This window comes from Chiloscyllium punctatum, chromosome 31 (genome assembly GCF_047496795.1).
Source record: "Chiloscyllium punctatum isolate Juve2018m chromosome 31, sChiPun1.3, whole genome shotgun sequence".
NCBI classification, from domain to species: domain Eukaryota; kingdom Metazoa; phylum Chordata; class Chondrichthyes; order Orectolobiformes; family Hemiscylliidae; genus Chiloscyllium; species Chiloscyllium punctatum.
This window is the reverse complement of record NC_092769.1, coordinates 78,729,591-78,873,769: the sequence shown is the minus strand read 5'-3', so window position 1 is coordinate 78,873,769 and position 144,179 is coordinate 78,729,591. Positions and strand designations below refer to the sequence as shown.

The 144,179-nt window shown below is 46.0% G+C and overlaps 2 protein-coding genes across 3 annotated transcripts in view; one reads left to right on the top strand and one right to left on the bottom strand.

Moving 5' to 3' along the window:
- Nucleotides 1-19,865, top strand: part of b3gat3 (beta-1,3-glucuronyltransferase 3 (glucuronosyltransferase I)) — a 27,358-nt gene extending 7,493 nt beyond the window's left edge. Inside the window, exons 2-5 of one of the 2 annotated variants that reach the window (XM_072551194.1) lie at nucleotides 9,745-9,928; nucleotides 11,955-12,285; nucleotides 14,447-14,737; nucleotides 15,834-19,865. In XM_072551194.1, the coding sequence (XP_072407295.1) occupies nucleotides 9,745-9,928; nucleotides 11,955-12,285; nucleotides 14,447-14,737; nucleotides 15,834-15,932 (905 nt within the window). In that variant the 3' untranslated portion in view covers nucleotides 15,933-19,865. The remainder of the gene's footprint in view (nucleotides 1-9,744; nucleotides 9,929-11,954; nucleotides 12,286-14,446; nucleotides 14,738-15,833) is intronic. The other variant, XM_072551195.1, reaches the window with a different exon arrangement.
- An 8,116-nt stretch (nucleotides 19,866-27,981) lies between these two features.
- Nucleotides 27,982-85,159, bottom strand: LOC140457148 (transcriptional-regulating factor 1-like). Its single transcript, XM_072551193.1, has 15 exons — nucleotides 85,082-85,159; nucleotides 72,863-73,955; nucleotides 67,574-67,740; nucleotides 65,312-65,355; nucleotides 62,500-62,638; nucleotides 57,086-57,268; nucleotides 55,852-56,083; nucleotides 45,116-45,170; nucleotides 43,396-43,538; nucleotides 41,227-41,330; nucleotides 39,141-39,216; nucleotides 35,050-35,138; nucleotides 33,276-33,419; nucleotides 31,021-31,124; nucleotides 27,982-30,368 (listed from the first exon to the last, which is right to left on the bottom strand). Exons 2-15 carry the CDS (start codon nucleotides 73,881-73,883, stop codon nucleotides 30,077-30,079), a joined length of 2,793 nt encoding a protein of 930 aa, XP_072407294.1. The 5' UTR covers nucleotides 73,884-73,955; nucleotides 85,082-85,159; the 3' UTR covers nucleotides 27,982-30,076.
- Between the last annotated feature and the right edge of the window lie 59,020 nt (nucleotides 85,160-144,179).

Genomic DNA, 144,179 nt, shown 5'->3' with positions numbered 1-144,179 from the left:
TACTCCCCATCGCCGTCACCCCCTACTCCCCCATCGCCGTCACCCCCTACTCCCCCATCGCCGTCACCCCCTACTCCCCATCGCCGTCACCCCCTACTCCCCCATCGCCGTCACCCCCTACTCCCCCATCGCCGTCACCCCCTACTCCCCCATCGCCGTCACCCCCTACTCCCCCATCGCCGTCACCCCCTACTCCCCCATCGCCGTCACCCCTACTCCCCCATCGCCGTCACCCCCTACTCCCCCATCGCCGTCACCCCCTACTCCCCCATCGCCGTCACCCCCTACTCCCCCATCGCCGTCACCCCCTACTCCCCATCGCCGTCACCCCCTACTCCCCCATCGCCGTCACCCCCTACTCCCCCATCGCCGTCACCCCCTACTCCCCCATCGCCGTCACCCCCTACTCCCCATCGCCGTCACCCCCTACTCCCCCATCGCCGTCACCCCCTACTCCCCCATCGCCGTCACCCCCTACTCCCCCATCGCCGTCACCCCCTACTCCCCATCGCCGTCACCCCCTACTCCCCCATCGCCGTCACCCCCTACTCCCCCATCGCCGTCACCCCCTACTCCCCCATCGCCGTCACCCCCTACTCCCCCATCGCCGTCACCCCCTACTCCCCCATCGCCGTCACCCCCTACTCCCCCATCGCCGTCACCCCCTACTCCCCATCGCCGTCACCCCCTACTCCCCCATCGCCGTCACCCCCTACTCCCCCATCGCCGTCACCCCCTACTCCCCCATCGCCGTCACCCCCTACTCCCCCATCGCCGTCACCCCCTACTCCCCCATCGCCGTCACCCCCTACTCCCCATCGCCGTCACCCCCTACTCCCCCATCGCCGTCACCCCCTACTCCCCCATCGCCGTCACCCCCTACTCCCCATCGCGTCCCCTACTCCCATCGCCGTCACCCCCTACTCCCCCATCGCCGTCACCCCCTACTCCCCCATCGCCGTCACCCCCTACTCCCCCATCGCCGTCACCCCCTACTCCCCCATCGCCGTCACCCCCTACTCCCCCATCGCCGTCACCCCCTACTCCCCATCGCCGTCACCCCCTACTCCCCCATCGCCGTCACCCCCTACTCCCCCATCGCCGTCACCCCCTACTCCCCCATCGCCGTCACCCCTACTCCCCCATCGCCGTCACCCCCTACTCCCCCATCGCCGTCACCCCCTACTCCCCCATCGCCGTCACCCCCTACTCCCCCATCGCCGTCACCCCCTACTCCCCCATCGCCGTCACCCCCTACTCCCCATCGCCGTCACCCCCTACTCCCCCATCGCCGTCACCCCCTACTCCCCCATCGCCGTCACCCCCTACTCCCCCATCGCCGTCACCCCCTACTCCCCCATCGCCGTCACCCCCTACTCCCCCATCGCCGTCACCCCCTACTCCCCCATCGCCGTCACCCCCTACTCCCCCATCGCCGTCACCCCCTACTCCCCATCGCCGTCACCCCCTACTCCCCCATCGCCGTCACCCCCTACTCCCCCATCGCCGTCACCCCCTACTCCCCCATCGCCGTCACCCCCCTACTCCCCCATCGCCGTCACCCCCTACTCCCCCATCGCCGTCACCCCCTACTCCCCCATCGCCGTCACCCCCTACTCCCCCATCGCCGTCACCCCCTACTCCCCCATCGCCGTCACCCCCTACTCCCCCATCGCCGTCACCCCCTACTCCCCATCGCCGTCACCCCCTACTCCCCCATCGCCGTCACCCCCTACTCCCCCATCGCCGTCACCCCCTACTCCCCATCGCCGTCACCCCCTACTCCCCCATCGCCGTCACCCCCTACTCCCCATCGCCGTCACCCCCTACTCCCCCATCGCCGTCACCCCCTACTCCCCCATCGCCGTCACCCCCTACTCCCCCATCGCCGTCACCCCCTACTCCCCCATCGCCGTCACCCCCTACTCCCCCATCGCCGTCACCCCCTACTCCCCCATCGCCGTCACCCCCTACTCCCCCATCGCCGTCACCCCCTACTCCCCCATCGCCGTCACCCCCTACTCCCCCATCGCCGTCACCCCCTACTCCCCCATCGCCGTCACCCCCTACTCCCCCATCGCCGTCACCCCCTACTCCCCCATCGCCGTCACCCCCTACTCCCCCATCGCCGTCACCCCCTACTCCCCCATCGCCGTCACCCCCTACTCCCCCATCGCCGTCACCCCCTACTCCCCCATCGCCGTCACCCCCTACTCCCCATCGCCGTCACCCCCTACTCCCCCATCGCCGTCACCCCCTACTCCCCCATCGCCGTCACCCCCTACTCCCCCATCGCCGTCACCCCCTACTCCCCCATCGCCGTCACCCCCTACTCCCCCATCGCCGTCACCCCCTACTCCCCCATCGCCGTCACCCCCTACTCCCCCATCGCCGTCACCCCCTACTCCCCCATCGCCGTCACCCCCTACTCCCCCATCGCCGTCACCCCCTACTCCCCCATCGCCGTCACCCCCTACTCCCCCATCGCCGTCACCCCCTACTCCCCATCGCCGTCACCCCCTACTCCCCCATCGCCGTCACCCCCTACTCCCCCATCGCCGTCACCCCCTACTCCCCCATCGCCGTCACCCCCTACTCCCCCATCGCCGTCACCCCCTACTCCCCCATCGCCGTCACCCCCTACTCCCCCATCGCCGTCACCCCCTACTCCCCCATCGCCGTCACCCCCTACTCCCCCATCGCCGTCACCCCCTACTCCCCCATCGCCGTCACCCCCTACTCCCCCATCGCCGTCACCCCCTACTCCCCCATCGCCGTCACCCCCTACTCCCCCATCGCCGTCACCCCCTACTCCCCCATCGCCGTCACCCCCTACTCCCCCATCGCCGTCACCCCCTACTCCCCCATCGCCGTCACCCCCTACTCCCCCATCGCCGTCACCCCCTACTCCCCCATCGCCGTCACCCCCTACTCCCCCATCGCCGTCACCCCCTACTCCCCCATCGCCGTCACCCCCTACTCCCCCATCGCCGTCACCCCCTACTCCCCCATCGCCGTCACCCCCTACTCCCCCATCGCCGTCACCCCCTACTCCCCCATCGCCGTCACCCCCTACTCCCCCATCGCCGTCACCCCCTACTCCCCCATCGCCGTCACCCCCTACTCCCCCATCGCCGTCACCCCCTACTCCCCCATCGCCGTCACCCCCTACTCCCCCATCGCCGTCACCCCCTACTCCCCCATCGCCGTCACCCCCTACTCCCCCATCGCCGTCACCCCTACTCCCCCATCGCCGTCACCCCCTACTCCCCCATCGCCGTCACCCCCTACTCCCCCATCGCCGTCACCCCCTACTCCCCCATCGCCGTCACCCCCTACTCCCCCATCGCCGTCACCCCCTACTCCCCCATCGCCGTCACCCCCTACTCCCCCATCGCCGTCACCCCCTACTCCCCCATCGCCGTCACCCCCTACTCCCCCATCGCCGTCACCCCCTACTCCCCCATCGCCGTCACCCCCTACTCCCCCATCGCCGTCACCCCCTACTCCCCCATCGCCGTCACCCCCTACTCCCCCATCGCCGTCACCCCCTACTCCCCATCGCCGTCACCCCCTACTCCCCCATCGCCGTCACCCCCTACTCCCCATCGCCGTCACCCCCTACTCCCCCATCGCCGTCACCCCCTACTCCCCCATCGCCGTCACCCCCTACTCCCCCATCGCCGTCACCCCTACTCCCCATCGCCGTCACCCCCTACTCCCCCATCGCCGTCACCCCCTACTCCCCCATCGCCGTCACCCCCTACTCCCCCATCGCCGTCACCCCCTACTCCCCCATCGCCGTCACCCCCTACTCCCCCATCGCCGTCACCCCCTACTCCCCCATCGCCGTCACCCCCTACTCCCCCATCGCCGTCACCCCCTACTCCCCCATCGCCGTCACCCCCTACTCCCCCATCGCCGTCACCCCCTACTCCCCCATCGCCGTCACCCCCTACTCCCCCATCGCCGTCACCCCCTACTCCCCCATCGCCGTCACCCCCTACTCCCCCATCGCCGTCACCCCCTACTCCCCCATCGCCGTCACCCCCTACTCCCCATCGCCGTCACCCCCTACTCCCCCATCGCCGTCACCCCCTACTCCCCCATCGCCGTCACCCCCTACTCCCCCATCGCCGTCACCCCCTACTCCCCCATCGCCGTCACCCCCTACTCCCCCATCGCCGTCACCCCCCTACTCCCCCATCGCCGTCACCCCCTACTCCCCCATCGCCGTCACCCCCTACTCCCCCATCGCCGTCACCCCCTACTCCCCCATCGCCGTCACCCCCTACTCCCCCATCGCCGTCACCCCCTACTCCCCCGTCGCCGTCACCCCCTACTCCCCGTCGCCGTCACCCCCTACTCCCCCGTCGCCGTCACCCCCTACTCCCCCGTCGCCGTCACCCCCTACTCCCCCGTCGCCGTCACCCCCTACTCCCCGTCGCCGTCACCCCCTACTCCCCCGTCGCCGTCACCCCCTACTCCCCCGTCGCCGTCACCCCCTACTCCCCCGTCGCCGTCACCCCCTACTCCCCCGTCGCCGTCACCCCCTACTCCCCCGTCGCCGTCACCCCCTACTCCCCCGTCGCCGTCACCCCCTACTCCCCCGTCGCCGTCACCCCCTACTCCCCCGTCGCCGTCACCCCCTACTCCCCGTCGCCGTCACCCCCTACTCCCCCGTCGCCGTCACCCCCTACTCCCCCGTCGCCGTCACCCCCTACTCCCCGTCGCCGTCACCCCCTACTCCCCCGTCGCCGTCACCCCCTACTCCCCCGTCGCCGTCACCCCCTACTCCCCCGTCGCCGTCACCCCCTACTCCCCCGTCGCCGTCACCCCCTACTCCCCCGTCGCCGTCACCCCCTACTCCCCCGTCGCCGTCACCCCCTACTCCCCCGTCGCCGTCACCCCCTACTCCCCCGTCGCCGTCACCCCCTACTCCCCCGTCGCCGTCACCCCCTACTCCCCCGTCGCCGTCACCCCCTACTCCCCCGTCGCCGTCACCCCCTACTCCCCCGTCGCCGTCACCCCCTACTCCCCGTCGCCGTCACCCCCTACTCCCCCGTCGCCGTCACCCCCTACTCCCCCGTCGCCGTCACCCCCTACTCCCCCGTCGCCGTCACCCCCTACTCCCCGTCGCCGTCACCCCCTACTCCCCCGTCGCCGTCACCCCCTACTCCCCCGTCGCCGTCACCCCCTACTCCCCCGTCGCCGTCACCCCCTACTCCCCCGTCGCCGTCACCCCCTACTCCCCCGTCGCCGTCACCCCCTACTCCCCCGTCGCCGTCACCCCCTACTCCCCCGTCGCCGTCACCCCCTACTCCCCGTCGCCGTCACCCCCTACTCCCCCGTCGCCGTCACCCCCTACTCCCCCGTCGCCGTCACCCCCTACTCCCCCGTCGCCGTCACCCCCTACTCCCCCGTCGCCGTCACCCCCTACTCCCCCGTCGCCGTCACCCCCTACTCCCCCGTCGCCGTCACCCCCTACTCCCCCGTCGCCGTCACCCCCCTACTCCCCCGTCGCCGTCACCCCCTACTCCCCCGTCGCCGTCACCCCCTACTCCCCCGTCGCCGTCACCCCCTACTCCCCCGTCGCCGTCACCCCTACTCCCCGTCGCCGTCACCCCCTACTCCCCCGTCGCCGTCACCCCCTACTCCCCCGTCGCCGTCACCCCCTACTCCCCCGTCGCCGTCACCCCTACTCCCCCGTCGCCGTCACCCCCTACTCCCCCGTCGCCGTCACCCCCTACTCCCCCGTCGCCGTCACCCCCTACTCCCCCGTCGCCGTCACCCCCTACTCCCCCGTCGCCGTCACCCCCCTACTCCCCCGTCGCCGTCACCCCCTACTCCCCCGTCGCCGTCACCCCCTACTCCCCGTCGCCGTCACCCCCTACTCCCCCGTCGCCGTCACCCCCTACTCCCCCGTCGCCGTCACCCCCTACTCCCCCGTCGCCGTCACCCCCTACTCCCCCGTCGCCGTCACCCCCTACTCCCCCGTCGCCGTCACCCCCTACTCCCCCGTCGCCGTCACCCCCTACTCCCCCGTCGCCGTCACCCCCTACTCCCCCGTCGCCGTCACCCCCTACTCCCCCGTCGCCGTCACCCCCTACTCCCCCGTCGCCGTCACCCCCTACTCCCCGTCGCCGTCACCCCCTACTCCCCCGTCGCCGTCACCCCCTACTCCCCGTCGCCGTCACCCCCTACTCCCCCGTCGCCGTCACCCCCTACTCCCCCGTCGCCGTCACCCCCTACTCCCCCGTCGCCGTCACCCCCTACTCCCCCGTCGCCGTCACCCCCTACTCCCCCGTCGCCGTCACCCCCTACTCCCCCGTCGCCGTCACCCCTACTCCCCCGTCGCCGTCACCCCCTACTCCCCCGTCGCCGTCACCCCCTACTCCCCCGTCGCCGTCACCCCCTACTCCCCCGTCGCCGTCACCCCCTACTCCCCCGTCGCCGTCACCCCCTACTCCCCCGTCGCCGTCACCCCCTACTCCCCCGTCGCCGTCACCCCCTACTCCCCCGTCGCCGTCACCCCCTACTCCCCCGTCGCCGTCGTCACCCCCTACTCCCCCGTCGCCGTCACCCCCTACTCCCCCGTCGCCGTCACCCCCTACTCCCCCGTCGCCGTCACCCCCTACTCCCCCGTCGCCGTCACCCCCTACTCCCCCGTCGCCGTCACCCCCTACTCCCCCGTCGCCGTCACCCCCTACTCCCCCGTCGCCGTCACCCCCTACTCCCCCGTCGCCGTCACCCCCTACTCCCCCGTCGCCGTCACCCCCTACTCCCCCGTCGCCGTCACCCCCTACTCCCCCGTCGCCGTCACCCCCTACTCCCCCGTCGCCGTCACCCCCTACTCCCCCGTCGCCGTCACCCCCTACTCCCCCGTCGCCGTCACCCCCCAACACCCGTCACCCTCAACCCCCCCCAACCCCCCCCCCATCACCGTCACCCCCCAACCCCCCCCCATCACCGTCACCCCCCAACCCCCCCCCATCACCGTCACCCCCCAACCCCCCCCCATCACCGTCACCCCCCAACCCCCCCCCATCACCGTCACCCCCCAACCCCCCCCCATCACCGTCACCCCCCAACCCCCCCCCATCACCGTCACCCCCCAACCCCCCCCCATCACCGTCACCCCCCAACCCCCCCCCATCACCGTCACCCCCCAACCCCCCCCCATCACCGTCACCCCCCAACCCCCCCCCATCACCGTCACCGTAAGTAGGGAAGTGGAGTGGAAGATTATTAGATCAGACATCATCTGGTTTCCTATTCTGAACTTTTTTTTATTTTTCTAATTTATTACTGTAACTTTGTAGTTTTGAAAGTGTGTAATGCCTGACTTACTACTTTATTTTCCTTCCTAAGTGTTAATACTCATGAATCTGTAACCTAAGGTAATGCAGTAAGTGGCAGCTTGTAAACATTTCACTGTACTCATTTGAGTACATGTGACGAGCTAATTCAAATTTAATGGAGGAACAAGCCCGATTGGCCAAATAGCCTGCTTTTAACGCCTACATATTATGGTCATCATTTTTCTCTATTATTATTTTTCTTATAATTGCTCCCTCGATCATATTCCTCAGTCTAATATCCCTCCCTCATGACGTATCCCCACCGTGACCCCTAACTACCTCCCCCATCATTTTCCTTAGCCCCTCAACCTCCTTAACTATTCTGTGTCGTACCAATTCTGCATCCCCCTCGCACTCGTTACAATCAGTCCTTGTGTTCCAAGCCCTTTACTCATATTGTACATTTTAATACATCTTTTGAAATATTTGTGGTTGCCAAAACTTCAGTGTTGCTGGGTCAGTCTTGTGCATTTCCGTCAGGCCAGTCTGTTCAGTCTGTTTCAGTAGATAGTCATCAGGCCAGGCAGTATCTATTAAGATAAAAACCGAAGAGTTCCTGTTTCTAGTCTGTGACCGTTTGTCACTGCTGCAGTGCTGTTGACTGCAGTGAGTAGAATTACCATTGCCCCAGCCTCATTATTTTTCTTAAATATTTAACTTTGGCTTTGAAGGTTACTCCTGATCTGTCCTGGTAAGACGCAGGGAGGTACTTTTGTTTACAAGGAGAGCGAGAGATAGAGCAAATATTTACATGCCAGTCAGTTTAACTTCTGAGCTAGTCAGGTGGCAGAAAGAATTCAAACCAGAGAAGTGTAAAGTAATGCATTTAGGGAGTTGAGACAAGGCTAAGCAACCTCCAGTTAGAGGGAGGGTATTGAGGTGTGGAGGAAATGAGAGATCTTGCAGAGAATGTGCAGATTCCTAAAGGTAGCGGGGCAGCTTGTTACAGTACTGAAGAAAGCAGACAGAATCCTTTATTAGCTGGTCATTTGAAAATCAAAACGAGGTTATGCTGGACCTTTAGAAATCATTAGTTGCTCCATCACTTAAACATTGTGTTGCCATGTCGCAGACGGGATGGAATCCTGCTGAAGAGGGGAGGGTAGTGGGGGTTTATACGGATGTTGCAAGGACTTGAAAAATGCATCTATAAGAATGACTGACTGTTTTCCTTGGAGCATTGAGGGGATATTCAATGGAGATGTGCAAAATTGAGAGGGATCTGGATAAAGTGGATGGGAAGGATCTGTTTCCCTTAGCAGCGAGGTCACTGACCAGATGACACAGATTTTGTGATTGGTAGAAGTTTTAGAAGGGTGGTAAGGATGTTAGGAGGCTGGAACTTGTGCGAAATCAGAGTACAGTTTGAAAGGCGGCTATATATGGGCCTAGAGTGTCATTATCTGCAGGGCCATGTGTTGCAAAGTGGTATTAGTCTGGGTGCCTTGTGTTTTGGGCTGGCACAGACACTATGGGTCAGGAGGCCTCTTTCCGTGTGGTAAACTTTCTTTAAAGTCTGTGGCACCAGGCAGCATTGCTCCTTCTGCTCAGTTCCAGTGATTCTTGCTGGGCAAGGTGTGTTTGATGGGTATGGATTGAGGACAGAGTGCAGGCAACTCTAGTTACTTGGGTGAAACATGGTTGTGGAACTGAATCCCAGCAACCATCTCTCCCTTTGCAGAAGGAGAGTAAATGTGAAGGTCATGGAGGCACAAGGCAGTTATGCTGGAGGCAGGTATGGTCAAACCACAGGCAATACAGGTGCAGGAAAAAGCTATACGGCCCTTTGAACTGCTCAGTAAAATCTTGGAAATCAGTAAAATCCGTTTAATTGTACATGATTAAAAACAAAATCCCGCAGGTGCTGGAGAAACTCAGCATGTCTGGCAGGGTCTGTGGAGAGAGAAATCGTTAACATTTCCAGTCCAGGATCATCTTGGAACTCTGTAGTTAATTTGAATTTACTGTTCTGAAGAGGAGTTGCATTGGATCTGAACACTTCACTGTCTCTCTCTGGTGATATGGGTAAATGTGAAGGTGTGACAGCTACACAGGCAAAACACAGACTTGAAACTTAGAAACTATTTGCAAAGACTGGGGCTGCCACTGTAGGTTTCAGGATTTAGAATTTCTATGGACAGCTGTTATGTGTAGAACATACAAGCTGGGGAGGTATTGGAGCTTGGAGGTACAAATTAGTGGTTAGGAACAAGAAGTGAGTTAAGTTGGAGTTTCTGTTTGTTCTGGCAATCAGGTGATTGTTAATGTTAACCTTGAGGAGTAAATGCTTGGAGAAAGAGGGTAAGTCAAGACGAAGGCCTAATAGTCGTTCTTCAGTTTGAAGTCTCCTTGTTCCTTTACCGCTTTTCCTGTTCCTCTGAAGGTCAGCCATGTGACTGCACGCCACAAATGAAGTCTGCAAATGATCTGGTTAGGCAGAAGGATCAGAAACTGCTGCATCTTCAGGCCGAGGTGAAGAAATTGCAGAGGCAGCTGAAAGCAGAGGAGATGGCAGCAGACGGACAGCCTCTGCCAACCATTTATGCCATCACTCCAACATACACCAGGTATGGTTCAATCCTGAGCTGTGATAGTAGTGCAGGTCAGGGGCTCAATTATGAAGTAGACCCTTCTAAATGGTGACAGTTTTCCTGGGCCATGAATCATAGTACAGCAAACTTTGTTTTAACCAGCATCTAATGAACCAGCACTCTCGGTAAACAGGCAAAAATTATATACAGCAGTATACTGTATTATCCTGTCCAATTCTCATAGTTTTTAATTAGTTATTTACCTTTTAATGTAAACAGACTTGTCATTCATTCAAATGGCCACATGAAATATCAACACTCGATTCAATTTTGAGTCAATTTCTCCACAAGTACCATGATGTCTGAGTAGTCAGTTGAGGGTGTATGAGAAGGCTCTCTGGTAAGTTTTATTTAAGGCAAAGTTGCATTATTATATCAGTGATTTATGCTGTAAATAAAGTATAACAGTGATGTGTTATATCCTCTGCATTATGTCTCCATTAGTTATGTGTGTTTTTACATTAGTTATGTATTGATTATCTGGAATATTTGATCAACTGGGAAATACCTGTCCCATGGGTTTGGTTTAATAAAACCTTTGCTAAACCAACAGCACAGACAGACTCCTTGCTGAAACTGGTCACTGATCCATCATCTTCTCTTTTCCCATACACTCATTAATTTTCCAGCTTTTATCAAATACCTCGTGTTTTCAGTTATCATTCTGAATATAGTCAGTATTGTTCTAAACCACTAAGGATTAAATATCCAACTTCTCTCTTTCTCCCAATTTTTGCTGATTTTTTTTTTCTCCATTCGACAGATTTTTCTCAGCTATTGAAGTGCTTCATGAAGTCTAGTCCCCGATGAATATAGCACCCAATTTGTGCATAGCAAGCTCCAACAATCAGTTATGTGATAATGACCAATCATATGTTTTTGTGATGGCAGTAGAGGGATAGATATTGGCCAGGACCCTGGGAGGATCTGCACTCTGTTGCTTTCAAAATAGTGTTGTGGGATCGTCTACGTGTTGCTGAGATGGCAGATGTAGCTTCCAAACGCCTGCATCTCTAACAGTCTGTCTTGGGATGTTGCTTGACCTGTTGTGCTTTTCCAGCACCACACTTTTCGACTCTGACTCTCCAGCATCTGCAGTCGGCATTTCTACAATCTTGCATTCCCTCAGAAATGCACTGGGGAAATAGCCTTGATTTTGCCTGAAGTCCTGAAATGGAACCTGAACCCAGAATCTTGTATCTCAGGTATTCATACTGACACAAAAGAATGAGACCTTTTATGCCCATCATGCCTGTACTGGCCCTTTGAAAGATCTCTCCAATTAGTCTCCAGTGCTCCAGCCCCACTTTCCCCACACAATCTTGCAAATGCTTTCTTTTCAACTATTTATAAGACAATGAGTCATAGGAGCAACAGTAAGGCATTCAGCCTATAAAGTCTGCTCAAGCATTCAATGGGATATCGATCTCATGGATTTGTAGCTACTCCCCACCCATTCCTCTCAAGCTGCTAACTGTTCAGGACACATTGGTCTACTCCATTGTGCTGAGCTCTCTCTGTCAAGTGGCTGTAGGCAAAGAGTTCTGCTCCCCCTCATTCAGATGTATATGTATCAGCTCTCTAAACGTTTAGTCATTATGCTTGGCCAAATGTAGATGAACTTGTTGCGATAATGCAATAACTCTTCTGAACATTTAAAGTAGTGCTTCTTCAGTATCTACTCAACAGTGGTGTATTCTCTAATCACCAGATGGGCCCAAGACTAAGCAAAGACTGAAGATGCTTTGTGGGAGCGGGCCTTCACCTGGTACCACTTGCTGTAGAGATACTGTTTAACAAAAGGTGCCACTGGTGGCCATCTGGGAAAATGGCGTTCTAACCGTTATTTACTGAGCACTCTAAATGCAGAAGGGGAAGAAACAGACCTCAGTGCAGCATGTGTTTTGCTTCCCCCATTGCATCATTGCTGGCACTCCTCATGACGTGGGAGTACTTGGTTTCTGTTGTATGTAACCTTCCTTTGGTTCCTTACTCCCGGCAGATTGGTGCAGAAAGCTGAGCTGGTCCGTCTCGCCCAGACCTTCCTTCATGTGAAGAAGTTCCACTGGATTGTCGTGGAAGATGCTGCCAATCGTTCCAAGCTGGTGGCTGACCTCCTGGCACAGAGTGGCTTGTCCTACACCCACCTCAGCCTGCCGACACCCACCATCTACAAGCTGAAGGAGAGTGATCCCAACTGGTTGAAGCCCCGCGGTGTGGAACAAAGGAATCTGGGCATCCAGTGGCTGCGGGAAAACAGGGAGCTCAGCGAGGAGGCTGTCGTTTACTTTGCAGATGATGACAACACCTACAGTTTGAAGTTGTTTGATGAGGTAGGTCAGAGCTTTCATTCTGAACACAAGCTCACCTTTATACTTGTACTGTAAGAATGCTTTGTCCCAAGGTGGTTTGCAAGAACTCTCAGATACTCAATGATGGAGTGATTAAAATAGGGAATGAGTGAAGGCTAAAATAGAGCACAGAGATCAGTGAACACGCTGATGCTGGATTAATAGCATTTGTGCAAGTTAGGGAACTGAGGGAGCATTATCAAGGAGTTAAAAGAAATGTGGATGCTGGAAATCAGAAACAAAAATAGAAATTGTTGGAAAAGCTCAGCAGGTCTGGCAGCTGTGGAGAGGATTGAGAGTTAACGTATCGGATGCAGTGACCCTTCATCAGAATGCCAGAACAGCCGAAACATTAACTCTGATTTCTCTCCCCAGGTACTGACAGACCAGATGAGTTTTGTTCTCGCAATTTCTGTTTTTATTTTTAAGGAGTTGATGCTTATGCAGGTTAAAGGGTGTGTCTGTCCAGGAGAGCATTGGAATAGTTAAGTATAAAAGTATCGAAAGTTGTCACAAACCAGACACTTCTCTGTGCACCCCCAAGAGATGCTTAACACTTAACGCCTCTGTAGCAGGTGCCACAATGCAAGCATTCACTCCCGTCACCAGCTGACTGTAGTAGCACTGTACCATCTAAGAAACACTGCAGCTGCTTAAGCAGCACTTTTGAAACTAGTGACCTGTACCTACCATTTTAGAACAATGTGAAGGGGAGCAATGTAACCTGTAAATTCCCCTTCAAGTCACATGCCATCCTGACTTGTAATTATATTGCCAATCCGTCATAGTCATAGGGTCCTTCTGAACAGCACAGTGGGTGTAAACCATATGGACTGCAGCTGTTTAAGAAAGCTGTTCACCACCACCTTTTCTGGACCAATTAGAGACAGCCCAGTCAGTGATGCCATGCCCTGTGTTTAATGCATCTCGGTCGATACCATAATAATCCTGGAACGTTGTGATATCGCTCGGTTACCATTGATCTGATGAGTAAATGGAACTGCGTTTGTATAAGTAGTTCAAAGTTTGGTAGAAGATTTGTAGCTCGGGTGCTCGTTGTTGTGGTTCTGTTCGCCGAGCTGGGAATTTGTCTTGCAAACGTTGGTGTTCGTGTATACGGATCGTTAACTGTTTTCCTGTTTGTCCGATGTAGTGTTTTGTGCAGCCCTTGCATGGGAATTTGTACACTACATTAGTTTTGCTCATGTACATGTAGTGTACAAAATCCCATGCAAGGACTGCACAAAACACTACATCGGGCAATCAGGAAGACAGTTAAGGATCCGTATACACGAACACCAACTCGCCATGAAACGACACGACCAGCTATCCTTAGTAGCCACACACACAGACGACAAGCAACATGAATTCGACTGGGACAACACTACCATTATAGGGCAAGCCAAACAGAGAACAGCCAGGGAATTCCTAGAGGCATGGCACTCCTCCACAGACTTTATCAACAAACACATCGACCTGGACCCAATATACCGGCCACTACAGTGGACAGCTCGAACTGACAACCGGAAGCGGCAGAGACAGGCCACTATAAATGCCGGAGGAAACAGCATAGAAACGCTTCACAGGAGACTCCCAAGCACTGAGGATGTCACCTAGACAGGGGACGAAACATTTGCAAGATAAATTCCCAGCTTGTATAAGTAGTCCTTGCTGCTATGGGAAGGCACGAGTCTATTGCATATGATTTCTAAATTAGTAATGGCAGTAATGTTACCACAGCACTTACTAAAAAGAAGGTTCCTTCTGATTGTCCCTCAGTTGTTTTCAAGCTCACTCTGACCAGTAGCTTTACTTAAAGGGGTTTAAAAGAGCTTTGTACAAGGAGCATTGTATCATCTAATCTGTAAAAACTAAAAAACAACAGAGGTAATGAAGCATTTCTTTTATCTGAAGTTTCGTTCAGTATCCTACCAGAATCAGATGTAAGCTGATGAAATAGCACACCAAACATTCAAGAGTACTTCAAATGTAATGGCTAGCAATGTTGAAACTGGCATTTGATAACACTCCGATGGTAGTTGTCACTTTCTGATTGCTATAAGGGACTGATCTAACTCTGGATGGGTTAAGTGGGGAAGTCATGACATAAACTACTCTTTCTGTTGCCTCACTCTTCCTGCAGATGCGCTGGACAAAACATGTTTCTGTTTGGCCAGTGGGTCTCGTTGGAGGCTTACGTTTCGAGAGGCCGCTGGTGGAGAATGGGAAGGTGGTTGGATTTTACACGGCCTGGAAACCGAACCGTCCTTTCCCCATGGACATGGCAGGGTTTGCTGTGGCCTTACAGCTGCTTCTGGCTAACCGTGAGGCCAGGTTCGACATCAATGCAGAGCGTGGTTACCTTGAAAGCAGTCTGCTGCAATCGCTGGTCTCCATTGAGGAGCTTGAACCCAAGGCAGATAACTGTAACATGGTAGGTAGCAGGATAATCACTTGGTCACAGGGGGTCTTAGTGAAGTTAAATGGGTCTATGTAAAATTAAATGTCCATTTATATGGATCTTGCCGTATTCCTAATTCTTCAGATTAAATTAATTTGTTGGGTGCTTTGGCACCGAAGAAGCCTTCCAGCTATTGACCCTGTACTGGCTCTTTGATAGAGGTCACTCACATGCTCCTTACTCATACTTATTTTCCCTTTTGGTACTAGTCGCTGGAAACCGTTTCTCCTTATTTACTGTATCCAAACTCTTCATGAGTTTGAGCGCCTGTATTAAACTTCCCTTAACCACCTAATGAGGGCTCTCCAGTCTCTGCATATCACCACAGTCCCTGTCCCTGCTACCATCCCAGTTTCTATTCGTTACTTGCAGTTTAAAGTATACATAATAGCTCTTTGTTCAAAGACAAATTCCTGAAATTATCGTAACTCTTGGTGGTTGAGCCGCAAACTCTTGCTCCTCATTAATCACTGAACTTAGCTTGACATTTCTGCTCCATATTTCTTTGCATCCTGTCTGAACAAACATTGGTCCAGAAAGTTGTAATTCTTCCCCCACCCCACCTCCAAAAAGACACTTTCATTGCCACAATAGGCACAGCTTTTACTGAAGTAATTGTCTGTAAGGGCTGAATTTACATTGTGATGATATCTTCTGAAGGCAGTGTGGAGAAAATAGGATAATTCTTCTGTCAGTTGAGAGTTGAGACTGCCCTGTTGAGAGTGACTTGCATTGGTTTAATGCATGTAATTGCCACACTGTATATTTTTGCCAGTGAATTAATCCTAGTTTTGTTGGAGATCTCTGTGTAGTTTTAGTTTACTGTGGTACTTCAAGACTATTCAAGTGGCCTGGTTCCATACTGTAGAGAATCTAATCTAATCTTTAAAAAAAAGACTGACCAGTTGAATGAGTTGACTCTGCTGTAAAATTTGCCGCTTGCCCTGGCCAGGCTCCAGTGCATTGCCTGCCAGAGTAATGCTGATGCATACCTTGTTTGTAACACAGAGTGAGTGAATGCTAATGGCTATTACATTCTTTCCCACCCCCACCACCTTTGCACCCCTAGGTCCTGGTCTGGCACACACGCACTGAGAAGCCAAAGATGAAGCAGGAGGACATGCTTCAGAAAGAGGGGAAAGGATCAGATGCCCGCATCGAGGTCTGAGCTGGACAGACAAGAGCTGGACAGATAGGAAGGAGAGCCTTACTTTACTGACCACCCAAGTGCTGGGTGGGGGGGATGGCCTGATGACCTGCATGATATGTACAGGGAGCTACACTGCATCCTGTTTTAAGCAGTGTAACAGGAGAGAGCATGGGGTTTAGAAGGAGCAGAGATTCCAGCAATTGACACCAGGTATAACACCAAACACACAAGATTTTCAGCACAAACCCATCTTCATCATTTATCTTTCAATGTTCTTTGAAAAATACCCTGTCTGTCTTAAACTCTGTGTTTAAACAGAGCCTCACTCTAATGACTGGGTAATTTTGCCATATCAGCTTGCTGTGTTTCCTCGTGTGAACTGAGTTTGGGGTGTGTTCATTGCACAAATCTGCTTGGTAGTTCTGCTTGGAGCTGTCACTTGGAGTTCAGGATGACCAGCTTGTGATGGTAGGAGGTTGGGGTCAACTGCGCCATCGACAGCAAGTCAGAGGGAACTTTATTCTGCGTCTAATCTGGACTGGCTTAGTGACGACACAAAAAGTGTCTTCCTTTCCTCAGTGCTGAGCTGTTTTGTGTTCAAAAACATCTTTTTAATGATTTCTTTCTTTGCCCCAGTTGCAGGGGGAGTAGTGTCTTGTTCATGGACGAGAAAGCTAGTGGTTTCCAATGGAGTGTTAGAAGCAAGACGCACCTCAGCAAATGGTACGGCTAATTAAGAATCCAAAATATAAAGGGTAGAAATTGCTTAGTTGAAATTTAATGGTTAGCAAAATTTTTTGAAAAGTATGTCCTGCCTTTAAATGCTGCTGCTTGGGAATATGTCTGTATTTCTTGATTTGTGATCTGGTCATATTTTTGTTTTCCCTTTTCTCCTCCTCATCCTTACCTCTCAAACACCCCACCCTACCCTGGGGTGTTGGGAATTAATTGAAACTTTGCAGACCTAAGATCAGTAGGTTTTACAGAAGCCCTGTTCAAGGATATGGATTTGACCTGATTGAATGGTGGAGGAAGCTTAAGGGGCTGAATGGCCTCGTACTGTCCCTGTTTCTCCAGCCTTCAAGACTTTCTCGCTGACCAGGATAAGCTGAGTTGAACACTGCTGTGCCTTCTGGCTCAGCATCCAGCTGCTGCTGATCATAAGATCCATGGTTGTCCTGCAATCATTGTGCCTCGTGTCAAATGAAGCCCAAGTCCCCACTACTAAATAGATGCCCTCCCAACGATGTGTTTCTGCTCAGTTGAGCAGCTTGCCCTCTGACCTGGATGTGAGGTCAAACGTGAAGTTCTCTTAAAGTCACCCTTGTTTTTTTCCTCCTTGGAATGGGGTGTCATTAGCTAGTCCAGTGCTTGTTACCCATTTATAATTGCCCAAAAGACAATTGAGTGTCAACCACATTGCAGTCTCTCTAGAGTAGGCCAGACCAGGTAAGGATAGGAGTGACCCAGATGGACAATTGACAGTGGTTACGCAATCACTATTAGCATAGCTTTTCACCTTACATTTTTATTGAACTCAAATTTTACCATCCACCAAAGTGGTATTCAAATCTGTGTCCCAAGAATGTTAACGCTGCTGCGTCCTATTAACCCTATTAGATTAGATTACTTACAGTGTGGAAACAGGCCCTTCGGCCCAACAAGTCCACACCGACCCGCCGAAGCGCAACCCACCCATTCCCCTACATTTACCCCTTTACCTAACACTACGGGCAATTTTAGCATGACCAATTCACCTAACCTGCACATCTTTGGACTGTGGGAGGAAACCGGAGCACCCAGAGGAAACCCGCACAGACACGGGGAGAATATGCAAACTCCACACAGACAGTCGCCTGAGTCGGGAATTGAACCCAGGTCTCTGGCGCTGTGAGGCAGCAGTGCTAACCACTGTGCCACCGTGCCGCCCCTATTAAATCTTGCTTGATCATCCCAAGATGACAGATGACAGATGGGAGGCTGAATCTATATTTTCCTGGACACTGTGCCAATTTGTATTGTCAGCTTGTTCCATCTGATCCCCACACCCTTGCTGTCACATAGTGTCAGAGAGTTTGGCCTGTAGCTCAGTGGAACCATTCCTTTGGCTGCATGTCTCTCTCTGACCATCCACTTTCTTAGCTATAATGCCGAAGCTCGAAACAATTCCCAGTCTCAGTCGTGAAGTGCTATATCAAGTGGACCCTTCCTGTTCCCAGTTCCACCAACGTCACTATTTGTTCGGATTCAATGTTCATGCTCCTATTTCCCATTCAGATTCATTCAGACAGCTCCAATTCTACTTCTGTGAGCTGCTTTCTCTGTTACAAGAGACATTCCAAGCCCCCAGATCAAGAGTTTGATTGTTCCACATGGCTGCTGCCATTAGTGTGGTGGTGGTAAAGTCGTTACACTTTATTGCTTTAAGTTTTTCAGACTCTGGGTGATTATTGAGAGACCATTGCAATGAAACGAAGCTGCTAAATATATTTAACACTAATCAGTTTACTAAGGTGGCTTGTAAACAGACTCCTGGATTGTCACTTCTTGAAATGGGATGTGCGGTGAAAGCACTGTGAATTATGAGCCACCCCCTCAGCTGTTTTTGTTGTTTGCCTCTTGAACATTTTGTATTTGGTTGCATTTAGTGTTGCACTGCCAAAGGCTTCCTATGGGAATGAGCTACTTGAGTAGTTTCAGATCCATGAGACCTTTAACCTCTTGGCCCACACCCTCTATTGTTTATTGTTTCGGTAATTTATGTCAGATAATATATTCAATGTATGTATAAGGGCTGGGGGTGTGGTGGAGGCATAAGACTAATTGGGTAGTTCTTTCAAAGAGCTGGTGCGAGTGCTATAGGCTGATTAACCTCGCCCCTTCTCTCCTCTCCCCTCCCCATGTTGTAATATTCTGTGATTTTATGTGTGTGTGTGTTGTATTGGGTTATGAGGTTTTCTGGGCTTTTCATTGCATCATCTGTGACTGTCCTTTTTTCACATCACCGGAAAGGAAGTGTGGGTTTGCAGCAACTGGAGTGCATTCTGTAAAGGTAAAAACAAGGACTGCAGATGCTGGAAACCAGATTCTAGATTAGAGTGGTCCTGATGAAGGGCTTTTGTCTGAAACGTCAATTTTACTGCTGCTCGGATGCTGCCTGAACTGCTGTGCTTTTCCAGCACCACTCTAATCTAGAATATGCATTCTGTAAATGTGCAGTATTCTTTGTGGAAGGGATAATAAGTGCATGCATGTAAATTTGTACAGCAGCTTTCAACATGTCAAGTGCTTCACAGCTAATGTTGTAGTTTTGAAGTCTGGTCACTGTTTGATGGAGGAAATATGGCAGCCAGTTTGATCGCAGCAAGCTCCTGCAAACATGATGTTGGCAAGATTATATTTATGACATTGGTTGACGCCCATCTCATCTGAAATGCTGCAGGACCCTCACCAACAGTACAGCATTTACTCAGTCCTGGAGCTGGGGAGTGTGGGTCTGAAATATGTGATCAGGTCTCTGCAGTGGGACAGGAACCCACATCTTCTAGAGGCTGAGATATTCTCAGAGCCATATCTCCTTCCGCATCCAAAATGTCCTAATTACCATGCACTTTGTACACTAGGTACAGTTTCTCAGGCATGACGTAATGGTACGATTCTCTTGCCATTTGCACAGCATGAAAGTTTCATAGAGGGTTCATTTTTAAGGATTTCCTCAGTTTCAATCTTATCCCTATTGAGAGCTGGTGAAAAAAATGATCATCTGACCCTCTGTATTCTCCTTTTACCACCGAGAGGTTCAGCAGAACTACCCCGTTTGCCCTGGGTAAGATTCTATTGTCTGTTAAATCTCCTCTCGGTCATTGTAATCTGGAATTCACCACACTGCCTGGTGGGGAACTGGAAGCAGATTCAGTAGGAACTTTCAGAAGCTGATTAATACTTAAAAGGGAATAACATTGTAGGGGGCTATGGGGAAAGGGCCCCCTTCCATATTGTGCAATTCTGTTTCTGAATGTGGATGTTAGAGTCCTTGTGCAATATGTGCTAAGTATGCAATAATGTGTTGCATCCTGATCCCAGTGTGTGATTAGTGCCATTACTACATTCCTCCTGCTTTCACATAAGCAACCTGAAGGGCAGCTGTTTATCTTCCCCAGTGCCCAGTGCTGCTGCTGCTTCCTCCAGTCATTGAGAGCAAGTTGACTTGCAGTCTTTTGGGGGAATATTCATTCAATCAGTAGACAGTGTTGAGCTCTTTGTCAGTTGTGCTGTTGTCTTATAGGAGTGGTGCGTGAAGCCCCGAGATCCATTATAGAAACATGCTAGTATCTGAACTGAGAAAGAGTCAGTCAGGTTTGTGTTTGATAAAACAGTTCTGTTGAACAGAATGTGTTAACCACATCACCAGCCAGTAGGTGTCACTAAGTAGGTTAGTAAATGTTCGAAATGCTGTTGACTTTTAATGAGGAGAAAGGACTTCGATTTATATAAGCACCTTGCTTGTTCTAAAAACTTCACAAAGCTGTTTGCCCCCAGTCAATGACTTCTGAAGGGTGGAGGTTCCTGTTCTGTCAGTAAACATGGCACAGCAGGATCCCACAAGCAGAATTGAGATGGCTATACAAGTTATTCTTGGTGCTGTTTGATAAATGGAGGCCAGGATTCTGGAGAGAATATCTTTACTCTTTCTTCCCAAATTAGTGCCATAGGATCTTTTACATCCATCCAGGTGGGCAGCTGGGTCTGGTTTATATGCTGAAGCCTCTGGAGTGGAACCTGAATCTACAGCCTGACTGGTGCACAGCACAAATGTCCAGGGTTGTGGTTGAATGGTGGTAATATTACTGAATGGTGGTAATGTTATTGATTTAATCATTCAGAGAACTGGATTAAGGAGATCAATCCCCAGCACAGTGGTTGAGCAGTTATAATTAGTTATTTGGAACTAAAAAGCTTTTATCAATAATGATGACCATGAAACAATCAGATTATTGTAAAAACCTATCTAGTTTGCTAATTTCCTGTAGGCAGGAAGTCTGCAGTCCTTGCCTGGTGTAGTGAACTTGTGACTCCAAACCCACAGCAATATGATTCCTTCAGTTAGAGGTTGGTATCATCTGTGGATTGAAGTCCTACCCTGGGAGGCTTCAGCATAAAATTCAAGTTTGACATTCTAGTGCAGTACTTGGAGTGCTGCACATTCAAAGTTGCTGCTTTTTAGATAAGCTGTTAAACTAAGGCTCCATGTGCACCTTCATATGAGCCTAACGGATCCCATGGCACAATTCTAAAGAGAAATGGGAGAGTTCTTCTCTGTGCCCTAGCCAGTGTTTATCTGTCAGTCAGCATCACCAGATTATCTGGTCATCTTCTAGTTGCAGTGTGTAGAATCATCGATTGGATCTTTTTGAATTGTTAGTAAAGGGTTCATACTTTTCTGCCCTCTTTGCCCCAACACTGGCTGCTGCAGACTAGGTCATGTGACTTGCTTCTCACACTCCCTAATGATACAGTTCTGTCACATGCTCCAAAGAATGTCTTCGGGAGTTTTGCTGCATCTCTTCTGATACCTGTATCCACTCTCCCACAATCCTTTGTACTGGTGCTGACATATAAACATGTTACAGACTGGATTCACAGACATGAGAATCACAATACAGTGGTTTTGTTGCTGAGTGATTGTCATTTCAAAAGAAAGCACGGTTATCTTGTCACCTGTGCATGTGTTTTCATGACGGCATGTGTGAAAATAAACTTTTAAAATTGAAATGAAAAGCATGATGTGTGTGGGACTCTACGTTATCTCTAAATATATTCAGGAGTTTTTTTTTGTTGAATCACCTACTGAGGAACTCTCGAGCAGTAGTTCACACTGCTGGGTACGTATACTGTTTCTCTTGCCCCTTGTTTCAGTACTTGGGAAGGATTCCCCCCCGCCCCCCCCGCCCCGCCCCTGAGAGATGGTGCTACCTGGGGGAGAAGAAATGGTCTAAACATGAATCCACCATCTGAAAGAGCGTGCAATATTATGACTTTACCTTCTAGGAGTACTTCATCATGGAGTCTGGTGAAGGTCAGTGGATCTTTACAACAAGAAGCATTTTGCAAGCGCAGGATATGCAGCTGCCATCACCTATACGGACTCTGGGAAGTAATTGATTCGTAACATCTGTGTCCAGCCTCATGAAAAGAAATGCGTTGAGGTTTACAAAGAACAGTGTCACCTGCATAGAATTTACAGCATGAATACTGTGTTGAGCAATAGTGCAATGCTGCCAATTATATGTTTCACACCAGTCTCCTCTCACCCATCTTCAACTCTTCCTATTTACATTTGCTTCTATTCCTCTGTTCCACTGTTTTATCTGGCCTTCCTTTAAATGCTTTTATTTGTCTCAATTCCCTAATCAGGTGAGATATATATATTTTGTGGTGTGTGCTTTTCTGTCTTTGAGCATGCCTTACTGTTCCCATTCTAGCTCCTTTCCACCAGGGCATCCCCTCTGTAACAACGTGAACCTAATTCACAGCTTTCCTCTCCAATTTTAGTTGACCTCAGGGCATCAGGCCCTCTCTGAAGCCAGGCTGTGTCAGTTGAGGGTGTGGGTATGCACGAGTTGTAAACATTCAACTCTTAGTAATTTGGTATAGGTCATCCAGCTATAACACATGTCTTGTGAACACAAATTCGCTGTAAAACGGTTGATATTTTGGGGATGCTGTTTCTGAAGCACAAACTTTTAAAACTTGCCTTGGCTGTAATGTTAGAAACAGCACTTAATGTTGTCAAAGCAAAATTTTGCTATAACACAGGCCTGCACAAGAACACAATAATTGTGTTAAAGAACTGACTTTACTTGCACAAGACACATGCAACAGTGTTAAGCGTGGGCTCTGCAGGAAGACATTTACGCATCTCTCAAGGAATGGATTTCAGATGAATGTTCTCCTGGGGGGGGGTTTTGACAGGTGGAAAATTCTCAATGCCTTGAGTCAACTTCCTGAGCCAAGAGGGTCCACAATTTGATATAAGCTTTATGATGTCGTAGTTGGAAGGATGGAACATTTCATATTAATAGGTTTCCTGATTTTTCACTTCAGTTTCTCACACCTATGATGGAGCAAGTATTCTGGTGCCACAGTGTCACCATCTAAGGCAGACTCTTGAGACCAAGGATTACTCCAACAAAGTCACGTTATGTGATGATCCCCTTCGCATAAAATGTTAATTGCTACATCTACATGGCATTGGGTCTAACTGTTTTCTCCCTCTTCCAGACTAACCTCAGAACTTCCCCACCCTTTGTGATATTGGAGGTTGGTGTCCATTTTCGGTAGATCCTGCATGTCTTGTCCTGTATATTGAAAGCTGACTGTTTGACCCACACTTTCTTGACGTTATTTAATCGTTGTCAAAAGTGTGGTGCTGGAAAAGCACAGCAGGTCAGGCAGCATCTGGGGAGTAGGCGAATCGATGTTTCGGGCATTAGCCCTTCATCAGCAATTCCTGATGAAAGGCTTATGCCTGAAATATCGATTTCCCCCTGCTCCTCCGGCTGCTGCTTGACCTGCTGTGCTTTCCCAGCACCACATTCTTGACGCTGATCTCCAGCATCTGCAGTCCTCACTTTTTCTCCTAGTCATTTAATCGTTGACATCTTAGGTCAGTCTCGGAAGCTATTATTCTGACATTAGTTTGAGCTGGTATAGGAGCATGTACTCTGAGTAAATGTGAATTTGCCCATTTTAACAGGAAGGAAAGAAAGGCAGTACACCTTTAATGGAGAGAGATTGCACAACTCCACAAAGCAGAAAGATCTGGATGTCCTGATAAAAGAATCTCAAAGTAGTAGTATGCAGGTACATCAAATGATTAGAAAGATAAATTGAACGTCGAACATTCCAGCGCAGTACAGGCCCTTCGGCCCTCTATGTTGCGCTGACCTGTGAAACCATTCTGAAGCCCATCTAACCTACAGTATTCCATCCATCCATATGTCTATCCAGTGACCATTTAAATGCCCTTAAGTTTGGCAAGTCTACTACTGTTGCAGGCAATTTGTTCCACACTCCTACTATTCTGAGTAAAGAAACTACCTCTGACATCTGTCCTATATCGCCCCCTCAGTTTAAAGCTATGCCCTTTTGTGCTAGCCATCACCATCTGAAGAACAAAAGCTCTCCCCGTCCATCCTATCTAACCCTCTGATTATCTTAATGTCTCAATTAAGTCACCTGTTCACCTTCTCTCGAACAAAAACAATCTCGAGTCCCTCAGCCTTTCCTCATAAGACCTTCCCTCCATACCAGGCAACATCCTAGTAAATCTCCTCTGAACCCTTTCCAAAGTTTCCATATCCTTCCTATAATGCAGTGACCAGAACTATATGCAATAGTCCAAATGAGGCTGTACCAGAGTTTTGTACAGCTGCAGCTTGACCTCATGGTTCTGAAACTCAATCCCTCTACCAATAAAAGCCAACATACCATATGCCTTCTTAACAACCCTATCAACCTAGATGGCAAGTTTCAGGGATTTATGTAGGTAGACATCTCTACGTACATGAGATCTCTCTGCTCATCTGCACTACCAAGAATCTAACCATTAACCCAGTCCTCTTTATTCATGTTACTCCTTCCAAAGTGAATCGCCTCACACTTTTCTGCATTAAACTCCATTTGCCATTTCTCAGCCCAGCTTTGCAGCCTATCTGTGTCCCTCTGTATTCTATAATATCCTTCTGCACTATTCACAACTCTACTGATCTTCGTGTCATCTGCAAATTTACTAACCCATCCTTCTATGCCCTCATCTAGGTCATTTATAAAAATGACAAACAGCAGTGGTTCCAAAACAGATCCTTGTGAACTCCAGGATGAATGTTTCCCATCAACCACCACCCTCTGTCTTCTTTCAGTTGGCCAATGTTTGATCCAAACCGCTAAATCACTCTCAATCCCATGCCTTTGTATTTTGTGCAATAGCCTACCGTGGGGAACCTTATCAAATGCCTGACTGAAATCCATATGCACCACATCAACCGTTTTATCCTGATGCACATGTTTGATGACCTCATCAAAGAGTTCAATATGGTTTGTGAGGCATGACCTACTCTTTACACAAACATGTTGACTCCCTAATCAGCTTATTCCTTTCTAGATGATTATAAATCCTGTCTCTTCTAACCTTTTCCAACACTTAACCCACAACTGAAGTAAGGCTCACTGGTCTATAATTACCAGGGTTGTCTCTACACCCCTTCTTAAACAAGGGAACAACATTTGCTATCTTCTAGTCTTCTGACACTATTCATGGAGACAATGATGACGTAAAGATCAAAGCCAAAGTTTTGGTAATCTCTTCCCTGGCTTCCCAGAGATTCCTAGGATAAATCCCATCCGGCCCAGGGGACTTAGCAATTCTGGCAAGTCTGAAAATAGTTAACACCACCTCGTGAACCTCAATCTCATCAAGTCTAGTAGCCTGTGTCTCAGTAATCTCCTCGACAACATTGTCTTTTCCTAGTGTGAAAACTGATGAAAATTATTCAGGGAATGTTGTCATTTATTGCAAAAGGAATAGAATATAAAAGTTGAGAAATGTTGGTATTGTTTTATCGACCATTGTTGAGATCACATCTGGAACATGGTGTACAGAAAATAAAAATAAAACTTGCTTCAGAAGCAGTTGAGTGAATTAATTTAAAAATAAACTACTGTATATGCTGGAAAACTGAAATAAAAACAGAAGTTGTTGAAGAAACTCAGCAGATCTGACAGAATCTGTGGAGAGAGAGTTAAGTTCCAAGTCCAACATAATTGTTCCCAATGTTCGGGAAAAAAGCTATATTGGTCTCAAAACATTAACCGTCTCTTCACAGATGCTCCAAGACTTGCTGAGTTGATCCACACTTTGTTTTTATTTCACTTTAATAATTTGATGAAGGTGTTATGAGGAACAGGTTGAACAGGCTAGCTTTGTAACCATTGGGAATTAGAAGAATGAGAGGTGATTTCATTAAACCAGAAGATCTTTAGGGGATTGAAGTCCAGAAGGCGTTTGCCTGGGGGAGGGAATAAAGCCAGGGAACACCGTTTAATAATATAAGGTTTCCCCTATAAGGCAGAATGTCATTTGCCGAGGGTCTTTTGAGTGTGGAATTTTCTTCCCCAGAAGATAGTAGAGACTGAGTCTTTAACTTTATTCAAGACAGCATTGGATAACATAACAGATCAGCTGTGATCTTATTGAATGGTAAGCACAATCCTGATGAAGGGCTTTTGCCCGAAACGTCGATTTCGAAGCTACTTGGATGCTGCCTGAACTGCTATGCTCTTCCAGCACCACTAATCCAGAATCTGGTTTCCAGCATCTGCAGTCATTGTTCTTATCACAATAGCCAAGTGGGCCACTGCTCAAGCCCTATGTTCCTGTGGATTGCAGCCATGTGCAGCTTTTCTTTGAGGGTGGAGAGAGCCCAGTTTTGGGGGGAATCTATGAGGAGTGAATTAATGTGGACAGTGGAGAAAGCCATTTATTGGATGTCTCTCAAAGTTTTGACATGTACACAATTGAAGAAATTACCACCAGCAAGCTGGCCTTCTTAAACCTAAAGTTTCAATGGTATGAACTCTCCAAAGCTATTTACACCCTGTTAACTCCTGGCTGCTTTGTACCTCTACTTCGTTTACCTGTTTATCTCCATGTGCCTTTCCCTGATGAAAATCCATCAAGATGGCCTTAATGATTCCAGTGGTCTCCCCGGCCTAGTTAATTATCTTAACATTGAGACTTGTCCATACAGTGTTCTGTGATTCCAGACTGGTAGAAGGCAACCTCATCCACATTCATTAAATAACATAGGAGAGCTCTTTGAACCTATTTGAGGCCGCCCCACCTCTTTTCAAGAACAATCAGTTAGACTCACTTCCCACCTCTTTCTCCTAAATATTTTTTGCCATAAAGTGCTTCCACATTTCCCTTTTGAAACCTGTTATTGAATTAGGCAGTGCACTCCATATCCTATCAGCTCATTTAATTAAAATTATTTTTTCAGTGGGTGCCACTGGCTGGGGCAGCATATGTTGCCCATCCCCCCTGGCTTTGAGAAGGTGGTGGTGAGCTGCATTCATAAACAGTTGTTAAGAAGAAGAGCCCAGGCTGTTAACCCCAACAATACTGACGGAACCGTGATATACTTCCAAGTCAATTGATGTGTGGCTTGAAGAGGAACTTCTAGGTGGTGATGTCCCATAAGTCTGCGGTCCTTGTCCTCCTAGGTGGTAGTGTTTCTGGGTTTGGAATGTGCTACTGGAGAAATCTTGGTGAATTGCAGCAGTGTGTCTTGTAGGTGGGACAATGATACCACTGGGTGCCAGTGGTGAAAGAAATGAATGCTGAAGTTGGTGGATGGGAAGTCAACCAAGAGGGGCTGCTTTGACCTAAATGTCCTAAAAAGCTTTGAGTATTGTTGGATCTGCACTCATCCAGGCCAAGTGGGGAGTATTCCATCACACTCCTTTGTTCTTTATATAGCAGGTCAGGCAGCATCCAAGGAGCAGGAGAATCAACGTTTCAGGCATAAGCCTATCATCAGAAATTGATGCCCAAAACGTTGACTTTCCTGCTCCTCAGATGCTGCCTGACCTGCTGTGCTTCTCTAGCACCCCACTCTCAACTCTGATCTCCAGCATCTGCAGCCCTCACTTTGCCCACCATTCAGTTAGATTACTGCTGACTGTCTCAATGACACTCTCCTGCATTATCTCATTTAAATTTCTGTCATGAATCTACTCAAAGTGATTTGAGCTTCTACAATTTAACTTGTAAAGATTGAGCATCCTCTGAAGAAACTGGTCCTAATGTGAGCCTTAAATGGCCTGGCCTTCATACTGAGATTGTGTTCCCCTTGTTCCAGACTAACCAACCAGGAGAAACATCTATGTCCACCCTGTCAGAGTGTTATGATGTTATGTCCATCATTCCTTGAAACTCTCGTGAATGCAGACAGCTGCTTTTGTAAAATCTCTTTATAAAATGTAAAGCCAAACATTTTGCCTGGCAGTCAACATTATATTTTCTACAGTATTTCAATGCAATTCTGTATTTTTTTAATATTCTTTGTGATATCCTGAGAAACACAGTAGTACAGCGATTAGCACTATTGCCTCGTAGGGCCAGGTGGCTGGGATCGATTCTAGCTTTGAGTAACTGTGTGTGGAGCTTACATGTTCGCCCTATGTCTGTGTGGATTTCTGCCAGGTGCTCTGGTTTCCTCCAAAGTCAAAAGATAGAGTCATACAGCATGGAAATAGATCCTTTGGCCAAACTCATCCATTCCAACTAGGTTTCCTAAACTCAACTAGACCCATTTGCCTATGTTTGGCCCATATTCCTCTAAACATAGAACATAGAACAGTACAGCACAGAACAGGCCCTTCAGCCCACGATGTTGTGCTGACCACTGATCCTCATGTAGGCACCCTCAAATTTCTGTGACCATATGTATGTCGAGGAGTCTCTTAAATGTCCCCAATGACCCTGCCTCCACAACTGCTGCTGGCAACGCATTCCATGCTCTCACAACTCTCTGTGTAAAGAACCCACCTCTGACATCCCCTCTATACTTTCCTCCAACCAGCTTAAAACTATGACCCTGGGAAATAGTCTCTGGCTATCGACTCTATCTATGCCTCTCATTATCTTGTATACCTCAATTAGGTACCCTCTCCTCCTCCTTTTCTTCAATGAAAAAAGTCCGAGCTCAGTCAACCTCTCCTCATAAGATAAGCCCTCCAGTCCAGGCAGTATCCTGGTAAACCTCCTCTGAACCCTATCCAAAGCATCCACATCTTTTCTATAATAGGGTGACCAGAACTGGATGCAGTATTCCAAGTAAACCTTTCCTATCCATGTACGTACAAATGTTTTTTAAATATTGTAATTGTACATGCCTCTACCACTTCCTTGGGTAGCTCATTCCATAGATGCACCACCCCCTTGTGCAGGTTAGGTGGATTGGCCATGCTTTTTGTCCCGTAGTGCCCAGGGAATGTACAGGCTAGCTAGCGTAGCCATGGTAGGTGTAGGGATAGGGTGGGTCTGGGTGGATTGCTCTTCAGAGTGTCAGTGTAAACTTGATGGGCCGAATGGCCTCTATCTGTTCTATGATTCTGATACATAAAGTTCAATGCAGTTAGGAACACGACCTGCTCTTTATCATAAAAACAACCTTGTTTAAAGTTTACGAGGGATTTATTATATAATCCGCAGAGGAGTGAAATTTTCTAAGCCATCAGTTTGCCATCATTTCCAGCCTGAGAGTGTTGGATCATCAGATTCATCTTGACTGTACCATTGGACCCCAAAGCAGTGTGCAGGAGGAGGTCAGCTTGCTGTGTTCGCTGAATGCCCAACCCTCTGTTCTAATTGAGAGCTCATCTGGCAGAGCACCATCAGGAGGAAACTGTCCCTATTGTGGTGGTCAACAAAGAAACTGTGGTTGGGAGCTTTGGGTTGCAGTTTGGGGCAGTGAGACTGTGCATGAGAGGGTCAGGGTAGATCAGAAAGAAAGCTGAATTTGGAGAGACTGGACTCTCCCCCAGTCCTCTGGTAAAAGTCTCTTTTAGGACACCTCCCCCAAATCCAAATGGTGTGCATTTACATTGGTGCTGAGCAAGGCATTAGGATTCAAAACTAATGCACCTAACCTACACATCCCTGAACACTCTGGGTAATTTAGCATGGCCAATCCATCTAACCTGCACATCTCTGGATTGTGGGAGGAAACCCACACAGACACAGGGAGAATGTGCAAGTTCCACACAGACAGTTGCCCAAGGCTCGAACTGAACCCAGGTCCTGGAGCTGCGAGGCAGCAGTGCTAAACATTGATAAGAGGGAATGGCAGAATTAACTAAAATAGATATTTGTATATGCTACATTATTAAAAAATCTCAATGTCACGCATCAGTGAGAAACTATCGAATAAAATCCTTCGCCCCAATTCTGTAAATGTTGATTTGCTAAAAGGGCTCAGTTTCTGCTGATGCTAAACAAAAGTTTTGGCCTGAGTCTGTACGCACAAGTGTTTAAGACCCAGAGGGGTTGAAGTCTTCACAGTTAGTGCATTACAAAGAAATGCATTTCTTTGAGTTTGTTATATGAAAATATTTTGGCACTTTTCTTTGGCGAGGTTCAGTTTCACATCCTGGTGAAACAGTGGGGGTTGACTCGTACAGGTCATAGCCTCCGACATGGCCTCCAGCTGCTCCTGGATCTCCCTATTGTCCCAGCTGGGGTAGGCAGGAGGAGTGGTAGTCAATTTGCCCAGCGTTGCCCCTGTGTACGTGACTGGAGAATAAAGGGTATCCTGAGACCGGTGCTGCCAGTCATCCTGTTGCCTGTGGATCTTCATGTGAGCGTTTCGACTCTTGATTTTGTAAAACATCCTGGATTGTTTTAAGTTTGAGGAGGACAGAACAATTAATAAGGAATCTTGTGTTGTATAGTACAGTAAAGATAAACATTCTATCTGTGATTGTGCACACTTATGTCTGTTCTAGTAGAACTGTCTTGATCTTTATGTAGCGAAAGTTTTTGTCCATCTGTTGTGTCTATTTGTCCCATCCTGTTTGTGCCTGTCTGTGTGTCTCTGTCCTTGTCTGAATCTAATATCTGCTCCTGTCTATGCTCTTGCTTATGCCTCTGTTCCTTGTTGTGGTGGTCAACAAGGGAACTATGGTTGAGAGCCTTGGATTGCAGTGTGGGCCAGTGAGACTGTGCAAGAGCGGGTCAGGGTAGATCAGAAAGGAGGCTGAATTTGGAGAGAGGGCTCTCCTCAGTCCCCTGGTGAAAGTCTCTTTAAGACTCCCACCAGTCCCCAAGTGACATAAGTTTATGTTGGTGTTTGTCTCTGCCCATGTTGATGATTGGCCCACATCTCTGTTTCTGTCTGTCTCTGTCTCTGTGTCTGTCTCTTTATAACCTTGATCTTCCCATGTTTCTATTGCTGTGTGTCCATGGTTTTTTTTTCTCTCTCTTCCCCTGTCTGTATCTCCATGTTTCTCTTTCTGTCGTATGGCTAATGACAGGTACACTTACTTGCCACATTGTTTGCAGGGAAAGTTGCCGATGACTGTGGGGCAAGGAACCTCTCTCTCCACTCTGTGAGCATGCTGTATTGATTGAGAACTGGTAAATGGCTGCTTTGAATTCAAATGAAACAGCAAAAACTTAGAAACATATTTTGGGTCTAAAATATAATGATACAAACTACAATTGCCCATGGATGTGCATCATGGATACATCCATTTCAACACTTAATGAAATTCCTTGCCCAATTCTAGAGTGTACTCTCAAAGACTACATGAATAGGAACAGCAACCCCCTTTGTTCAGACCTTTACACAGTTCTTCGGGATGTGGGCATCCCGTGCAGCATCACTGTTTATTGCTTATCTCTAATTGTATTTCAGAAAGCAGTGTTGAGCTATCTTCTTGAACTGTGCAGTTTGTGTGGTGTAGGGACATCCATTGTGTTATTAGAGAGGGAGTTCCACAATTTTGACCCCCTGACACTGAAGGGACAGAGATATATTTCCATGCAAGGATGGTGTGTGGCTTTGAGGGAAACTTGCAGGTAATGGTGTTCTCGTGTATGTGCTGTCCTTCTCCTCCTGGATGATACTGGTTGTGGGTTTGGAAGCTGTTGTTAAAGGAGCATTGATGAATTTCTGTAGTGTATCTTGTAAATGGTACACACTGCTGCTACTGACCTTTAGTGGTGGAGAGTGTGTCAATCAGGCGGGCAGCTTTATCGTGTCAAATCTCTTGAGTTTTGCTGGAGTTGCACACATCCAAACAAGCGGGGAGTATTCCATCACACACCTGCCTGGTGCCTTTAGAAGGTGAGCAGGCTTTGGAGAGTTGAGAGCTGACACCCATTTTGAATAAAATTACAATTACCTTGTGCAATATGTGCTAACTCACCACAAGCCTATATAGGCCTTGGGACAGTTTGATTTGGATAGTTCTGATATAAACTGAGAGCGTTCCTAAGAAGTGGATAATATTGTAAAATAATTTATCTCAGGGTTAGGAGTTAGTGATCGTCCCAGAATGAAAGTGTTGAAATGAAGCCTTGAAGAGGGCTTGAAGATGAGTTTGTTTAAAATCCGGTATGTTGACTCCAAGAATACACCATCTAGTCTAGGAGTTAAAGATCACAATCAGTTTAAACCAATCATAGTGTTGAAGAAAGGAACTCTAATGTGAATACTGTACAAGTTTTGCTGTATGGTACTGTATGAGAGATTTTGTTTTAAATTTGGAAAGGAGAGATTAGGGGTAAATAGCATTACAGTTGTACTTTGTATTAAAACTTTATGAATTTGATTTATAAGTAAAATGTGTTTATCCAGTTTTATCTCTTTTTTTGCTTAACAAACTTCTGTTTTATTGTTAAAACAAAGACAGTAACATTGAGTGCATTTGTCTCAGTAAGAGTCCAGTTCATTAAAACCAAATCAAATATGATCTCTCAAGCCAGATTTCAGTCTGAGATGGCAGGACAAACAGAGACTGGATCAGTTAAAGTTCACTGGAGTTTAGAGAATGAAGAATAGAAACTTATAAAATCCTAACAGGACTAGACAGGGAAAATACAGGAAGGATATTCCTGTTGACTGAACCAGGGGTCACAATCTCAGGATACAGGCTAGGCCATTTAGGACTGAGCTGAGGAGAAATGCCTTCACCAGAGAGGGGTGAGCCTTTGGAGTTCTCTGCCACAGAAAGTGGTTCAGGTTAAAGATTTGAATGTTTTCAAGAAGGAGTTTGGTATTAATCTTAGGGCTAAAAGGAGCGATGGGTATGGGGAGAAAGCAAGAACAGGGTGCTGAGGAGGATAATGAGCCATGATCATACTGAATTGTAGAGTAGACCCAAAGGGCTGAATGGCCTACTGCTGCTCCTCTTCTGTTTTTGTGGGATCTGACTTATCCAGTAATAACATCAGCTAGGATTATAATGCATGGCAAAGGGAGCGTTAGTCTGTATCTAACCCCGGACTGGCCTTGTTCTGGGAGTGTTTGATGAGGATAGTGTAGAGTGAGCTTTATTCTATGTCTAATTTCATGCTGTCCCTGTCCTGGGAGTGTAGGAAGCTTTATTCTGTATCTAACCCCTGCTGCTCCTGTCCTGGAAGTATTTGATGTGGACAGTGTTGAGGTAGCTTTACTTTCAGTTAAAGGAGTAGAGAGAGTTTTACTGTCTATCTAGACCCATGCTGTATCTTCTTTGGGAGCATTTGCAACAACATACAAACCACCTGTTCCATTGTAATAATTGGAGCCTCACCTCACAGTCAGTGTCTTGTTTGAAGACATTGTTCCAATCATCATCTGTATCTGACGGTCGATGGCGATATTTCTTGTTAAACTTGAGGATCTTCTTAAAGTTATAGTAATATTCAACACACTCTGTAACCAGTTTGGATTTCACCTGGATTAATGCAACAGAAGGTGGTCATTGATGCATTATAGGTGTGAGTTTCCATGTAAGATACATTGAATATAGAGCACAGAAAGAACTCATGTATTTCCAAACACTCAAGTCACCTGCCACCAATAAAGAAATCCATCTGTTCCTTGAGCCCCACCTTTACACCCTTTTAAATGTACCCGACAGTGTATTAGGTTTCATTGGTAGTGGGATTGAGTTCCAGAGCCGCAATATCATGCTGCAGCTATACAAAACGCTAGTGCAGCCACACTTGGAATATTGTGTACAGTTCTGGTCGCCATATTTCGGGAAGGAGGTGGAAGCATTGGAAAAGGTGCAGAGAAGATTTACCAGGATGTTGCCTGGTCTGGAGGGAAGGTCTTATGAGGAACAGCTGAGAGACTTGGGTCTGTTCTTATTGGAAAGAAGAAGGCTAAGAGGGGATTTGATAGAGACATACAAGATGATCAGAGAATTAGATAGGGTAGACAGTGAAAGTGTTTTTCCAAAGGATGATGACGTCAGTGTGTACGAGGGGGCATAGCTACAAATTGAGGGGTGATAGATTTAAGACAGATGGCAGAGGCAGGTTCTTTACTCAGAGAGTGGTAAGGGTGTGGAATGTCCTACCTGCCAATGTAATTAACTCAGCCACTCAGCACGGTGGCACAGTGGTTAGCACTGCTGCCTCGCAGCGCCGGAGACCCGGGTTCAATTCCCGCCTCAGGCGACTGACTGTGTGGAGTTTGCACGTTCTCCCCGTGTCTGCGTGGGTTTCCTCCGGGTGCTCCGGTTTCCTCCCACAGTCCAAAGATGTGCAGGTCAGGTGAATTGGCCATGCTAAATTGCCCGTAGTGTTAGGTAAGGGGTAGATGTAGATGTAGGGGTATGGGTGGGTTACGCTTCGGCGGGGCGGTGTGGACTTGTTGGGCCGAAGGGCCTGTTTCCACATTGTAAGTAATCTAATCTAATCTAATCTAATTAGGGAGATTTAAACAATCCTTGGATAAGCACATGGTTGATGATCGAATAGTGTAGAGGGATGAGCTGAGAATAGTTCACAGGTCGATGCAACATTGAGAGCTGAAGGGCCTGTTCTGCGCTGTATTATTCTATATGCTATGTTCTATTCTCCCATTCCTTTGAGCCCCACCTTCACCCCCTTTTAAACGTAACCTGTACTTGACCTTATCCACCCTATCTGGTAAGAAATTCCATGTTCTTATTATTAGAACTATCAAATAATTCCTTGTATGAAGATAAATTATGCCAACTGGGTGTGTATTCACTGAAATATAGAAGAATTAAAGGTTATGTCATTGAAACAGAAAGGATTCTGATAGGGCTGGGTAGACAGTGCTCCCTCAGCACTGACCCTCTGACAGTGCTGAGCTCCCTCAGCACTGACCCTCTGACAGTGCGTCGCTTCCTCAGCGCTGGCCCTCTGACAGTGCGTCGCTTCCTCAGCGCTGGCCCTCTGACAGTGCGGCGCTCCCTCAGCACTGATCCTCCGATAGTGAGGCACTCCCTTAGTGTTGACCGTTAGCAGTCTGTGATTTTGTGCTAAAATCTCTGGAAGCAGCAAATTAGAATCTTGAGTTTAAATGCCCCTGAATTCTTCATCACATACCATCTTCTGAACCATGTGGAAGTCTTTCCTGTGCACCCCGAAAGCTTTATTAAAAACTCTGCGTTCACTAGGAGTCCAGTTACTGCTTCCTGTCAGAAAAAGAATAAACGATTCTGAATTATGAATATACTGAGAAGTTGCTCACCTGGAACGAAGCTGTTCTAAGGGCAGGCTGTTACTGCACCAAAACACTACAACAGCAGGAAGCAGGTGCACTCCTGAACTTCCTGAACACCCTTGGTTGGTGGTCGAAATTACTCCTCCTGTCTCTGATTTAGAATGACATTCAAAACTAATGACAGAGACCCAAGCAGGGGAAAGAAAATCTGTCCTGTATTTCTCTGGTGTCTTTTCCAATCTCAGGATCCCCTCCAAAGCACTTTACAGCCAATTAACTACATTTTTGAAATGTGGGGGCCATGAAATGTAAGAAGTATACGCAGTGAGGTGCCATGAACAAGAACATGAAAAGGGCATGATCATCTGCTTTGGTGTTTTGAATAAATATTGGCCCAGAACAGAGGGAAACACCTTTGTTGTTCTTATCACAGTGGCTACAGGATAATTTACATCTATTCTCAATTTAATATCTCACCTGAATGACAACAGTGCAGCGCACCCTCAGTACTGACCCTCCAACAGTGCAGCGCACCCTCAGTACTGACCCTCCAACAGTACAGCGCACCCTCAGTACTGACCCTCCGACAGTGCAGCGCACCCTCAGTACTGACCCTCCAACAGTGCAGCGCACCCTCAGTACTGACCCTCCAACAGTACAGCGCACCCTCAGTATTGACCCTCCCAACAGTACAGCGCACCCTCAGTACTGACCCTCCAACAGTACAGCGCACCCTCAGTATTGACCCTCCCAACAGTGCAGCGCACCCTCAGTACTGACTCTCCAACAGCGCAGCGCACCCTCAGTACTGACCCTCCGACAGTGCAGCGCACCCTCAGTACTGACCCTCCAACAGTACAGCGCACCCTCAGTACTGACCCTCCAACAGTACAGTGCACCCTCAGTACTGACCCTCCAACAGTACAGCGCACCCTCAGTACTGACCCTCCAACAGTACAGCGCACCCTCAGTACTGACCCTCCAACAGTACAGCGCACCCTCAGTACTGACCCTCCAACAGTACAGCGCACCCTCAGTACTGACCCTCCAACAGTGCAGCGCACCCTCAGTACTGACCCTCCAACAGTACAGTGCACCCTCAGTACTGACCCTCCAACAGTACAGCGCACCCTCAGTACTGACCCTCCAACAGTGCAGCGCACCCTCAGTACTGACCCTCCAACAGTACAGTGCACCCTCAGTACTGACCCTCCAACAGTACAGCGCACCCTCAGTACTGACCCTCCAAAGGTGCAGCGCACCCTCAGTAATGACCCTCCAACAGTACAGTGCACCCTCAGCACTGACCCTCCAACAGTGCAGCGCACCCTCAGTACTGACCCTCCAACAGTACAGCGCACCCTCAGTACTGACCCTCCAACAGTACAGTGCACCCTCAGTATTGACCCTCCAACAGTACAGCGCACCGTCAGTACTGACCCTACATCAGTACAGCGCACCCTCAGTACTGACCCTCCAACAGTGCAGCGCACCTTCAGTACTGACCCTCCGACAGTGCAGCGCACCCTCAGTACTGACCCTCCAACAGTACAGCGCACCCTCAGCACTGACCCTCCGACAGTGCAGCGCACCCTCAGTACTGACCCTCCAACAGTGCAGCGCACCCTCAGTACTGACCCTCCGACAGTGCAGCGCACCCTCAGTACTGACCCTCCAACAGTGCAGCGCACCCTCAGTACTGACCCTCCAACAGTGCAGCGCACCCTCAGTACTGATTCTCCAACAGTGCAGCGCACCCTCAGCACTGACCCTCCGACAGTGCAGCGCACCCTCAGTACTGACCCTCCAACAGTACAGCGCACCCTCCTTACTGATCCTCCAACAGTGCAGTGCATTCTCAGTACTGACCCTCCATCAGTACAGCACTCTCTCAGCACTGACCCTCCAACAGTTGGGAGCTTCCTCAGCACTAACCCTCCGACAGTACGGAGCTCCCTCAGTACTGACCTTCCATCAGTGCAACATCCCCTTACCACTGACCCTCCAACAGTGTAGCAGCCCTCAGTACTGACCCTCCAACTGTGCAATATTTCCTCAGCGCTGGCCCTATACCACTGTCTCAACACTGACTCCCTGAGAGTGCAGCACTGATGCTCTGACAGTGTACCACTCCCTCAGTATTGACCCTCCAACCATGCTATACTCCTCTAGCTTTGACCCTCTGACAGTGTTTCAGTCCCTCCATAGCCCTCTAACTAGGCAGTCTTTATTTTCATATCCTTCCATTGCTTTGCTTCCTATGTGTCTAAACTCTTACAGCTCTACAACCCTCAGATTTCTGGGTTTCACTAACTCTGGCCTCTCTTGACCTGCTTAATTTACTTCACAGCACCAATGTGGGCGGCATGGTGGCACAGTGGTTAGCACTGCTGCCTCACAGCGCCAGAGACCCGGGTTCAATTCCCGCCTCAGGTGACTGACTGTGTGGAGTTTGCACGTTCTCCCCGTGTCTGCGTGGGTTTCCTCCGGGTGCTCCGGTTTCCTCCCACAGTCCAAAGATGTGCAGGTCTGGTGAATTTGGCCATGCTAAATTGCCCGTAGTGTTAGGTAAGGGGTAGATGTAGATGTAGGGGTATGGGTGGGTTACGCTTCGGCGGGGCGGTGTGGACTTGTTGGGCCGAAGGGCCTGTTTCCACACTGTAAGTAATCTAATCTAATCTAATGGCAGCCCTATTTCCAGCAGCCTAAATCTAAACTCTGGACCCTCTCCATCAATCTTCCCATCTCTCTCCTTGATGAAGGATATAAAACCTGCTCCTTTGACCTAATATTATACAACTTTTTATCAAATTGTCTTTTTTATTCATTCATGGGATGAGTGTTGCTGCCTGGATCCAGAATGTATTACATATCTCTAGTTGCCCTTGCTGTCTGTGGGATGTCGGGACACCCACAATACCCATTGGGGAAGGGGTTCCAGGATTTTATCCCAGTGACAATGAAGCAATAGTGATATATTTCCAAGTCTTTTGGTGAGTGGATGAAGAGGAACTTGATTGGGGGAATTGCCCCTATCCCTCTACACAGTATTGGCTGTGGGTTTGGAAGGTGCTATTTGAGAGGCATTGGCGATCAAACACACTGCCACTACTGGTGATAGAGGTAGTGAGTTGTGCAAGTTGAGCCAATCAAGTGGGGGCTGCATTACTCTGGATGGTGTCAAGCTTCTTCAGTGTTGTTGGAGCTGTACTCATCCACACAAGTGGGGAGTATTCCATCACACTCCTGACTTGTGCCTTGTAGACGGTGGGACAGGCTTTGGGAAGTCAGGAGGTGAGTTACTTACTGCAAGGTATCCTGTCTCTGACTGCTTTTGTAGTCACTGTATTTATATGGCTGGTCCAGTTCAGTTTCTGGTCAATGGTAACCCCCAGGATGTTGATAGGGGATTCAGCAATAGGAATGCCATTGAATTCTCACCTGTTGGAGATGGTTATTGCTTAGGCACTTGTGTTGTGCAAAGGTTACTTGCCACTTGTTAGCCCAAACCTGGATATTGTCCAGGTCTTGCTGCATTTAACCATGGACTGCTTCATATCCAAGGAGTCATGAATGATGCTGAACATTGTGCCATCATCAGTGAATGTCCCGACTTCTCACCTTATGATGGAGGAGGGATCATAGATGAAGCAGCTGAAGATGGTTGGATCTAGGACACTACCTCGAGGAACTCCTATCCTGGAGCTGAGATTACTGACCTCCAACAATCATAACCATTTTCCCTTTTACCAGATATGATTCCAACCAGCATAGAGTTTTGTTCCTAATTCCCATGACTCCTGTTTTGCACACTGTGGTAAGTGTGAAGCTCCTTGGGACGTTTTCCTACTCTGTAGAGCCCCCTGTATAAATGCACAGTGTTTTTCGATTCTCTTGTAGGAGTAGCCGTGTAATACTGATTTTGAATGCAACTTGTTGATAAATATTCAGCAGTGTTTCTCTGATACTGTACCTGTGTAATGGTAATCAGCCAGTCGATGAGATGTTGGACGGGCCCCATTGTTCAGTAGCAGCATCTCCAACGTAGCCTTTGATCACAAAAAAAGACTTTATCAATTGGACAAGTTGAGAATGGTGTTTTTTTTTTTAAATGGCCTTTGGAAACTAGCAGCATTGAGCACACAAGGGTCTTTGTTAGATCTCCAGCTCTTTAAATGATTTAGATGAAGGGATGGAATGTACAGTAGCTAATTTTGTTGATGACATCAAACTAGATTGGAAAGTAGGTTCAAGAGGAGATGAAGCACCTTCAAAGGGATCTAACTTAGTGGATGTAGTACAACTTTGGTAAATGAGAATGTGCCTTGTCTGTTTTGGCAGGAAGAATAGAAAATCAGTCTATGATTTAAAGAGAGAGATAGATTGAAGAACCCAGTGGTACTGAGGAATCTGCCTGTCCTCATAATCACAAAAGGTTAATATGCAAGTTTAGCAAGTGATTAGAAAGGCAATTGGAAAACTGGCATTTATTGCAAGAACTTTGCAGTGCCCTGATGAGACCATATCTTAAGTAAGGAGTACAATTCCGGTCTCCTTATTTCAAAAGGATACATTTGGGACTGAAGCAGTTCAGAGACTGTTCATTCAACTAAACTCCTAGGATGAATGGCTTATCTAATGAGGAAAGATTGGGCTAAGCCTCTATCTGTTGAAATTTAGGAGAAAATGGGGGATGATCTTATCGAAACATATATGGTCTTGATGGTGGTTGATATGGGAAAATGTTTCCTCATGCAGGAGAGACTTTGAGAACTTAAGAATAAGGAGTCTCCCTTTTTGGCTGTAGATGACGAGAATTATTTTTCTCAGAGGGTTGTTAGACGGTGGGATTATCTTTGTCAGAAGGTGGTGGAGGTTCTGTCATTAAATCTGAGTTTGTTCAAGGTTGGGTTAGTTAGAGCTTCAGTAAACAAGGAAGTTGTGTTATTTGGTGAACAGGAAATTGAAGTTGGGCCACAATCAGGCCATCTATGAGCTGATCAAAATTTGTTTTATTTGTTTGTGGGATGTGGTCATTTCTGGCTGGGCCAGCATTTATTGCCCTGTCCCTAGCTGTCCTGTGAAAAGGTGGCAGTGAACTGCCTTCTTGAATCACTGAAATCCACCTGCTGTGGGTTGAGCTGCAATGCCATTAAGGAGGGAATTCCAGGATTCTGACCCAGTGACAGTGAAGGTATGGCGATATATTTCCAAGTGGGGATGGTGAGTGGCTCAGAGGGAAGTTGAAAGTGATGCTGTTCCCATGTATCTGCTACTCTTGTCCTACTAGTTGGAAATGTTGTGGGTTTGGAAAGTGCTATCTGAGAATCTTTGGTGAATTTCTTCAGTGCATCTTGTAGGTAGTAGCAGCAGTGTGTACTGACCCATCAGTGGTGGATGGAGTGGATGTTTCTGGATGTGGTGCCAATCAAGCGGGTTGCTTTGTCCTGGATGGTGTCAAGCTTCTTGAGTGTTTTTGGAACTGCACCCATCCAGGGCAAGTGAGGAATATTCTATCACACTCTTGACTTGTGCCTTGTAGATGATGAACAGGCTTTGGGGAGTCAGGAGGTGAGTTACTCGCTGCAGTATTACTCGCTTCTGACCGTTCCAGTGAATAATGGATTAGGCTCAAATAGCTGATTCACCTAATGGCTTCTAAATCCAATGTCCCCAAATGCATGAAAATTATGCTAAACCCTCATGAATCTCTCGATTAACCCCCAGGTGGTGCAATAGTAGTGTCCCTGCCACTGGGCTTGGAGGCTTGGGTTCAAGTCTCCATTATTCCATACATGTCTGAACAGGCTGGTGAAAAATATATAAAGTCAGTCAACTCCTTGAGCCTTTAGAATATGATTGGTATCAAAACTTTATCCAGGCCTTAAACACCCAACCTGGACCTGGACTCAACAAAGACTTGTTACCCCCGTGAGAGAGAACGTTGGGAACAACAGAGTCCAACGTCATCTGTTCACATGTTACATTTACTGTACAGGATATCACAAATTACTGCATGTCAAAATATTTTCCAGAAAAAGTAAGGTGCGTATATTTACCATGATGTCTCCATTTAACTCAGAGAGACAGTGTAGGGTGAACTCTCGGTTCAGTCCTCCACCTGGCAGCACACTGGAACAGGCCATGTTCAGCAGGTCCTCCACTGAAAGCACAGAGCAAACCATTGGAAAGGATTCACAAAATGGTTTCCACAAAAGGAAATCAAATCAACTCTTGATTCATCAGGAACCATAATTGCTGGAGAAACTCAGCAGGTCTGCAGCATCTGGGTAGAGAATGTAGAGTTAATGTTTTGAGTCCAGTGACCCTTCTTCAGAACAGTCTGAAGGGGTTCAGAAGAAGGGTCACTGGATTCAAAACTCTGCTTTCTATCCACAGATACTACCAGACCTGCTGAGTTTCTCCAGTAATTTTTTTTACAGCTTTCCAACATCTGCAGTTCTTTGTCTTATCTTGATTCTTCAAGCCTCCTTGTTTTACACAAATACTTCACTTTTACAGACCTACTGAGCATTTCCTGTTTTTATTTCAGATTCCTTGCATCATTAGTGGTTTACGTTTACATTCTTAAATTTTTTCATGATATTGGATGTTCCAAAAAAATACAAGCAGTGAAGCACTAATGAGACATGGTTACAGCAGGGACAGGAATGGTTGTTGCAGGTTCTGGGGTTTAGATGTTTCAGTAAGAATAGAGAATATGGTAAAAGAGGGGGAGATGTGGCATTGTTAGTCAAGGACAAAAACTGACACATCTTAAAGCCCTCAAACTTTGGTATTTCCAGTCAATGTTTGGAAAGTTAAAGTCACCCACAACAACTACCCTGTTACTCTCGCTTCTATCCAGATTCATCTTTGCTATCCTTTCCTCTACCTCTCTGGAACTATTCAGAGGCCTATAGAAAAATCTCATTAGGGTGACCTCTCCTTTCCAGTTTCTAACCTCATCCCACACTACCTCAGTAGACGAGTCCTTAAATATCCTTTCTGCCACCATAACACTGTCCTTGACTAACAATGCCTCACCTCCCCTTCTTTCAGATCCACTGAACCACAGCTGAAAGTGAAAGCAGAGTGACCTTACTCCTGTGGTTTTCCTGTTTTATTCTGCCTGCAGTTATAAGCTTTAGTCAGTGTTCAGTATGAATCTCTTAAAGGGGAAGAGTGTCAGTGCACAAAAAGATAATCAGCCATCAGTTAGGTGTTCCTTTTACTTGTAGTTGTTGTTGTATTTAGTTCACCTGAAGACAAAACACCTTCGACCACAAGTCCATCAGGAAATGTAAAGAGTTGACCTCGAAGGTATGTTGCAGACTGGCACATTCCATGGACCAGGACTACATGCTGAGGGATGTTGCAAAGCTTGGGGCAGCTGCCGCCAAGGTGCAGTGGGGAAAAGGCCACCATCTGAGAACTTTGCATAATGTATAATGAGCGTCCATTCGGTTATCAAATCCTCTTATTGCCTCAAAGTGAATGTGAATTGTTTCTTGCGTGAGCAGAAAATGCCTTTCAGGGAAGCTCTGAGCAATGTCACATTCCAATGTGCTGTTTGTTTTTTCTTCACAAGGACTGCATAGACCTGTTTTAGGACCGTTCGTATGTCCTAACAAAAAATATTTATGAATAAAGTATATATTTGAAATAAAAAGGTTCAGTCCACCTGAAGGAGATGTCAACTGACACATAAAGCAGTCTTTATGGCCTGAGGTATGTGGAGCTCTTAACACCGATGTACTCAGGGTAAGGCAGTCGACGTTTAGGACTGAGGTATAGAATGATCTCTTCGCTCAGAGTGCTGTGAATTCTTTGGTATTCTTTAACCAGAGGTTGTGGATGTTAAGTCATGCAGTATGTCCACAACTGGGTTTTTAGGATTTTGGACATTAAGGTATATGGCAATGTTTCAGGAAAGTGGGAATCAGGTTGAGGAACAGCCGTGGTTAAGTTAAATGGGGTGACACAGCCTCGAAGGGTCATATGGTAGCTGCCAACTCCTATTTCTTCTATACGTCCTGGGACTGACTGCCCTTTATCAAGGTGTGAACAAGTGTATAAATGCAGCTGGTATGCACCTGAACATAGACAGCACTTGGCTTATAAGCAGCAACTTTAAAATGGACACTGATAGTAAATGGTCAATATAGGCTGCCATCCATTTTAAATGTTAGTAAAGTGGTAGACAGTGAGTAAAAGTATTAATTTACCCTTCTCTTGTGCTTTTTCATTTTCCATCAATTCTTTCCATGGTTTCCACACCAAATCTGCCTTGTGTATGTCCTGTTCACCTGGGGAAGATTCCATGAAGTCAGGGATCACAGCCTGGAAAGTAGGCCCAATGTTTACACAGCTGGAGAGAGAGAAAGACTGCTCTTTAATCAGCAAATCGTCAGGAGGCACCTCTCCGCTGTCTTACTGAGCAGGAAGAAGCAGAGGAAGTCCTCTGGGAATCCTGGCAACTAATGACAGAATGTCTAAAGGTACTTCCAAGATCATTAATATTTCACATTTTGACTGGAAGAATAAAAAGCTCATAACCTTTTAAAAAAAAGAATGTAAATGAGATGGAGGTACAGTGAGGGATTGGGGTTTGGCTGGGGCCAGTGATGATGCTCAAACGGACACAAAAAGCAGTGGCGCAGGTTAATATATCTGTCAAAAATGTAGACATAGAATTGGGGTTCATTTCGAAAGGGATGGAACTGAAAGGGAGGGAAACTGCCTGAAACTTTGCAGTTGTGCCTTGGTTATTGCCCACTAGGGGCACTATGATCAGTTCTAGATGATAAAAGGAACCTTGAGGTAGTAGAGAATGTACAAAAGACGTTTTACTGGAACGAGAGCTTGTAATTGTCAGGAAAGGCTGAAGGAGCAATAGCGGTGTACAACTTGTTGAGGAGAGCATTGATGACTAGAACCAAAGGGCACTTAATATATGACATTTAAAGAATCCATTCAGGAGAAATGTCTTCACTCTGAGAATGTGGAACTTGCACTGACATAGAATATTGAGGTGAACAGTGTTGATACATTTAACAAGAAGCTGAAAAAAGCAAAGGGGAGAGATAGCGAGGATGTAGTGATGGACTGGAAGGTGGGGGTGGAACACCAGCAGATAGGCCGAAAGGCTTTGTTTCTGTGCTAGGAATTCCATGTCATATGAGGTACATGGAGTGATCTACTGAATCACTCGATGCTTGGGTACAGCCGGCCTTTCTGTTCTGTTTAAAATATTCAGAGGTAACAAACCTTAAAATAAGAATCAAATCAAAACTCAAACTAAAAAGAGGAATATTTTCTAATAATTAGGATGTCAAATTTGTGCCTCTGCAGACGATCTGATCATTGTGGGTTTTTTTTTAACAAGATGTTTTGCAGATGAGACAGGTACAAATGAATACAAAGTGGTTCTTGCTTAGATTCTGCCTGAAGTGAGAGAACCCTCTTAGCCAGTGTAGGTGCTGTTTGTCAGTGCGTCACCTGGAAACTGACCTTGAAAATCTCCTGGTCACACGGTAGTAATGCCTTTTAGCTTCTCACTGACAGAACAACCCAGCACAGATTACCACACACTGAATCCTGTATCCTGTGCACCCAACACAGATTAAAACACTACTGAATCCTGTAGACCCCGCACAGATGAACATATCCTGAATGCTGTATCCCTGTACACCCAGTACAGATAAACACACACTGTATCCTGTATCCCATACACCCAGCATAGATTAACACACTGAATTATGTATCCTGTTACATCCAACACAGATTAACACATTTTTGAATACCAAATGCCCAGTACTATCCGTATCAGTGATATTTAGAATTCATATCACACAGCATCGAATAACTGATGACCCAATATTTAAAAAAATGTTGATCTATCCGACACCATGGCAGTAGTTTCAGATTTGTAGTGGTAATACTCACGGAAAAGGATTGTTCACAGTTGCTGTGCAGTTCTGATGCACAAACTCAAATCCATCTGTTCAAAGAAATATATTTTTCAATGAGTAAGTGAATTCAACTATGAACTGTTCGACAATGAGTAATCCTTAATGTGAATGAGCAATGACCATACATTTAAACAGAGTAATCGTTATAGTGAATAAATAGAATCTGTACAGTTACACAATGCAAAATACTTTTCCTAAATAGCCACTGCCTCTGTATAGTTGCCTAATGAATTATGTTTATTATAAATACTGACTTGGTACAGTTATGCAGTGAATGACCCTTACCCTGCTGAATAAACACCGACTGTCCAATTATACAGTGAGTGGCCCTTATTTTGCTGAATAAACACTGACCCTGTACAGTTACACAGCAAGTGACCCTTACCCTGCTGAATAAACACTGACTCTGTACGGTTACACAGTGAGTGATCCTTACCCTGCTGAATAAACCCTGGCTCTGCACGGTTACACAGTGAGTGATCCTTACCCTGCTGAATAAACACTGACTCTGTACAGTTACACAGCGAGTGACCCTTAACGTGCTGAATAAACCCTGACTCTGTACGGTTACACAGTGAGTGACCCTTACCCTGCTGAATAAACCCTGACTCTGTAGGGTTACACAGTGAGTGATCCTTACCCTGCAGAATAAACACTGACTCTGTACGGTTACACAGTGAGTGACCCGTACCCTGCTGAATAAACCCTGACTCTGTATGGTTACACAGTGAGTGATCCTTACCTTGCTGAATAAACACTGACTCTGTACGGTTACACAGTGAGTGACCCTTACCCTGCTGAATAAACCCTGACTCTGTATGGTTACACAGTGAGAGATCCTTACCCTGCTGAATAAACACTGACTCTGTACAGTTACACACTGAGTGATCCTTACCCTGCTGAATAAACCCTGACTCTGTACAGTTAAACAGCGAGTGACCCTTAACGTGCTGAATAAACACTGACTCTGTACGGTTACACAGTGAGTGATCCTTACCCTGCTGAATAAACACTGACTCTGTACGGTTACACAGTGAGTGATCCTTCCCCTGCTGAATAAACACTGACTCTGTACAGTTACACAGCGAGTGACCCTTAATGTGCTGAATAAACCCTGGCTCTGCACGGTTACACAGTGAGTGATCCTTACCCTGTTGAATAAACACTGACTCTGTACAGTTACACAGTGAGTGACACTTAACGTGCTGAATAAACACTGACTCTGTACGGTTACACAGTCAGTGACACTTAACGTGCTGAATAAACACTGACTCTGTACGGTTACACAGTGAGTGATCCTTACCCTGCTGAATAAACACTGACTCTGTACGGTTACACAGTGAGTGACCCCTACCCGGCTGAATAAACCCTGAGTCTGTACAGTTACACAGTGAGTGATCCTTACCCTGCTGAATAAACACTGACTCTGTACAGTTACACAGTGAGTGACCCTTACCCTGCTGAATAAACCCTGGCTCTGCACGGTTACACAGTGAGTGATCCTTACCCTGTTGAATAAACACTGACTCTGTACAGTTACACAGTGAGTGACACTTAACGTGCTGAATAAACACTGACTCTGTACGGTTACACAGTCAGTGACTCTTACCCTGCTGAATAAACACTGACTCTGTACGGTTACACAGTGAGTGACCCGTACCCTGCTGAATAAACACTGACTCTGTACGGTTACACAGTGAGTGACCCCTACCCGGCTGAATAAACCCTGAGTCTGTACAGTTACACAGTGAGTGATCCTTACCCTGCTGAATAAACACTGACTCTGTACAGTTACACAGTGAGTGATCCTTACCCTGTTGAATAAACCCTGGCTCTGCACGGTTACACAGTGAGTGATACTCACCCTGTTGAATAAACACTGACTCTGTACAGTTACACAGTGAGTGACCCTTAACGTGCTGAATAAACCCTGACTCTGTACGGTTACACAGTGAGTGACCCTTACCCTGCTGAATAAACCCTGACTCTGTACGGTTACACAGTGAGTGATCCTTACCCTGCTGAATAAACACTGACTCTGTACAGTTACACAGCAAGTGATCCTGAACGTGCTGCATAAACCCTGACTCTGTACAGTTACACAGTGAGTGATCCTCACCCTGTTGAATAAACACTGACTCTGTACAGTTACACAGTGAGTGACCCTTAACGTGCTGAATAAACCCTGACTCTGTACGGTTACACAGTGAGTGACCCTTACCCTGCTGAATAAACCCTGACTCTGTACGGTTACACAGTGAGTGATCTTTACCCTGCTGAATAAACACTGACTCTGTACAGTTACACAGCGAGTGATCCTTAACGTGCTGAATAAACCCTGACTCTGTACGGTTACACAGTGAGTGATCCTTACCCTGTTGAATAAACACTGACTCTGTACAGTTACACAGTGAGTGACACTTAACGTGCTGAATAAACACTGACTCTGTACGGTTACACAGTCAGTGACTCTTACCCTGCTGAATAAACACTGACTCTGTACGGTTACACAGTGAGTGATCCTTACCCTGCTGAATAAACACTGACTCTGTACGGTTACACAGTGAGTGACCCCTACCCGGCTGAATAAACCCTGAGTCTGTACAGTTACACAGTGAGTGATCCTTACCCTGCTGAATAAACACTGACTCTGTACAGTTACACAGTGAGTGACCCTTACCCTGCTGAATAAACCCTGGCTCTGCACGGTTACACAGTGAGTGATCCTTACCCTGTTGAATAAACACTGACTCTGTACAGTTACACAGTGAGTGACACTTAACGTGCTGAATAAACACTGACTCTGTACGGTTACACAGTCAGTGACTCTTACCCTGCTGAATAAACACTGACTCTGTACGGTTACACAGTGAGTGATCCTTACCCTGCTGAATAAACACTGACTCTGTACGGTTACACAGTGAGTGACCCCTACCCGGCTGAATAAACCCTGAGTCTGTACAGTTACACAGTGAGTGATCCTTACCCTGCTGAATAAACACTGACTCTGTACCGTTGCACAGTGAGTGATCCTTACCCTGCTGAATAAACACTGACTCTGTACGGTTACACAGTGAGTGACCCGTACCCTGCTGAATAAACACTGACTCTGTACGGTTACACAGTGAGTGACCCCTACCCGGCTGAATAAACCCTGACTCTGTACAGTTACACAGTGAGTGATCCTTACCCTGCTGAATAAACCCTGACTCTGTACAGTTACACAGCGAGTGACCCTTAACGTGCTGAATAAACACTGACTCTGTACGGTTACACAGTGAGTGATCCTTACCCTGCAGAATAAACACTGACTCTGTACGGTTACACAGTGAGTGATCCTTACCCTGCTGAATAAACACTGACTCTGTACGGTTACACAGTGAGTGACCCCTACCCTGCTGAATAAACCCTGACTCTGTACAGTTACACAGTGAGTGATCCTTACCCTGCTGAATAAACACTGACTCTGTACAGTTACACAGCAAGTGACCCTTAACGTGCTGAATAAACCCTGACTCTGTACAGTTACACAGTGAGTGATCCTTACCCTGCTGAATAAACACTGACTCTGTAGGGTTACACAGTGAGTGATCCTTACCCTGCTGAATAAACACTGACTCTGTACGGTTACACAGTGAGTGATCCTTACCCTGCTGAATAAACACTGACTCTGTACAGTTACACAGCGAGTGATCCTTAACGTGCTGAATAAACCCTGACTCTGTCCGGTTACACAGTGAGTGACCCTTACCCTGCTGAATAAACCCTGACTCTGTACGGTTACACAGTGAGTGATCCTTACCCTGTTGAATAAACACTGACTCTGTACAGTTACACAGTGAGTGACACTTAACGTGCTGAATAAACACTGACTCTGTACGGTTACACAGTGAGTGATCCTTACCCTGCTGAATAAACACTGACTCTGTACACTTACACAGTGAGTGATCCTTACCTTGCTGAATAAACACTGACTCTGTACGGTTACACAGTGAGTGATCCTTACCCTGCTGAATAAACACTGACTCTGTACGGTTACACAGTGAGTGACCCCTACCCGGCTGAATAAACCCTGACTCTGTATGGTTACACAGTGAGTGACCCGTACCCTGCTGAATAAACCCTGACTCTGTACAGTTACACAGTGAGTGATCCTTACCCTGCTGAATAAACCCTGACTCTGTATGGTTACACAGTGAGTGACCCGTACCCTGCTGAATAAACCCTGACTCTGTACGGTTACAAAGTGAGTGAACCTTACCCTCCTGAATAAACCCTGACTCTGTACGGTTACACAGTGAGTGATCCTTACCCTGCTGAATAAACACTGACTCTGTACGGTTACACAGTGAGTGACCCCTACCCGGCTGAATAAACCCTGAGTCTGTACAATTACACAGTGAGTGATCCTTACCCTGCTGAATAAACACTGACTCTGTACCGTTGCACAGTGAGTGATCCTTACCCTGCTGAATAAACACTGACTCTGTACGGTTACACAGTGAGTGACCCGTACCCTGCTGAATAAACCCTGACTCTGTATGGTTACACAGTGAGTGATCCTTACCCTGCTGAATAAACACTGACTCTGTACGGTTACACAGTGAGTGATCCTTACCCTGCTGAATAAACACTGACTCTGTACGGTTACACAGTGAGTGACCCCTACCCTGCTGAATAAACCCTGACTCTGTACAGTTACACAGTGAGTGATCCTTACCCTGCTGAATAAACACTGACTCTGTACAGTTACACAGCGAGTGACCCTTAATGTGCTGAATAAACCCTGACTCTGTACACTTACACAGTGAGTGATCCTTACCCTGTTGAATAAACACTGACTCTGTACAATTACACAGTGAGTGATACTCACCCTGTTGAATAAACACTGACTCTGTACAGTTACACAGCGAGTGACCCTTAACGTGCTGAATAAACCCTGACTCTGTACGGTTACACAGTGAGTGACCCTTACCCTGCTGAATAAACCCTGACTCTGTACGGTTACACAGTGAGTGATCCTTACCCTGCTGAATAAACACTGACTCTGTACAGTTACACAGCAAGTGATCCTTAACGTGCTGCATAAACCCTGACTCTGTACAGTTACACAGTGAGTGATCCTCACCCTGTTGAATAAACACTGACTCTGTACAGTTACACAGTGAGTGACCCTTAACGTGCTGAATAAACCCTGACTCTGTACGGTTACACAGTGAGTGACCCTTACCCTGCTGAATAAACCCTGACTCTGTACGGTTACACAGTGAGTGATCTTTACCCTGCTGAATAAACACTGACTCTGTACAGTTACACAGCGAGTGATCCTTAACGTGCTGAATAAACCCTGACTCTGTACGGTTACACAGTGAGTGATCCTTACCCTGTTGAATAAACACTGACTCAGTACAGTTACACAGTGAGTGACACTTAACGTGCTGAATAAACACTGACTCTGTACGGTTACACAGTCAGTGACTCTTACCCTGCTGAATAAACACTGACTCTGTACGGTTACACAGTGAGTGATCCTTACCCTGCTGAATAAACCCTGACTCTGTACGGTTACACAGTGAGTGACCCCTACCCGGCTGAATAAACCCTGAGTCTGTACAGTTACACAGTGAGTGACCCTTACCCTGCTGAATAAACACTGACTCTGTACAGTTACACAGTGAGTGACCCTTACCCTGCTGAATAAACCCTGGCTCTGCACGGTTACACAGTGAGTGATCCTTACCATGTTGAATAAACACTGACTCTGTACAGTTACACAGTGAGTGACACTTAACGTGCTGAATAAACACTGACTCTGTACGGTTACACAGTCAGTGACTCTTACCCTGCTGAATAAACACTGACTCTGTAGGGTTACACAGTGAGTGATCCTTACCCTGCTGAATAAACACTGACTCTGTACGGTTACACAGTGAGTGACCCCTACCCGGCTGAATAAACCCTGAGTCTGTACAGTTACACAGTGAGTGATCCTTACCCTGCTGAATAAACACTGACTCTGTACCGTTGCACAGTGAGTGATCCTTACCCTGCTGAATAAACACTGACTCTGTACGGTTACACAGTGAGTGACCCGTACCCTGCTGAATAAAGACTGACTCTGTACGGTTACACAGTGAGTGACCCCTACCCGGCTGAATAAACCCTGACTCTGTACAGTTACACAGTGAGTGATCCTTACCCTGCTGAATAAACCCTGACTCTGTACAGTTACACAGCGAGTGACCCTTAACGTGCTGAATAAACACTGACTCTGTACGGTTACACAGTGAGTGATCCTTACCCTGCTGAATAAACACTGACTCTGTACGGTTACACAGTGAGTGATCCTTACCCTGCTGAATAAACACTGACTCTGTACAGTTACACAGTGAGTGACCCCTACCCGGCTGAATAAACCCTGAGTCTGTACAGTTACACAGTGAGTGATCCTTACCCTGCTGAATAAACACTGACTCTGTACCGTTGCACAGTGAGTGATCCTTACCCTGCTGAATAAACACTGACTCTGTACGGTTACACAGTGAGTGACCCGTACCCTGCTGAACAAACCCTGACTCTGTATGGTTACACAGTGAGTGATCCTTACCCTGCTGAATAAACACTGACTCTGTACGGTTACACAGTGAGTGACCCGTACCCTGCTGAATAAACCCTGACTCTGTACAGTTACACAGTGAGTGATCCTTACCCTGCTGAATAAACACTGACTCTGTACCGTTGCACAGTGAGTGATCCTTACCCTGCTGAATAAACACTGACTCTGTACGGTTACACAGTGAGTGACCCGTACCCTGCTGAACAAACCCTGACTCTGTATGGTTACACAGTGAGTGATCCTTACCCTGCTGAATAAACACTGACTCTGTACAGTTACACAGTGAGTGATCCTTACCCTGCTGAATAAACACTGACTCTGTACAGTTACACAGCGAGTGACCCTTAACGTGCTGAATAAACCCTGACTCTGTACAGTTACACAGTGAGTGATCCTTACCCTGTTGAATAAACACTGACTCTGTACAATTACACAGTGAGTGATACTCACCCTGTTGAATAAACACTGACTCTGTACAGTTACACAGTGAGTGACCCTTAACGTGCTGAATAAACCCTGACTCTGTCCGGTTACACAGTGAGTGACCCTTACCCTGCGGAATAAACCCTGACTCTGTACGGTTACACAGTGAGTGATCCTTACCCTGCTGAATAAACACTGACTCTGTACAGTTACACAGCAAGTGATCCTTAACGTGCTGCATAAACCCTGACTCTGTACAGTTACACAGTGAGTGATCCTCACCCTGTTGAATAAACACTGACTCTGTACAGTTACACAGTGAGTGACCCTTAACGTGCTGAATAAACCCTGACTCTGTACGGTTACACAGTGAGTGACCCTTACCCTGCTGAATAAACCCTGACTCTGTACGGTTACACAGTGAGTGATCTTTACCCTGCTGAATAAACACTGACTCTGTACAGTTACACAGCGAGTGATCCTTAACGTGCTGAATAAACCCTGACTCTGTACGGTTACACAGTGAGTGATCCTTACCCTGTTGAATAAACACTGACTCTGTACAGTTACACAGTGAGTGACACTTAACGTGCTGAATAAACACTGACTCTGTACGGTTACACAGTCAGTGACTCTTACCCTGCTGAATAAACACTGACTCTGTACGGTTACACAGTGAGTGATCCTTACCCTGCTGAATAAACCCTGACTCTGTACGGTTACACAGTGAGTGACCCCTACCCGGCTGAATAAACCCTGAGTCTGTACAGTTACACAGTGAGTGATCCTTACCCTGCTGAATAAACACTGACTCTGTACAGTTACACAGTGAGTGACCCTTACCCTGCTGAATAAACCCTGGCTCTGCACGGTTACACAGTGAGTGATCCTTACCCTGTTGAATAAACACTGACTCTGTACAGTTACACAGTGAGTGACACTTAACGTGCTGAATAAACACTGACTCTGTACGGTTACACAGTCAGTGACTCTTACCCAGCTGAATAAACACTGACTCTGTACGGTTACACAGTGAGTGATCCTTACCCTGCTGAATAAACACTGACTCTGTACGGTTACACAGTGAGTGACCCCTACCCGGCTGAATAAACCCTGAGTCTGTACAGTTACACAGTGAGTGATCCTTACCCTGCTGAATAAACACTGACTCTGTACCGTTGCACAGTGAGTGATCCTTACCCTGCTGAATAAACACTGACTCTGTACGGTTACACAGTGAGTGACCCGTACCCTGCTGAATAAACACTGACTCTGTACGGTTACACAGTGAGTGACCCCTACCCAGCTGAATAAACCCTGACTCTGTACAGTTACACAGTGAGTGATCCTTACCCTGCTGAATAAACCCTGACTCTGTACAGTTACACAGCGAGTGACCCTTAACGTGCTGAATAAACACTGACTCTGTACGGTTACACAGTGAGTGATCCTTACCCTGCTGAATAAACACTGACTCTGTACGGTTACACAGTGAGTGATCCTTACCCTGCTGAATAAACACTGACTCTGTACAGTTACACAGTGAGTGACCCTTAACGTGCTGAATAAACCCTGACTCTGTACAGTTACACAGTGAGTGATCCTTACCCTGTTGAATAAACACTGACTCTGTACAATTACACAGTGAGTGATACTCACCCTGTTGAATAAACACTGACTCTGTACAGTTACACAGTGAGTGACCCTTAACGTGCTGAATAAACCCTGACTCTGTACGGTTACACAGTGAGTGACCCTTACCCTGCTGAATAAACCCTGACTCTGTACGGTTACACAGTGAGTGATCTTTACCCTGCTGAATAAACACTGACTCTGTACAGTTACACAGCAAGTGATCCTTAACGTGCTGCATAAACCCTGACTCTGTACAGTTACACAGTGAGTGATCCTCACCCTGTTGAATAAACACTTACTCTGTCCAGTTACACAGTGAGTGACCCTTAACGTGCTGAATAAACCCTGACTCTGTACGGTTACACAGTGAGTGACCCTTACCCTGCTGAATAAACCCTGACTCTGTACGGTTACACAGTGAGTGATCTTTACCCTGCTGAATAAACACTGACTCTGTACAGTTACACAGCGAGTGATCCTTAACGTGCTGAATAAACCCTGACTCTGTACGGTTACACAGTGAGTGATCCTTACCCTGTTGAATAAACACTGACTCTGTACAGTTACACAGTGAGTGACCCTTAACGTGCTGAATAAACACTGACTCTGTACGGTTACACAGTGAGTGACCCTTACCCTGCTGAATAAACCCTGACTCTGTACGGTTACACAGTGAGTGATCCTTACCCTGTTGAATAAACACTGACTCTGTACAGTTACACAGTGAGTGACCCTTACCCTGCTGAATAAACACTGACTCTGTACGGTTACACAGTGAGTGACCCTTACCCTGCTGAATAAACACTGACTCTACAGTTACACTGTGAGTGGACCTTACCCTGCTGAATAAACCCTGACTCTGTACGGTTACACAGCGAGTGACCCTTACCCTGCTGAATAAACACTGACTCTACAGTTACACTGTGAGTGAACCTTACCCTGCTGAATAAACACTGACTCTGTACGGTTACACAGCGAGTGACCCTTACCCGGCTGAATAAACACTGACTCTGTACAGTTACACAGTGAGTGACCCTTACCTTGCTGAATAAACACTAACTCTGTACAGGTACACAGTGAGTGAACCTTACCCTGCTGAATAAACACTGTCTCTGTACGGTTACACAGTGAGTGATCCTTACCCTGTTGGATAAACCCTGACTCTGTAGAGTCACACAGTGAGTGACTCTTACCCGGCTGAATAAACACTGACTCTGTACAGTTACACAGTGAATGATCCTTACCCTGCTGAATAAACACTGATGCTGTACAGTTACACAGCGAGTGACCCTTACCCTGCTGAATAAATAGAGACACTGTCCAGTTATTGATCCTAATGAACATACAATTTAGGAGCAGAGAAAAGCCATTTGGGCCTTCCAGCCTGCTGTGTGAGTGAATAAGATCACAGCTGCTGTGTTTGTTTTTTGAATTTCACATTCCCATGCCGCCCTGATATTTTGATTCCCCAGTCTAACAAGAATCTATCTGTCTTGATTTAAAAATATTCAATGACCCCATCCTTCACCTCCTTCTGAGGCAGCATTCCAAAGTTGCACAATTCTTTGAGGGAATATTTATCTCTATGTCTGACTTAAGCAATTTTTAAACAGCGCTGCATAGTTCCACCCATCAGAGGAAACATTATTTCCACAGGAATCGAGACAAAACCATTCAGGATCCTGTCCACTTGAGTCAAATCGCAGTTACTCAGTGAAGGATCCCATGCTTTCTGAATAAACAGTGACTTTTCCCCTGTTGGCTCTGTTTTAGCTGAGCCTTAGTGAGACAATGTCAATAGTTTGCACATCTCAAGACCATTGGGCAAATTATTATATAAGTAGTGGCCATTCTGAGACCCATTATAGAAAGTGTGACTTTGTGAGATCGATGGAGACATGTTTAGGCTCATCTGTCATTCCAAAATAACCCATTAGGTATACTCGCAGTTTCGGGACCTTGATGGGTTCCTGGGTGTGAACAATACTTGTGCAACTGGAAGAGCCATTGCTTTGAGGAGCAGGGTGGATACTTACTGAACTGGCTGCAGGTGAACAGCGCTGGTGTGGAATTGGTGCTGGTGTCAGTGGTGCTGAGATTGGAGAACAGGCCTGAGCTCTTGCGGTTAGGGTTAAGCATTGGCAGTGGTGTGTAATGGGGTGGCTCTGGGGAAGACATTTGTTGCTCTCCAGTGATGGTGCTTGTTGAACGGAGATAGCTTCGATACAAGGTGGCAGGATGGTACTTGGGAATGTGAGGTTCAGAATTCTGTAGAATAACACAAAAATATCCAGAGTTACTAATGTTACTAATGTTGTTGCCTTTAAATCTTAATTGATGTCTTGCCTAGAAGTAAGGCATGGGTCTTTGTAACCTCTGTTCACCCATTCACCACTTTGGAACATCCCAAAAGGAGTTGCAGATAAAAAAGTACTTTTTGGGGTGTCAAAACTTAAGGAACCTGGCAGCCAGTTCACACAGAGCACATTCCCAGGGACAGCAATTTGATCGTGAGGAGGTGTCAGATTTTTGTGATGTTGGCTGAGGGGTAAATGGTAACTTTAGAACCCTAGGGAAACAGCTGCATGTATCCTTTGACTCATGTCGAAGTGGCACCAATAGCAGTGCAGGATTCTCGGTTAGTGCTCCAGTTTCTGGAGTCTGGCTTGAAACTTCAATTTGATTCAGGGGCAAGAGTGCTACTTACTGAATCATAACTGAGACCACATGTGAAACATTAACTCACAAATCAGTAGGTGCCAGATTCTGCTCCTCAACTGCAGAGTTAGCCAGGGCAGTACAATTGCCTCCATCCCTATTGCTTTATCCTCTCAAATATAGAATATTAAGGGGTAATCTGATTGAAGCATTTAAGGTGATTAAAGAGATGATAGAGACTAATTTCGTCTGGAGGAGGAAGCCCAGATCATGGCCAGATTTGTACTAAGCTATTCAGAGGTGATGTCAGGAAGAACAACTTCAGGCAAAGGGAGTGGAAATCTGGAACTCTGTCCCTACTAAAAGCTGCTGAGAGTAGAAGTTGGGCTGGCTGTCTGGACAGCATTGGGATAATCAAGACTCGAGGTTTGGCTGAGGCAGGGGTGGCGTTGGGTGATATTATAGAATTGGAAGTAGAGGGACTTCTCAGTAGCTTCTCCAGTGGGCTGTCCCACCATTTTGGCACAGGGTAGCAGAGGCCAGTCCATAGGAGAGGAAACCGGAAATAACAAGCAAAGAAAGTCAGGGTTATAAAAATAAAAGCAGATCCACCTCCTGTGCAGAGACATCAGCTATTCGGGTAAGTGTTGGCATGTCCTGTTCAGGCAGGAAGCAGCCTGGATTCTCTGCCAGAAAGGTATCTTGCCTGCATCTGTCGGTCTTCACTGACATGGAAGTAGCTGTGAAGGGAGGGGAGAGGTGGCTGCCATCCCTTAAGAGTTTCTCTCCATCATTCTACAAAAGAAGCAGAAGTCTTTATCGAGTTACATCATATATGCGGCATGGAAACAGGCTGTTCGACTCAGCCAGATGATGCTGGTGCTTATCCTTCATAGCTCCCCCACGGTCTGTTCATCTCACACCATCCTTCTATTCCTCTCAGTCACCTCTTTATCCAGCTTGTCCCTTAAATTGACCAACATTTTGATAGTTGTTAAGTTGGTTTTAATTTTCCAAAGTTCCCTTGATTTAGTGAATTGGAAAATAGTGAATTTAATTCCTTTACTCAAAAAGGAAGGAGACAGAAAGAGCAATCTACAGGCCAATTAGTTTAATATCTGTTAACTGTAGCCTCATCCACCACTGGAAGTTCATTCCACACACGAATCACTCTCTGTGTAAAAACGTCACACCTCGTGTCCTTTTTAAATCTTTCTCCTCTCATCGTTAAAAAATAACTTGTCTTTACCACTCATGATTTTGTAAACCTCTATAAGGTCACCCTTCAACCTCCTACACTCCAATGAAAAAAGTCCCAGCCTATCCAGCCTCTCCCTATAACTCAACCCTTCCATTCCCAGTAACACCCTGGTAAATCTTTTCTGGATCCTCTCCAGCTTAATAACATCTTTCCTGTAACAAGACGACCAGAACTGGATACAGTATTCCAGAAGAAACCTCAATGTTCAATATGATGTCCCAACACCTTTACTCAAAGGTCTGAGCAATGAAGGCAAGTGTGCTAAATTGCTTCTTAACCACACCATTTACATGTGACTCAAACTTCAAAGAATTTGTGTACCTGAACTCCTAGGTCCTAAACTAAGGAGTCACGAAGGAAGAGATGCATTATTCGAAATATTGTAACAGGTTTACCTATTGGTATAAAAACAGAAAGGACTGGAAAAACACAGCATGTGTAAGCAGACCTTAGGGAGAGAAACGGAGCTAACATATCATTTCAATGTATTCTAAAGAAGAACCATACCTTTAATAGATTGTATTCTGTGTTTAAATTCACTTTTGAAATGGAGCAAACCAACTATTCTCCATCAACATGGTAGATGGAAATTCTGACACAGTGTTTTCTGTTATTGTCTACCATAAGTCTACATTGACAAGCAAATAAATATTGGGATTCCTATAGTTCCAGTTGTTTCAAGGTCAGATTTATTGGCAACTCCTTGAATAGGGCCCTAGCCATCTGGTCCCTTTGCAAGCTTGATGCTGAGGTAGGATGTAGCAAAGCTATTCTGTGCAATAGTGGTTACCCTGATCAAATCATGGCTCCCTGTATTTCACACAAATTCATAAAATAGTCTAAACCTGTCACTTTTGACCTTGGAAGGTATCTGGTCTACCTCTGATTACTCTGAAAGGGAAGATGACAATATTTACTGTGAACCATCTCAGGCTGCAACTTTGTAGTAAACCCATGAATGGTTTCCGCTAACAGCACATTGCTATCAAGCCAAAAAGATGTTCTGCCTTCTACTTCAGTGAGTCATGTGGTATATGAGCTTTAGTGAGAGTGTAACAACATATGTCGTTTATCCCAACAACTATTGGACTTTGAGGAGAAAGTGAGGACTGCAGATGCTGGAGATCAGAGCTGAAAATGTGTTGCTGGAAAAGCGCAGCAGGTCAGGCAGCATCCAAGGAACAGAAGAATCGACGTTTCGGGCATCAGCCCTTCTTCAGGAATGGGCTGATGCCCGAAACATCGATTCTCCTGTTCCTTGGATGCTGCCTGACCTGCTGCGCTTTTCCAGCAACACATTTTCAACTATTGGACTTTATCAAACAACATGTTCCATTGAACGTCTGCAGTGAAGAATGTACTAATTGTGTTTAACCAAGCTATGTTGGCAAAACTCAGAAAATATGTACAAAAATAGGTGTGATTCTGCTATTAAATGACATTTGCTAAATAACCCTGGCTGTGCTAGTAATTAAGCTGAAAACAAATTTAAGACTTCCAGTCAGGCTTGAAGTATGATTCACATTTGCACATTATCTATTCATTCATGGGATGAGGGCGTCACTGGCTAGATCAGCATCCATTGCCCAACACCAGTTGTAGTTTGGTTCTTCATCAGCAACAGAGTGAAAGGGTACCTAGATACAATGTTATTGTATGAATGAGTGCACTCGAGGGGCCGAATGGCCTACTGCTACTCCTAAGTTGTGTATTCATATTTCCGAGAGCAGTTTTGAGTTTCAGCCACATTGTTGTGGGTCTGAAGTCACACATAAGCCAAACCAGATAAGGATGGCGATTACCTTCCCTAAAAGACATCAGTGAACCAAATGGATTTTTGTTAACAGCGACTAATAGCAGATTTATTAACAGAATTCAAACTCAAGCTGCCGTGTTGGGATTTAAACACAGTTCCCAGAGCATTAGCCTGACTCTTTGGGTTACTAATCCAGTGATATCGAAACTGCATCACCTGTCTTATAAATAAATTTGTGGAGAATAAAAATAGAGAATGTCTGAAATACCTGCACAAAAGCCGGTAACTGTCACCAGGTCACCCTTAATTTACTTGTGCACAGCACATTGGCTGTGGCCAGCCAGCTCAGAGTCAGTCCCCTGAACTAAGAAGAAATCTCCTGGTTATATTTTTTTTTCTTGACTGAGGAGATTCTAATCTCCTGGTTATATTTTTCTTTTTTTCCCAGGAATACCAGTTAACAGAACTGGCTTTGTAAACCAGCCGGTTTAGGAATCAGGTCCTCCTTAAAAAAAGCAGAAACCAACAGCAGCAGTAACACACTGACTGTGGCCCAGCCAGCACAGAGTCAGTCCCCTAGACTGAGGGGATTCTAAATCTCCTGGTTATATTGGTCAGCCAGGGCTTTCCTGATTGTCCCAGGTTAACAGCCCCAATCAAGGATCCCATCGTCAATAAGAACCCGTGGGTTCCAAACATTACGGTGTCCCAAACGTTTGTAGATCACTGGTTAGGCCTCAACTGGAGGATTGTGAACTATTCTGGGCATAACACTTCAAGTAAAATGAAGTGAAACAGTTCAGAGGAGATTGAAAGGATGTCATTAGGGATGGTAAAGGTATTTGATGGTCATGGAGGAGGTTTACCAGGAAGTTAGCAAGGATGAGGGGCTTCAGTGAAGTTGGAAAGTTGGGACTTGGAATGGAGAACATTTAGAGGTGACTGAAATATTGTTTTTGAAGGTGACAAGAGTTTCTGATAGAACAGGTTGAGAAGAACTATTCCTTCTGGCCAGTGGCTCACCAACCCAGAGATCAGAGATTTCAGATCATGGACAAAAGGTCTAGAGATTATTAGAACTGTTTTTACTCAGTGAGAGGTGGAACTATGCAACGCTGTACCTCAGTGAATCCATAAATAATTGTAAAACGGATTTGAACAGGTGACAGTGAGGAATAATGCAGGATTATCCACAAAGGGACGGAATGTGGAACAAATCAGCAGTGTCCTTTCAAAGGACATAGACACAGTGGGCTAGAAGAGTTTGAGTATTGAGCTGCCTTTACAGAATGAGACAGTACGGAAGGAGGATATTTAGCCCATTGAATCTGTGCAGGCCTTTTGAAAGAGTCATCCAATTAGATGCCATTCCTGCCCTTTGATCCTATTGCCCTGCTAAAGTCCTGCCCTCTCGAGGATCAATCCAGTATTCAATGGCAAGTTACTGGCTCCATGAAGAGCACACCAATATTAAATGCCAGGGTTTAGTTGCCAGTTTGAGCGAGTTTTTGTTTAAGGTGTTGCTATTAGACATTAATCAGAATAAAATTTGCAGCAGGTTCTGGGGGAATCACCGTGGAAGACCTGCAGGGATGATATAATCGTTCGTGAAAGTTTACACTACAATGTCAGGGAGATTCAACACAAGCAATATACTGGTGAGTCAGCTGCCTATATGATACTCTGTTTCTGTGGTCTTTGGGTAGAGCTCAAAACTATTTATTGAGAGGTGACGCACCCCATGGTACAATAACAATAAGAAGCAGCATAAAAACTCAGCAAAGCTGAGAGGGATTTCATAACTTGGGGTTAGAAAGAAGACTGCTGTTTTGGGCCTTGTGAATAATAGTCCCTTTATTCATTCATAGAGTGTGGATGTCACTGGCTGGGCCAGCGTTTGTTACCCATTTTGTTGCCCTTGAAAAGGTGGTAGTGAGCTGCCTGCAATTCACTGAACTGCATCACTAAGCTCCAAACTGATGGGAATACAGTACATTCAGCTAGCTCACAATAACAGCAGAGGCAGGACTCACTGAGTAGCTTTTTCAAAGAGCCTTTATAGACGCAGTGGGCTGGATGACCTCATTCTGTGCTGCAAGAGTCTGTGACGCTCTGTACATTGAATAGGAGAAAGGTGTCATGCAAGGAGACTCGGGCAGGGGTGTAAAATCAAATTAATGTTTGGTCTCTGCTAGTGCTTGCTCTAAGCTTGGTTTTCGAACTTGAGGTGGATACAAGTTTGAGAGTGTGGTACATCGGTCAGGCAGCATCCAAGGAGCAGGAGAATTGACGTTTTGGGAATAAACCCTTCATCAGGAAGCCCTTTCCTGATGGAGAGCTTATCCCCAAAACATTGATTCTCCTGCTGTGTCTTTCCAGCACCGCACTCTCAGTCCTGATCTCCAGCATCTGCAGTCCTCAGTTTCTCCCAGGTGGGTACAAGATGCAGATCAGAGCTAGGTTTGTTCAGGCCAGGGTATCTGGTGGTGAATAATAAATACCAGCTTTGCTGGGAACACACATTTCCACACTGAAAGTAATTTTTAAGTGTGAATTATTAAGATTATCTCACATTCTTTTCCCATTTTGCAATTCCTCAGCTCCTGCTGGATGTGGATTAGAGGTATGAGATATTTTATCCTTGTGATTTAATTTGACCAGCATTGTAAGGTTGTTCAGTCTATCATGCACGTGCTAACATTTTAATTGAAAATGCCTATCATAGCCCAGTTTCCTTGTCCTGTCTCCTTTTCTTCCTCAGCTCGGACTTATTCATGCCTGACAGCAAGTTGTTGTTTTCTCAAAAACTTTCATAAAAAGCCTCTTGGTAAACTGCTTCCTACCATTCCAGTGAAAAGTTATTCCCATTTCTAGCACAAACACTTCTCCTCTTCACCCTGCCCTCTCTGTAACTGTACTCATGTGAGCTGCTGATTTTAATGAAACAGTAAGCAACAGAGTGAGAGATAGCGAGCTGTTGTGCTGCTGCATGTTGTGGTGTTTACTGACCTGGCTGACACTGTGAGATGTCCTCATACATCCATTACTGCCTGTGTGAATGTGTAGGGCTGAAAGGCTGTGGAATTGTTCCTTGCAGTAACCACAGGTGAAAGAATATGGGGAATCTGCCTTCTCTTCCATCCCTTTCCTGTGTGACAAAGAAAGAATAAAAATAATGCATTTCGTATCACATCTTTCACCAGCATGGCACATCTCAAAATCTACTACAGCCAAACAAACACTTCTAAAGAGTACCGACTGTTGGAAATTTGTAATTAGCAGCTGATTTCACACAGCAGACTCCCACATATAGCACTGTCATATTGAATGTCTAATCTGTTTAACCCTCTCGGCTGAGGGGATTTAAAAGAAGAACAAAGAACAGTCCAGCACAGGAACAGGCCCTTCAGCCCACCAAGACTGCACAGACATGTGATGCCTTTCTAAACTAAAAACCTTTTTCAGTATGAGTCCATATCCCTCTATTCTCTGTCTATCTGTCATGTTGCTGTTGTACATGCCTCCACCACCTCCTCTGGCAGCATGTTTTAGGTAGTTACCACTCTATATGTCTGAAAAACCTGCCTCTCACATCTCCTTTCAAGCTATCACCTTCTACCTTAAATCTATGTCCTCCAGTAATCTACATTTCTACCCTGGGTAAAAGAATATCCATTCTATCCACGCTTGTCATAATCTTGTAAATTTCTATCAGGTTACCCCTCATCCTTTGGCATTCAAGTGAAAACAACCAAAGTTTGTCCAATCTCTCCTCATAGCTAACATCCTCCGAAACAGGCAACATTCTGGTAAACCATTTCTGTACCCTCTCCAAAGGATGCATTTCCTTCTGGTAATGTGGCCACCAGAACTGTACACAGTATTCCAAATAAGGCCTCACTAAAGTTCTATACAGCTGTAACATGACTTACCAATTTTTATACTCTATGCCCTGACTGACAAAGGCAAGCATGCCATATGCCTTTTTGACCACCTTATCTACTTGTGTTGCCACTTTAAGGAAGTTCCAGGACACCATGCAAAATTCCCCTGCTTTTCTTCCAACAGTAGTTCTTAGGTCTTTCACATTCCCCAAGAGAGCAGTTGGTTCCTTGTGACAATGTCTTGTGTGAAAGATAGCACCTCCAACAGTGCAGCACTCTTTCAATACTGACCATCTGACAGTGTGTCACTCCCCCAGTACTGACCCTCAGTGCTGATCCTCCAACAGTGCGTCACTTCCTCAGTACTGACTTTGCAAAGGTGCAATGTTTCCTCAGCACTGACCCATCAAAATATGGCGCTTCCTCAGTACTGACTCTCCAACAATGTGTCACTACCAAAATACTGACGCTCTGAAAATGCGGCACTCCCTCTGCACTAACCCTCTGAAGGTGCTGTGCTGACATTGGTAGTGGGCAAGTTGTTGGAGGGAATCCTGAGGGATAGGGTTTACACGTATTTGGAAAGGCAAGGACTGATTAGGGATAGTCAACATGACTTTGTGAGTGGGAAATCATGTCTCATGAACTTGACTGAGTTTTTTGAAGAAGTAACAAAGAGGATTGATGAGGGCAGAGCAGTAGATGTGATCTATATGGACTTAAGTAAGGTGTTCGACAAGGTTCCCCATGGGATACTGGTTAGCAAGGTTAAATATAAATGCGAGGTGCTGCATTTTGGAAAAGCAAATCTTGTCAGGACTTGTACACTTAATGGTAAGGTCCTGGGGAGTGTTGCTGAACAAACAGACCTTGGAGTGCAGGTTCATAGCTCCTTGAAAGTGGAGTTGCAGGTAGACAGGATAGTGAAGAAGGCGTTTGGTATGCTTTCCTTTATTGGTCAGAGTATTGAGTACAGGAACTGGGAGGTCATGTTGCGGCTGTACAGGACATTGGTTAGGCCACTGTTGGATTATTGGTCTCCTTCCTATCGGAAAGATGTTGTGAAACATGAAAGGGTTCAGAATAGATTTACAAGGATGTTGCCAGGGATGGAGGATCTGAGCTATAGGGAGATGCTGAACAGGCTGGGGCTGTTTTCACTGGAGCATCAGAGGCTGAGGGGTGACCTTATAGAGGTTTACAAAATTATGAGGGGCATGGATAGGGTAAATAGGCAAAGTCTTTTCCCTGGGGTCGGGGAGTCCAGAACTAGAGGGCATAGGTTTAGGGTGAGAGGGGAAAGATATAAAAGAGACCTAAGGGGCAACTTTTTTACACAGAGGGTGTACGTGTGTGGAATGAGCTGCCAGAGGAAGTTGTATCTGGATGGATATATGAATACGAAGGGTTTAGAGAGATATGGGCCACGTGCTGTCAAATGGGACTAAATTAGGTTTGGATATCTAGTCAGCATGCACAAGTTGGACTGAAGGGTCTGTTTCCGTGCCGTATACCTCTATGACTGTATGACTCTACAACTTGGGAACAGAGATCTCAGTAATTCATCTTAATTGATCTGAGGATGTGACTACTCAGAGGATATTTTGCAACAGAGAGTACCTTAACAATGTACTTAAGGGGAACAGGGCATTTAAGCATAAAACTATCTCAGTGAAACGTTACAGCTGACTCCACAAGCAATACAGCAATCTCTATCGGCGGCACTCCTCTCAGTACAGAGTGGAAAAGTAATAATGTTCTGTTCTGCTTTCAGCTTAAGTTTAGTCTAAAATTAGTTGCCATGACACTCGTGACAACTCACACCAACATCTACCTTGGGTATGAATCCATTAAGATCAGGCAAAGCCTGTCACTGGTACTGACTGTCACTGTATTGTGGGTTGGAGGAAGAAGTTCCCTCCAGTGCCATACATTACCTTTGGTCTGACATTCTCGCACAGGCCTGAGGAATTTGGTGAGCCTGCAAGAACAAAAATGATTCATCATCATTATCTCTCCATAGTGCTCGTAAAAGGGCATTTGAATGAACTCATTATGTATTCACTCCTACACTCATTCAGTTTCCAAACCACAGTGTGGGCCAGTGATCTGACTGAGCCCAACAGATCATGTAGGTTCTGCATTCTGTCACTGGTGTGTGCTGCCTGAGGTGATATCTGCCCATTTGGTGCTGAGACTCTGGCCCTCTATGTTTTGTTACATCCAGGCTCAGCTGGCTGGGTGGCCCAGTGGTTAGCACTGCTGCCTCACAGCGCCAGAGACCTGGGTTCAATTCCCGCTTCAGGCAACTGTCTGTCTGGAGTTTGCACATTCTCCCCATGTCTGTGTGGGTTTCCTCCAGGTGTTCTGGTTTCCTCCCACAGTCCATGGTGAATTGGCCATGCTAAATTGCCCATAGTGTTAGGTGAAGGGGTAAATGTAGGGGAATGGTTCTGGGTGGGTTGCTCTTCGGAGGGTCGGTGTGGACTTGTTGGGCCGAAGGGCCTGTTGCTGTACTGTAAGTAATCTAATCTAATCTAATCAAAAACCATCACCATCTCCATCTTTCACAAACTTGGAGCATGATTCTGGGCAGTGGTAATCTCTGAGATGTTGAGGATTGTTTCAGTGAAGGCAAACCCATTGAATATCGTAGACACCCAACAGAGGAGAAGCAGACCATTTGGCCCATCAATTCCATACTGAGCCTCTGAAGAACATCCCATCCATACCTGCTCCCTACCCCGTAACCTCACTTTTACCATGGCTGACCCATCTATCCTGCATATCCCTGGACACTCTGGGTAATTTAGCATTGCCAATCTGCTTAACTTGCATATCTTTGGACTGTGGGAGGAAACTGGAGCACCTGGAGGAAACCCACACAAACACAGGGAGAATGTGCAAACTCCACACAGACAGTCGCCTGAGAGTGGAATTGAACCCAGTTCCCTGGTGAGGCAGCAGTGAGCCACCATGCCACCCTGTCTTAAGGGGCAATGTTTAGATTCTCTCTTGGACGCTCATTGCCTAACATTTGTGTGACATGAATGTTACTTCGCCCACTACAGCTTTGTCACTCACTTTATCTGTAATCCTTTGGTGTAATCTCCTTACAACTCACTTCCCTACTGATCTTTCTGTGATCAGCAAATTTACCATTTACTACTGGACCTTCCATCCACATCATTGAAATAAATGATAAAATATTAAGGTTCAATCATTGATCCCTGAGGCAAACCACTTTATACATATTGCAACCAGAAAATGATTATAGAGTTGCCAACACTGTTTCCTATTAGCTAGCTAATCTATCCATACAAAATGTTAGTTCCTACGCCATGAGAGTTTACTTTCTGTAATAACCTTTTGATTTGGAGACTATCAAATGCTTTCTGGGAATCTAAGTACTATACATTGACTGGCTCTCCTTTACCCACACTGCATACCAGTTCCTCAAAGAGCCCCAACAAATTAATTAAATACTCTTTCACTAAACCATGTTAACTCTGCTGATTACCATGTGTTATTCTAGTGCCTTGCTGTAACATCTTAAATAGTAGCTTATAACATCTCTATTTTATATGTTAACTCGCCTTTAGTTTCCTGTTTTCTGTCTTGATCCCTTTTTGAATAAAGTAGTTACGTTTCATTTCATTGCAGTCTTGCACGTCTTCTTGTTTCACTGCACCATTGGTTTCAGCTGTTTGGAGACTAATCTCTGAATTTCTTCTCTAAACGTCTCTGCATCTCTCTCTTTCTTGAAGTTACTGCTTCCACTTACCTTTTTGACCAATCTTGTGGTAATGTCTGTCATAGTGCGATATCTAATTTTGACTGATGACATTCCTATGGGAAGTTCTCTTACATTAAAGGCACATAGAATTGCAAGTTTTATTTTAAGGGTTTTACATTTAACCTGGTGATATTGAGCCAAGTAAGGAAATTTATAAAGAGGTGTCACCTGGTTTGCAAGTTCAGATAGGTCAAAGTTGGGATGGTACCCAATCCCCACTCACTCCCTTCTCACTCGCATGTGATCACCTTCGTCATGATTTCCAGGGGAAAAAGAGAAGACAAAACAATGAAACTATTGAACCTAATATCTGTGACTGACTTCCTCCAGCAAGACGAGATATCAGCGTGTGGATCAGATTGAGTGCTTCAAACAGGAATGCTGTATCTCCACGTGCCCCTACCTGCTGCCAGAAGATGCCTGGTGATCCCACTTCTTTAGCAACTGGCATGTTCAGTGAACTCTGAAACTCTGCACATGCGGAGTGCTCGCCGTTCTCCAGCTCCTGCCTTGAACAGCCCATTGTGTACTGCATGGAGGGAGAGTTGTTGAGCTGCTGAGGACTCTGCACTGAAACACAAGGAGGAGAATCAGTAATCAGTTGGTGGATTGAACACATTCAGGTCTGTGAAAAAATAGGCCTTTCAGCCGAACAGCATTGTGTTGGTGATTACACTGCACACAAACACTACACCATTCTATTTCATTTCACCCCATCAGCATACTCTTCAATCCCTTTGTCCTCTTAAATTTATCTGTTGGATATGGAAGTGACCATTTTATATATATTTATGCCCTCGGTTCAGTTATTTCTGCAAATGGAAACATTTCTATGCCTAATGTTTCATATCTTAAAACCTCCTCTAGGTTAGGACATTAATAGTATTGTCAGTTCAGTTGATCAGATTGGTTTACCTCTCTTTATTAAACTTTGCGTTTCCATTGGACCTTACTACTTCACACAGCTGATTGAATGTTCTTCATTATGTTGGATATCCAGAAGATCTCCCAAAACACAGTGTGCAATGAGGAACTGGGGTAACATTGCTTGTGAGAGGAGTGTTGACCAGAGAGAATTCCCCTGTTTGACAAAACCTCACATTTAAAAGTCTTCAATAAGCAGATGAAGAGGAGGAAAACTCTTCTGCACTAGTACTTTGAGGCACTTTACCTGAAGGTACAGGTGAAATCAACTGACCTAAGTTATAGCCTGTGATTATTCAAGACACATATGGGTTTAAGGGAGATCTAAATAAATGCAAGGGAGAAAGGAACAAAAGGGTATGTGATGGGGGAGAAGGGAAAATGAAGGGGGGTGGGAGTAAATTTGTGTAGAGCAAATAAACAGCACAGAGCAGTTGATCTGAATGGCCTGTTACTGCAGTAGCCATTGGATATCTACAAAATTTAACAGGACTCTACAATACCCTATCATTGGTATTCCACGAAGATTTCCATCTTCCCTTGCCTTTACTAAAAATTCGAAGACTGACATTGATTTTTGTTAGGCTGAAGGAATCAGATATTTATCAAAAAAAGAGTAAATGGAGTTGAGTAACAGGATTAGGCAGGATCTGATTGAACACAGAATAGGCTGGGTGGACTGAGAATCCACCTCTTGCTATGATTTGAAAGATTTTGAAGGGTTGTATTTTAATGCTCTGTCACACATACCACCTCCTCACTAGTTGACAACCTGTCAAATCACAGAACCAGAAGAAAGTGAGGACTGCAGATGCTGGAGATCAGAGCTTAAAAATGTGTTGCTGGAAAAGCGCAGCAGGTCAGGCAGCATCAAAGGAGCAGGAGAATTGACATTTCAGGCATAAGCCCTTCTTCAGGAATCCTGAAGAAGGGCTTATGCCTGAAATGTTGATTCTCCTGCTCCTTTAATGCTGCCTGGCCTGCTGCGCTTTTCCAGCAACACATTTTTAAGCTCAAATCACAGAACCGTTATAACACAGAAGGGAGTAATTCAGTCCATTGTGACTGCACCAGCTTTACAAATGAACATCATTACCCACTGCCAATCTCCTCCCTCTTCCCCATACACTTGCACCCAATTTCCAGCCAAAGAATTATCCAGTGCCCTTCTTAAATGCTGCAGTTGAACCATTGCCACATTTCTAGGCAGTGCATTCCAGACCACAACTTTGTGCTGCGTGAAGGTTTGCACATCACTTTAAATGTTTCTCTCCAGCTACCATACCCAGCATGAAAACCTCGATCAAATCTCCTCTTGGGCTTTTTCTCTCCAAGAAGAACAGTCCCAGCTGCTTCAATCTATCCTCAAAATTAAAGTCTTTCATTGCTATAACCCTTTTTGTAAATTGTTTCAGCACTCTCTCCAATGCATTTATACCTTTCCTATAATGTGATGCTCATAACTGTACACAATACTCTAGATGAGGTCTAACAGGCATCTTATACAAATTCAAAATCACCTCCTTGTGGCTTTTATACTCTGTGCCCATACTAATAAAGCTGAGAATACTGTATGCTTTATTAACTGCTCTCCACCTGTTCTGCCATCTTCAACGATCTGTAAACATATTCACCCAGATCCCTCTGGCCTGCATCCCCTTCAGAATTGCGCTCCCTATTTTATCATCCAATGTTCTTCCTAGCAAAGTGCATGAACCTTATTGGTCACCTATCTGCCCACTCCAGCAACTTGTCATTGTTCTTCTGGAGTTCCATCCCATCTCCTCACAGTTTACAATTCTTCCAAGTGTCATTCATCTGCAAACAATGTCAAATCCTGAGAAATTTCACTCGAAATCTTCCACCAAGAATTATACATTGATCATTACTCTCTGTTTCCTATCATTCAGCCAATTATGTATCAGTAAAAGCCGAAAGAACTGTGGATGTTGGAAATCAAAGACTAAAACTGGAATTGGTGGCAAGGCTCAGCAGGTCTGACTTTTCAGTTTCAATCAGTTCTGAAATGTTAATCTGAAACGTTAACCCTGATTCCTCTTCCCAGATGCTGCCAGACTTGCTGGGCCTTTCTAGCAATTATGTATCCATATGGCTTCTATCCCTAACTTCCCTGACAAGTCTGTTGTGTGGCAGTATATCAAGTACCGTTTCGAAATCCATGTACACCACATCAACAGTGTTCCATACATTGAGGCTTTCTGGTACCTTTTACAAATACTCCAACAAGTTAGTTAATTCTGATTTCCCCTTTAGAAATCCTTGCTGACTGTTACTATTCACATTTTTCAATTTACTTGCTAATCCTATCCTCAATATTAATTTCTAGAAGTCGCCCCAGCATTAAAGTTAAACAGGCTGATCTGTAATTACTGGGATTATCCTTACAACATTTCTTAAACAAGCTGTAATATTTCCAATTCTCCAGTCTTCTGGCACCTCCCTGAGTTCCAGAGAGATTGAAAGATTATGGCAATCATTTTTTGGATGCTGCCTGACCCTGTTGTGATCTCCAGCATTTTTTGTTTTCATTATAGATTTCAGCATCTGCAGTAATTTGCTCCTTCACTTTTTTCAAAATCCTTGGAGACATCCTGAATACTGGAGGACCCTGACAAATGCCACATTCTTCACTCTAACATTCCTGATACATTCAGGGCTAACGTAAACGGATGTTTAACCAGGAGGGGCATCTAACACTATTGCAGAGGAAAAGGCAGGAAATCAGAGTTGAGAATTATCAGTTGTGATAACATTGAATGAGAGAGTGAACTTGATCGACCAAATGGCCTACTTTTGCTCTTACATCTTATCACTCATCCTTCACAATAACATTCACACATTCTTCATTATAAAACTCTGATGTATCCCACATCCTTCACAATAACACTGATAACATATTCCACGTGCTTCACCATAATACACTGATATATCTCACACTGTTCACTGTAATACTGAAATTTCCCGCATCCTCCACTGTAATTCTCTGATATATCCCACATCCTTCACTGTAACACAGATATATCCTACATCCTTCACTGTAACACTGATATATCCTACATCCTTGACTGTAACACTGATATATCCACACCATTCACTGTCATACTGATGTATCCCGCATCCTTCACTATAATACTGATATATCCTACATATTCACTCTAACTCTCTGATATATCCCACATCCTTCATTGTAACTCTCTGATATATCCCACACGGTTCACTGTAACAATGATATATCCCACATCATTCATTGAAATGCTGATATATCCCACACCCGTCACTGCAATACTGATCTATCCCACACCATCAACTGTAATACTGATATATTTCACACCGTTCACTGTCATACTGATGTATCCCACACCATTCACTGTCATACTGATGTATCCCACACCATTCACTGTCATACTGATGTATCCCACACTGTTCACTGTCATACTGATGTATCCCACACCATTCACTGTCATACTGATGTATCCCACACCATTCACTGTCATACTGATGTATCCCACACTGTTCACTGTTAAGAATCACACAACACCAGGTTAATATCCAAAAAGTCACAACCATCTGATGAAGGAGCAGCGCTCCAAAAGGTAGTGCTTCCCAATAAACCTGTTGAACTATAACCTGGTGTTGTGTGATTTTTAACTTTGTACACCCCAGTAACTCTGATATATCCCATAACATTCAATGTAACACTGATATATCCCAAATCTTTCGCTATTAACCCTCTGATATATCCTACATCCTTCACTAACATTTTGCAAAATCCCACATCCTTCACTATTACATTCTACATTCTTTATTGTTAACCCTGTGATGCATCCCACTTCTTTCACTGTAACACTCCGATATAACCTTCTTCACTCATTGTAACTCTCGGATAGATATCTTCACTGTAACACTCTTATAGAGTCATTGAGATGTGTACCATGGAAACAGACCCTTTGGTCCAACTTGTCCATACTGACCAGGTTCTCCAAAGTAAACTAAGTCCTATTTTCCTGTGCTTGGCCTATATCCAAACCTTTCCTCTTCGTGTACCTGTCCAATTGTCTTTTAATTGCTGTAATTATACCCGCACCTACCACTTCCTTTGGATCATTCCATACGCAAACCACCCTCTGTGTGAAAAGGTTGCCTCTGGGTCCCTTTGAAATCTTTCTCCTCTCACCTTAAACCCCTCTAATTTTGGACTCCCTAACTGTAGGGAAAAGACCTTTGCAATTCCCCTTATCTATATCCCTCATAATTTTATAAACCACTAAAGATCACTCCTTAATCTCCTACACTCCAGTGCAAAAAGTCCCAGCTTCTCCAACTTCTTTGTATAACTCAAACCCTCTATTCCTAGCAACTTACTTGTAGATGACTCACTGTAACAATCAGCACACATAGAATCATATAATCCCTATAGTGTGGAAGCAGGCCTATCGGCCCATTGAGTACACCGACTCTCCGAAAAGCATCCCACCCAGACCCACATCCCATCCTATCCCTGTAACCCTGCATTTCCCATGACTAAATCACCTAGTCTGCACATCCCTGGACACCATAGGAGATTTGAGCACGGACAATCCACCCTAACCTGCACGCCTGTGGACTGTGGAAGAAAACTGCAGACACAGGGATAATGTGCAAACTCCACACAAACAGTCCCCCAGAGTGGAATTGAACTTGGGTTCCTTGTGCTCTAAGGCAGCAGTACATTATGAAGCCAAATACATTCCAGGAGAAACAGAAGTACCTGGTGAGCTGTGGCTGGGCTGCTGGTAGATCTGGTGTGTCAGGGTCTCTCTCTGCTGCGCTTGTACCCTGTAGTGTTGTCTTTCACCATACAGGAATTGAGGAGGTGCATTGAATGAGTGGTGGAATTGCTCGTACTTTCCTGGCTGACACTGGTGTGGGTGGACGGGCCCCTGGACAGGCTCCCTGCTAATCTGCATGTGCTGCAACAACTGATGATGACTTGGCTGCTGTACCTGGTGGTAGGGGCCCATTTGGTGCTGGCTGTCACTCTGCTGTTTGGTGTCACCTGAGGGTTTGTGGAGCTGATGTTGCTGCATTTGGATGGCGGGCTGCTGCACGATATCGTGCGCCATCTGCTGGCTGACAGTGGGAGGCTGCTGCTGCTGCAGCCCTGCCATGCGCCGCAGCTGAGGGTAGCTATAATGCAGCGACTGCGGAAGTAAGACTTTGGGCTGCTGGTTTGTGGGCATGCATGGCATGTGCTGAGACACTCTGGGCTGAGGGTAGCGTTCTGCTGGTGCTTTCTGCAAGAGCATTTGCCGCAGTGTGATGTTCTGTGTGTAGCTGCCTGTCACGCTGGAGCTGTGACCCAGAGAGTGTCGGTTCGCGAAAGCTTTGTTGAATGAGTCCAACTTCCCATCCGCTCGTTTAGGCAGCTGCTCCTCGCACTGTTCGAGGAGGCCATAAGGATGCCCACTTGCTGCCCTCACCAGTCTAGGATCACTGGGCTCTTGCTTCACAGTTACTTGGGTGCTGATGTCTGAGTGGTCCCAGCCAGCATTCCCAGTCAGCTCCAACCCTTTGTGTCCACCCATCTCCAGCCTGCCAGCCTCCATGGGGTCAGGATCGAAGCAGGATGAGACAGGAGAGTTTGACTCTGGGACACTCTCCAGTCCAAGTGTGTGTGAGAGGCTGCTGTCCATCCCAGGCAAAGGGCCACACTGCCCTTGGTGACGTTGAAAATAAAGCAGTCCCGCTCCCTCGCTGGTCTCTGGCTGGTTCAGCTGTTGCTCGCCCATGACTTGAACCCACTCTGGCTAATTTGTATATGCCAAGGAAGTCTGCAGGTCATCAGTCACCAGAGCTGGGAGCTGAAACAAAGCAGAGGCATTAGCCATGAATCAATTAGGCTTAACATTCACTGGGTGGGCGGCTGAACAGGAGGGGCTGAATGTCAGAAGTTGAACGTGTGTGTACGTGTGTGTGTGTGTGTGTACATGTATGTGTAGGAGGGTACACACGCTCACATGCTCTCTCACATAAACTCATCATCTCAAACAACCTCTCACACACACACTCTCACTTACATTCACAGATCCTCTCTCATACACACTTATACTCACACACTCCCTCCCTCACATACACTCTCACACTTCCACACTTTCACACTTACATGCTGCCTCACACACACACTCAAACACCCTCACATTCACACACACACTGACATGCTCACAGAGCCTCTCTTACACTCTCAAATACCCACACCCAAATGCCCTGTATCTCACACATACACTCTCACAAACCCTCTTTCTCACTCCCTCACACACACTCCCTCACACACTGTTTCTCTCACACTATCACATTCTCTCTCTTTTCTAAACTTGGTCTCTCACATGCTGTGACTCTCGCGTGTGCATGTCCCGCATAGAAACAAACTCTCTGTCTCGTACACTGTCCCTACCACATACTCTCTGTTGTACCATGTCTCCCTCTCTCACCCTGTCATACACCCTCTCTCTCACGAACTCTCTGTCTCAAACAAACCTCTCGTGTACTATCTCCCACATGCTCTTTTTCACACCCTCTCACACCCTCTTTTACACATTCTCTTACATACTCTGTCCCGCATGCTCTCTCACACTCCCTCTCACAAACACACACTGTCTCTCAGACACCCTCTCTCTCTCCCACACCCTTTCTCACATTCTCTCTCTCACACACTCTCCCCACCTCTCTCTCACTCACTCTCACACACTGTCTATCTCTCACACACCCTCTCTCTCACACTCTCTCTCTTTCCCGCACAATGTCGATCACACACACTCACATTCTCACTGTTACTCCTGTAAACACAAACTGAGATCCATATTTGAGGCCTTGACTGAGAGATTTTATTCATTGGAATCATCAAAAGAGTTTTCAAATTAGCAGTTTGGTTAAATGTTTTATTTCGAATTGTCATTGTCATAGATGGTGCAAGAAGTTCCCTGACATTGAGAAAATATTACTGGACGTGGGGAAACATGATGGTGTGCCTTTTCAAAATGAATTTTAACCAAAGAGCAGATAAGCATCAGCCACTCTATTTCTCAGTAATTCTCATTTACAAATATTTGGATCTCAGTTATACCCATGACAACAATAATTAATCATTTGACAAAGTATTCTGCTCACTAGATGATGGACAATGATAATAGGAAATGAAGTATTTTTCTCTTCATTTCATAATGTCTTGAGTGACAAGATTTATCATCAGATTGCCTCCAAGATAGGGACAGCACAGAGTTAGATACAGAATGAAGCTCCCTCTACACTATCCCCATCAAACACTCCCGGGACAGGAACAGCACAGGGTTAGATACAGAGTGAAACTCCTTCTACGCTATCCCCATCAGACACTCCCAGGACAGGGACAGCATAGGTTAGATACAGAGTAAAGCTCTCCTAACACTGTCCCTGTCAAACATTGCCAGGGCAGGGACAGAATAGGTTTAGAGACAGATTAAAGCTACCTTACAAATAATAAAGATCTGCAGATGTTGGAAATCTGAAACAAAAACAGCTTTGAAAAAGGGTCACTGGGTTTTGTGTGTGGGAAATCATGTCTCATGAGCTTGATTGAGTTTTTTGAATAAGTAACAAAGAGGATTGATGATGGCAGAGCGGTAGACATGATCTATATGGACTTCAGTAAGGCGTTTGACAAGGCAACCTTGTGAGACTGCGAGCAAGGTTAGATCTCGATACACAACTGGCTCAAAGGTAGAAGACAGAGGGTGGTGGAGGGTTGTTTTTCAGACTGGAGGCCTGTGACCAGTGGAGTGACACAAGGTTCGGTGTTGAGTCCACTGCTTTTCATCATTTATATAAATGATTTGGACATGAATATAGGTGGTATAGTTACTAAGTTTGCAGATGACACCAAAATTTGAGTGTAGTGGATAGCAAATCAGGTTACCTCACATTATACAGGATCTTGACCAGATGGGCCAATGGGCTGAGTAGTGGCAGATGGAGTTTAATTCAGATAAACGCAAGGTGCTGCAGTTTGGGAAAGCAAATCTTAGCAGGACTTATACACTTAATGGTAAGGTCCTGGGGAGTGTTGCTGAACAAACAGACCTTGGAGTGCAGGTTCATAGCTCCTTGAAAGTGGAGTCGCAGGTAAATAGGATAGTGAAGAAGGTGTTTGGTATGCTTTCCTTTATTGGTCAGAATATTGAGTACAGGAGTTGGGAGGTCATGTTGCAGCTGTATAGGGCATTGGTTAGGCCACTGTTGGAATGTTGTGTGCAGTTCCGGTCTCCTTCCTATCGGAAGGATATTGTGTAATTTGAAAGGGTTCAGGAAAGATTTACAAGGATGTTGGCAGGATTAGAGGATTTGAGCTACAGGGAGAGGCTGAACAGGCTGGGGCTGTTTTCCCTGGAGTGTCGGAGGCTGAGGGGTGACCTTATAGAGGTTTATAAAATCATGAGGGACATGTATAAGGCAAATAGACAAAGTCTTTTACCCGGGGTGGAGGAGTCCAGAACTAGAGGGCATAGGTTTAGGGTGAGAGGGGAAAGATTTAAAAGGGACCTACGGGGCAACTTTTTCACGCAGAGGTAGTGTGTGTATGGAATGAGCTGCCAGAGGAAGTGGTGGAAGCTGGTACAATGACAACATTTAAAAGGCATTTGGATGGGTATATGAATAGGAAGGGTTTAGAGGGGTATGGGCCGGGTGCTGGCAGGTGGGACTCGATTAGGTTGGGATATCTGGTTGGCATGGACGAGTCGGACCGAAGGGTCTGTTTACATGCTGTATATCTCTATGACTCCATGACTCAAAATGTTGAGTTTGCTTTCTCTCCACAGAATCTGCCAGACTTGCTGCAGTTTTCCAGAAATTTCTGTTTTTGTTTCAAAGCTGTCTCCAATTAAACAAGTGATGTGCAAACAATCATTTCACCCTGGATTTGAAGTCACCCTCCCCAGATTTGCAAGATGTTGACTGGAGTTGCCAGCTGCAGAAATGGTTTTTGATTTGTAATCCTGGTATAGTACTTATTTTCCAGATATTAATTTATAGACTCCCAAGCAGTCCTGCTTTCCACAACAGCTCTTACTGGGAGTTCTCTACTCAGTCACTTGTGCTTACTAGCAACCTCAAATAATATACTGGAAGCAACTGTATGTCACCGTCACCCTGGTGGAACATTGCGAATTTCTGGTATGTGACAAGGTTTCCCAGCCAGGGTGTTTCAGAGCTAACCTGTGGGATTGGGTGGTTGGCATTGGCAGAGATTGGACACTGAAGTATGCTATGGTCTTTAGTCTTTAATGTAATCCTGTGACGTCACTGGTCACCATAACACTGAACAGAATAAAACAAAAGTTGGGCTGAAAGCACACCAGCAATTTGTATTTATGTGGCCATAATTCTCTTCCTTGCTTGTAAATCTCCCCTATAGCCTTATCCCTCATTAACTCTTGAAGTCTCTTCGAAGTCCTTCAAGATCTCTGCACACTTCTACTAATGTACTCTTGCAAATGTCTGATTATAATCACTCCTCCAGTGATGCCGTCCTTTCAGCTTCCTGGGTCCTAAAGTTTGGCGGTCCCTCATCAAATCTCCTTCCCTCTCTGCTCAGCTCAGAGAAGGCTATGAGGCAATCTGTTAGGACTCAAAGTCACGATAGGCCTAAGCGAGAAAATGTTCCCACTTGTGAAAAAAATCAAGAATAAAATTGTGCAAATTTAATTTGGTTAGCAAAAGGAGCAAAATCTTTGTCAATCAGTGAGTGGTCAGGGTACAGGATGTGCTCTCTCAGAGTGTAATGCATTCAAAAGGGAATTGGACTGTTCTCTGCAAAAGAACAGTGCACAGATTTGTGGGGAGAGAACAGGGGAGTGGCATTCACTGAAATGCCTGCTGGGAGCACAGACACATTGTGCTGAATTGTTTCCTCCTGCACTAAACCAGTTCAGTGATTCTGAGAGAGAAAGGGAACATTTCCAGGAAGATTACTGTTTGATTTGATAGTTGTGCAGCTTTCGTGGTTGTTTCTGTCTTACTCTTGGTTTTCCTCTGGTCCTTAAGTAGGCCCTTGAGGAGACGCAGTCTGATTAATAATCTGAAAGAAAGACTCCCATTTCAAGGTGAGAGGTGGAAAGTTTAAGGGGGATACATGAGGTAAGTACTTCACACAGAGGGTGGTGGGCGTTTGGAACGTGTTGCCAGCAGAGGTGGTAGAGGCAGGCACAGTAGATTCATTTAAGATGCATCTGGACAGATGCATGAGTAGGTGGGGAGCAGAGGGAATCAGATGCTTAGGAATTGACCAACTGGTTTAGACAGTACATTTGGATTGGCTCAGGCTTGGAGGGTCGAAGGGCCTGTTCCTGGGCTGTAAATTTTCTTTGTTCTTCTTTGTTCTTTGTACAGCATCAATCACCACCTCAGCAAACTTTTCAGGTAATCAAGGGTTTTTGGAGTGTAACAACTGCTGTAATGTAAACACATGTCAGCCTATTTGCCAAAGCAAGATCTACAGATAGTGTAACCTGCTCTACTGCTTTTGGTTGAAGGATTAATTTGGTGCCAGGAAAAGGAAAAGTTGCCATAATCTTACCAGACCATAGGCCGCTCTGATTAGAGAGGGAAAGAGATGACTGAATGTGATTTAACCTCAGGGTCACCATGCCTCGGATGAAGGGAGCAGTTGAGAAGGAGAGTTCTGCTTGGTAACTTCAGTCAGGCAGGAATTTAACCAATGCTATTGGCATCATTGTACATTGAACACCAGCTATCCAGCCAATTGAGCTACCTGACCACAAGGAGCATCCCTTCTGCACTTCTTTCAATGGGATGTGTGTGTGTGGCCATAGAACGGATTATGTCCAAACTAGAGAGCAGTTGTGTCTCAATTTGATCACTCATTCAAAAGAAAACACATCCAGCAGTACAGTACTCCCTCCACACTAACCCTCCAACAAAGCAGCACACTCTTAGCACTGACCCCCCGACAGTGTGGCAGTAACTCAGCACTGACCCTCCAACAGTGCGGTGCTCCCACAATGCTGACTCTCCGAAAGTGTAGCATTCCCTCAGTCCTGATCCTCTGATGGTGCAGTGTTCCCTCAGCGCTGACCCTCCAACAGTGTGGTGCTCCCTCAACACTGACCCTCTGACAGTGCAGCAGTACCTCAGCACTGACTCCCCAACAGTACAATGCTCCCTCAGCACTGACCCTTTAACAATCTGGCGCTCCTTCAGCATTGATCCTCTGACAGTGTGGTGCTTCCTCAGTGCTGACCCTCCGACAGTCTAGCACTCCCTCAGGATTGACCCTTTGACAGTGTGGCACTCCCTGAGCACTGATCCTCAGACAGTGTGGAGTTCCCTCAGCACTGACCCTCCTATAGTGTGGCGCTCCCTCAGTACTGACCATCTGACAGTCTGGCGCACCCTCAGCACTGGCCCTCCATCAGTGCAGCGCTCCCTCTGCACTGACCCTCCATCAGTGCAGCGCTCCCTCTGCACTGACCCTCCGACAGTGGTGCACTCCCTCTGCACTTACCCTCCATCAGTGCAGCGCTCCCTCTGCACTGACCCTCCATCAGTGCAGCGCTCCCTCTGCACTGACCCTCCGACAGTGGTGCACTCCCTCTGCACTGACCCTCCATCAGTGCAGCGCTCCCTCTGCACTGACCCTCCATCAGTGCAGCGCTCCCTCTGCACTGACCCTCCATCAGTGCAGCACTCCCTCTGCACTGACCCTCCGACAGTGTGGTACTCCCTCTGCACTGACCCTCCGACAGTGTGGTACTCCCTCAGCACTGACCCTCCGACAGTGTGGTACTCCCTCTGCACTGACCCTCCGACAGTGTGGTACTCCCTCTGCACTGACCCTCCGACAGTGTGGTACTCCCTCTGCACTGACCCTCCGACAGTGTGGCGCTCCCTCAGCACTGACCCTCCGACAGTGTGGTACTCCCTCTGCACTGATCCTCCGACAGTGTGGTACTCCCTCTGCACTGATCCTCCGACAGTGTGGCACTCCCTCAGCACTGACCCTCCGACAGTGTGGTACTCCCTCTGCACTGACACTCCGACAGTGTGGTACTCCCTCTGCACTGATCCTCCGACAGTGTGGTACTCCCTCTGCACTGACCCTCCGACAGTGTGGTACTCCTTCAGCACTGATCCTCCGACAGTGTGGTACTCCCTCTGCACTGACCCTCCGACAGTGTGGTACTCCCTCTGCACTGACCCTCCGACAGTGTGGTACTCCCTCTGCACTGACCCTCCGACAGTGTGGTACTCCCTCTGCACTGATCCTCCGACAGTGTGGTACTCCCTCTGCACTGACCCTCCGACAGTGTGGTACTCCCTCTGCACTAACTCTCTGACAGTGGTGCACTCCCTCAGCACTGATCCTCCGACAGTGTGGTACTCCCTCTGCACTGACCCTCCGACAGTGTGGTACTCCCTCTGCACTGACTCTCTGACAGTGGTGCACTCCCTCAGCACTGATCCTCCGACAGTGTGGTACTCCCTCTGCACTGACCCTCCGACAGTGTGGTACTCCCTCTGCACTGACCCTCCGACAGTGTGGTACTCCCTCTGCACTGACCCTCCGACAGTGTGGCGTTCCCTCTGCACTGACCCTCCGACAGTGTGGCGTTCCCTCTGCACTGACTCTCTGACAGTGGTGCACTCCCTCAGCAATGACCCTCCGACAGTGTGGTACTGCCTCTGCACTGACCCTCCGACAGTGTGGTACTCCCTCAGCACTGATCCTCCGACAGTGTGGTACTCCCTCTGCACTGACCCTCCGACAGTGTGGTACTCCCTCTGCACTGACTCTCTGACAGTGGTGCACTCCCTCAGCACTGATCCTCCGACAGTGTGGTACTCCCTCTGCACTGACTCTCTGACAGTGGTGCACTTCCTCTGCACTGACCCTCCGACAGTGTGGCACTCCCTCTGCACTGACCCTCCGACAGTGTGGTACTCCCTCTGCACTGACCCTCCGACAGTGTGGTACTCCCTCTGCACTGACCCTCCGACAGTGTGGCACTCCCTCAGCATTGACCCTCCGACAGTGTGGTACTCCCTCCTCACTGACCTTCCGACAGTGTGGTACTCCCTCTGCACTGACCCTCCGACAGTGTGGTACTCCCTCAGCACTGATCCTCCGACAGTGTGGTACTCCCTCTGCACTGACCCTCCGACAGTGTGGTACTCCCTTCGCACTGACTCTCTGACAGTGGTGCACTCCCTCAGCACTGATCCTCCGACAGTGTGGTACTCCCTCTGCACTGACTCTCTGACAGTGGTGCACTCCCTCAGCACTGATCCTCCAACAGTGTGGTACTCCCTCTGCACTGACTCTCTGACAGTGGTGCACTTCCTCTGCACTGACCCTCCGACCGTGTGGTACTCCCTCTGCACTGACCTTCCGACAGTGTGGTACTCCCTCTGCACTGACCCTCCGACAGTGTGGTACTCCCTCTGCACTGACCCTCCGACAGTGTGGCACTCCCTCAGCACTGATCCTCCAACAGTGTGGTACTCCCTCTGCACTGACTCTCTGACAGTGGTGCACTTCCTCTGCACTGACCCTCCGACAGTGTGGTACTCCCTCTGCACTGACCTTCCGACAGTGTGGTACTCCCTCTGCACTGACCCTCCGACAGTGTGGTACTCCCTCTGCACTGACCCTCCGACAGTGTGGCACTCCCTCAGCAATGACCCTCCGACAGTGTGGTACTCCCTCCGCACTGACCTTCCGACAGTGTGGTACTCCCTCTGCACTGACCCTCCGACAGTGTGGTACTCCCTCTGCACTGACCCTCCGACAGTGTGGTACTCCCTCTGCACTGACCCTCCGACAGTGTGGTACTCCCTCAGCATTGACCCTCCGACAGTGTGGTACTCCCTCTGCACTGACCCTCTGACAGTGGTGCACTCCCTCTGCACTGACCCTCCGACAGTGCGGCAGTATCTCAGCAGTTGCACTGACATTATCAATCTGAATTACGCATTTGAATTCTCCAAAAGGGAGCTGGAATCCATGATTTTCTCACTCAGAGGGCAAGACAGTGGCCAGTGAACCACAGCTGATCTGGCAGTATTGGTAAAATATCGAAACCATCAACACCCTTACTTTGGACACTTTCAGATTGAGGTTGAATAGCTCAGGAAGTGAAGCCCTCATCTTCCTGTGAATTTCGACCTCCATCTTTCAGACATTCTCTATTTCCTTCTGTAAACGAAAGTAAGCACAGTGTTCCACGGTTAGAAAATGGCCACTTCTTTGCAGACTATCTTATGATAAGCTGGTAATCAATAAGAACATGAGAGATGGAGTTGGCAATTCAGCCCCTCAAGCCTGGTCACCCCTTAATTTGATCCAGACTGATCTCATCTTGGCCTTGACTCCAGATTCTTGTCCGCTCTCCATAACCTTCAACCCATTACTAAATAAAAATATGTCTACATCCTCCTTAAATTTACTCAAATTCCCAGCATCCACCATACTCTATGGTTGTGAATTCCATAGATTCGTGACCTTTGAGAGAAATAATTTCTCCTCATCTCAGTTTTAAATCTGCTATCCTTATCCTAAAACCATGATCTCTTGTTTTAGATTGCTCCACAGGAAGAAACATCCTCTCTCCGTCTACTTTGTCAGTCTCCTTCAGCACGTTATACAACTCAATTAGATCTCTTCTCCGAATAGAGAGTGTCGGCCTAAACCGCTCAATCTCCCTTCACAAGAAAAGTGCCTCGTCGCTAGAATCAATTTGGTGGAGCTAAATCACAGTGATTAACAATCAGTCTCCAACAGGACCATAGGGATTCATGGCACAGTGGTAGTATTGCTCTCTCTGGACCAGAAAGCCTGCATTCAAATTGCACCTGCTCCAGAGATGATTCTGGAGCAGGTGAAATTAACAGGTTGTTTTAAAAATACCACAACAATCCCAGAAAACTGCTGGTTTTGGAGGAATGTTAGAGGATCTGTTCCACTTGTGCATCACCACGACATGCAGTACAGTGGGTAGCATCCTTACCCTTCAGATCGATTCTCATTCCCAGGACTAGCCCACCTACATCCTTCCTACTATCCCCAGGCACACCACACAAAACACGCCAGGTGTCTGCAGTTGCTGCCATATTGGTCTGAAGCTATTGTTTTCTGAGAAAGAAGTTCTTTCACTTTGCATTGTCCTCAGGAGTTTGAAGTGTGCACAACAATATTGTCGGAATGTTCATTTTTGACCTTCAGCACACTGTTTTCTATGCCAATGTTTCTACCCCTCTGTAGTTCAGTCTATCGTCATGGCACATAATGTGGAGATGCTGCTGTTGGACCCGGGTGGATAAAGCTAAAAATCACACAACACCAGCTTATAGTCCAACAGGTTTAATTGGACCCGGGTGGATAAAGCTAAAAATCACACAACACCAGCTTATAGTCCAACAGGTTTAATTGGACCCGGGTGGATAAAGCTAAAAATCACACAACACCAGCTTATAGTCCAACAGGTTTAATTGGACCCGGGTGGATAAAGCTAAAAATCACACAACACCAGCTTATAGTCCAACAGGTTTATTTGGAAGTACAAGCTTTCGGAGCACTGCTCCAGCTACCTGACGAAGGAGCAGTGCTCTGAGAGCTTGTACTTCCAAATAAACCTCTTGGACTTTAACCTGGTGTTGTCTTATTTTTAATGTCATTAAACATAGCATTGTTAGCATAGCCACAGGCAGTTTGGCCCGACAGGTTCCTGCCACTCCTCTTCCCACTGCTCTCTTCATCGCTCTCCATCACCCTATCCTTCTTTTCCTTTCTCTGTCATGTGTTTACACAGCTTTGCTCTGAAATGCATTAACGTGATTCCCCTTGATCCTTCCCTGTGGGAGTGAGTTCCGCATTTTGCTCACTCTCTGAAGATGTTTCTCCTGAATTTCACAATGGATTTATTGGTGACTGTTTAATATTGATAGCATCCTAGTTCTGGTCTCCCCACTGTGAGGGAAACATTCACTTTACTGCAATTCTTCCATAATGTTAAAGAGCCACGTTGGGTCACCCTTCAGCTTTCTGTTTTCTATTCGAAAGTACCGCTGCCTGTTCAGTCATTTCTGATAGGTGAAACCTTGCAGTTTCATCCTTGTCAATCTCTTTAAAAGATCCTCCAAACCCTTTTATATAATGAGGAGACCAGAAGTACTCACAATGCTCCAAGTCAGGTCTCAAAGAAGCTGCATATACTGGGTTGTCTAGTTCCATATAGGTTCAATGTAACTTACTGCTTTATACATCTGTAGAGTGTACTCTGATTCTCACTCTCAGAGTGCAGGAATTCTAACATGATGGCTCCTACTGTTTATGAGGTTTTGAGGCTAAAATCCAACATAACCTGAAAGCCTCCTTCCCAGTGCTGAAGCTGTGGATACGGTTTCAAATGATAGGAAAATAACAGCAGAAAGTGCTGGAGAAACTCAGCAGGTCTGTCGGAAGAAAAATACTGGAAATGTTTCAAGTCCAGTGGAAGAGATAGGAACATGAAGGTTCAATTCCATCAATGCCTGGCAGCCTAGGCCAGTAATACCTAGCGAAGAAATCGATGGGGATGAAGACCTGGTGGCCCTTGGAGGTAAAGAAAGGACGAGAGTTTAAGCAGACTTTAAGAACAAAATGTGACTTGACTCGCCTGACATATTGCAGGCGTTGACCTTTAGCTGTTAATGATTGAATCTGCCTTCACGGCTACCTAAGAAACGTTCTGGCATGTGCTAGATAGACTGACCACTGCAGCAGCTAACTATATGTGGGGTAGTTTCCAATAAAGAGTCTTTGGGATTTAAATGGGATGTGTTGCTAAGTCCACCTTAATGCGTGTTGAGTTTTAAAATTGCCACCATATTTCACATCACATATCTTAGAGAATGGCTGAAAATTGATCACAGTTTTTTTATGATTTAAGGACTAACTTACCAGAGATCGAAGTTGTTCTATACTACTGCTGTTAAGGTCTCCCTCCATGTCTAGGCTGTATGAAGTTGGAAATAGTTTACACTGGATTTTTGTAGATAGGTCTGAGACTCCCCCATCTCATGGTTTCGGTCTTTGTTTTATTTTTCCTCTCAGGACTTTCTTAATTTATGTCTTTTGTTCCTCTCTTTCTGCTGCTTAAGTTTGCTAATCTTATTGGGTGACTAACCTCTCTTGAAGCTACATTGTGAGGCTGAATGAGACTGCAACTTCCTTCCTCCTGCGACCGCAGTACTTATGCTATCTTGAAAAGTCAGATCTGCTCGCGTCCTCGTCTTGTTTTTCTGTTGACTCCTATGGGTGCGTTGACACTTCTGTAATTCTAACTGCTTCTGGGCAGCTGTATATGTTAACTCTTGTCAGGTACGTCTTGGCAGGTCAAAGAGCTTCAAGGCCAACTACACTTCCAGGCCCCTGTGGTTACTTTTGAAGTGCCTTTGATGTCTCGAGGCCATTCTAGACCAACATGGATGTATTTCTCATTCATAGCATGGACTGTCTAATCACAAATGCAGCAGTGTGCAGGTACTTAACAACACCACACTGCCCACTGACAGAACATCGGGTGTGTAAGAGAAGTGCAGTACCTGTATTTACTGGATGCATAAGGAGAGCGAGTGTGCAGTGTATGTACTGGTTGTGTGTATAATGTGCATTGGTTGTGTATACAATGTGTGCTGACTGTATACAGAATGTGTACTGGGCATATATGGAATGTGTACTGAGCATGTAAAAGTGTGGACTGTGTGCAGGAGTGTGAAAGATCCAAGTGTGTATTTGATTATGAGCTGTCTGTGAATATCACTGATGGTCAGTGTTCAGTAAGGTGAGAGATTCCTGTGTATATTCTGGGTATGAGTGACTACAGTTCATGTAGGTGTTGATGCCCCACATGAACCCCCCCCACCATGTCCTCTTCAATGAGCTGCTCAACATATTCTTCTAAAACAAAATGTCCTGGAAATACTCAACAGTTCAGGCAGTCTCTTTGGAGAGAAGCAGAATTAATGTTTCATTTTGAAATAATGTTTCCATCAGCATCAGTCCGATAATAGATTTAGTATAAGCTGAAGTGTAAACTCCGTTTCTTTCACATAGGCTACCTGCAGCTGAATATTTCCAGGATTGTGTTTGTTTTCATTTCAGATTTCCAGCATTCACAGCATTTGACTTTAACACAGCATTCACTCTTGAATTCCCTGTTGGATTTAGTTGTGACTAACTTACATTAATGTTCCTCAGTTATGGTCCAGCCACCATGCATCTCTACATTTATTCCATCAAATGTTTTCATAATTACAAAGGCTAGTCAAAGTTCTGTTGTTATTTCATACAACAGTGCAAACTTTTGATCCCTTTCCATAGATCTGTAAATCAGTCCTCTTAAGTGTATTTATTCAAAAAGTGAGGGAAACTGGAAACTACAAGCTAATTAAATCTTCTAATGGGAAAATGTTGCAGAGAGTTGTGAACGCAGCCCAGTCCATCACTCAAACCAGTCTTCTATCCATTGACTCCATCTCCACTTCCAACTGCCTTGGGAAAGCAGCCAACATAACCAAAGACTCCTTCCATCCCCGTTATACTTTCTTCCACCCTCTTCATCATGCAGAAGATACAAAAGTTTGAAAACACATATGAATAGATTCAAGAACAGCTTTTTACCCACTGTTATCAGACTTCTGAATGAACCTCTCATATCTTAGAGTGGATGTATCTCTGCACCTTCTCTGTAGCTGTAATACTATATTTTGCATTCTGTTCCACTACCCTGATGTATTTATGTAAGATATGATTTGTCTGGTTAGCATGCAAAACAAAACTTTTCACTATATCTCGCTACATGTGACATTAATAAATCAAATCAAATGTTAGAAGTTATTATTAATACCATTACAGCAGCACACTTAAAAAACTTAAAGGCAATAGGGCAGAGTCCACGTGGTTTAGTGAAAGGGAAATCACCTTGAAACAATTTTTTGGAATTCTTTAAAGGAGTAACATGTGCTGTGGATATACTGCACTCTCATTTCCAGAAGGCCTTTATCAAGATGCCACATCAAAGATGACTAGGGAAAATAGAAGCTCATGCTTTTGGGGTAATGTATAATATGGTAGAAGACTCACTAGCTAACAAAGAAAAGGGGATAGGAACAAATGGCTCACTTTACAAGACGTAACAAGTGGCATATCACAGGATCATTGATGGATCCCCAACGTTTTGCAATTTATATAAAGTATTTTGATGGTTCTGACTGAGGAGTTTTGGTGATCAGTTGGAGTACATCTTACACATGGCTTACACATGCAGCTGATAGCCCTGTCCATGACCTTTGCACACGATTGTGAGCAGAGTGATAGTGTGGAAATTGGCCAGTTGGATTTATCCTGCTACCTGTGTTCAGGACTTCCTGGCTTTGTCAGCTTGATGCCAATGTTGTAAATGTGGTAGAACAGCTTGGCCAGCATATCACTGGAAGTATTGCCGGAAAATTGTCAGGGCTCATAGCCTTTGCAATATGCAGTGTCTTCAGCTCTTTCTTGATATCATTTGGAGCAAATCATATTGACTGAAAACTGGCATTTGTGATGCTGTGGACATTTGGAGGGGATGATTTCTGGCTGAGTATAGTTGTGAATGCTTTAGTCCAGTCTTTTGCACTGCCCTGATGTGCTGGCCTCCCCATCATTATGGAGGGGGGTATTGAAAATCTCCTTCTCAAATATTTAATTGTCTGTCACTATTCACGATTGGATGTAGCAGGACTGCAGCACTTAAATCTGATCTGTTTGTTGTAGGATGACAGATCTGTCACACTGCTTGACATGCAACAGGTCCTGTGATCTCTGCAAGCTGAAGGTCAAGGGCAGACAATATGCGAACACCACTGGCAAGTTGTACTCCAAGTCATGCACCATCTGACTTTAAATGATATTGCTGTTCCTTCACAGACACTGGTCAAACCCCCCACTAAGACCAGTATAGTTCAACCTACAGCATTTCAGAACGACAGCTCATCACCGCCTTCTCCAGGGCATCCAGGGTTGGACGATAAATGCTAGTCTTGTCAATGACACCTACATTCTCTGAACAAATAAAAGAGAAAAATGATCTGGCAAATGAAGTGAAAGGTGGTGAAATGTGACGTTTTGATAGGAAGAATAAAAAAGAATGGTGAGAGATTGCAGAGTTCTGAGATGCTGAGGGACCGTGGTGCCTTAATGCATGAGTGGCAAAAAAGTTAGTTTGCAGCTCCAGCAAATAATTAGGAAAACTGAAGTAATGGTACCATTTATCATGAGGGCCATTGTACAGTAGTGGCCTCCTTATTCAAGGAAGGAGGTAAATACAGTGGAAGGCTGGACAGGCTAGGCTTGTGTCTGCTAAAGTTTAGAAAATTAATATGTGACTTAATTGACCAGTATAAGATCCTGAGGGGATTCTCCTAGAAAAGAGAAAGGAAATTTGGGACAGTCTTCTTTGAGAAGCTAAGTGATGAAGGACAATGGACCGTGGGGTAGATAGATGTGGGTCAGCCATGATAAAATGAATAGTTCAACAATGTGGAGAACTGAGCGAATACAAGTATCCTGAAGATTTCTTGCTTCATGGACCATTACCTGTGCCGGCTAAGGACAGTTGTCTTTGAATTCTTAACAAATAATTATCAATTCAAGCATTCTTTCCATATTCTTTTATGGAATATTGCTGGCAAGACCAGTGTTTATTGCCCATTCATAACCACCCTTGAACTGAGTGGCTTGCATGGTCACGTTAAAGGGCAGTTACGGATCAACCGCATTGTTGTGAGCTTGAAGTCCTTTGTTGGCCAGGCTGTGTATGGCTAGCAGAATTCTTGTTAGGGAAAGACTCTTATCCCAGAGTGTCAAAATGGGAGAGTGGAGAGGGAATCTCATCCCAGAGTGTCCCAATGGGCTGGAGGAGAGGGAATCTCATCCCAGAGTGTCACAATGGGCTGGAGGAGAGGGAATCTCATCCCAGAGTGTCAGAATGGGAGAGTGGAGAAGGAATCTCATCCCAGAGTGTCAGAATGGGCCGGAGGAGAGGGAATCTCATCCCAGAGTGTCAGAATGGGCCGGAGGAGAGGGAATCTCATCCCAGAGTGTCAGAATGGGAGAGTGGAGAAGGAATCTCATCCCAGAGTGTCAGAATGGGCCGGAGGAGAGGGAATCTCATCCCAGAGTGTCAGAATGGGAGAGTGGAGAAGGAATCTCATCCCAGAGTGTCAGAATGGGCCGGAGGAGAGGGAATCTCATCCCAGAGTGTCAGAATGGGAGAGTGGAGAGGGAATCTCATCCCAGAGTGTCAAAATGGGAGAGTGGAGAAGGAATCTCATCCCAGAGTGTCAGAATGGGAGAGTGGAGAAGGAATCTCATCCCAGAGTGTCAGAATGGGCCGGAGGAGAGGGAATCTCATCCCAGAGTGTCAGAATGGGAGAGTGGAGAAGGAATCTCATCCCAGAGTGTCAGAATGGGCCGGAGGAGAGGGAATCTCATCCCAGAGTGTCAGAATGGGAGAGTGGAGAAGGAATCTCATCCCAGAGTGTCAGAATGGGCCGGAGGAGAGGGAATCTCATCCCAGAGTGTCAGAATGGGAGAGTGGAGAGGGAATCTCATCCCAGAGTGTCAGAATGGGAGAGTGGAGAAGGAATCTCATCCCAGAGTGTCAGAATGGGCTGGAGGAGAGGGAATCTCATCCCAGAGTGTCAGAATGGGAGAGTGGAGAAGGAGTCTTATCCCATTGTGTCAGAATGGGAAAGTAGACAGAGAATCTTATCCCAGAGTGTCAGAATGGGAGAATGGAGAGGGAATCGTATTCTAGAGTGTCAGAATGGGAGAGTAGAGAGGGAATCTCATCCCAGAGTGTCTATTGGCTGGTTATAGGCTTAGCTACAGTGTAATGCTGCACTCTCGCCATCAGTTGTAAATATTCATTGAACTAAATATAAGATCTGAGTGGGACAAGCACTGTCTGAAGAGAGGTTTCCTGACTTCCCTGCCATTTGCCTTGTTGGCCTCCGGATATCTGCTCATGGCCTATCACTCACAAATGGCAGTGCACTGTGTAAGGGGTGAGACGACATTGATAAAAATAGAGACACAGAGCATGGGGGTTGTGTAACACGCAGAATAAAACTGCAGTGGTCACAGTTCCTGATGAAAACCCTTGTTACATGTATCAGAAACCACTAGAAAGCAACGGGGGGAGGGGACAGGAAGTAGTGCTCAGTGAAGCCCACTCAAGGCAATTGCTGATAAGATCTCACTGTAATTCTGACATATGCGTTTTGGTTTCTGTTAACCCATTTATGGGCTGCTGAAAAATAGATGCACCAATTTATAAAGCATTTTCCCTCATAAGGGTGAGGGATTAAACCATTATCCATCCGTACTTCCAAAGACTATTAGGGATGGACAATAAATGCTAGCCTTGTCAGTGACACCTACATTCTGTGAATGACTAAAAGAGAAAAATGATCCGGCAAATTAAGTGAAATATACCAAAATGTGACATTTTGATAGGAAGAATAAAAAAGAATGGTGAGAGATTGCAGAGCTCTTAGATGCTGAGGGTCTGAGGTATCTTAATACATGAATGGCAAAAAGTTAATTTGCAGCTATGGCAAATACTTTAAAACAGGGTCAGCACAGGATTACATATAGAGTAAATCTTCCTCTCCAGTGTCTCCATTAAACACTCCCAGGAGAGAAACAGCATGGGGTAGATACAGAGTAAAGCTCCCCAATACAATCCCCATCAAACACTCCCAGAACAGCACGGGATTAGATATAGAGTAAATCTTCCTCTACAGTGTCCCCATCAAACACTCCCAGAACAGGAACAGCACATGGTTAGATACAGAATAAAGCTCCATCTACACTGTCCCCCCATCAAACACTCCCAGAACAGGAACAGTACAGGGTTAGATACAGAGTAAAGCTCCATCTACACAGTCCACCCATCAAACACTCCCAGGACAGGGACAGCACATGGTTAGATACAGAATAAAGCTCCATCTACACTGTCCCCCCATCAAACACTCCCAGAACAGGAACAGTACAGGGTTAGATACAGAGTAAAACTGTCCCCATTGAATAGACCAAACACAGATACAGCAAGACACTAGATGCAGAGTGAAGCCTCTCTATTCTTTTAAACTAAAAGTAAATTTCCTCCCACTGTCCCCTTCAAACATTGAGGAGAGGTACAGCACATCGTAGCTGCAGGGTAAAGAACACTCTATACTTTTGAACACAATGTAAGGTTCCCCCGACACTGTCTCCATCAAACACTCCCAGGATAGGGATAGCATGGATTTAGATACAGAAGAAAGCTTCTTATATTCTTTTGAACAGAAAGTAAAGTCTTCTGTACACTTTTAAATGAAAGTAAAGCTCCCATGACACTGTCCCCATCAAACACTGCCAAAGACATGGACAACGTTTGGTTAGATATAAAGGACTGGTTAGTAGAGCTAGGGTCAGGTACTGAGTATGGATTAAATTGAAGGTTCTTGTGAGGTGACGGAGGGTTAAAGTTATGCTGAGGTATTTTAGGGGTTTGTCTGAGATGAGTAATGGAGAGTGAGATATCGGAGAGTGAGATATTGGAGAGTGAGAGGTATTGGAGAGTAGGAGAATGGATGTGAGAGATGTTTGAATGTGAGAGAATGGATGTGAGAGATATTGGAGAGTGAGTAAGTGGATGTAAGAGATATTGGAGAGTGAGATAGTAGAAAGTGAGAGATGTCAGAGTGAAAGTGTGGATATGAGAGATATCGGAGAGTGAGAGAGTGGACATGAGATATCAGAGAGTGAGAGAGTGGATAGTGCAGTTAAGAGGGTGAGGGAGTGGATGTGAGTTCCTGTAAGAGTTTGGTTGAGGAGATGTTATTGGAGGGTGAGATATATTGGAGAGTCAGATAATGGAGGATGAGGCCCCATAGAGCTTTGGTTGACGGTGAGATATTGGAGGTAAAAACAATGACTGCAGATGCTGGAAACCAGATTCTGGATTAGTGGTGCTGGAAGAGCACAGCAGTTCAGGAGCTGCTCCTTGGATGCTGCCTGAACTGCTGTGCTCTTCCAGCACCACTAATCTAGGTGAGATATTGGAGGATGACATATAATGGAGAGTGAGATAATGGAGAGTGAGACCCCATAGGGGTTTGGATGATGGTGAGATATTGGTGGGTAAGGTCTTGGAGGGTGAGGTCCTTTGGGAGTTTGGATGATGGTGAGATATTAGAGAATGAGGTAATGGAGAGTGAGGCCCTTTGGGAGTTTGGATGATGCCCTGGCTGCTATCACATTGACCCCCACTCCTTTCCAGAAGCCCAGCCTGAGGCAACAGGCTGCAAGTGACATGAGGAAGGTGAGAGCTGGGACCGGCACTGGGATCATTGTCAGAGTAGATAAGTTCTCGAGCTCCCCAATCTCAGGGCTGTTTGTCTGTGTGGGACAAGTCAGATTATTGAAATGTGAAAACAAAGTGTTGTGTTTCAGTATGACATGGGTTCCATTCTGACTGGTAAGCTGTTGTTCAGCTCTGACTAACCCTGAGGCGAAGATAATGTCAGTAAATTCCACCCCTACAGTGACAAAACTCTCAATGCTTGAACCGAAGAATGACCCACATTGTATTTCAAGAAACTTTTAAACAATCAAACCTCTCTCGTTGGTTTGTTTGTCTCTACATTCTATAATTTATCTGTGCTTTCTTATTCTATACCTCTCCATTTCGCACTCATTCTTTTATTGTTATTCTTGTACTAATTGCTCAAAGTTAATTTTTCTGTTGTTGAATAACTCTTTCTGTCCGTGTGTAAGTTTTCTCTATCATTATTTTTGTATGTGTTGTTCTGTCTATAGTTCTCTTTTTCAGTCCTTTCTTCTCAGCCTACAGTCAGCCTGCAGTTCTTCCTTCTCACTTGAGCCCAGTCACGGGTTGTATGAACATAAGAACTAGGAGCAGGAGTAGACCATCTGTCCCACTGAGAGTGCTCCACCATCAAATAAAGATCTTGGCTGATCTCTTCATGGATTTAGCTCCACTTACCTGCCCGCTCATCATAATGCTTAATTCCTTTACTGTTCAACAATCTCTCTATCTTTACCTTAAAAACATTCAATGAGGTAGTCTCAACTGCTTCACAGGCAGGGAGTTTGACAGATTCACAACACTTTGGGTGAAGAAGTTCCTCCCCATCTCAGTCCTAAATCTGCTCTGCCTTATTTTAAGGTTATGCCCTGTCAGTGGGAACAACCTCCCTGCTTCTATCTTATCTATTCTCTTGGTCTGAGTCTACAGCCCCATTACAAAGTTTGAACACATAATCTTGGCTTCCACTTCAGATGCCAGCGGGCTGCTGTGTTGGAGGAGTCAGCTTTAAACTGGAACACTGTCCACCCTGTCCAGGGGTGTAAAACATCCTACAGCACTACAAAGGAGAGTTGGGAGCATTCCCCCCTGTGTCCTGGGGCCAATATTAATCCTGCTGTCATCGCCACTAAAATAGTTTACCGAGTTGTTACTCATTATTGTTTGTGGAAGCTTGCTGTGCACAAGTTAGTTGCCATGGTTTTGCATCACACAAGTGAGTACATTTCAAAACAAGTCCTTAATTTGTCATGAACTGTTTTGGGAGATCCTGTGGTGATGACAGGTGCCTTAGAAATGCGATCTCTCTCCTTCATAGACTGAAGGATGCTGTTATGTTCTGAAGGCAACCAGAAGGGGATGCCAACTCTAAAACCCCACTGGATATCTGTGTTTGTGGGAGGGTGTGACATCTACATTGCAATATGAGAGATATCTTGTTCCTGCACATCTTAGTCCAGAACTGGTCCTTACAATAGAGTTGAGGGTGTGATGCTGGTAAAGCACAGCAGGTCCGAGGAGCTGGAAAATCGACATTTCGGGCAAAAGCCCTTTTTCAGGTCCTCTCAATATCATAATCTCAGAGCGTAACATTATTCTTCAGTCTATGCTGTGTACCCAGTCCTTCTCCTCCCCGGTACCTAATGTACTTGCATTGGCAACAGTTCAGAGAGAATGTTCGCTCACTGGTCCCTGGGCTGAGCAGTTTCTTTTCTGAGGAAGGGTTGGGCTCTTTTCATTGGAGTTTTGAAGAATGAAAGATGATCTTATTGAAGCATACGTTTCTGAATGGACTTTATGAGCTGGTTGTGGAGAACATGTTTCCTAAACCAGGAGATACATCTTCAAGATAGTGACCTCCCTTTTAAGACGGAGTTGAGGAGGAATTTCTTCTTGCAGAAAGTTCTCGCAGAGAGTTCTCACAGAAAGGGGCGAGGGTCAGGCAGGAAAGAGTTCAGGCCACAGAGCAGATAAATCATGGAAATAGTGAATGGTGGAACAGGCTTAAGGGGCTGAATGGCCTCCTCCTGCTTCTGTTTTGTACCTTTTAATTGTGCAGTGAATCAGTCAAGCCAGTGCAGCCAGCTGTCTAGATTGTTCGGGGATTCCCTGTAGGCCTGTCAGACATGTGCCAATGAATTGAGGCAGAACGTTCTACTCCAGGGAGGAAGAAAAGGCAGCTGTACAGGAAGATTAATTCCCAAAGGTGTGAACATGAAAGACTACTCTTTCTAGAAAGACAATGTGGGGCAGAAAATCAGAGGGGTTCGTATCAGTTTCGCTGCTGCCTAGTGTGAGCAAGATAGTAACACCAGCAACTATGAACCAGGTCACTGCTCGGTTGGTCTACGGTTGGTCAAATGTACAAATCAGGACTTGCCCCTCAAACCTCTTCTGCTATTCAGTGCAATTGTGGCTAATCTGTGGCCTAACTCCAAACACCTGCCTCTGGCCCATGTCCCATCATAGCTTTTTTGAACACAAATTTATCGGTCGCAGATTTAAAATTGCCAACTGATCTGGCAACAACTGCTGTTTGTGGTAGAGAATTCCAAACCTGACTCACCCCTTATGTTTTCTAACAACACTCCTGATTGGTCTGTCCCTAATTCTCAGACTCTGCCCCCTAGTTCTAGAATCCCCAAACTGTGGAAATAGATCATCTTTATCTACCCTGTCTTGTCCTGTTAACAGCTTGGAGAATCATGTGGGGTAGACCGACCAACATTAGGCATTGAATAATCTTTCAATAATTTGACAGTAAGGTGAGAACACGCTATCTCTGGATACTGTGCATTATAGTGTTTAGTCTTAAGATGGACTATATAATAAATTATCATGGCTGAGACCTCCTGTGGTGAAGTGGTAGTGTCTCTACCTCTGGACAAGAAAGTCCAGTTTCCAGACCCCACTACCTTGGAGATGTTCATTAATGCCTGACCAGGTGAATTCAAAACTGGGCTGAATTTAGGGGAGGTACGGTATAGGAGTAATTTTCCTGGGGTAATAATTCACAGGCTGCTGTGAATCCCACCGGGCAGATGGTGAAATTTGAATTCAATGAAGAATTAAATCTGATATTCACCATATAACCACTGCCTGTTGTTACAAAAATAAAACCCATCTGGTTTACTAATGTCCTTTTAGGGAAGGAAATCTGCCATCCTTACCTAGTCTGACCTGCATGTGACATTGGACCTACAGCAACTCTTAACTGCCCTCTGAAATGGCTGAGTATATCATGCAGGTCAAGGGGCAGTTAGGGATGGGCTATAAATCCTGACCCAGCCAGCAACATCCACGTCTCATGAATGAATGAAAAAAAAACAAACTGAAGACATCTTGATCTTGAGGTAACTCAGTAAGGCTCCTTTGCCAGCATCTTCCAAATCCATAAACTCTACCACCTACAAGGACAAAAGCAGCAGATACCTGACCACCACCGGCAGGTTCCCCTCCAAATAAATGATGGAAGGTGTCACCAACAGTGCTATTAAGCAGCACCTGCTCAGTAATCACCTGCTCAGTGACACTTAGATTGGGTTCCACCAGGGCCACTCAGCTCCTGATCTCATTACAGCCTTGGCTCAAACATGGACAAAAGAGCTGAATCCCAGAGGTGAGGTGATAATGATAGTCCTTGACATCAAGGCCGCGTTCAGCCAAGTATGGCATCAAAGAGCACAAGCAAGACTAGAATCAGGCGGTAAACTCTCCACTGGTTGGAGTTGTACCTGGCACAGGCAAAGATGTTTTGGTGTTGGAGTTCAGTCACCTCAGCTCCAGGACAATGATTGGATTCCCGTTGGTTCCACAAGTTCCTAAGGGTAGTGTCCTAGGCCCAGACATCTTCAACTGCTTCATCAATGGATTTCCTTCCTTCCTAAGGTCAGAAATGTGGAGGTTTGCTGATGATTGCTCAATGTTCAGTACCATTCGCAACTCCTCAGATACTTAAGCAGTCCTTGTTCCAGGTTTGGTGTAATGAGTGGATGTAACATTTAGAGCCACAGAGATGTACAGCATGGAAATAGACCCTTCAGTCCACCCGTCCATGCCAACTAGATATCATAAATTAACCTAGTACAATTTGCCAGCACTTGGCCCAAATCCCTCTAAACCCTTCCCATTCATCTCCCCATCTAGATGCCTTTTAAATGTTATAATTGTACCAGCCTCCACCATCTCTCTGGCAGCTCATTCCCTATACGCACCAGCCTTTGCATGAAAAAGTTACTCCTTAGGTCCCTTTTAAATTTTTCCCTTCTCACCCTAAACATATGCCCTCTAGTTCTGGACCCCCACTCCCACCCCACCACCCCCAGGGAAAGACTTTGTCTATTTATCCTATCCATGCCCCTCATGATTTTATAAACCTCTATAAGGTCACCCCTCAGCCTCTGACTCTCCAGGGAAAACAGTCCCAGCCTGTTCAGCCTCTCCCTATAGCTCAAATCCACCATGCAATGCAAAGCAATGGCCATCGTGAACCAAAGGGAATACAGCCATTGTCCCTTAACATTCAATGGCATCAGCAACATTGACTCCCCTACTATCAATATTCCTGTGACTGCCGTTGGCCAGAAACTAAACTGACTATCCATTTATATACGGTGGCTACAAGAGCGGATCTAGGTGTAGAAATCTTGCAAGTAACTCATCTTCTGACACCCCAAAGCATATCCAGCATTTACAAAGCCCAAGTCAGGAATGTGATGGAATACTCCCCACTTACCTGGATGGGTACAGCTCCAACAACATGCAAGAACCTCAACACCATCCAGGACAAAGCAGCCCTCACATCCACAATCATCCAGTCCCTCCACCAGTAAGTTGCAACGTTCCTGATGAAGGACTTATGCCCGAAATGTCGATTCTCCTGCTCCTCAGATGCTGCCTGACCTGATGTGCTTTTCCAGCACCACATTTTTTGACTCTGATCTCCAGCATCTGCAGTCCTCACTTTCTTCTGCAGCAGTGTGTACCCCCTACAATGCACCACAGTACTCACCAACTCTCTTCAGACTGCACCTTCCAAATCCACAATCACTACCATCAAGAATGACAAGGGCAGTGGTTACATGTGAAAACCACCCACTGTAAGGCCCACTTACCATCGTCTCTTGGGAATGTATCATAGTTCCTTCAGTATCATTGGGTCAAAATCCTGGAAATTCCTTCCTTACACGTTGTGGGGTTCCCTACTCCCCATGAACTGCAGAAGCTACAGAAGGTAGTTCACCACCACCTTCTTGAGGGTAATTAGGGGTGGGTAATAAATGCTGGCCTTGCTAGCAATACTTTATTGCCCTGACTTGCTGCCACTCATTCCGCACTGTCAGAGGGTCAGTGCTGAGGGAGCACCGCACTGTCAGAGGGTCAGTACTGAGGGGTCACCACACTGTCAGAGGGTCAGTGCTGAGGGAGCTCCGCACTGTCAAAGGGTCAGTACTGAGGGGTCACCACACTGTCAGAGGGTCAGTGCTGAGGGAGCTCCGCACTGTCAAAGGGTCAGTACTGAGGGGTCACCACACTGTCAGAGGGTCAGTGCTGAGGGAGCTCCGCACTGTCAAAGGGTCAGTACTGAGGGGTCACCACACTCAGAGGGTCAGTGCTGAGGGAGCTCCGCACTGTCAAAGGGTCAGTACTGAGGGGTCACCACACTGTCGGAGGGTCAGTGCTGAGGGAGTACACACTGTCAAAGCATCAATGGTTAGGGAGCAGGCACTGTCGAAAGGTCAGTACTGAGGGAGCGTCACACTGTCGGAGGGTCAGTACTGAGGGAGCACCAAACTGTTGGAGGGTCAGTACTGAGGGAGCACCACACTGTTGGAGGGTCTGTGCTGAGGGTGATCCACCATTGTTGGAGGGTCAGTGCTGAGGGTGATCCACCATTGTTGGAGGGTCAGTGCTGAGCGAGCTCTGCACTGTCAGACGGTCAGTGCTGAGGGAGTGCCGCACTGTCAGAGGGTCAGTACTGAGGGAGCACCACAGTGTTGTAGAGTCAGTGCTGAGGGAGCTCCACATTGTTGGAGGGTCAGTGCTGAGGGAGCTCTGCATTGTCAGAAGGTCAGTGCTGAGGGAGAGTTACACAGTCAGAGGGTCAGTACTGAGGGAGCACCACAGTGTTGTAGAGTCAGTGCTAAGGGAGCGCCACACTGTTGGAGGGTAGTGCTGAGGGAATGCTGCACCGTCAGAGGGCAGTGCTGAAGGAGTGGGCACTGCCAGAGGTTCAGTGCTGAGAGAGTCGCACTGTCAGAGGATCATTACTGAGGGATGCTGCACTGTTGGAGGGTCAGTGCTGAGGGAATGCTGCACTGTCGAAGGGTCAGCGCTGAGGAGTGCTGCACTGTTGGAGGGTCCGTGCTGAGGGAGTGCCGCACTGTCGGAGGGTCAGTGCTGAGGGAGTGCTGCACTGTGGGAGGGTCAGTGCTGAGGGAATGCTGCACTATCAGAGGTCAGTGCTGAAAGAGTCATACTGTCAGAGATCATTACTGAGGGAGTGGGCACTTTTACATGAAGCATTAATCTAAGACCTCTATCTGCCCTCTAAAAGTTCTGTCTGTTGGAAGAAGAGCAGGGGCATTTTCCAAGGCATCCTGGGGCCAATGTGTTTTCCTGCATTAATGTCAGTGAGAAAATAAACTGTGTGGATCTGTTTCTGTGAGCTTGCTATACTCAAATTGTCACATTTCCTGCTTTAAAGTTGAGACTACATTCAAGACGAACTTCAGTGGCTGTGAAATAATCTGAGACGTCCTGTGGTTGTTAAATGTTGCATAAGCACAAAATCTTTCTGTCATCTCCCTAGAAAATGTGCTGCTGACAATAGACCTCTGATGTGAAGATGGTGATGGTTCTGATCCTGAGTTACTGGATGAGTGACTTTTAAAGAAGGAATGTGTTCCTCCTTGTGAGCCCGGTGGAAACATGTTTTGTCACATTATGTAGCTGCTAGAATGATTCTGATTGTGAGCCTCCTAGAGTTCCCTGTTTCAGGTATTTGTTGGATGCATTTCTGCTGAGTCAGTGCCCAAACTATCTCTCCCTGCTGCTGTTTCTCTGACACAGCTCTGACGTCAGTTCTACTCAGAGTTTTGGCAGTAACATTTCAGTTTGACTAACCCTGCCTCAAGCTGACCTTTAATTCAGCCTGGCTACAATGTCTCTCTGAGGGAATAGTGAGAGTCTTTCAGCAAAACCACCTGTTAACCTGATTCAAGGTGGGGAGACCTTTTTGTTAGTTCCTGCACCAACAAACTGAAAGCTCAAATTGCAACTCAGAAACAGTCAAAAATGATAGTGTTAGAGATTAACTCATTAATCAACCCAGAAAGGGCACTGCCTGTAGAAAGTCAGGCAAAAGGCAAAGGGATTTGAATTGTTAACACAACACCTCAGCATGTCCCAAGGCTCTCTACTGGCAGCCAATTACTTATGAAGTGTAGTCATTGCTATATCAGAGAAAAACATCAGCCCATTGTCTCACAAACACAGCAATGTCAGAACGAGCCCAATCAGCTGTTTTTAGTGATGATGGATGAGGGAAAATGATTGGCCCCAGGCACACGATGGGATGCGATAGCACAGGAGGGACAGCAGAAGTGATTCCTGGTTTGGAAGAAAGTGAGGACTGCAGATGCTGGAGATCAGAGTTGAGAGTGTGGTGCTGGAAAAGCACAGCAGGTCAGGCAGCATCCGAGGCGCAGGAGAGTCGATGTTTTGAGCATAAGCTCAATTAAGCTTCCTGATGAAGAACTTATACTCGAAACGTCGATTCTCCTGCTCCTTGGATACTGCCTGATCAGCTGTGCTTTTCCAGCACCACATTCTTGATTCCGGTCTGGAGCGTATTCTTAATCAAGTGAGGCTGGACCAGATCAAGTTGTTTTCTTCAGAACAGCAGAGGCTGAGGCATGCCCTGATTGAGGCGTGTATAATTATGTGGGATATAGACAGGGTGAACAGGAAGCAGCTATTGCCCTGAGTTGGGCTGTCAGTAATGAGGAGCTAAGGTGGAGAATAGGAGGTTCGGTGGAATTTTAAGGAAAGGGTTTTTTTCACTTAGAGGATTGTGGGATACTGGAATACACTGCTTGGGAGGGACAAAACCTCACAGCCTTTAAACTCAAAGAGCTGGGTGCTTGAAATGTCATCACATTCAAGACCATGAGCTAAGGCTGAAAACTGGGATTGGTGCAGACTCAATGGGCTGAAGGGCCTCTTCTGTTCTGTGCGCATGTGTGATTGTATGACATTCCTGCTTTTCTTCCCATAATAGCTGTGTGATCTATCAACCCTAGCCCGTCTTCATCCCACCTAACTTTCCCCCTCTGCCAACCCTGAGAGAGCAGACTGGGTCACAATGTAATGCCTCATCTGAAAGATGGCAACTCAGACAGTGCCTGCTTCCTCAGCGCTGACCCTTCAACAGTGCAGCACTCAGTCAGCACTGACCCTCCGACAATGCGACACTCCCTCAGCACTGACTCTCTGACAGTGCAGCACTCATTTAATGCTGACCCTCCGACAGTGCGGCACTCCCTCATCACTGACCCTCCAACAGTATGGTGGTCCCTCAGCGCTGATTCTCCAACAGTGCACACTCCCTCAGCGCTGACCCTTTGACAGTATGACGCTCCCTCAGCACTGATCCTCTGATAGTGCGTCACTCCCTCAGTGCTGACCCTCTGACAGTGTGGCACTCCCTCAGCACTGACCCTCCAACAGTGCAGCACTCCTGCAGCACTGCCCCTCCGACAGTGCAGTATTCCCTCAGCACTGACCCTCTAACAGTATGGCACTCCATCACCACTGACCATCCTGTGGTGCCCACTCCTTCAGTACTGACCCTCTGACAGTGTGGCACTATCTCAGCACTGACCCTCTGATAATATGGCACTCCCTCAGCACTGACTGTCCAACAGCGCAGCGCTCCTTCAATGCTGACCTTCTGACCCTCTAACAGTGCGGTTCTCCCTCAACACTGACTGTCCAACAGCGCAGCGCTCCTTCAATGCTGACCTTCTGACCCTCTAACAGTGTGGTTCTCCCTCAACACTGACCATTTTCAGGTTATGCATTCCAGACCCTAACTACTCACTGGGCAGAAATAGGTTTCTTTCACATAGCATTTGCTCCTTTTGCAAATCACTTTATTCTTGTCCTTATTCCTTTTACAAGTGGGAACAGTTCCTCCCTATCTGCTGTTTCCAACCCACACGTGAGTTTGGAAACTTCAATTAGATCTTCTTGCAGCTTTCTTCTCTCCAAGGAGAACAGACTCAACTTTTAAAATTTGTGCTCATAAGTGGTTTCTCATTCCTGAAACCATTCTTGTAAATCTCTACTGCTCTTTCTCTCACCAGTGCATTCACATCTTTCCTGTTTTATAGCTCCTGTGACTGTACACAGTACTCCAACTGAGGTCTAACAAGTGTCTTATACAGGTTCAGCATCACCTCCCTGCTCTTGTAGTCTATTAATAAAGCCAAGAACAATGTACTCTTTCCCCACCTGTCCTGTCACCTTCAATGATCTGTGCACAAATACAGCTAGGTCCCTCTACTCCTGCGCCCACTTTAGAATTATATCTTCTAATTTATATTGTCTATTAAAGTTCTTCAGACCAAAGTGTACCACATCTTGTATGCACTGTTCCCTGATTTATATAGAAACACCTCCAGGCCATTCCAATTCTCACGCCTTTAATGTCGGACCTTTTTGCTTGTTTTCCTATCCTCAGTCATCCTCCCAGTTTTCACCGTATTGCATTTCTTTTGGTAAACCTATTCTGCAATCAGCCCATTTCCCCTGACTTCTCTGCTGTCCTGCTCTCTTACTATCCTCCTCACTGTTCACTGCAAGTTTTGTGTAACTTGCAAACTTTTAAATTAATCCATAATCTATAGTCATATTGATGAAATAACATTTAAAATGTACATCCATGATAAAATATCCTTGTGAACGTGGATTTAAAACAACAATAATCTCCTCAATAAAATACGTGGCTGCACAGTTTTGAAAATCCAATGACAATGTTTGCTTTAAATGGCTGAGGCATTTCAATAGTTAATGAAAAGCTTTTATCTACAAAATAACAGGGCTTTGAGCATGAGACCAGAAGAGCTTGATTGTTAACGATGGATCATCAACTTATGTTTCTGATTCTCCCTAAACCAGAGGCTGCGCAGTATGGCATGGACTGGGTGCTGCCCTGAGAGATCCTTGCTGCTCTGCTGAGCGACTCAGGGAGCAGAACCCATGTGAAGCAACAGCGCTGAGGATAGACTGCTTCCCAGCAGTCTGTCTGGACAACAAGGCAAATGAGAATGAACGTAGACTGAGCGATGCACTGACCACGTTCAGAGCTAGCTACCTTGGAGAACATGCCATTCTGCACCATTCCACAATCAGATTTCAGAGATGTGGTGCAGAGGAGGGCACAAAGAGTGCTCTCAGTGAAGGGAAAATGTTTGTTAAAACCCATCGGAGAGGGTTAGGGTTCAGATTCAGGCCTCCTGTGGTAGATTCAAACAAGTGGAAAATACATTTGGAGCAGACATTAGAGAGTGCTGCTTTATCCAAAGATGGACGAGTCTTTTGAGAAATCTATACAGCAAGGTGAAAAAGCAAAACATCCCATGAAGAAAGCAATCATGTGAATTATGACACTATCAAGGCAGTCCCAGCCAATTCAGTCTTACAAAGTGAAATCAGTGATGTAATTGGTGACGTAGCAAAGTTCCAGAGACAGCCTGGTGATCATTACCATGCTGCTCCCAGATTCAGTATTGAGCCCAGGACAAGAAGGAATGCAGTCTAGATTAGAGTGGTGCTGGAAAAGCACAGCAGGTCAGGCAGCATCTGAGGAGCAGGAAAATCAATGTTTCAGGCAAAAGCCCTTCATCAGGATTCCAAGAAGGAAAGCACCCTTACCATTCATCCAGTAGTGGTAACAACTACATGTAGGGCACATGAGGCCTCAACTTAACACTTCACCTGAAATATGACAACTGTGGCAATGCAACACCCTTCGCTGCTGCCCGCTTGACAATACAGCTCACCCTCATTGTAACAACTCCAACATTGTAGCACCCTTTCAGTACTGACCTTCCGACAGTGCAGCACTTCTTTAGAACTGACCCTCCAACAGTGCAGAACCACTCAGAACAGTTTTGTGGAAGAGTCATGCATTTATTACCCATCCCTACTGGCTCAGTGGGCAGTTCACCATCTGCCACAGCAGGATTCGAACCCTGGTCCTCAGAACATTACCTGGGTCTCGGATCAACAGTCCAGTGATAATACCACAAGGTCATTGCCTACCCTCCCATTTTGTTTTGAAATTCGATCACAGTTACACTGCATGGCTGTGAATGCAAAGAGTGTAATTGATAAGACAGGGGAGTTACAGGCACAGATTGTCCTGTGGGATTATGACAATAGCAGAGACTGGTCTGGGAGTTCATATTCCTGGTCGCCAGGTCCTCAAGAAGATGGGCTAGTAAAGAGAAAGGAGGAGGAATGGTGTTTTTGGATAAAGAAAGTGTTGAGTACTTGAGGAAGAGGATGTTTTCGAGGATTCAAGTACAGAGTCAATTTGCTTAGAGCTAGGGAATAAGAAGAATGTAGTTACATTGCTCAGTGTAATCTAGAGACCAACAACTAGTGGGAAGGATGTACAGGAACAAATCTGAAAGGAAATTACAGACAGCGATGTAACCACCATGGAGTAATTATAATGGGAAACAATAAGTACCTATATATGGACCGAGATAGTGTTAGTGCAGGGAACAGTGAGGAACACATCTTCTGAGGTTATATTCAGGAGAATTACGTACAGCACTATGTCTCCAAGTCAGCAGGAAAAGTGACACAGCCTGATCTCTGACAGTGTGGTGTTCCCTAAGCGCTGACTCTCTGACAATGCAGTACTCCCTAAGCACTGACCCTCTGACAGTGCTGCACTTCCTAAGCATTGACCCTCTGATAGTACAGTCCTCCCTAAGTACTGATTCTCTGACAGTATGGCACTCTATAAGCACTGACCCTTTGACAGTGCTGCACTCCCTCAGCACTGAACTTCTGACAGTACTGCACTCCATAAGCATTGACTCTCTGACGGTGCGGTGCTTCCTAAGCACTGACTCTCTGACAGTGCGGCACTCCCTGAGCCTCTGACAGTGCTGCACTCCTAAGCATTGACCCTCTGACGGTGCAGTGCTCCCTAAGTACTGATTCTCTGACAGTGTGGCGCTCCTCATTTTAAATGGATTTGACAGGACATTCTCACCTTGTTTAAACCCCAGCACTTCCTGAAGTTCCCTCTGGTCATAGGGATGAACGCAGTCAAAAATATTCTGTCCCATCAGCTCCAGCTGTTTCAGAAATAGACAAATCCTAAATTACACCAACTTCTGATAACAGTGAAAAGCCATGCCTTCTGAATCCTGAATAATGAGTTCCGCTTATTTGTATCACCATCATGTATTCATCGTGTCTGCTTCCACATCCCCAATCCATACCCACGGCCTCTTATCCTCTATTAGTCCCAAACCTGTCCCTAATCTGAACCCCATGGCTCTTCCAGACCTCCTAAGAAGACTAGTGAGGTAGTAATTGGCCAGTTAAATTTGTCCAGGTTCTTGTGTCAAGGACATACCTGAGTAAATTTCCAAATTGTTTCCATTACATCATTCAATGACATTCAAGGTAACTGGAAGTAGGGTTGGAAAGTAGGGTTAGTGTAGATAGGTCAGCATGGATTGGATGACCCAAAGCTCTATGACTCTCCTGTTGGGTACAAGGCAGATACTGTCCAGACTATGGTAACAGCAGAGGAACCTCAATCATTAGAAAGGTTTAAAACTGATAAGGAAGAGGTATTGGATAAGCTGGTGCTGTTTAAAGTTATGAGGAACTAGGACCACATGAGATGCAGCAAAGGACATTGAAAGAAGTGAGAATGGAAATTGCAGGAGCACTGGGTCAGCATTTACTTACCATTCACTTAAACTTTGGTCATGGACAAACCTCAAGAAATTAATTTTCAATAGTCACCTGTACAAATGTGAGTTGATTCAGATGAGTCAGCATGGATTTGTATCTAAGATGGTGTCTAACTAATTTCCTGCGGATGTTTGAAGAGGTAACATAGAGAATTATCACACACACACACACACACACACACGTACGCACACATACACACACATACACACATACACATACACACACACACACGCACACATACACACACGCACACATACACACACATACACATACACATACACACGCACACATACACACACACCAGACTTGTGTCATGGAATAAAAGGTTCAGTAGGAACATGGATGCAACATTGGCTAAGGAATCACTAACAGAGAGTAATGGTCAATAGCTACTTTTCAGGCTGAAGGAAGGTTTGTAGTGGTGTAACCTAGGGGTCAGTATTGTGACCTTTGGTTTTTCTGATAAATAGAAATCATCTAGATCTTGCTGTGCAGGGGACAATTTCAGTGTTTGTGGGTGAAGCATTGACAGACATAAGAAGAGCAGTGTAAATATACAAAGGGACATAGAAAAGTTGTTGAGTAGGCAGAGAGATGGCAGATGAAGTTCAGTGTTATAGTGACCAGCCGAATCTTGTTGACTAGGAGATCCTTGATTGGGGTTGTTAAACTGGGCCAATCAGGAAAGCCTTCACTGACTGTTATAACAGGGAATTTACAAAGGAAAAAATATATAACCAGGAAAAGAAAGAAAAAATATATAACCCGAGGAATGTCCCTGGAGAAGGAGTGTGCAGTGTCGATCAACACCCTCGAAGCTTTTAGGGAGAATGGGCATTACAGGGTGTGGAGTGTTTTATCTCCCCCTCCAACTCTATTTTGATTTAATCCCTGTCCTTCCCTTCACTTTTTTTGATCACGTAGCATTGCCCTTTGTCGAGTCGGGCTCTGCTTGTCACTGGCCACTTGGATGTTTCCTTTCTTTCTGGTGGTGGAATATAAATAAAGATTTGCGCACTTGTTGTTCCTCACTGTGTCTTAGACCGGTACACATACGGCATGGGTACTGGGGGAAAATAACCACTACTGCTGTTAGGCAGAAGTAAAGAGAAAAAAAGAAAAAATAAAATAAACAGGAGTGTCAGACATGCTGTTCATTCAGAGAGATGGCTCTGAGGAACCTGGACCAGTGTCAACTACTATGAATGTGAAAATAAAGGGTGATTTGGTGACAGGAAAAAAAACCTATAACCACGGGATTTACAAAGAAAAAAATGTAACTAGGAAAATCAAAAAAATACGTAAAAATATAACTGGGGATTTACAAAGAAAATAACATATAAACAGGAGAAGAAAGAAAAGAGAAAAAAAAACATATATATGGATACAGGGGATTTAGAATGTCCTCAGTTCTGGGACACCCTGGATGTTTTCAGGGAGAAGTGGGCACCGCGGGGAGTGGAGTGTTTTATTTCCCCCTCCAGCTGTATTTTGATTTAGTCCCTGCCCCCCCCCCCTTCACCTTTAATCACGCAACATTGCCCTTTGTTGAGAAGGGCTCTACCTGTCACTGGTCACTCTGGTGTTTCCATTCTTCCTGATGGTGGAATATGAATACAGATTTCCGAACTCGTTTTTTCACTGTGTCCTACACTTACACGACATAGGTGCTGGGAAAAATAAGCACTGCCACTGTTCGGTGGTAGTGTGGGGATATATACATATATAATATATATATATATATATATATATAAAACCAGGAGATTGGGCGGCACGGTGGCACAGTGGTTAGCACTGCTGCCTCACAGCGCCTGAGACCCGGGTTCAATTCCCGCCTCAAGCGACTCACTGTGTGGAGTTTGCATGTTCTCCCCGTGTCTGCGTGGGTTTCCTCCGGGTGCTCCGGTTTCCTCCCATAGTCCAAAGATGTGCAGGGTCAGGTGAATTGGCCATGCTAAATTGCCCATAGTGTTAGGTAAGGGGTAAATGTAAATGTAGGGGTATGGGTGGGTTACGCTTCGGCGGGGCGGTGTGGACTTGTTGGGCCGAAGGGCCTGTTTCCACACTGTAAGTAATCTAATCTAATTTAGAATCTCAGTTTAAAAAAACACAAAAAAAAATAACCGGGGGAGAAAGGAAAGTATAATCAGGAGTTTAGGTTCTCCTCAGTTCAGGCAACTGACTCTGAGCTGACTGGCCACAAGAAAATAAAGGGTGACTTGGTGACAGAGGGAAAAAAAAACAAAATAACATATAACCGGGGGAGCTGTATGGCAATAGCGTAGGGGAAGCATAAGGAATTTGAAAAAGAAAAGAAATATAAACAGGGGATTTAGAATCTCCTCAGTTGAGGACTGACTCCAAGCTGGCCGGTCACAGTTCGTGTACTGTGCACAAGTAAATAAGAGGTGACTTGGTGATGGAATACTGGCCTCTATGCAGTTATTTCAAATGTGGAGAAGTGTGAGGTGATGCACTTTTTTTGCAGGAACATTGGGCGACAGTATAAAATAAAGGGTATTAGTCTGAAGGGTGTGCAAGAACAGCAAGACCTGGGTGTATTTGTACAAAGGTGAAAGATAGGGAGAGCTGTTAATGGACCAGACAGTATTCTAATCTTTATCAATAGGGGCATGGAGCAGGATGATGTCAGTGAACCTATATGAGACACTGGTTAGACCTCAGCTGGAGTATTATGTGTGGTTCTGAGTGCTGCATTATAAGAAAGAACACATTGGAGAGAGAGCAGGAAAGGTTTACAAGAGTGTTTTCAGCCTCAGTCATAAGGAAACATTTGAGACATTCGTACTGCTTTCTTTGCAGGTGGCATTTGATGGGAGTTTTCAAAACCTCAGGGGTCGGTGCAGAAGTTGTTCCTGGATGTGCAATGATTGAGAACGAGTTTGGACATGTTTTGTAAAAGAAGCAAGTCTGAGGTGAGACTATCTCAGATAGCAAGTAGCTAGGGTTTGGAACAGACTACCTCGAAGGGTGACTGAGGCAGGTTCAGCTGAAACAGTCAAGGCAACATTGGATGATTAAATAGAAATGAACGAGCAGGGTTATGTGAGAAAGGCAAGTACTTAGCACCAAGTGAAAATGCTTAGAGCGCAAGTGCAAAATGCATCGTTTTGTACCATATCATTTTTGTGAAACGGTCAGCTAGGAGAGCATGTTCCTGATTTCCAGCAGTAACAGGAATACGGAAATACTCATCTTTCTAAATACAGCAGTCCCTAGACAAAACCGGAGACCATTCACCTTTTTTCTCTCTCTCTCACTCTCTCCTGAGTTTGATTTAAATATTGTCTACATGAGAGGAGTTAATGGATACATCTGCTGTAAATGTCAAACAATCCCAAAGGACTGTTCTCATTACAAAAACAATTAGCCAGCTTTGGAATAAAACAACACTAATTCATAAATAAATTCAGTACGTCTGCATAAAAATGGATAAACTAAAGCACTGATAAATAAGTTAGTTGCGAAGCTGCCATTGCTTCCCTTTGGGCAGAGAAGGTTTGGAGGGAGATTGAATCGAGGCGTTCAGAATCAAGAAGGGGGCTGTTGGATCGAGTCAATGAGGGAGAAACTGCTCCCAGCGATAGGAAAGTCGGTCACCAGAGTGACACGGGATGAAGAGAATTGGGAATAGACCTTGAATGAGGGAGGGGAAGAGGAGGAGAATGTTGTGATCTGGGAGGGTGCTGCTCAAATTCAACAGAAACTTTGAGAAAAGAATTGGGTAAACACTGAAAAGGTTTGCAAAGCTAGAGGGAAGGATTGGGGGGAGTGGAACTAACTTGACAACTCTTTCAGAGAACAGGTACAGACTCGATGGGCTCCTTTAGTGGTATATAATTTCTCTGATTCTCACCACTGCCTCCTCTCCCACCACATTATAATAAACTACCAGCACACAAGCTTGGGATCAGATCTGTAGTGAGTTTGAGTTTTGTTTTTAACAATTCCCTTTGTTATTAAGAACTTGAATCTGATTGATGCTGTTCAATATGTCAGCAATTTTCACTGCAAAGCCACTTCTGTCCTAAATAAACTGAAGGCTTGCAGGTTTATATTTGTCAAGTGAGAAACTGATGGATCTGACTGTAATTAACATAAATGTTATTCAGGAAAAGGGCATACAGCCTTGCAATCTCGTTCTGCCATTCACAGCAATCTGTATACCAACTCTGTTTACCCAGCTTTGCTCAATATCGTCGAATACCCATATCCAACAAAAACTTCAGAAAGTCTCAAGCCTTGAAAACTCTCTCCAGTTGACTCTCAGCCTCCACAGGTCATTTATTGGGGGGGGGGGGGGTGATCTATATTCTCCCTTCCCTTTGAGTGAGAAATTGCTCCCTGAACAGCCTGACTAGAATTTAAAAATTTCTTCCCGTTTGCTCTAGATTCCTCCCCCTCCACACCACATCTACCCTCCACCCACCAAGGGAAATAGTTTCTGGCTATCTATCTGACAGATTTGTTTGAATGTTTCAAACTGTTCTCCTTTTAAAAGCAATATTTGTATTTATCTGGGGTGTGTCATGTCTCAGCACAGCTTGGTTTCCTACCTTCCTGTTGTCTCATTGGAACAACAGTCAGCCAGACTGTGAACGCCTCGTCATCCTTAATACTGAGCACCAGAAACACAGTTAGTCACTAACAATCTCAAATGGCAATTAATTCCAACCATGTTCCAGCCCAGAAAGCAAAGTATTATTCATAAATATTACAATGTGTTTGTTAAATAAAGTTTTACATTTTTAATGAACCCTTTTCCAACTTCATGTTTTCATAATTTTCATATAAATCCTTAAGCTTTTTGCTCCCCATTCCATTCCCAGCTCAGTTGAAATGTGAACTACATAGAGCCTGAAATAGCTTTTTAGCCTTGGCATTCATAGAATGACACGACGTAAGAGGAGGCCGTTCAGCCCCTCAGGCCGGTATTTACTCTTGAAAGATCTATTTAATTATTACATGCTCTCCTCACACCTAGTCTCTCCCACACAGACCTGCAAGTTTCTGCTTTCCCAATATTCCCCCTACCCCGACACCTTTTGAACGTTCCTGTTGAATCTGCTCCAGCTGCCTTTTAAGAAGCATGTTTCAGGTTACAACAACTCACTGTCTCGAATAAAGCATTCTCCTCATCGCCTCCTCAGGTTCTTTCCCAGATCGCTTCCCTCTGATGACTGACCCTCCTGCCTCTGGGAACAGTTTCTCCCCCATTGACTCAATCCAGGACCTATCTGATAAACCATTGAATCGCCTTTGCTCTAAGGGGAACAATCCTGTCAACTCCACCCTCTCCAACAAACTGAATGCTAATTATATTTAAAAAACGATCATGCTCTCCCTAATGACAAATTGATGCTGTACTCACGTGGCACATTTGAGAGATAGGAGAAGGAAATGGAGGAGAAAGGAACCCAATCCATTCCACTAGTTTGTTTTTCTCAGTAAGTGTTGGTCCGCTCCTCCTCCGGCATCAGTCACGAGGGCTGGTTTCAGAAGCACCGGGCCTGAGCTCACAGCAACAATTCGACACCCTCTATTCGGTGAGACAGCAGATGCAACTTCCCCTCCCCTCCTCTCTACTCCTCAGATTGCCCCCTTCTTGTCACCCCTTCATCTGTTGCCCTCCCCTTCCTTGCTTCTGCTTCTCTCCACTTATTTCCCCACTTTCACTCACTTTTTCTTCACCTCACCTCTGCGATTCTCCCCTCCTTGCCTCTCTTCTCATCATCTCCCCTGCACCAATCTCCCCTTCCCTCTCTTTCCTTCCTTCTCTCCCTCTTTCTCATCTCCCCATTTTCCTCCACCCCTCCTCTGATCTCCCTTTGTCTGATCTCTTGCCCTTTCTCTTGTTTTCTCCCTCATCTTCCACTTTCTCCTCTCCCTCCATGCACTTGAATCTTATCTCATGTTCAAACCATTTCTCAAACAAAGTTGGTACAATGCTGAGGAATAATAAATGCAGTAAAATAAAATGAGACAACTCCGGGAGTTGTTATTTCATTATTTCACTGCAACCTCCAGGCCCTAACCTGTTCCTCAACTCCTTTTGATGAGACTGAAACATGTATTAAATGCTCTTCACTCTCATAGAAGTCAGCAAGAAGTCTGCTAAGAAATATATGAGAGAAAAATACCAAGAAGCAACCTACATTTTCCTGCAGGTAATTTTGTTGGAAACCACAGTGAATTTTTTCTTTTTGTTACAAATGAGATTAAAAACTGTTGCCGCCTCTGTAATGTGGCGTGAGTCTCATGGGGCCTACCAAACTCATAGAAAAGTCTCAGGATGCCCGTCACTCACAGGCCACAGTGGAAGCTGCTTTGTTTTTAGTTTCTGTTATTAGATTTTCTGGCCATACATGCAATGTCCTTTCAGGTATTTACAGAATATACTGTACAGAAACAGGCCACTTGGCCCATCTTCTGGTTTTTTCTGCTCTATATGAGCTTCCTCCCAACCCTTCTTCATCTCACTCCATAGCCCTATCCCCATTCCCCTGTATCTAACTTCTCCCTTTAATTGTATCAAAAGGATTCACCTCAACCACTCCCTGTGGGAGTGGGTTCCACATTCTCCCCACAGTATGGGTGACGAGGTTTCTCATGAATTCCCGATTGGATTGGTTAGTCGCTGATTAATATTGATGGCGCCCTGGTCCTTGACAATTGGAAACATCTTCTCTACATCCACACTTTGCAAACTCCTTCATTCTTTTGAAAACTCTTTTAGATTACCCTATAGCCTTTTCTGTTCAGTCTTTCTGAAATGATGCAGCTTCTCAGATAAAGAACGTATCCTTGTCAACCTCTTCGACCTTTTGTCCAAAACGTCTATTTTTTTTACCATCTGGAGACTGGAGCTGTTCACATGAACTTCGAGTCAGGTCTAAACAAGATTAGATGCAAGTGTTTCTGTTTTTCTACATTAAATTGGGACACCAAAATGTAAGGTGGAAATGCTTGTTCAAACCAGTCACAAATCATTAATATTTCAAACATCAGGGATTAATATAACTTTCACACGGTAATACTTTGATTTCAGTTGGTAGGTTTGATCGAAGGCAAAACATCTATATGAAAGTAAATTCACATCACAGAATTATAAGGGTACATTTGGTCGTGTTCTCTGAGTAACAAAAACAACCTTGAGAATATTTTTCATACCAGGAAGTTTAGATGTGCAATATGACAATGTTAATCACCACTCATTATACAAGGTGTTAATGTTTGGAGAAGATATGTGAAACCTACAATAGTTATTCTTTGACCTGACAATATTCTGATCTCTGGCTTCATTTCCTGTGATGCCGCAGCTTCTGTTATGCAGCAATTCAGAGACAATAATCTCGGTACTAATCTGTTATTATATCCTTGTGATTTTCCATTATTTGGTTTTAATAATCACTTTGTAAAATCACTAGATTGACATTACTCAGCCAGCAACAGAAACTTAGTGAAGAGAAAATCTCATATGCGATGTGGGTATAATTTATCACCCATTCCTAATGAACCTTGAACTTACTGAGCCACTTCGACTTTTTAGGGGGCAATTAAGAGTATACCATATTGCTGTGGGTCGGGTGATAGATGTAGGCCAGACGGAGTAAGGATGGCAGATTTCTCTCTGAAGGACATGAGTGATGTGGATGGGTTTTTACAACAATTGATCATTGTTATCACGGCCATCATCACTGAGACCAGCTTCCAATTCCAGAGCTAGTTGAATGTCAATTCCAGCAGTAGCTGTGATTGGATTGGAACCCATATCCCCAGAACGTTAGCTTGAGCCTAGTAGCTGGTGACAATACAACAGTTTTCTCTTCCCCCATCATCTCCTAACTCCGCAAATTTCTCCTTTTCAAGTATTTATTCAGCCTCCCCTTTAGAATGATCCTGTTGAATCACCAACTGTCCTTTCAGGCAGCATCTCCCCCGATCACGGCAATTCACTTCATCGAGAAAACCATTCTCTTCATCTCCCCCTTGGGTTCCTGACTCAATTCCCCTCATTGGTTACTGACCTTCCTGTCACTGCAAATGCCACTTGATTCAAACCCCTTCCCGATAAACCATAGAATTTCAAATGTGAATAGCATCAAGATGCCTGCATCAAGACATACAGTTGGGTCTGTGGCAACTTTCAAATCAAATGCATTTGGTATAAATCTCAGCTTTTGCTGATATTTCTGTGAGTTCAGTTTGTATCACTAAATGAATGATTCAATGCCTGTGGGACAAAGATATGCAAATATCTATGATTTATGAAAACCTTTGCCCTAGTGTTTTATTCCTTTGGTGAACTGCTTATGTATTGGTCAGAGTGATTGCAGCCACCTACACATGACTACACCCCTCACAGCTTGCTTTCAGAGTGGTTGACTTGAACTGCCCCCCCCACTGCCCCCTTACCACACTGATGTTTCTTTCCCAGTGCCTGCTTACTATACTCCCTTCAATGTTCCACAATCCTCTCTCTCTCTGTCCTACTGTCCTCTTACTGTTAGGATCCCAGCTGATGTAACTACTGGATAGGTCAGATCCAAGACTGAAAATTGCCTCGATAGATCAAATTATTTTTTAACGTGGTTGTCTTTTACTGAAACATAAGTGCACAATGCTGCAGATTTGTTTTTAACAATAAAACAGAAGTTTATTGTACTAAGGAAATGAAGGTAGAATGGAACAAATCAAGCTATTTATACATAACACAATTTGAAAGATTTCAAACCCACAACAAAATAAAATTTATATCTATTTCCACCACCATCACATTATTGTACTTAAATATCAGGGAAAGTTCCCCTTTCTTTCACATGTATACATTTCTTTCAATTCCCAGTCTTGAGAACTTGATGGCCTTTTTCTTAGTTATTCACTCAAATGATCTTAAATTTTCCCAGGTTCAATAATTCCATCAGAGTTCTAACCAATAAACGCTTCTGGTGTAGAATTTTCAGATTAAGATTCTTACATAGAAGTAACTTATTTCCTAAAACTGTACTAAACTAACTTCTTTCTCCAAGTCAAACTGAAACTGACCCCAGCCAGGTATTCTGCAAACTGCCCAAAAGCTTTCTTAGGTCTTTCCTAAGCAAGAATAATTTCTTGATTTTTCTAAACCAAAAAAATGAGCTAGTGCCTTTCAATGTTCGCCGCCTCTGATTGTAAAACTGACATATATAAACAAATTCACATTACCACTCCAGGAGGGCCTCAGTTACCTGCTCTCTGACACATATTGATTTAATTTGATTTATTATTGTCACATGTACCTAGGTACAGTGAAAAGTTCTATTTTGTGTGCAGATCAGACTATACAAAGTGCATTAAGGTAATAGAACAGAGTGAGGAATACAATGTTACGGCCGCAAGGAAGGTGCACAGAGAGTGAGATCAATGTTAGGTACAAATTTAAGAGGTCCATACAAGAGTCTAATAACAACAGGGAAGAAGCTGTTCTCGAATCTGTTTGCATTTATTTAAAATCATGATTCATGAAAGATGAAAGAGTTAATTATTAAATGTCTTCATGCACATAGACCAAAACCCATATTCACTTGTTCAAAATCCAAACTCTAAATTAAATGATATTATATATACAGGTAAATAAATCACAAACCTTACATTAAAATTTGTCTGCTTCGTTATTCTCTACAAAATTCCTCTTTCAGAACACTGCCCTCATTCTACACCCTCCCCTCTGGTTCACTACTTCCTACCATTGCACTCTCAGTCCAACTGCCTTCTAAAAACACATTTATCCTCCTACTGCTCTATCACCTCACTCCAGCTCACTAGTCCCTTACCGCATCCTGTCTCTATACCACTGCCCCTCTCTGCCCCATTATCGCTTACACATAGCCCTTTCCCCATTGCTCCTTACTACAACCATCCCTCTGCCTCATCTTACTACACTGACCTCTTCCTGTTCCACCCACTGCACTGCTCTCTTCCTGCTCTGGGTCTGGATCAGTTTATGGGCATCTGGACCAGGGATCTAGGCCATAAATCTGAAGCAGCAATATAGGAGACTGTGCCAGTAATTGAGAAATCTGGGACAATTATCCAGGGATCTGGGTCAGTAATACAAGGATCTGGATTGGTAATCCATGAATTTGTATCGGTAAACCAAGGATCTGGATCAGTAATTCAGAGATCTGGATTAGCAACCCAGGAATCTGGATGAGTTATCCATGAATCTGGGTCAGTGATCCAGGGATCTAAACCAGTAATCAGAGAAGCTGAAGTCTATACTACGGCAGTTTGTCATTTGGTTGCAGTTTTAAGAAGATCACGGGATTCAAATAAGTAAAATGGTCAACAGACCAGCACATTTAATTTGATTTGATTTGATTCAAACAGATTTATTTTTGTCAAATGTACCTGGTACAGTGAAAAGTTTTGTGTTGTGAGCAGTACAGGCAGATTATACCATGCAAAGATCATAGAGTGATAGAACAGAGTGAGGAATACAATGTTTCGACTGCAGAGAGGAAGGAGAGGCTACCTTTTCTGTCTGCTCTGCGTTGATATGGAAAGCCAGCCTCACAACCAATGTGGTTTAACGGCCTCTGAGGTACGTAAGCAAGTACTTTGACAGAAGTGATTGGCATGGCTGGTAAGATGTTCAGTGCTTTGGAGGGAGGGTGAGAAGCTGGAAGTACAGTCAAACTGTGAAGGTGGCTGCTCTGGGTATTCCAGCCGAACTAACCAACATACAAGAGACAAGGGTCTCTGTACAGTCTCTGAACAAGCTGGAGGCAAAAGAATGGAGGGGCCAGGGGTTAGTAACAATCCCAGAAGTGAGCTAAGGTGCACGTTTTATTTTAGTTTGTTCTTGGGGTGCGAATATCAATCCTGAATCTGTTTCCATTTCTGAGAAGATAGCACAGAGGCCTATTTACAGCTGGCCTGTACATCTGGGGCAATAAAGAATAAACACGATGCTGTGGCTAAAACCGCTTGTATACAGTCTTACACATGGCTCTGGTTGACACCATAGAAACTTACAGCATAAAGAGATGCCATTTGGTCCAACATACTAGCACTTCAGTCCTAGTTTCCTCCTCTTTCCTCCTTGCTCTTGTCTCAGGCCTTGCTGAACTATGTCTATTGGTGTTTCTTGAATATAGCTTGAGTTTCACCAAGAGAACCTAACAGTGGGTATTGTCTGCATGCAGGATTAGATTACAAGCTACAAGCGGCACAGGTTTTGCGGGTTAATTATGATAAACCTGCACAACCCCTGTAGCTCCACAAATGTTTCCTTTGCAAGCATTTCTCCAGCTCCAACTCTACGGTTGTGTCCACCTGTCCTGCCCTTTCAGGCAGCCTATTCCAATCTGTGAACCAGTACCACGAAAAGAAATGGCTATCTAAATGCTGAGCCAGTTACCACACTGGTGCCGTTTGAGGGAAGGGAGCCTGTCGCCCCCAAATGCTGCGGTCTGTAGATGTAACTCTTGTCCACACAATGCGGTTAACTCCATGCATTGACTTGTGCAAATTATTATACAGAGCCCCACCGCTACCTCCGCAGCAACAAACACGACCTAGCGAGTTTCACCCACATCCCGAGAGCAAATCGAGAGAAAGAATGACTGAGATAAGGTGAGGACTACGAAAACAATCCTCCTCTGCCTTTACTTTCACATTCACACTATTGTTTCTTTTCCGGCCTTTTTCACCTTCTCATCTCGCAGCCAACCCACTGCCTGGAGATTCCTAACTTCCTGCCAACTGGGGCAGACTGAAGGGCAAATGTTGTTTGTGCCTCAGGATCGGATGGGGACTTCTTGTCCGTGACCGAATCTCAGCCCAAATCCCCAAAAGGAAGACGGCAAGATTTTAAACCCCTGCACCCACGGTTGTTCCTAGTTTGAGGCAACATTGTGCAAATTTTATTTTGGACATTAATGTAACAAAGATGAGATGCAATGTCCCAGGCCAACGTTTATTCCTCAACAGTTGAAACTACTTTGTAGTGACAGCTTTCATTTCTGAGGGCCTTTAACCCAGTGAAATGTTGCAACATGCTTAATCCTTCATAGGCTTAACTATCGCCCTTAGGTTGTTTCAGGGGCTATATAGATGCAAGGTCCTCTGATAAGACCATAAGATGTAGGAGCAGAAGCAGGTCATCTGACCCATCAGGTCTGCTTTGCCATTTGGTGAGATCATGGCTGATCTGATCATCCTCACCTCCATTTCCTGCCTTTTCCCCATACACTTGATTCCCTTACTGATTAAAAATCTGTTGATCTCAGCCTTGAATATCGTTAATGGCTCAGCCTTGAGCACCATCTGCAGTATATAATTCCACAGATTCACTACCTTCTAGGAGAAGGAATTCCTCCTTAGCTCTGAGTTAAATGTACAATTACAACATTTCAAGGGCATTTGGACAGTTCCGTGCTGCATGAATCTTTGACTCTATTACCCTTTGTTCTGAGACTGTTTTCTGGTCTAGACTGTCCTACAAGGACAAGTAACTTCTTTGTATCTACCCTGTCAAGTCCTCTAAGAATCTTCTATGTTTCAGTACTGTCACTTCTCATTCTTTTATATTCCATTTCCTAATGGCCTGATATACTTAAATTCCCATTGTTCTTAATCTCTCTATCCCCCCTCAGAACCACTCCTTAAAACCTACATCGATCATCACCTGCTTGTTAAAGTTTCAGGAGAATGCTGTCCCAAACACTCTTTACTCATGTACTAAAATTAAAGTTTATTTCATACAGTCTTGAGAGACCATTTGGCAGTGATAGAAAATTCCTTTTTTCCATAAATAAGTCTGTTATCTCATTCAAGCACATGGTAAAATGGTGTTGACCGCTGATCTAGTCTCTTTGAAAGATCTAATTAGTCCCAGTCTTGCCCCTCACTCTCTTCCCCTACAGCTCTCGACAATTTCTTCCTTTCCTGGTATTTCTCTGATTCCTCCCTTTTGAACATTCCTGTTGAAACTGCTCCCACTGTTCTTTCAGGCAATGCACCCAGATCACAATAACTCTCTGCTTCAAATAAAACATTCTCCTTATCTCCCCCTCGGGTCCTTTCCTGATTCTCCTCAATCTATGTCCCTCTGGTGACCTACCCTCCTGCCTCTGGGACAGTTTGTCCCTCATTGACTCAATCCAGCAGCCCCCCACGACCCCCCCACCGATTCCAAACACTTCGATTCAATCTCTGCCCGAACCTTCAACTAAAATACTGTGGAATCTGGAAATCTGAAACAAACAGAGATAATGCAGGAGAAGCTCAGCAGGTCTGGCAACATTTTTGGAAAGAGAAACAGGGTGAATATTTCAGGTCCAGGATGGCTCCTCTTAATAAGTCATCTTGATCTCAAAATGTTTACTGTCCACAGATGCTGCCAGACTTGCTGAGTTTCTCCAACATTCTCTGTACTTGTCCCATCTCACTGCAACCACCCCCACCCCTCTGTGTTCTGAGGACCATTCCAGTGTCACCAGTCCTTCTCCACATTCACTGAAGACCCTGGTCCCATTCCAGTAAATCACTTGAAGGGTTCCTGTCATTAATTTCATTCAATTTCTTAGTAAATGTCTTGAGGCTGAGCCACACTGTTGTTGTGACTTTAATATTGTATTTGATCTTGTGTTGAGCTTCCAAAATATCCATGCTGTCACTGAGGATCAGGTCTGTAGCACTTTCCATCTCAAAGGGCTAATTTAAAACATGTGATTTGTTGATAGTTACTCTGGTAATAATGTTCATGCAGCCATGCTGGCTATGAACAGATCCAGGTAATGGGCTGTCAAGAGGGACGTATCTGCTGACTGCCTGCCCCTCTTCCACAGTTATATTCGCGCCCAGATATCCTTGGAGAAGGAGCACGCGGTGTTGATACCTTTAGAGAGATGTGGGCACCATGGGGGATACAATGCTTTATCTCCCCCTCCAATTCCATTTTGATTTAGCCCCTTCCCTCCCTCCCTACCTTTTCCCTCACTTTTGATGGTTTGTATTACCCATAATAGGCTTTGCTAGTAAATATTTGATTGGCTACATGGGTGATTTACTGGTGGTATTTCAAAGAAAAAAATAGTGGTGGGAAAGTCGCTCAGTTGTGTTGATAGCACTTCTGTGTAGAGAAAAATATTACCTCCGTGCATCGTTTGTCGCTAGAACTTGACTTTCCTTGTGTGTGTGCTGAATATGAGTGAGTACTTCTGTTGTGAGTACTTTCTGTGTATTTGCGAATAAACATTTTTACAAAGGTGTTTTTAAGAGAGATACATGTTCTTGATTGATAAGGGGATCAAGGGTTATGGGGAGAAGTCAGGAAAATGGAATTGGGAAACACAGTTGCTACAATCAAATGGCAAAACAGACTTGATGGGCCAAAATGGCCTAATTCTCCTCCTATATTGTATGGTCTTATGGAAGGGTCTTAACATTCTCCCTACAGTGTGGGGCCAAGAACTGGACATAAAACTCTCGCTGGGGCCTAACCAGTAGGTATAAAAGTTCGGTGCTAACATCCTTGCTCTTGTACTCCATGCCTTTGTTTCTAACTTTCAGAATTCTGTATGCTTTCTTATCTTGCTCTGACACCTTCAAACATCTCCGGGAGTCAGAAACTGAGGATACAGTGTCCTTGAGCTTTTGATAGATACATTTCCCCAAGAAGTCTCGTTTACAACAATGCCAGCAACTGACCGGTCAAAACTAGCAGTTCCCCGTACCCCACACTGCAAACCCCTCGAAGTTAATGAGTACAGGTCTGGCCACCAAATTAACTTTTAAAATATAGGCACACTGGAAAAGGCGTAAGAAAGGATTCATAAGGACATTAACAGAACAAAGAACTATCAGCAAAAGCTAAACAAATTGAAGCTCAGTTCCTTAAAAAAAATAGAAACTGAGAGGTGACCCGATTGAGATCTTTAAAATTGTGAAAGGGTGCAATAGGTTAGATGTGAAATCTATGCTTCTTATAGTGCGGAACTCAAAACCAGCAGCAGCAATATAAAACAATCACTAGTTAATCCATGCAGTAATTCAAGATCAACTTCTTTACCCAGACAGTAATCTTTGTTCCCCCAACCCCCAGATACACCTTAATATATCTTCCATTAACCTTGCTGTACTCAGGAGAACAGCCCCAGTTTCTCCACTCTCTCCACATTCACTAAACGCTGTGATCCCTGGTAGCTGCCTTTCTGGGGAAGCTAGTTTGGGGGAGGCTGTGGCTTGGTGATCATGTTATTGGGCTAATAATCCAGAGTCCTGGGGACTTGGGTTCAAATCAATAAAATTCAGGAGTAAAAAGGTAGCTTACTGGCGACCATTAACCACTGCCAATATGTTGTTAAAAACCTGCGTGACTCATTAATATCCCTTGAGGGAATGAAATATGCTGTTCTTAACTGGTCTGGTTGACATGTTACTCCAGACCCACGGCAATGTCTCTTCACTGTGTTCTGGATAATTAGGGATGGGCAATAAATCGTGACAGTGCAGCCAATGATGCCCCCGTGCAATGTGTGAGTTTGAATAAAGAAACATAGCTGAGGCTATGGAATTCAGGAAAAGTGACTGTGAGGAACTTGCACAATTTGACAAAGGAAGTGGAGAGGTTTTGGAAGCTCTGTCGGGTTTAAAAACAGACAAATCTCCTGGCCTGGATGAATTGCATCCCAGGTTGCTGTAGAAGGTGAGGTAGAAAGTTGCAGGGGTTCTGACATAAATTTTTAATTCTTCTCTGGCCACGGGAGAACTACCAGGGGACTGGAGGACAGCTAATGCAGTTCTATTTTTAAAGAGGGGTGGTCGAGATGAACCAGGAAATTATAGACTGGTGAGTCTTACTTCTGCATTAGGAGAAAATTCTGAAGAAGTGAATTAATATCCACTTGGAAAGGCGTGGGTTAAGTAGGGATAGTCAGCATGGCTTTGTCAGAGGGAAGTCATGCCTAACAAATTTGTTCGAACTTTTTGAAAATGTGATCAAGTGTGTGGATGAGGGAAGTTAAGTTAATGCAGTTTATTTGAATTTTAGCAAAGCCTTTGAAAAGGTTCAACGTGGGAGACTGATGGAGGAGGTTAAAGCATATGGAATTGAGGGAAACTTTTCTTTATTCATTCACGGGATGAATAGCCAAGCAAGCAGGATTATTGCCCATCCCTAATTGCCCAGAGGGCAGTTAAGAGTCAACCACATTGCTGTGGGTCTGGAGTCATGTGTAGGCCAGACCAGGTAAGGATGGCAGTTTCCTTCCCTAAAGGACATGAGTGTACCGGATGGTTTTTCTGACAATTGGCAATGGTTTTATCATCATTGTTAGACTCTAATTCCAGATTTTTATTGCATTCAAATTCCACCATCTGCAATGGCAGGATTTGAACCCAGGTCCCAGAACATTACCTGGGTCTCAGGATTAACAATCCAGTGATAATATCACTCGGCTATTGCCTCCCCATGGTGAGATGGTGATATAACTTGGTAAGATAGATCAGAAACTGACCCAGTAAAATGACATAAAAGGTAGTGGTAGAAGGCTGTTTGAGTATTGGAGGCTGGTGTCCAGCAGCGTACCACCGGGATTAGTACTGAGACCTTTATTTTTTGTTCTATACAGAAATGATATCGATGAAAATGTGGAGGGAATGTTAAGCAAATGTACAGATGACACCAAGATTGGTAGGGTAGTTAAGTGAAGAAGATGGTTGTAGATTACAGGAAGATATAGATGAGTTGGTCATTGGACAGAGCAATGGCAGATGGTATTTAATCCTGATAAGTGTGAGGTGTTGTACTTTGGAAGAAGAATCAAGATGAGGGAGTATTTAATGAATGTCAGGACACGGGGTAGTTCAGAGGAACAAGGATCTTGGGGTAATTATTCACAAAGCCCTGAGGTCAGCAGAGCATGGGAGTAGGATAGTTAAGGCAACACATGGGTCACTTTCATCCATCGTGGTGTAGAGTAGAAGAGCAAGGAGGTAATGTTAGAGTTGTACAGAGCATTGGTTAGGCCCCAGCTGGAGTACGATGTGCAGTTCTGGTCACCTCTCCACAGGAATGATGTGATAGTATGAGAGGGGGTATAGAGGAGGTTCACCAGGATGTTGCCTGGGTTGGAGAGAGTTATAAGGAGAGACTAGGTAGGCTTGGATTGTTGAAAGTAAAGGTCAGTCATGAGACGGCATAGTTTTAGAGTAAGGGACTGGAGATTCAGAGGGGATTTGGGAAATAGCATTTCCACACAGAAGGTTGTGGAATCTGGAATGTATTGCCTGGGAAGGTAATGTAAGCTGGGAGCCTTACAACCTTTAAAAAATACTTGGATGAGCACTTCAAGTATCATAACATTCAAGGATTTGGACAAGTGCAGGAAATTGGGATTAGAGCATCTTTCGTGGTAATTCTATCAGTGCAGACACGATGGGCTGAAAGGCCTTTTCTGCACTGTATGAATGTATGAGGGCGAATGGAAAGAAAGGGTATGGTGGGTAGTGAGCACTTTGAGTCTGGAGAGGAGAATCGCTGTCAGTCATTAAGCTGAAAGCTGCTTTGGATTCTCCTTTGTTTAGCTGATTGTAGGTGTGTGTGTGAGGCTTGAAAGGGATGCTTTGTACAGCCAATCCAGCTCCTTCTCACCTAGTCTGGGGACAGTAGCAAAGTAATCTGGCCCAGATTGTGGATTCAGACAATGAAATCCTTTCTCCAACAGCTCTTCAATCCTAATCGATTGCCCTGGTGACTGCGCTACAGTCTGTGGAATATACTGGGACACAGGAGATGCAGGAGGCCACTGAGTCTCTGCTCCACACTATCAATCAGATCATGGCCACTCTGTGCCTGAACATCATTCTACCTGCCTTGCTTCCTTAGTCCTTCCAACCCATACCCAACAACAACTTACAGAGAACAGGAAACATTTAGCCAGCTCAATTTAAAAGCAAGTTCAGTCAAGCTGCAGTCTGAATGACTGGAACACAGCAGCTTCACTCCATTTTCCAGTTTTAAGCAAAACATTATTTATTAACAACCTGTACCTTAAACAGAAGGCAGGCTTGATGTCACTCATCACCAATTTAAAAATTCAAAGTGCCTTTTAAGATATCCTTTGTGCATTTTACCTTACAAGTGCTTGTAACACAATTGTTCTCAGTTCATAGAATCTGCTTCAGTAATTGTAAAATGTAGGCCAGTCGGCCCATCAAGCCTGCTGAATTCTTCCTTTACTATATCAGTGCCATATTTCTGCTGCTCCCCTCCCCACCCCATTACTACCAATCAATGCCTTTAATTTGAGAGTCTCGATGCTTTTTGACTGACAGTTCTATTCACAGTCCTCTCTGTATGCAAGAGATTTCATTCCTTTGCATTCTTTACCCATCAAAATAAAGCAACACCTCATACCTTCCACTGCTCTCACTGCTATTAGGGGATGATTTTCTGACTATTTCACTGTGAGGATTTTAATCAGACTAAAGAGAGAGATGTAATTTCTAGAGCAGCTTTCAACATTGCAAAAAGTCCAGAAATTTACGCAGAGTAATGTGAGAATGACCACTTCATATATTTTTAGTGATATTGGTTTGGAGAAAAATAGTGGCCGCTAGACACCAGGGCCTGTATCCACAGTGGGATCTTTTACGCCACCTTCCTGCATCCTCCCCCTCACACAAGGGATCTCAATTTAATGTTGCATCTGAAAATGGCACCTCCGACAGCGCAGCATTCCCTCAGCACTGACCCTCCGATAGCATGGCACTCCCTCAATGCTGACCCTCTGACAGTGCCCACTCCCTCAGCACTGACCTTCTGACAGTGCGGCGCTCCCTCAGCACTGACCCTCCGACAGTGCAATGCTTCCTCAGCACTGACCCTTCAACAGTGCCCACTCCCTTAGTACTGACATTTTGACAATGTGGGGCTCCCTCAGAACTGACCCTATGACAACGCAGTGTTCCCTCTGTACTGACTCTCTGACAGTACCACACTCCCTCAGTAGTGACCCTCAACAGTGCAGCAATCACTCAGCGTTGACCCTCCGACAGTTTGGCACTTCCTCAGCACTAACCCTCTGACAGCGCAGCACCACCTCAGCACTGACCCTCCAACAGTTTGGCACTTCCTCAGCACTGACCCTCTGAGAGCACAGCACTTCCTCAGCACTGACCCTCTGAGAGCACAGCACTATCTCAGCACTGACCCTCCAATAGTTTAGCATTCCCTCAGCAGTGACTCTCCAGCAGTTCATTGCTCCCTCAGCACTGACCCTCCGATAGTGGGTGCTCCCTCAGCACTGACCCTCCGATAGTGGGTGCTCCCTCAGCACTGACCCTCCGATAGTGGGTGCTCCCTTAGCACTGACCCTCCGACAGTGCGACACTCCCTCAGCACTGACCCTCCGATAGTGGGTGCTCCCTCAGCACTGACCCTCCGATAGTGGGTGCTCCCTCAGCACTGACCCTCCGATAGTGGGTGCTCCCTCAGCACTGACCCTCCGATAGTGGGTGCTCCCTTAGCACTGACCCTCCGACAGTGCGACACTCCCTCAGCACTGACCCTCCGATAGTGTGGTGCTCCCTCAGCACTGACCCTCCGACAGTGCGACACTCCCTAAGCACTGATCCTCCAACAGTGCAGCTCTCCCTCAGCACTGACCCTCCAACAGAGCAGCACTCCGTCACACTAACAGTGTTGCACTCGCTCTGTACAGGCCCTGTGATAATGCGGAGCTCCCTCAATGCTGGCACTCAATAGTGGCCTAGATTACGCACTCCTGTGTCTGAAAAAGGAGTTGTGCCCCTACTATGGTATTTGTTCAATATTACTGAATTAGTTAGAAGCTGCTCTGGGATGCTGAAGATCATGAAAACTATCACATGGAGACACTTTCCTATCTTCTGAATAAGCTATTAATTCTTTGTTCACCTAAAACTACCGATCAGTGTGCAGTCCCGAGGCCTTCCAACTCTGACTAGTGCCTGCCTAGCCGTACCACTATTCCTTCTCAAACACTTCAAGACAAGAATTAAACCCTTCAGGCCTGGAGTGTTAGAGATTTGCCGCACTTGCCTTGTAGAGGAACATCTTCAGTATTTCCACTTGTTGACTGCACGAGGCCATTCACAATTAACTTTAACTAAGGTGTATGTTAATCCTTCGCTGTGGGGCACTCTGAGAGCTGTGATATACCCCACTAATCAGGCTCTGTGCCAATTGCACTGACGTACCTTTGCCTGCACTTTCTGAGCCTTCTGCTTGGCCTCTGCTGCTCCAGCCCCGAAACTCTCCCCTCTAACTTCCACAGCATCACTCTCCTTTGCTGTTTTCTCAAACATCTCTGGTAAACTCACGAGGATGGTGGATAGCTCGCGGTACTCTCACTGAAACTGTTACTCGATTCCTACCCCACCCCCTCTCCAAACGTTATTACAAACTCACTGTTGTACCTCTTTGAACTGTCATTGCCAGAGAGCGTTGGTGTACTATGTGCCTTCGAGCAGTACTGTGAGGACAGGAATGAGTGTACAGTAACTATCTGCATGTTCTCGAGAAACTGAGGCAGGGACAGCCAATCACCTGTCCCAAACAGCAGAAAACAAAATTTATACACCAAGCCCTCAATGAACTTCAGTTCAACAGCAAACATTTACTGTCACAGTACACTGACATGCTGATGTGTACAAGCAAACATATATGTATACATGTATGTATGTATGTCTGTGTGTGGGTATACAGGTGTACACACTGGGTGAGCAGACTTCTCATTAAGCAATAACCCAATCACAGTATCCCTCACTCAATAATCCAATCACGGTGTCCCTGAGATTAAAAACCCAATCACAGTGTCCCTCAGACAATAACCCAATCAGTGTCCATCAAACAATCACAGTGTCCCTGAGATAAACCCAATCAAGTGTATCTCAGACAATAACCCAATCACAATGTCCATCACACAATCAGCCAATCATGGTGTCCTTGAGGTAATCATCCAATCACAATGTTCCTGAGGTAATCACTCAATCACAGTTTCACAGCATGGAAACTCATCTGCGCCAAACCAGACATCCCAATCTGACCAAGTCCCATTTGCCATCACTTGGCCCATATCCCTCTAAACTCTTCCCTTTCATGTACCCGTCTAGATACATTTTAAATGTTATAATTATACCAGCCTCCACCACTTCCTCTGGCAGCTCATTTCATACACAAACCACTCTCTGCATGAAGGTCTTACCCCTCAGATCCTTTTTAAATCTCTCCCCTCTCACCTTAAACCTCTGCCCTCTAGTTTTGAAATTCCCTACCCTGGAAGAAAAAAAAACCTTGTCTGTTCACCCTATCCATGCCCTTCAGGATATTATAAACCTCAATATGGTCACCCCTCAGTCTCTGACACTCCAGGGAAAATTTCCCAGTATATTCAGCCTCACCCTATAGTTCAAACCTTCCAGTCCCTGCAACATCTTTGTAAATCTTTTCTGAACCCTCTCAACTCTAACAGCGTCCTTCCCATAGAAGTCTGAGCAGAATTGAATAGAGTATTCCAAAGGTGGCATCACGTACAGTCACAACATGCTGTACTCAATGTTATAACAAATGAAGGCAAACGTGCCAAATACTTTCTTCACCACCCTGTCTGCCTGTGATTCCATTTTCAAGGAACTGTGCACCTGCAACTTTAGGTCTGTTTGTTCGACAACACTCCCCAGGACCCTACCATTAACTATATAAGTCCTGCCCTGATTTGCCTTTCCAAAATGCAACACCTCACACTTAACTAAATTAAACTCCATCTGCCATTCAGCCCATTGGCCCATCTGATCAAGGTCCCGTTGTACTCTGAGATAATCTTCACTGTCCACTACACCATGTGTCATCTACAAACTTACTGACCATACCTCCGATATTCACATTAAAATCATTTATCTAAATGACGAAAGCAGTGGACCCAGTATTGATCCTTATGGCATACTAGGGGTAGAGGCCTCCAGACCAAAACACAACACTCCACCATCACTCCCTGTCTCCTGCCTTCAAGTTAATGTTGTATCCAATTGATTAGCTCCCCCAGATCCCATGTGATCTAAAATTGCTAACCAACCTATCTTGTGAAATCTTGTCACTTTACTGAAATCCATACAGACAATGTCTACCTCTCTGCTTTCATCAATCTTCTTTGTCACTTCTTCAAAAATCTCAATCAGTTTAGTGAGACACGACTTCCGACACACCAAGCCATGTTGACTATCCCTAATTAGTCCTTGCCTTTCCAAATATATGTAAATCCTGTATGTCAGAATCCCCTTCAACAACTTCGCCACCACTGATGTGAGGCTCACCGGTCTGTAGTTACCTGGCTTTTCCTTCCCACCTATCTTAAGTAATGCACCACGTTAGCCAACCTCAAGTCTTCTGGCACCTTGCCTGTGGCTATAGATTATACAAATATCTCAACAAGGGGCTCAGTAATTACTTCTCTAGCTTCCTACAGAGTTCTGAGAAACACCTGATCAGGTCCTGGGGAGTTATCTACCTTTATGCATTTTTTTTGTGTAGGACACAGTGACGAAACGAGTGCAGAAAACTTTATTCACTTTCCACCACCAGGAAGAAAAAGCACCCAAGTGGCCAGTGACAAGAAGTGTCTTTGTCTTTAGGAGAAATGCCTACGTGATCGAAAAAGTGAAGGGAAGGATAGGGATTAAATCAAAATAGAATTGGAGGGAGAAATAAAACACTCCACACCCCGCGTCATTATGCATTTTAAGACCTCTAGCACCTCCCCTTCTGTAATGTGGAAACTTTTCAAGATATTATTTATTTTCCCAAGTTCTCTCACTTCCATGTCCTGCTCTACAATAAATGCTGACATGAAATACTCATTTAGTATCTCCCCCATCTCATGTGGTTCCATACATGGACAGTCTTGCTAATCTCTAAGAGACCCTGTTGTTTCCCCAGTTACTCTTTTGTCCTTAATGTATTTATTTTTGTCCTTAACTCTATTTGCTAAAGCTATTCCATGCCCTTTTATGGCCCTCCTGATTTCCCTTTTTAGTACTGTATACTCCTACTGCCCTTATACTCTTCTCAGGATTCACTCTCCCCCTGAGGTATTCAGCCAATCACACAGTCCCTGAGACACTTGTCCAACCACAGTGTTCCTGAGGCAATCGCATAATCAACTTGTTTATCACACAATAATCCAACCACAGTGTCCCTTTGATAAATCCTCTAATAATCACCCAATCACAGTGTCCCTGAGATAATCACCCAATCACAATTTCCCTGAGATGATCACCAAATCACAGAGTCTCTAAGATAATGACCCATCAAATCACGGAAGAGCTACAATGTCGAAGGAGACCATTTGGCCCATTGTCCCACCTTCAGTGAATATACAGCCAGGTGTCTCTGCTCTTGCAATCCCTTTAGAATTGTGCCCTCTATTTTCTACTGTCTTTCAATGTTCGTCCAACCAAAGTGCATCACGTCACATGTCCCTGTACTGAACCTCATCTGTCACCAATCAGCCCACTCCACCAATCTGTCAATGTCCTTTTGGGAGCTCCACACTGACCTCCTCACTGTTTACAGCAATTCCAAGTTTCACATCATCTGCAAACTTTGGGAAATTGTCCCCAGCACAGATAAATCATTAATATATATCAGGAAAAGCAAGGATTCGCATACCGATCCCTAGGGAATTCTACTGCAAACCTACCTCTGGCCCGAAAAATATCCATTGACCATTACCCTCTCTTTCCAATTACCCATTTTGTATCCATGTTGCTGCTGACCATTTTACTTGTCTCCCAGTTACTTGGACCAACCATTATGTGGTCCCACAATCACTCGGACTTTGCTCCATCGTTTGGACCCACCTTTACTCAGAACCACCATCATTCAGACCTTGCCCCATTATTTGGACCCACCATCACTCAGACCCACCTACACTCATGCCTCAAACATGTCTTAAGGCAGATGTTTGGACCATCAAAGAGTTCACTGCTCTGAGCAACTTACCAACTATTGGCTGTGTTGGTACCCACTGTCTTAATGTGAAACGTCTTATCACCACAACACAATGAAGACAAGAGTTAAGAAGAGATTGAAGAGAAGGATGTAATATTGATGAAGATCCAACACACCAGTGGTCCTCAAACAGCAGATCACAGTGGTATTGTGAAATCATCATAGGATAAGAATCCCTGGTACGCCGTTCTAACTTTGATTGGAGGAAAGCATTGGAAACGAAGCCCTGCAAGCCATACCCAAATGTTCTCATTTATCAGCAAAATAGGCAATTTGTTTCTCTTGATGGAGCATAAAAGATTGATTTTCACCAAGTCTCTTTCATAAACTCCAAAATATCACATGTATTAGAATCAAGCTTCAGACTTAGGTACGTGGCCAAATTAGTTATCAGCCAAGCTGCAGTGCAGGACCAAACTATTATCTCTTTAATCCCAAAAATGAACGCATACACTGATAAGAGGTGCTACCTTCTCAGCAGAGTATTATAGGATTGAGGAATCACAAACACAATGGTAGCTCAAAAATCCAAACAAAAAAGGTGGATTGAGGTGACTTACTCAGAGTTTTTTCTTTTTTTTTTGTCCGTGAGATGATGTTGCTTGGATTGTAGAACAATGAAATTCCCTCAGTTCAAGTAACAGGTTAGTTAGACCTAGGTCCATGGATCAAATTAATGGTTCGACTTTGAAAACGTACAATCCAAGATATTAATTTCTCAAGTACTGCACTGAGATATTTCTTCAGCGAAGTTTCTCTATGCATTATCTTCTAATTGTTGAGAGATAGCATTGCTTCCTTGTGAGCTTGTCCAACAATTGACCAATTCTGAAGTCTGTGGCAAAACAGAAAGCAAAGGTTCAGAGGCTGTTGGTGTGCAATGTAAGAAATCACATCTTCTTAATTTTTTGGATAATAATTCAAAATGAGGAAATAGACACTTCTAAAAAAGCGAACATGGAAGGCATTATTTGCAGCTTTGTTAAAGCAAGTAATGCGAACAGATGAATTTGTAATATTTTCAGTAACACTATGCCACCTGGGTGTGTTCAAGACAATCCTCCCCAGAGACAGTCTTTTGACTGGCTTTTTGATTGGCACCAATTGTGGTTTCAGTTGAGCTCAGCACAGCAATAATGCTCTGATTGGTCAAGTTCAGATTAAGCCAGACTGTGCGAGCAGGATGGATCAGAGAGAAGCAAGGAGCCGTCTAGAAGTTTAGCTGCTTCAATTGCATTTTTTATCCCCATTCCCTTGCTGTAAAAGATTGCCTTCACCAACTTCGAAAGAACAGTAGAAAAGCTATATTCAGAGATGCTGAAATAAATAATTCTCCAGTTTGGCCAAGATTTTGTCAGGGGGGTTTGGCCAACTTCTCTGAAGTGTTTTCTCTGCCCTCGTGGCTCCCGCTTGCTGTGACAGAGCTCAGAGCAGAGAGCTCATTTTGAGAGTCTCCTGACAGTGTGGGCCACCCAACTGTCTGTGTGTGTGTCTGTGTGTCTCTGTCTGTGTATACATTACCTATCCCAGACAATACCCACTCAACATTCTCTTTATTCCTCCACTTCGTGAGGCCATTTTGCAATTCCATCTTGCTAAATGAAGGAAATGGGTGTATGTATCTCTTGTTATATCCTTATCAGCTCACGAATCTTCCACAGCCAGTAAGGAAACATCTGTGTTCATTCCCCTGGACACACACAAAAGTGCAGCAACACTGGTGGAGTTCAGATCAAACCTGAGCTCATCAACATTTGCTCTGTTTCTCCTGAATTCCACAGACACTGTCTCACCAACCTAGCACTTCTAGCCTGTGCATTTTCAGTTCAGAGAGTGAATCTATTTCCAGACAGTTGTTTGAGGGATATTGATCCTTGGAGGGATTATGGGAAAACACCTACCATGTCTTGACATGACCCACATTGTTCCAGCCTGAGTAGATTCTGTTTAAAATCATCCCCCACATCCACTAGGGGGCACAAATCTACTTCAAGAGACTCTGACAGTGCAGCACTTCCTTGGCACTGACCCTCTGACAGTCCCCATTTCCTCAGCACTGACCCTCTGACAGTCCCCATTTCCTCAGCACTGACCCTCTGACAGTCCCCATTTCCTCAGCACTGACCCTCTGACAGTCCCCATTTCCTCAGCACTGACCCTCTGACAGTCCCCATTTCCTCAGCACTGACCCTCTGACAGTGCCTGCTCCTTCAGCACTGACCCTCCGACACTGAGCTTCCTCAGCACTGATTTTCTGACAGTGCAACACTGTGTCAGTGCAGACCCTCTGATAGTGCAGCGCTCTTTCAGCGCTGATCTCTGATAGTTTGGTGGTAAGAGTGAGAGAGATTCCTGGTCTGTTTGATAGACTCTCAAAATGTGACTTGACTGTCCATAGCTCCAGTTGAAAAGTGTAAGCTGCGACAGAGTCTGGACTGCGGGGTGAGTGTCCAGACACTGTTTCTGGAACAGATTGGGGCTATCAGTGGCTGCACTTTTAAAAGTGCCTTGCATTAACAGTATTTAAAATCACACAACACCAGGTTATAGTCCAACAGGTTTATTTGGAAGCACTAGCTTTCGGAGCGTCGCTCCTTCATCAGGTTGCAGTGCTGTAAAAGCTCGTGCTTCCAATTAAACCCGTTGGACTATAACCTGGTGTTGTGTGTCCACACCAGTCCAACACTGGCAGCTCCACATCTTAACAGATGCACCAGCAGCTTAACACTGATGAGATACCGTTTCCCTGACCAGTCTGTGGGAAGTGCTGTCATAGTGATATCCCACCAGTGTGTTCACACCATTCAGAGGTCATTCAGGTGGTTTCACTGTGAGACTGGGTTCAAGGAATCTTAGAGTCATACAACACGGTAACAGACCCTTCGGTCCAACTCATCTACACCAAGTGCCCTCTAGTTTTGGACTCGCCCACCCTGGGAAAAAGACCATGTCTCTTCACCCTTTCCATGCCCCTCATTATTTTATAAACCCTTCAGTCTCCGATACTCCAGGAAAATCGTTCCAAACTATTCAGCCTTTTCCTATAGCTCAAATCCTCCAACCACAGTAAAATCCTTGTCAATCTTTTCTGAGCCCATTCAAGTTTAACAACATCCTTCCTATGGCAGGGAGACCAGAATTGAACGCAGCATTCTAAAAATGGCTTAACCAATGTCCTGTACAGCCTCCCAACTGCTGTTCTCAATGGATTGACCAATGCAGGCAAACATACCAAATGCCTCCTTCACTATCCTGTCTATCTGGGACTCCACTTTCAAGGAACTATCAATCTGTACCTCTAGGTCTCTTTGTTCAGCAACACTCCCCAAAAGCCCTACCATTAACTGTATAAGTCCTTCCCTGATTTGCATTACCAAATGGCAGTACCTCGCATTTATCTAAATGAAACTCCATCTGCCACTCCTCTCATCTGACTGAACACCAGTGAGTTCACGCTGGGGAGAGACCAGAGTGCAGGAAGGATTTCACTTTGTCATCCATGCTGGTGATACACCAGCACATTCACTCTGGGTAGAGACCATTCATCAGAACTGAGTGTGGGAAGGCATTCACTGATTGCCTGTTGCAACAGCAGAGTGCTCAGCAAGAAACAATTCATGTGCACTGAGTGCAGTAACAGTTTCTGTCGGTCACCTCCTCTGGTGATTCACTGGCCTGTTCTCACTGGCCTTGTTATACTTGCTGTGAGTGTGGCAAGACATTCACTCAGGTACGTAGCCTATTGAGACACAAGTGGGGTGACCCTGCTCAGATAGTGGCAAGGGATTCACTCAGTCATTTGCCCTGCTGAAACATTAAAAAATTCATATATAACTTTAAATGTGGAGGTTCTGGTGTTGGACTGGGGTGGACAAAGTTAAAAATCACACATCATCAAGTTATAGTCCAACAGGTTTATTTGGAAGTACAAGCTGTTGGAGCACTGCTCCTTCATCAGGTAGCAGCCTGGTCTTGAAGGAGCAGCACTCTGAAAGCTAGTGCTTCCAAGTAAACCTGTTGGACGTGAACCTGGTGCTGTGTGATTTGTAACTAATTAATTTTAATCATTGGATTTTGCCTGTGTCCTGTTCACATGGGTCCATTTCTGTTAATATTCGTAAAACATAGTGCATTTAAAAGGGTTAATATTGTGGTTAAAGGTCAAATAAAGTCACATAGTTTTAAATTTTTTAAAAAACTGTACAGAGAACCGCAACACCTTGAGATGGAGAAAGGTGAGTTAAACCCAATTCCCTTGTCTTTTAGATTTGTAAACTAGAAGTGCCAACTGCAGGAGAGAAGATAGGGGACTGTGCGACAGATTTCCTACTTTCCTGGGAATTTCCTGGGGCAGTGTCGCTGGATTATTTGACTCAAAAGTCAGAGACTTCACACAGTCCCCACCCTCGGGGAAAGATTCTGAATCCTGTACCTGTTGTTTCACAATGACTGTCTATACCTCCTCCAGGGGTATATGTTGTGCTTGGGGGAGGTGCTGTCGTCATTCTGAAACCCCAGGGGCTGTCACAATCTGTTAAAGGTCAGTGCCCACTCGACATTTCTCTCTCATTCTCACCTGTTCAGAATGTGGGTGAGTAGAGTTACATAGTTCTGTTCCCCACGCCACACCCAGGTAAAGCCCCAAGTCTCGATAATCTCTCCTGATGTCTTTGTGTGATATGGGCTCACTGTGTCCTGTCCTCCTGATTTAGTGAGATTCAGTCCCATTTTCACTCAGCAGTCTGGGTTAATGTGCTCTCACGGGCATGTCTCACCTCTCCATTGATGTTTACAATCATAAACTGAGGTGAGGTTAACTGTGAGCTCATGATACCTGAGGATTCAGATGAGAAAGATCCCCTTTCCATTAATTTCACTGACTGCTTTCCTCCTGTTCATTCTCAGGACGTGGGGGTCACTGATAGAGGCTGCTGTTTATTGGCTAGTCCCAGTCACCCAGCCAGTGCACAAAGTGTAATGGATTCAGAATGGACAGGGCTGAGTCAGCTGCATCAACTTGGGAATGGAGTCACCTTCACACCCAGACTGAGAAAGAGAGGCAGGTTTCCATTGGAAAATACATATCAACATTCAGACATGTGAATATACCACTAAGGAGCAGGAGTAGGCCCCTTGGCTTTTCAAGCTTGCTCACCATTCGATAAGATCATGGCTGATCTCATTATGGCCTCACTCTCCTGCCCTGTCTACCCTGTGGCTCTGTTGTCAGTCAAGAAGCTGTCTGAACTGAATTAGCTTTGAGGTCATGTGCACTCAAATGAGTGCAGTGAAACGTTTGCAATGTTGCCACTTACAGCACCATCAAAGGTACAAGAAACCTAGGTACAGATACTTAAGAATTTGGTACAGAATTGAAACAATAATAAATAAATGTCTGGCACAAAAATCGAAAGTTCTAAAAAGTACTCGGATTACAGCCCTTTTCATCCCAGCCCATGCCAGCACCTAGCCTCCAGATCACCCTGGGCCAAGTCTTCAGACCACAATGGCCTTCAAAACCCGAGGCCATACCTCCAGTCCGCAAGGGACTCACCTCCCCATGACATGCCCCAGTCTGGGCCTAGACTCTCCATGACATCCCCCAGTCCAGGCCTAGCCTCTCCATGACATCCTCCAGTCCGGGCCTAGACTCTCCATGACATCCTCCAGTCCGGGCCTAGACTCTCCATGACATCCCCCAGTCCGGGCCTAGCCTCCCCATAACATCCCCCAGTCTGGGCCTTGACTCCCCATGACATCCTCCAGTCTGGGCCTAGCCTCCCCATGACATCCCCCAGTCTGGGCCTAGCCTCTCCATGACATCCTCCAGTCCAGGCCTAGCCTGCCTATGACATCCCCCAGTCTGGGCCTTGACTCCCCATGACATCCTCCAGTCTGGGCCTAGCCTCCCTATGACATCCCCCAGTCTGGGCCTAGCCTCCCCATGACATCCCCCAGTCCAGGCCTAGCCTCCCCATGACATCCTCCAGTCTGGGCCTAGCCTCCCCATGACATCCCCCAGTCTGGGCCTAGCCTCTCCATGACATCCTCCAGTCCAGGCCTAGCCTCCCCATGACATCCTCCAGTCTGGGCCTAGCCTCCCCATGACATCCTCCAGTCTGCAAGGGACTCACCTCCCCATGACATCCCCCAGTCCGGGCCTAGCCTCCCCATGACATCCTCCAGTCCGGGCCTAGCCTCCCCATGACATCCCCCAGTCTGGGCCTAGCCTCCCCATGACATCCCCCAGTCTGGGCCTAGCCTCCCCATGACATCCCCCAGTCTGGGCCTAGCCTCCCCATGACATCCTCCAGTCCGGGCCTAGCCTCCCCATGACATCCCCCAGTCCGGGCCTAGCCTCCCCATGACATCCCCCAGTCTGGGCCTAGCCTCCCCATGACATCCCCCAGTCTGGGCCTAGCCTCCCCATGACATCCCCCAGTCTGGGCCTAGCCTCCCCATGACATCCTCCAGTCCGGGCCTAGCCTCCCCATGACATCCCCCAGTCTGGGCCTTGACTCCCCATGACATCCCCCAGTCTGGGCCTTGACTCCCCATGACATCCTCCAGTCTGGGCCTAGCCTCCCCATGACATCCCCCAGCCTGGGCCTAGCCTCCCCATGACATCCTCCAGTCCAGGCATAGCCTCCCCATGACATCCTCCAGTCCGGGCCTAGCCTCCCCATGACATCCTCCAGTCTGGGCCTAGCCTCCCCATGACATCCTCCAGTCTGGGCCTAGCCTCCCCATGACATCCTCCAGTCTGGGCCTGGTCTCCCCATGACATCCCCCAGTCTGGGCCTAGCCTCCCCATGACATCCTCCAGTCCAGGCCTAGCCTCCCCATGACATCCCCCAGTCCAGGCCTAGCCTCCCCATGACATCCCCCAGTCTGGGCCTAGCCTCCCCATGACATCCCCCAGTCCAGGCAGAGCCTGCCTATGATATCCCTAGGTCTGGGCCTAGCCTCTCCATGACATCCTCCAGTCCGGGCCTAGCCTCCCCATGACATCCCCCAGTCCAGGCCTAGCCTCCCCATGACATCCCCCAGTCTGGGCCTAGCCTCCCCATGACATCCTCCAGTCTGGGCCTAGCCTCCCCATGACATCCTCCAGTCCGGGCCTAGCCTCTCCATGACATCCTCCAGTCCAGGCCTAGCCTCCCCATGACATCCCCCAGTCTGGGCCTAGCCTCCCCATGACATCCTCCAGTCTGGGCCTAGCCTCCCCATAACATCCTCCAGTCCAGGCCTAGCCTCTCCATGACATCCTCCAGTCCGGGCCTAGCCTCCCCATGACATCCTCCAGTCTGGGCCTAGCCTCCCCATAACATCCTCCAGTTCAGGCCTAGCCTCCCCATGACATCCTCCAGTCCAGGCCTAGCCTCCCCATGACATCCCCCAGTCTGGGCCTAGCCTCTCCATGACATCCTCCAGTCTGGGCCTAGCCTCTCCATGACATCCTCCAGTCTGGGCCTAGCCTCTCCATGACATCCCCCAGTCTGGGCCTAGCCTCCCCATGACATCCTCCAGTCCAGGCCTAGCCTCTCCATGACATCCCCCAGTCTGGGCCTAGCCTCCCCATAACATCCTCCAGTTCAGGCCTAGCCTCCCCATGACATCCTCCAGTCCAGGCCTAGCCTCTCCATGACATCCCCCAGTCTGGGCCTAGCCTCCCCATGACATCCTCCAGTCCAGGACTCCCCTCCCCATGATATCCCCCAGTCCGGGCCTAGCCTCCCCATGACATCCTCCAGTCCAGGCCTAGCCTCCCCATGACATCCTCCAGTCCAGGCCTAGCCTCCCCATGACATCCCCCAGTCTGGGCCTAGCCTCCCCATGACATCCTCCAGTCCAGGCCTAGCCTCCCCATGACATCCTCCAGTCTGGGCCTAGCCTCCCCATGACATCCTCCAGTCCAGGCCTAGCCTCTCCATGACATCCCCCAGTCCAGGCCTAGCCTCCCCATGACATCCTCCAGTCTGGGCCTAGCCTCCCCATGACATCCCCCAGTCCAGGCCTAGCCTCTCCATGACATCCTCCAGTCTGGGCCTAGCCTCTCCATGACATCCTCCAGTCTGGGCCTAGCCTCCCCATGACATCCCCCAGCCTGGGCCTAGCCTCCCCATGACATCCTCCAGTCTGGGCCTAGCCTCCCCATGACATCCTCCAGTCCAGGCCTAGCCTCTCCATGACATCCTCCAGTCTGGGCCTGGTCTCCCCATGACATCCCCCAGTCCAGGCCTAGCCTCCCCATGACATCCCCCAGTCTGGGCCTAGCCTCTCCATGACATCCTCCAGTCTGGGCCTAGCCTCCCCATGACATCCTCCAGTCTGGGCCTAGCCTCCCCATAACATCCTCCAGTCCAGGCCTAGCCTCCCCATGACATCCTCCAGTCCAAGACTCCCCTCCCCATGACATCCTCCAGTCCAGGCCTAGCCTCCCCATGACATCCTCCAGTCCAGGACTCCCCTCCCCATGACATCCTCCAGTCCAGGCCTAGCCTCCCCATGACATCCTCCAGTCCAGGCCTAGCCTCCCCATGACATCCTCCAGTCTGGGCCTAGCCTCCCCATGACATCCCCCAGCCTGGGCCTAGTCTCCCCATGACATCCCCCAGTTCAGGCCTAGCCTCCCCATGACATCCCCCAGCCTGGGCCTAGCCTCCCCATGACATGCCCCAGTCTGGGCCTAGCCTCCCCATGACATCCCCCAGTCCGGGCCTAGCCTCCCCATGACATCCTCCAGTCTGGGCCTAGCCTCCCCATGACATCCTCCAGTCTGGGCCTAGCCTCCCCATGACATCCCCCAGTCTGGGCCTTGACTCCCCATGACATCCTCCAGTCCAGGACTTACTTCTCCATGACATCAGGCAGTTCCTGGTTTGCGAAGGTGTTCTGTTCTGGAGTCCGTTTGTAAGTTGATTTGTATGCAAGTCAACACACAATGCAGGACAATATTGAGCAGCCATTTCTCAGGAACATTTGAATGTCAAGTCCTTGAATCAAACCCCTGTGTAGGATCGCATTCGTAAGGACAAGCGCTTGTAAGCTGGACATTAGTAAATTGGAGACCACCTATAATAATAAAAGTACTGAACCATCCCACTATCACCACCACGCTGTGGGGAAGAGAATTTCACAGAGTTTTTGTTTCTGTCTTAAACGGGATAGTGCTTATTTTTTAACCATGTCCCCAAGCTTCATCCCTCCCACATGGGGAAGCATCCTTGCCATGGCCCCTGGAAGATCACTCTGGATCTTATATGTATAAATAAAATCATTTCTTATTGTTTTAAACTCTAGTAGGTGCAGGCCTAACTGGCCCAACCTTTTCTGATCAGACAACCCCTTCCTCCCAGGAATCAGTCAAATGGACCATCTCTGAACTATTTTCCAGTGCAATTGCATCCTTAGACAAGGAGACCAAATCTGTACACAGTGCTCCAGATGTGGTCTCACCAATGCTGTGTACACCCTATTTTCATATTCCATTTGCCTTGCAATAAATACCACCATTCCACTTACATTCAGAATCACTTGCTGCACCTGTGTATTAACTTTCTGTGATTCACCCAGATCTCGCTGTCTCTCACTGTTGTGTAATTTCTCTCCATTTAAATAATCTACTGCTTTCCATTCTTCCTGCTGATGTTTTTCTGCCTTTGCCCAATGTGCCGATATGATTTTGCAGAATCTTTATGCTCACTTCACAATAAACTCTGTCATCAGCAAACGTAGCAACCAAACCCACAGTCTCTTCACCTAAGTCCCGGATATAAAATGTGAAAAGGTGAGGCCCAACTCTGATCCCTGTGCCACACTTATCACTACATCTCATCAACCAGAAAAGATTCCATTTATGTCTCCCCTTTGCAGTTAGTCAGCCAATCCCCTAAATTGTCAATATGTTATCCTCTGCACCTTGTGTCCTTGTTCACTGTGTTAACTTTTGATGTGGTTCCTTATCTAGTGACCTTTGGAACTCCAGGTACACCACATCTACACATTCCCATTTATATTTATTGTTTGTTAGTTCCTTAAAAGCTCTAATAAATTAGTCAACCATAACTTCTGGTCAATGCTAACTCCCAGGTTGTTGACAGTGGGGGATTCAGTGATGGTAACATCGAGCATCCTCTGCAGCCTGTCCAATACCTTAAGAATCCTCATAATTAGACCTGATCGTTCATTTAGGACCTAGGCCAATTCTTTATGAAGATGTAGCATAACCTCCTTCCTCTGTAATCTCTGCCACTTCACATGTGGCCAAGGTTCTGTTCCTTCCATGTTTAATAGTGTTTTGAGACTGAGTCAGTTATGGTTAGAAAGGAATGACAAAGGGAGGCCATTTGGGAGATGTGGAGGGAGTTTGTATCTAGAGCGGTGTAGCTGAATGAAAACTGATAATGACTGAGTGTAAAATGCAAGAGACAAACAAGGGTGTAGCCTGAGAAACCAATGTGAGGTGTAACTGAAAGCGCCTGATCTAAGAGTCTCTATCAAGATTGGATTAGACATTAAAGTAAAACAAAGATGCTGGAAATCTGAAAAGGAAACAGAAAAGTTTGTCCAGTAATTTCTAGATTAGATACTGCTTGTGTTCCCATTGAAGCAGTCTCTGTTCCACATGTAGGTCAATGTCACCTTTAAACAGACTGTAATTATGTAAAATAGAATTGTCAGAGAGAGATTAAAATATATTTACCTTAGTGGGGGACAACATCAGACATGGTGGGTGGGGTTGCCACCCCTTCAGGATTGGCTCAGAGCCTCCAGGAAAGGGCAACAGTTAACACTCAAAATGGATGTAATTGGTCAGTAAAGGATTTGTGCTCTTTTCACTTGGCCGTGGGAAGGCAGTCGCCTGAGGACTGGACCAATGGTAGGAGGAATAGTCCAACGCATAGAAGTCATGTGATGAGTACTCCAAGACTACACTTGCCTGGAGTTGGCAACCCATAAGATGGCACAGTTTACCAGGAGACTGAGAGAGAGAAAGCGAGAGGAGAGAGTTGTGTTGGATTGGGTGAGGTGGGGAGCTCTCCTTTTCTCAATGAGCGCCAGTGTGGATTAGGGGAGGCATCTCAGGAGCTAAAGAAAGAGCCGAACCAAGGTTGGCAGCTGGGCTGAATATCAGCCAGTAGCGTTTACAATGACCTTTCAGTTGTAAATGCTGCAACTAGGAAGGGAAACTCAGGCCGGGAAAGCCGCAGGAAAAAGCGAGGATGAAGCAAGTTCACATGTCAATTTCAAAAACAAATAGTTGTGAAGTTAAAATTAATTGCTGGGCTGGGGAAAAGGAACAGGGGGAGTGGAGCTGAGTGGAAGGATATTTCAGAGGGTCACCACACGCACAATGGGATGGATAGCTTTCGCCTTCAAAGGGCCACAAACATGTCTGGAGAAAAGAATAGAAACTAGGAGCTGAGGTAGGCCATTCAGCCCATAATGTCCTTCAACAAGAAGACTGAAGGTTGGCTAACGTGATGCCATTATTTAAGAAAAGCCAGGAAACTATAGACTGGTGAGCATGACATTGGTGGTGGGCAAGTCATTGAATGGAATCCTGACGGACAGGATTTACATGTATTTGGAAAGGCAAGGACTGATTAGGGATAGTCAACATGGCTTTAAACACGGGAAATCATGTCTCACAAACTTGATTGAGATTTTTGAAGTAACAAAGAGAATTGATAAGGGCAGAGTGGTGGACGTGATCTATATGGACTTCAGTAAGGCGGTCAACAAGATTCCTTGGGTAACTGTTAGCACAGTTAGACCTCAGAGAATACAGGGAGAACTAGACATTGGATACAGAACTGGCTCGAAGGTAGAGGACAGAGGGTAGTGGTGGAGGGTTGTTTTTCAGACTGGAGGCCTGTGACCAGTGGAGTGCCACAAGGATCGGTGCTGGGTCCACTACTTTTTGTCGTTTATATAAATGATTTGGATGTGAGCATAGGAGGTACAGTTAGTAAGTTTGCAGATGACACTAAAATTGGAGGTGTAGTGGACAGTGAAGAAGGTTACCTCAGATTACAACGGGATCTGGACCAGATGGACCAATGGGCCAAGGAGTGGCAGATGGAGTTTAATTTAGATAAATATGCTGTATTTTGGAAAGGCAAATCAGGGCAGGATTTATACACTTAATGGTAAGGTCCTGGGGAGTATGGCTGAACAAAGAGACCTTGGAGTGCAGGTTCACAGTTCCTTCAAAGTGGAGTCGCAGGTAGATAGGATAGTGAAGAAGGCGTTTGGTATGCTTTCCTTTATTGGTCAGAGTATTGATTACAGGAGTTGGGCGGTCATGTTGTGGCTGTACAGGACATTAGTTAGGCCACTTTTGGAATATTGCGTGCAATTCTGGTCTCCTTCCTATCGGAAAGATGTTGTGAAGCTTGAAAGGGTTCGGAAAAGATTCACAAGGATGTTGCCAGGGTTGGATAGTTTGAGATACAGGGAGAGACTGAATAGGCTGGGGCTGTTTTCTCTGGAGTGTTGGAGGCTGAGAGATAACCTTATAAAGGTTTATAAAATCATGAGGGGTATGGATGAGGTGAATAGTCAAGGTTTTTTCCCCAGGGTGGGGGAGTCCAAAACTAGAGGGCATAGGTTTAAGGTGAGCGGGGAAAGATTTAAAGGGGCAACTTTTTCACGCAGAGGGTGGTGCATGTACAGAATGAGCTTCCAGAAGAACTGGTGTAGGCTGGTACAATGGCAACATTTAAATGGGTACATGAATAGGAAGGATTTAGAGGGATGTAGGCCAAATGGGACTAGATTAATTTAGGATATTTGATCGGCATGGACAAGTTGAACTGAAGGGTCTGTTTCCATGCTATATAACTCTATGATTCTATTGGTATGACTCATTGCTGAACTTCGATCTTATCACATATACTCCCGCGCTCTCCCTACACTCCTTGACACCTCGAGCTTCTAGAAATCTATCTGTTTCTTTCTTCAATATATTGAGTGACTTTGCCTCCGAATGAACCTTCACTGCCCTTCCTCAATGGCATGTATAACCTCCTATCTTAGGCTGGGAGAACAACGCTACACACAATACTCCAGATGTGGTCTCACCTTTATACCATCTGCCATTACCTGCGTTGCTTTCTTTCACTGACTGGTGCACAAGGTACCTAGGTTCTTATGTACAGCAACATTTCCCAATCTGTCACCATTTAATTAATACTCTGCCTTTTGTTTTTCTTACCATATGGATAATCTCACACTTACCCACATTATATTGCATCTGCCATGTATTTGCTCACTTAGACAACTTGTCTCAATTGCTCGGAGATCTCTGTATATCCTCCTCACCGTTCCCAATTTCACCTAGTTTTGAGTTGTCATCAAACTTCAAAATATTACATTTGATTCCCTCATCCAAATTGTTGCTATATATTGAAAATATTTGGGCCAAAGGCGTGATCCCTGTGGTATCATACTTATCATGGTATTTCCCTCTGATGACCTATATAATTTCTACTCTGTTTCCTGTCTGCTAACCAATTCTCAGTCCATCCCAGTGTATTACCATCAATCCCATCTGTTTTGATTTTACACGCTAACCTCTTACAGGGGACTTTATCCGTATTCTGAAACTCCAAATGCACCACATCCACTGGTTCTCCCTTATCTATTGTGATAGTTACATCCTCAAATAAACTCCAGTAGGTTTGTCAAACACAATTTTCCCTTTCACAAATCCATGTTGACTTTGTGTAATTTTGTTCGTATTTTTGAAGTGCCCGGTTATTACATCCTTCGTCAGAGACTGCAAGTGTTTTCATAACTATTAATGTCAAGCTAACTAGACTAGAATTCCTGGTTTTCTCCCTCTCCCCTGTTTTAGACATTTGGGATTATATCGGGTACCTTCAGATCTGCTGAGACTGTTCCAGAATCTATAGAATGTTGAAAGATGACAGCCAATGTATTCATTGTTTCCATGGCCAACTCCTTTAGTTCCCTGGAATGTAGATTACAAGGCCCTGGGGATGTATCAACTTTCAGTCCCATTAATTTCTCAACCATTTTTTTTTGATTTCCTCATTTCCTTCAATTCATCCTTCCCAAAATATCCTTGCTTCCTAACATTTCAGGAATGTTTTTGTGTCTCCCTCTGTGAAGGCAGGACAGAGGTATTTGTTTAATTGCTCTATCATTTCGTCGTTCTGTTCTTTTTCTTTTTACCTACTGATGGAAGCTATTACAGTCCACTTCTATGTTCCCTGCAAATTTATTCTCCTCTATTTTCCCCCTCTAAATAAACCTCTTGGATCATCTTTTGTTGAATTTTAAATTGCTTCCAGTCCTCAGATTTGCTACTTTTTTGATCAACTTTAAATTATTCCTCTTTGTATTGAATACTTGCCTTAATTTGTTTTGTTAATCATGGTTAGATCACTTTTCCTGTTGTGTTCTTTAAACGTGAAAGGAATGTGTAACCTCTGCAATTCCTTAAATTTTAACCATTCCTTGTTCACTTTTCTGCCTTTTGATGAAATTATCATGTTGTCACAGCTTTATCACCCTCGTAACTGTGTAGTTTGCTTTGTTTA

Bases quoted from the DNA above. Each gene is read 5' to 3' on its own strand.
- LOC140457148 (XM_072551193.1), bottom strand. From the start codon at position 73,883: ATGGGCGAGCAACAGCTGAACCAGCCAGAGACCAGCGAGGGAGCGGGA. The intron at 45,171-55,851 runs GTAAGTATCCAC...TTCTTTGAACAG, and splicing joins GTTCACCTGCAGCCAGTTCA to ATGGATTTGAGTTTGTGCAT. The intron at 43,539-45,115 runs GTGAGTATTACC...CTCTCTCTCCAG, and splicing joins ACTGTGAACAATCCTTTTCC to CTGTGTAAACATTGGGCCTA.